The following is a 143,112-nucleotide window of genomic DNA, read 5'->3' as shown; positions in this document are numbered from 1 at the left end:
TTCTGGGAATTCCTGATTTCCTCCTTGAAGGTGAGAGACTCTCTACTGACAAGACACATGACACTACGCTGAGAGACTCCGTGCCCTGGGAACTGGAGGAGCCTCCTGGAGACCCCTGCCAGCCCTGACATGCTTACAACACCACTGGGTCCAAAGACTTTCTACTCACTGGCCTGTGATCATCCTGCATTCAGCACCTTTACATGTGTTTCGTGAGTCTGAAGAGGACTTTATAGATAGGCAAAAGACATATGAGCTAATATCAGACTTATGGGCTTGGAATGAAATGGACTGACCTGTTTCCTCATTATTTAACTGCTCTGGTATATAAACCTCTTTCTTGTTCACATATGAGTCTCTATGAATTTGTTTCTCTAGACTGCCCATACTAACTCATAGTTGTTGTTTATAATGCTAAAAATGTATTTCCAATAAAAAGGATGTTGGTTTCCTATCATGCAAATATCAATACTTATGACCCTATGTCAGAAGTACTGGATGGTGCCTGGCTAAGGGGACAAGCAGTCTGAAAGTGCTCACATTAGAAAATCTAGTTTAAGTGGGAGAAAAATGTTGAACAAAACTCAAAATTACAGATTCAGCTGGATTCCTAAATCTATGGCTTTCAGTTTTGCCTCCAGTGTGGTAATGAATTTATCCCATGTCTCAATTTTCATTCAAACTTTAGACAGCTTTATTAACATAATTATAGCGAGCTGCACAGGTTTTAGAATAATCCACCATTTTAAAACAGAAGAGCAGCCTTTGGCCAAAAAAAGAGTTAGGATAGATAGGGAACGAAGGCAGAACAAAAGCAGAAAACACAGGAAGTGAGACAAGAGACGTCACATTGTGGGAATTGAAATCAATGGGATAAAAAAGAAGTGTAGTTGACTTATTGAATGGAAAATTTTTCTACTCTATAAACGCTGACCCAATTCTCAATAAATGTTTTTAAACATTCTATCATGCCATCTCCAGTGTTGGTTCTACCATAAATGTTATATTTTCCAATTGCTGATGTTCTTTGTGTATACTTTTCACACTATAATAACTAGTACTTATGTATGTGTCATGGCAACATGTTTGATCAATTTCAGACTATAGAAATTTGTAAATATCCACAATGCCTTCTTCATTGTCTTAAATAATAGGTGGATAAATTCACATAATAGTCACATAATTTTTTCTTGTCGGGGTACAGATAGTATTCTATCACCGATAGCATGGTACGTAAATATATTCTTAAAGTGTTTCTTTGAAGACAAATGGGATGCCATTCTCCATTATTTCAACACTCTTGGCATAGTAAGCCATATGACTGATCAATTAGAAATGGCAAACTTCAGTTAACTTCAGCTCAATAATGCTTAAGATATTGATTATGATGTATTTCATTTCATTTGGATGATTTCAAATTTTCCTAGTTTCATAATTTGTACATTCCACATTTTGATTATCAATGATATTTCTTGTGTTTTTTATCTCATTCTGAAGTGTGTCTGATCAGCACATCATAGTATTGAATGGTTTACTCCATGCATGTCATCAATATCAACTCCAGTTGGAGGAAGGAGGACATCCTCAATTGAATTTTTAATGTCTTCCAACCTGAGGAGCTTATATGCTGGCACCATATCAATGTTATCTGGTATTCATAATGTTTTCAGTAAATTTGTCCAAAAAGGCCTGTTTTTTCCTTTTTCCTATTTTGTATTAGAGTGGTCTCTGCTGAAAGACCACTTCTAGTAACTGCTGGAATTAGAAAAACCTGTAGCACAGTTTCTGATATCCTAGCTACATACAAGCCACCCTAATGTGAGAAACTGACCAAGGAGGGTGTATGGACAGACAAGTAGATAGAGACATGAGATTATACAATATGAAGTTATAGAAATGCATGCATTATTTTTTAAAAATCCAAGCAGAGGATATTAAAGGAAATAGTCAAAACTACATTGAAGACATGTGTTGAAAATGAGGTGCTAGGAATTGGCAGAATACCAACAGAAATGTTTCACTGGAGACAGTCACTCATCTATACCATGGAATTTGAAAATTTGGAAAATCTACCTCACCAAGAGAGTTAATGAGATTTCTATTTATTTAAAATCCCCAAGCAAATAAATAAATATATTAAAAAGGTGACACAATAGAGCATAGAAATTATCAAAAACTGTCATTAGTATCACATACAAGAAAAATGTTGCTGATGCTAATTTAAAAAGGATTGGAGCAGTGACTTGACAGGTACCTACTAAAAATGTAAGCAGAATTCCGAGGAGAACATGAAATGAGGGATATTATGAGGGATGTCAAATGGATCTTGACTAAAACCAAAAAATACCAGAAAAAAAATTACTTGTATTTTATTAACTATCATAATGCATTAAACTCTGCAATGTATGCAATTTGCAATTTATTGCAATTATGATTATAGCAATTTATGGCTAGCATTGCAAAGGATGAGAAGTCTAGGATTTTTGTGCTCATGCAGACCTTGAACATAGACCAAAAGCGAGTAATTCAAACAAATCAAGGTATACCAGTTTTGAATCAACAGAGGTATGCATCAGAGTTGCTTGGTAATAACAACGAGGACTTGAAGTACTTTGAAATCAAAGAGTAAAGCCTGCAGTATGAATTATACTTAATGTAAAGGAAACAAAACCTTTCAAAATTAGACCAATGAGCAACATCCTGGTAAACAGAGAGGATATTGACATTGTCAAGGATTTCATTGTATTGAGATCTACAATCAACCCCCATGGAAGTAAAACACCCAACTTACTGCCACCCAGCAAGTGCTGACTCATTGTCACCCTATAGAACAGGGTCAAATTGACCCTATGAGTTTCCTAGACTGACTGTCCTTGGGAGTAGAAAGCCCTAACTTTCTTTTGGGAAGCACAGGGGATTTTGCATGCTGATCTTTCTGCTCACAGCCCAACATGCAACCACTAATGCATCAGGACTCCTGCCTCATGGAAATAGCAGTCTAGAAATCAAAGAACACATTGCATTGGGCAAATCTGTGAATTCATTCTTCTGTAAAATTTTAGAGCAGGGTTGCTCACACTTTTTCAGCATACAAACTACTTATAAAATGATCAAGTCAAAATTATCTACCAACTACAGAAATACAAAACATATATTTATTTATTACGCTTATTCATAAATTCATTGAGAATTCCTTATATGTACAATGTACGTTTATGTACTTTGCATTACCACATGAGTCCATATTATACAACACAACACAATTAACTACCGTACATACTCGAATATAAGCCGACCCGGGTTTAAGCCGAGGTACATAATTATTACCTGGGAAACCAGAAAAATTGATTGACTCGAGTATAAGCCTAGGGTGGGAAATGCAGGATGTGAATTAACACTGAGACCAGAGGGGAGAGACGGAGCACAGCCACAGCCACAGCCACATCCTTACCAGTTCAGCTGCCGGGGTAAATGAATCACTACAGGTGCTTCTGCAAATTGGAGCCGACCATGTCACAGGAGGGCTCTGATTGGTTAGATGTGAGTAAACAAACATTCAAAGCCCTGCAGTGTCAGCGGGGCTTTGAATGAACAGGGGAGGAACGGTAATCACCTGAGAGATGCTACACCTTGCGGGGGTACCACTGACCCATGTATACGCTGAACCCCAGTTTTTCAGCACATTTGTCGTATGTACATTTTTGGTCATTACCTGAGTTTACACTGATGACTTGCAGTGAATGGAATGAGCCAGGGATGCATAGTCCGGACAATAGCTGCTGACAGCCAGCCTCAAGCATACTTCCAAATGATCATCAGTCATGGTGGAACAGTACTTGGACTTAATGATCTTTGTGTGGGAAAAGGCTGACTCACATAAATAAGTAGAGCCGAATAATGCAGTCAAGGAGGTAGCACATTTACTCATGTTTGGGTACTTTCCCTCTGCGAGTAAGTTCCAGAACTGTTCCTGCGCTCTGGACTTCAGCTGAATGTTGACTTGTGTCAAAATCTCCCATTCCGTTTGAAAGTGATACGTTTTTCTCTTCTTACTTGGTCCAGCTCTCCCACTCATTTTAATATCCTTTCTTACGTTTAAGAGAGAAAAAAAAACAAGGCCTAAAACTTGGCGATCACTTAGCTTGTCAGTTTTGCTGCACTTAGCGCAGTTGTTTGCTCATGCGGTTGACACCTTGGATTGCATCTGACTGACTGTGCTGTCTATCAGTTAAGTGATGGGATTGATGACAGATTTAGGTCGATTTTTTTTTAGCGCCATGCGATCTACCCATGCTCCATTTGTGATCAACTCATAGATCACAATTGATGTCTTAAGTACCTCTGTTTTAGAGCAAAATTGTCACTTTAAGACCTGCAGCCCGTGAAACCAGCGATGGTATTTTCAACTGTCTCATTGGCATGTGAAATCTGGACAATGAATAAGAAATTCTGAAGACTATGCTTTGGGGATTAAGGTGTTGACAAAGAACAATGAATAGTCTATGTAAGAATAAATTTGTTTTGGAAGAAGTACAGTTGAAATATTCCTTAGATGTAAGGTGGTGAGACTTCATAAAGTATTACAGCTACAGTGACCACAGTAAGGACAAACTGACAGACACATGTTGGATACAGTCATAGCAGTTACTACATGACTTTTATTAGAGTATAAGATAAAAAAATAGTGGTAGACTTTGAGGTAGAAAAACCTAGATTACAATCTCAATTTTATCCATTAAATTTATGTGATCTTGGAAAAAACATTGAAACCTAAAATCTTCTGTTTGATTATCTTAAAATGGAGAAGTCATATCAACCTTTCGATATTATTGTGAGGTAAAAAGAAAACAGTAAAATTATAACAATTTCTTCACACTTCTTTTGAATGCTTGAAATTGCTATAAATATTATACATTCTGATATACTTACAAAGTAAAATTGAAGAACTTTAAATACATCATACAAAATTTTAAATTAAAAGTCAGTTTGCTTAAATTTCACCTTCATAAAATAATAAATATACAAAAATCTATGAAGTGGTTGTAGTTATATATTTTTGTGATTCATAGTTATACAAAAGATTAAGTCTTATTCTTTAGGCAAATTAAAATCCGTAATTTTCCCTCTAATGCTTGGGAAGTCATCCTAAAAATAGGTATGAACACAGAATTACTAAGTCATTCCTGCATAGAATTTGTCTTACTCCTATATTTACTCAACTATCACATACGTTGTGCAAAAGCAATAACTTGCATTGACATTATCTATGCCATATATGTCTTTATTCAATTACATCGCACCTCAAGCAATTTTTTCTTCTCCACACTGCATCGATTTGGTTGTTTTTAAACCTTTCCTCATTTCTTCCCTTCAGTCCTTTTTAATTCCAGATGGTACATCATGATATCTTAACTGATTGTTTTGTAATAAAATCTCTCACAGGCAAAGAAATTAGATCTTTGAGTTTATAGGGGGAAAACGAAAACATCTAGCAGTTAGTCAGGATAGCAGAGGAATAAATCTTTAAATATACCCAACAGCAAGAATGTTGGTGGCTTCTTGACAATCTTTACCTTAATCTAAGGTGAGTGAACTACAGCTTTTATTTTTAGTTTTGAGAGGGAGGGCTATGTGATGGTGAAAGAATAGTTCAGAAATTGCCACTCCTTGGTTTGACTTCTTTTCATAATAGTTTTGAGATTTAATTAAGATTGCTGTATATTTTCATCCTCACACTTCATATATAAAATCTATAGGATGTCATTTCTTTATCATTATGAAGATTTCAAATGATTGTGTGTGATAAAAGTGCATTGTTTGTGGCTAATTCGCATAAATGTACAACCCTCTGATTTAAAGAACATTTTCAGAATTCCAAATTACAGAGCAACTATCAGATTTGCTTGAGTATGTATGTATGTCTCTATATTTTTATACACAGTATATATTTCAATAACTTTATACCATTTCAATAGGTTCAGTATTATGACCATATTTTTAATAATTAATTTATATAAAGATGATGTTTTAGTAAAAATAAATGAGTAAATTATGATTGATTGGAAAGTATACCTTAGAGAAATATATATTATCAACTTAAAATAGACAAGATTTAATGAAATTTGAATTTTTAAAAAAATTTATGAAGGTTCAAAGTCTTTTCTTCAAAAGTCTTGAGCACATAGTTATTATAATTCATGCGCACCACACAAGGAATTTACGCTGACCTGTCACCCACATTGACAAATGCTGATAGTTTGCAGCTAGAATAAGCAGTTTCTTTTTATTTATCATATATGAGTTTAATGGCTGGCTTATGCTCTTATTGGAAATCCATTATAATCTACACATAATGGATATAAAGTGTGTCCAGGAAATGTTTTCTGATTATAAGCTCTAAGAAGTTATACTCTAAGGATTTAAATATATTACAATGAAAAACCTATACTGTTTAATCATTCAGTGGGATAGAAAGTTTCCTGAAATACCATGTAACATGATATCAATGCTCAGGTGAGAGAATAGACACTGTGGTAAATAAATATTAGCTTGATTATACCATTTTATGAAGGAACTCTATTTGGGTTGAATTTTATAATTTAGTAATTGGAGAACATTCAAAACACAAAGAAACAAGAACAAAGGAAATTTAAAAACATAGTGGAATGGATTGAATCATGCTCCCCGAAAGATTTATGTTGAAATGTTAAGTTCTCTTTCTCAACTCACAGCCATTGAGTCTATTTCAACTCACAGTGACCCTATAGGACAGACTTGAACTGCCCTGTGGGTTCTTGAGCCTGTAAATTTTTATAGGAGTCTTGTCTCTCTCCTGAAGAGAAGCTGGTTGTTTGGACTGCTGACTGTGTGGTTAGACATCCTATGTATAACCCACTACAGCACCAGAAATCTTTGTTTTAATGCCTCGTATCCATCAGTGTCAGCATGACTTTGTTTGATCTTTCAAAATGTTAGTTAAATTAATATAAAATCAGACCAGAATATGGTATATTCCAGAACTATCTGAGTGATTGTCTACAGAAGATACATAGAGATAGACAAAACGTAGATGCATGTAGAAGTCAAAAAAAGTTGGGACCAATAGAAACAGATGAAATTTGTTCATACATGTAAACAATCCAATAGAGATTGTCAGAGAAAAGAGAAGTAGAGAGAAAAGCTAAGAAACTTCCTCAAATTCAGGTTAAGAACAATTACATTGAACATGGTGAGGGGAAACCCTGAATCAAAGTCAATGGCCAGAGAACCAGAAGGAAGCAACCAATGTTTATGAGAATTTAGTCAGGAAATCTTACCCCTTCCACAGTACAGCATTGATCTTGTCTCTTTTGATATATTTTTGATATATTTTTCTACAAAAACTGTACTTCTGTAAATGTATAGACCCAGATTGAGGCCTTGTTAAGAAACAAAAGGCCCCACTAGGGCCTCCACCCTTCTCTCCACTGATTTTATTTCACTGTTGTTCCCTTGTTCTTGGGTTGTTCCCAACCCCCCTTCTTTTCTCCCACCTCTTCTCCCATATCCCCCAGATGCACTGGTCCCATTCTTTCCATCTTTGAATTATTTATCCTGCCTATCTTATCTAGGTAGGCATGCAGATACATTAATAAGCAAAAAACCAGGCAAAGCCAAATGACACAACAAATGAAGTCAACACCAACAAAACAATAAAACAACAAAAGCAACAGAAAGAGAGCCAAGGTCTGTTGTTGGCCTTTACAAGTGTTTTCCAGTTGAGTCTGATGGAGTGCCACACTTTGTCTCCAGAGCCTACTGTTGGTGTTTCCCAGGGATTTCACCCTTGCTGCTCTGTTGCATGCCCTTAGTGTTTTGCCCCAGTGTGATGGAGTCATATGGTACACAATGTGAATGGGTGATGGTGGTGGGCATAGAGTGGAGACCTGACCCAATGCTCATCTTTAGACAATTGGACATCTCCTCACAGAGGGTTCACAGGAAAAAAATAAGTCAGTCAGGGTGCAGTACAGCACAATGAAACACACAACTTTCCTCTAGGTCTTTGGTGCTTCCTTCCCCCCACTATCATTACCTCAATTCTACCAGATTAGACTAGAACATGCACAATGCTGCAGATAAGAGCCTACAACATAGGGAATCCAGGATCAATTAACCCCTCAGGGCCAACATGGAGAGTAGACATATTAGGAAGATTAGAGAAGGGTGGGGGGAGAAAAGGGAATTGATCACAAGGATCAACATATAACTCCCTCCCAGGAGGACAAACAACGGAAAAGTGGGTGAGGGGCAACAGAGGATGATGTAAGATATGGAAAAAATAGTATCTAACTTATCAAGGGTCAGTGAGGGAGGGCGGGTGGTGCAGTGAAGGGGAAGAAATGGGGAACTGATATCAGGAGCTCAAGGGGGAAGTGAATGCTTTGAAAATGATGATGGCGACATATGTGCAAATGTGCTTGACACACTGGATGAATGTATGGATTGTGATTAGAGATGTAAGTAAGAACCCCACTAAAAGTATTAAAAGGTTCATGTTTTGATATTTTATTTAATAATGGCATCTATAATTTTATAGTAATAATTTTTTGTTTACCTGCATATACGTTTTCAATTAATTGCCTGAAATATATGAGCTTTTAAAAATTAAACTTTATTTAAAAACCTAGTATTCTATTAGGACTTTTACACCTAAATATGATTCAGTAATTCAATAAAAATGGCATAGTATTTCAGAAGAGAGTAATTTTTAATTAAGCTGATTCCTTGATCAGTTTGTTTATAAACTCAAATTGAAAAACCTCCCTCTGTGTGTTGTAGTTTCATTGGTTCAATAAGTACTATTATGAAAATAGAGGTCTCAAGCATGAGCAAATAGAAGAGTTCATTTATACAAGTTATCCATCTCTGCTAATTTTGTTTATTAAATAATTCCTACTTTCAATAAATTTCTTCCCAAAGGGACAAAATATGTTCGATTTCAAGATGAGCTGTTTGTGAATGTCATATTTATATTCTTCACTGAAATCTGCTTTTCACTCTTAATATCTTGAGAAGTAAGTGTGTTTCTAAGACTGCAGAGTTTCAATTGTCTATTGCATATGTAATTATTTGAGGTGTTTTATGAATTAACTTCCTTCAATACTTCTAAGTGATCAACATTATATATTTCTCAGTGAGCCTACAGTAAAAACATCAACAATGTGTTTGTTAATAACTCTTTTAACTACTGCAAAATTTCACTAGAGCTGCCTTTTACTCTGCTTTCTTCCTTTCTTCTTTGTATATCTTCCTTCCTTTGGAGAAAGCCAATAAGCAGAAAATCTGGAAAAATAAACTTTGTGTATTCACTTATGGATCAATAAAAACAGCAATAATATGGATGTTTTAAGTTCTTTATTTTATATTGCTCATAACTTGGAACTTCTTAATCTTTATTTTTCAAGACATTTTACTGTAATAACATAAAATTTCAGTGCATACACTGAATATCCAATTAATGGATAGTATTTTGCTGTGATCATTCATCAGAGTAGCATTTTTCCTTTTACAGTTTTGCAAAATATAAAATATCTAAAGATAGAAATAATGAACTTATAAAATGACATTGAAATAAGTAATAGGTCATTTAGAAATACTAACTTATACGTTAATATGTTATAAATTGTTTCTACACAATGAATATTTCCCCTTTATTATAGTGTGTTATTCATGCTACAATGTCATTTATATCTATCTCAAATATTTCTTATATTTTCCTTAATCTCTTTGGCACTTTTATCATTCATTCATATGTCATAAATATTAAATAGAATTTAATGTAGAATATGCCACATACAATCCCTTTCCTTATAAAAGCTGAAGATTAGATTGGTATTTCAAGGTAATTGCGTAATAAATATTTAAGAGAAAATTGTTTATTTGCCTATCCAACTAGATGGTAAAATATATGATCACAACAAAATAGATGTAATTTAGTTATAATGATTGGAAAATCTATCTAAATTCATCAAAATAAAGAATGACAAAATCAAATATAAAATAACTTCAAAGATTGTTCTGCTAAACTAAGAAGGTGCTGTTTCTTTAATATAATTATTTATAAAATAATTTTAGGTAGGCAGTAGTAAGTGGATACATGTAAATTTGTCCACTTCACACAAATATGGTGCTGATTTATTGCATTGAAATAATTCATCCACTTAGATAATTGCTCATCTGTTTAATTACTTTTCTTTCATAATTGCATTTATTTACTCATGTTAATAAAGAAGAAAATATAACACTAAAATATAGCAATGGAAGAACATTCTTAGTAGTAATATCAAGTATAGTGTACAAATTTATAATTAACAAATAATTTATATATCTATACTTATTGTTATTTATGATATGATATTTACAATTATATTATTTTCATTATAATGTTTATAGTCATTTATAATATTATAATACAATATAAATTTATAGATAATTTATAATTAGTAGATTATTGTTTAACAACTATCATTAAATATACAATGAAAACATTAAAAAAATAACAAGGGACTGTCAGTCTCCAAAATACCTGTGGTATTTTTGCATTACTAAATAATTTTCTTTTAGATTTATTATGACAATATTTTTGCTTATATTTGTATCTGTTCTGTAGGAATGGCAAGATTATTTGTGGAGGTGGTGGTAGTATTCAGAGAAATTAAATACCCTGCCCATACTGCTATTGCTACTAATTTTTAGAACTATAAACAGTACCAAGTCTTCTGATATTTTCTCCTTTAAAAGACTGTAACCATAATAATAAAGAAATCTTTATCCCTAAAATGACTACATTCTTATGGGTCAATAACCACGATTAAAGAATCTTTGAATACAAAATTACAGCCTCTCATAATGGTTCTAATGGAACTTTTGGTTACAGTGTCAATATGCCCCCACTGAATAAACTGTCCATTATACGTAGGATGTAATTTTGTGGGAGAAAATAACTGTAACAGCACCGTTGGTCTTCACTTTCAGCCAAGTTATTCTATCACATAAATTTAATGAGATTTAATGAGGTCTCCAGATGTTGAGTCTCTGTATAGTCATTAATTATAAATGCTTTCACTATAGTTAAGGTTTAAACCACCTCTTCTTATATTTTGCAATGATTAAAACTGAGGTTTTACCTGTCCCTGGCATATCACTACATACAAAATTGACATTTTCCTCAAACTATTCATTTTTTTCCAACATCATCTTCCCTCATTCTGGGTCCTAAATAAAGCTGCTTTTTGAGGATGGCTTCTAAAAGTGTGGTATTCTCCTACTTTATCAATCACATGTCCAATTAAAAGAAAATCTCCTTTATGATAGATGGAAAAACCTATCTTGTGAATAAATCTTGGAGCTCTTAAGGTGTCAGTTTTATCACCTGTAAAATAATCTAATTGAACGGTTCTAGTGTCAAAAGTTGAATTTCAATTCAAAGTAGTCAATCAAATTTGTGTTTGTTCTCTGTAAAAATTGCTACTATTTTATAATTATTCATGTCATACCCACTCCACCTAAGGCCATCCAGTCGATTCTGAATTATCAGGACTGTACAGGACAGAGTACAACTTACATTTTGGGTTTTTGAGACTGTAAATCCCTTGCGACCTTGGCACAATCCTTCATTAAATGTTTTTTTTTCATTTGAATATATATATACATATATATATATATATATACATATTAGTCTAGGTACATTAGAGAAACAATTCCACAGACACTCATTTGTTTAAAAGAGAGTTTTATATAAAGGGTAAGTGTACATCAAGAAAACATCTCAACTGAGTGCTGCCCAAGCCTACAAGTTCAACATTAGCCCATATGTTAGACACCAATCCACAAAGTCCTCCTCCATCTCAGAAAACACACGCAAAACTGCAGGATGAAAGCTGAGTCCATGAATGTGTAAGCATCGCAGCTCTGGCAGGGGTCTCCAAATGGCTGCTCCAGCACCCGGGGGCTGCATCTGGGTAGGACGATGTGACATCTCCCTTGGGGATGTCTTGCAGGAAGTGAGACTTGCCAGCTGAATCAGGAAACTGCTAAGGCAGCTGCACCCTGTTCTGACCATCACAAAGCAAGAGCCCTGAGAACTAGAAAGATGAGGCTCACCGAGACATTTATCTCTCCACCCTTCAAGTAACCCCACATGGGTTTTACCTGCCAGGTTGGCCCAATAAACATTAACTATCATATATATATATATATATATATAGATGTATATATATATAGATGTATATATATATATAGATGTATATATGTGTGTATGTGTATATATATATATATGCGCTTTGTGGCATTGATATAATCTCCTGTCAACTTGAAAAGGAGTGGAGTCTAAGTTGCAGCTTGAGGACCTCATTTGGAGGTGCACTGAAGATAAATAGGTCATTGGAGGGCAGATACACTCTCTCTGTAGACATTCCTGCTGACAAAACACATGGAGCTATGCTAATGGAAATCAGAGCCCTGGAATTGGAGGAGCCATGTGGAGACCCACGCCAGCTCTGAGATGCTTCTATAGGCACTGGATCCACAAGACTTATCACTAACTATCTTCTGATTTTCCTTCATTCAGGGACATTACATGTATTGCGTGAGTTTGAAGAGGAATTTATAGAGGTATTGGACATATGAACTTGATCTGGACTGGGCTAGGATATTTTCTCATGATCAAATTACTATTTTACATAAAGCTCTTTCTTGGATACATATGTCTATGAATTTGTTTCTCTAGTCCACCCAGACTAACACATCCTTCAACTTTTTTAAGAGAAAGAATTAAATATAAAAATTGGTAATAAGAGATGTTAAGCCAGCCAAGGATCGTTTTGAATTTATCTATTTTGAGCAACAATAAGAACCCCTTATCACACTGAAGACACAAAACAAAACATAAAATCCCCTAGCCCTCTGTTACAGAGTCAATACCCACACAAAGCAGTGTAAATCTTTATAATGTTGCCTTCTTTTTTCAGTCTCTCCTCTTTTGGTTTGTTCATTCATGAGCTCTCATACTCAGCTGAGCTGAATAATGAGCGGTTTCTAGAGGAGACAAACTGTGTGACCTGAGACCACTGCTGTAGTGTTGAATTTGGGGACAAGTGGGTTTAAACATGCACCTGCTTTTCCTATGCATGGAAACCGACTATCATTCTTTCAGGATGAGCTCAATTCAGCCCCAAGACTTCACTACATAGGATGATATATTAATACCTATACTGAAAATGAAATTTAAGGAATTTCCATACAAAAACTAAATCTACCACCTGTCTTTCAGTTATCATACGGTGAGTACTTGCATATGGCTTGGATGCTGGAAGCAATGTGACCGGTATTTCAAGTACTACCAGGGTCACTGTGATGAACAGATTTCAAAGGAGCCTCTGGATTAAGAACAGATAGTGAAAAAGAATAGTTGTTGTATTATCATGTATAATCCATTGAAAAATGTACAAATAACAACAGAAATATTTCCTTTCACTGTATCCAACTTGTATCCTGAGCAAATAATCAGATACGTTGGATTATGTTTTAGGCAGGGTTCTCTAGATAAACCAAACCAGGACATTTAGCATTAGATAGACAGACAGATAGATATAAATATATACAGCATGAAGGAATAAAACAGCTAATTAGTCCACGCAGCAGTACAGAGGACTCAGTTCAACTCACTTCCGTGGGAGTAGTTAATATACTGGAAGTCCTTCAGTTCTCTAGGGGTGCCAGGTTCAAGGTCAAGGAAGCAGACAGCTGAGTCTTCCCTTAGGCAATGCAGGCAGAGTCAGCACACAGGCAGCAAACAGCAGGACAGGTCACCAACAGTCAGCAGCTCAGGAGCTCAGTGAAGCAGGTCCAGATGGGATATTGAACTCAAGCAATGCAAGACGACAGGATCCACCAGCCTCAAACTCAATTGATGTACATACCAGCAGTGTGGCGAAGCAGGTCTCAAAGGAATCTCAAGCTCTAGTGACACACTCCATGGGTTGGCTGTCCCACAGGTAGTGTAGCAAAGCAGCTGCACTCTGATCTGATCACCAGAGAGCAAGAGAGCAAGGCACAAGCCTTGCCGAGCCATTTTTCTCTTTGCCCTCCAATCAAATATGACTTGATTATTCCACATGTTCCTATTGGCCAAGTTGCCACAAAAAGCCTACCAATCACAGATTATATGAAGAATAAGGCAGCATCCAGATCAGAAGAAGGTTTATTGGCAACCTTTGCTATACAAAAGGCACAACTTTGCTTGCTGAGAGTGAGGGAGACTTGACCAACTTGCTGATGAAATCAAGGTACTGTAGCCTTCAGTATATATTACAATGTAATGTAAAGAAAACCAGAATTCTCACAACCAAAACATTAAATAAGATGATAAATGGAGAACAGAATGTAGTTGTAAAGGATTTTGCCATGCTTTGAACCACAGTCAATGCTTATGGAAGCAGCAGTTAAAATTAAATGACATGTTGCATTGGGTAAATCTGCTGCATAAGACCTCTTTAAAATGTTGAGATGCAGGGTATTTGAGGATTAAGATATGCCTTACGCCAGTTATGGTATTTTCAATTTTCTCCTATGCATATGAAAGTGGGACATATTTATAATAACAAAGATTGAAGAAAAATTGATGTATTTGAATTTTGGAGCTGGCAAAGAATAGAAAGAGTTCCTTGGACTTCCAAAGGAACCAAAAACTTGGTCCTGGAAGAAGTACAGCTCCTTGGAAATGAGGAGAATGAGACTTTGTCTCATGTACCTTGGATGTGTCAGGAGAGATCAATCCCTGGAGTAAGGTAATCTAGTTTGTAAAGTAGTGGGCCAACAAGGAAGACTCTCAACAAGATGAATTGACACACTGTTGGCCACCATGGGCACATGTTGGCACCATGTAAGGATGACACCCGAATGGGCAGTGTTGTGTTCTGTTGTGCAGAGGGTAATTATCTGTCAGAACTGAATGGACAGCATCTAATAACAACAACAAGAACAACAACAATATATAATTATCAGGATTTTATGACTCTTGTAGTCCCCAAATTCTATTAATCCAAATATAATTTAAATTTTGCCAATATACGATAATTATATGAAAATAACCAATAATTATATATAAATTTAAATAATTTTTATGATGCTAATTGTTCTGCTTGAAATTTCTCTATATAAATCAATTCACTGGATATTAATGTATTTCATTGTCCTATATTTTAATATAGACATTGTGTCTCAGTAGTAATAAAGATTGAAATGATCTAGGATTCCATCCTACTTGGGTGCACAGTAAGTGCTAATGGACGCAGCAGTCAAGTAATTAAATCGTGTATTACATTAGCCAAATCTGCTGTACAAGACTCAGTTTGTATTGAAGAACAAAGATTTCAGTCTTATGAGTAAGATGCCTATTCACAGTATTTTCAATAGCTTCATATGCCATTGGACATCAGATTAGAAAGGGCAAACAAGAATTGATGCATTTCCTTTCGGCCAGTGGTGAGGAATATTGACAGCACACCGACTGCCAGGAGAACAAACAACACTGCCTTGAAAGATGTACAGTCAGAATGCTCCTTGAGAGTGAGGCTGGTGAGACTTCCTTGCACGTCGTTTGGGCATGTTCTCAGCAGAGACTAATCTCTGGGAAAAGACATCGTGGGTGTTGAAGTGGAGAGGTACAGAGAAGGGAAGCTATGTGACCAGATGGATTGACACAGTGGCTGCAGCAGTGGGCTCAACAAATGTAAAGATGGCTCAGGACTCGGCTATGTTTTCTACTGTCGTGCATAGATCGAACCAGAACCTACTGAAAATACCTAACAGCAGCACAGCCTACATACTGATGAAGGTTTCTGTAAATAGCATTTCAACAATAAACACTGTTGTAATTAGTCAGTAGTACCATCGTAGAAAACACAATCTCTTAGCAGTAGGAGTTATAAAGTATTTTGATTATGTGTATGTAAATATAAAACTATACTGTGATACATGTATTATATTCATATGGATGTTTAATAATCATATTTTAAAGTACTTAAATTATACAAAATGGGGGGAACAGGTATATTTATTTCATGGAGTGCAACTTTTGAAATACAGCTGCTTCTCATTTATGAACTATCTATTCGACGTTTCGCATTTACTCATCCATTGCCATCAGCGTGATTTGCGCTCAAAGCTTCCCCGTACTGAGTTTGAGGACGTAGTGAAATTTGAGGGGGTCAGACAGCCTCTTTCTCCCACAGAGAAGCTGCTGGTTCACACGGACCTCCTTGCGCTGAGCGGTCCTGACAGCCACACCAGGGCTCTTTCTAATGTTTATCACATAGTAAAAAATCTACGACCCCACTGTTTGCCACCTGGATCACTGATGCCTGGCAGTTACAAAGAGTCCTGGGCAAGAACGTACTAGGCCGGTTGTGATGTTTATGCTTATGGGGCAATTTGCTTGAGTCATGCAATGATTTAATTTTGCAGCTATGAACTGATAAGATTTGGCAGTTACAAAATGATGTAAACATTTTTCATTTTGTAATCTGATGTAGTCATTCACCATTTTCCCATAGTGATAGCTTTGACAATAACAACCTGGTCTTTAAAACCTAACCTTGATAAGTGATTAATGGGTGCATATCAAATTACAGAAAATGAAATAAAATAATAGAACAGAATAAAAGCTCCCATATTTAAAAAATTAAACCAGATTTTCAATTCATACAAAAATTTTAAATGATTTTATAATTTAGTTTTTACCAGATTAATATTTTGAGATATCTTAATATCTATCAAAATGTATAAAATTTATTTTCATAATATAATTTTAAAGTCTTTTCAGATCTAAAAATTTTAATGAGTAGTTAAGAAATGCACTTAATTGTCTTTTTCAATATAAAGAATGAGTATGAGATATTCACTATCATTGTGACAAATGATATTTTGTGATGAAACTGATCATTCAACAGACTAATTACAAAAATATGAATAGGCTGAATATTATATATTGATCTAATTATATGTGCACATGTTCCTTAAGCAATAAAGAGCGTTTTAGAGATTTAAGACATATATGCCAACAATTCATTGATCAAATATACTGTTGCAAAACTACATGATGTTATTTTATGTATTTTTTATGAATGAGTGTGATATGCAATTATATTGAATTTCAATATTTGACAGTGATAATATATTCCATTAACTGTGTTTGAATGAGATCATTAATTTAAATGTCAGTTTACTTTGGCGCATTTTAAGAAAATAAATAGTTTACAATGTATGTTGATTATAAAACTAAGAATATCCCTTGTAGGATAATATGAATTCCTGAAATAGTTTAAAAATTGTAAAATAGCCATGTTTAATCTTTGTTTTTCAATATTTCAAGAAAGAGATTAATTAGCTGAAAGATTTAGTACCCTAAAAATGTCTCACAGTAGCAGACTTGATTCAGAGTATGTGCACAGTTTTATATTCTTATTGTTACCTTTTTACATTAGGTGCTGCCAAGTCGATTCTTACTCATGGTGAACTTACGTACAATAGAACAAGACATTACCTGTCCCATGCTGCAGAAAACGGCATTCGCATTTCTCGTTACCCTATTCTAATCCAGCACTCGACTGTACTGGGTTTGAACATCCTTTGCAATAAGCAAACACAACTCACAGGCAATACTTGCCATTATGGGAACTCAGCCTCACTGTTCTCAGTCATTGTCACTCACTTGGACAGCGTAGAATTGCCCCTGTGGGTTTCTAAGACTATAAATCTTCGTTGTAACAGAAAAGCCTCATCTGTCTCCTGCAGAGTTACTGATGGTCTCAAACTACTGAACTTGTGGTTAGCAGCCTCATGTGTGATCTTCTATGACACCAGAGCTTCTTTCTTGGAAGACAAACAGATCAGTCTTGGAAGAAGTACAACCAGAATGTTCCTTGGAAACTCAGATGGTGAGACTTTGTCTCACATATTTCAGATGTGTTGTCAGGAGAGAACAGTCTCTGGAGAAAGGCATCATGCTTGGTAACGTGGGGCGGCAGCCAAAAAGAGGAAGGCCCTCAACAACATGGACTGGCACAGCGGCTGCAGCAACGGGCCTGAACACAGAACAATTGTGAGGCGGGCACAGGACCGAACAATGTATCTTTCTGTTGTACGTATTGTTGCTGTGAGTCAGAACCAGCCCGAGGACACCTAATAACCACAACAGGTGACCACAATCCAGAATCAGAAATCATGAAGGAGAGCGTGTTGGGCCCTAGAAGTGCTTCAATTCAGCGAGCATCTCAGCTTTGTCCCTGCTGTCTGTCAGTCGGATGGTCTCTTGTCACAGTGCTTAGGCCTGTATTGGAGCTTAAGTTCTAAGCACTAAATTTGCTGATTGCTAGTTTATAAGGAAAGCGCTAAATCTCTTTTTCCGTCTCTGTAGGAGTCCTGGTGGCATAGTGGGCTACGGGGTAAGCTGCTGACTGCGTGTTCGGTGGTCAGCAGTGGAAACCACCTGTCGCTCTGCAGGTCTGAGGAGAGCTTGTCTACTCCTGTCTGCTTGGAAGCACCCGGGGCAGCTTTGCTCTGTCCTGCAGGGCAGTTATGAGTCAGCATGGACTCGGCAGCAGAGAAGTTTTACATGACAGAGATTCAGCTTCCGCTGATTTCATTCTGACCATTTCTTGAGCAATGTCAACAGCATGCCCTTAAATGGGGTGTGTTTGACAGTGGATTATGATGACCCACCCACCCACAACCAGTGATGGGGTGGGGCATCTTAGTCTTTAGGAACTTGCTTCATTAAGCCCTGAATCAATCTTAGAAGCTTTTCTACCTAAAATATTGTATATATCCCGATCATGGTCCCAGGAGTCCTACCTGCAATCATGATGTATTGATAATGCCAGCGGTCATGACTTTGTGACAGTTTCCCATGTACCCCTAAGTCCTATTTCAGCAGCCGCGTTTCTGTAAACTCTTGGATGTCATGATCTCCTGCTGTTGGTCTCCGTCATCTGTGTGATGTATGGTTTGAACTTGTCCTGTTTAAGACGGAATGAATGTGTCTCTGTAAGCTATGTTGGGGTTTGAAGTATCGTATCTCCTCTACAACTGACCTCTGGAGTCTCTGTCACTTCCAACAGGGAGATCCCACTGGTGGCTGTGTTTCTGCTGCTGCGCTGTTTCCTGTTCGGTGCCATTGCGTTGGTTCTGGCAGAGAGAGACTGTGTGTAAAGCAGAGTGAACACTGCCCGCTCCTGTGCCATCCTCACGACCGTACTGCTGCTTGAGCCCATCGTGGAGACCTCTGGGTAAGTCCATCTTTCAGGGGCCTTGCTGTTTGTGCTGCTCCTCTACTTCAGGAGGAAGGACGTCCTTCTCCGGGGACTGGTCTCTCCTGAGAACATGTCCAAAGTATGTCAGACAAAGGCTCCCCATCCTTGCCTCTACGGAGTCTTCTGACTGCATTTATTTTATGACAGTTTGTTCTCTTAGTAATCCATGGAACTCTCAATATTTTCTCCAGTATCATAATTAAAATGCATCAATTGTTCCTCAGTCTTCTTTAGTCAATGTCCAACATCCACATGCAGCGACTGAAAACACTGTGGCGTAGGTCAGGTGAACCTCAGTCCTGAAAGTAAGCTCTTTGCTTTCCATGTGCAGCAGAACTACCCAATGCTTCCTAGCCCTGGTGGCCTAATGATTACACACTGGGCTGCTGTCAGTAAGTTTGAAACCACCAGCCTTGCTGAGGAAGACCCTGGGTTTTCTATTCCCATAAACAGTTGGCAGTCTCCGCAACTCACCGAGGGTAATTCTACTATGTCCTGTAGGATCTCTACGAGTCAGCATCAACTTGGTGGCAGTGAGTTTGTTGCCTTGGTTTAGGTTAGGGAACATAAGATGGAAATGTTACAAAGAAAGGAATTATCATGGTCCCAACCAATTAATTATTGCCATCACATGACCTTATTTCGTGCTACAGACCGATCTGATGATCATCTGACCGTCAGGTGGTTTCCCTTTAAATGTAAAAGCACACATATCCCTTTATACTTCAGACATTGAACTCTCTATGGAGAAGCTGCCCAATTAATAAATTGTTTTATTCATCAATAAACATCTTTACTTTTATAAAGTCCAGGATTTGGCAACATTGATCTCGACCATCCACTCTATTTGCCTTTCAAGAATGATATAACAGTAGAATCGCTAAACACACTAACCTAGAGAATAAATTCATTCATTGGAGATCAGACATTTGTAATGGAGCATTCCCTGGACATATTTCACAATATTTACTCTTAAATAGTCATGGTTACCACATGACAGTGTCCTGTAGAAAATGCTCACAAAACTTTAACAGGACTCTCTCACTTTCTTTTTATTCTGAATTCAGCCTCCAGTAATTTGTTAAATTAAACACACGGGTTTTCACCAATCTTTGGTTTCAGCAGCGTCTGCAAAGCAGATATCACATGCTGCATCTCTCTAGAGAAGCTTATCATCAGATCCAATTCTGCCAGTTTGCTCTACAGCCCGAGTTCTCTGAGGAGTTAAAGAATAGTCATTGCTTTTCAGTTTAAGTAACTTTCTTGTTGTAAAGGTCATAATGATAGCTCTTAGCTCTTTCTATATTGACACAGAAGTAGGAAGTCCCTTCCCTGTATATTTGCATATGAATATACTTATTACTTTATGTTGAATGAGCAGGCTCATGGGCTCCCTCTCCAAAAGTTTGCAGACATCACAAGCATACATACACATATTTCTTGGTTATCTTCAGATCACCAAATGCTTATAATAAAAGCAGGCAGCACTTGACAGTCAATACATCCTATTTGAACTAAAACTTTAAACATTGATTCAAGTAATATTATGTTGGATTTTACTGAAAGTTTTTAGTAATCAAATAATCCAAGTGGAAATGATATTTAACAGACATCATTACGACCATCATATCGACCACAGTTTCAAGAAAAAAGAACCTTCTTCTGATTAAGTAGTGGTGGTTGGTTTCTATGACAAACAACAAAAAGGTAACCTAAGAAGGAATTGATGATTTAGGAGTTAAAAAATGCACCTAAAATTAGCAATGATGCATTTGTTTAACTAACTAATATTTATCGGAGAAAAATTACTAACAGGAATTATATAAATTTCAAATGTTAAATTAGAAAAAAGAACCACAGTTTATTAGAATTGGTAGGATCACAGAAAATATTAAAGTAAGAAGACTAACTGAACAGATGCATTTTTAATTTTTTTAATTGTGTCATTTCATACAAAGGGAAAATAATGTGATGTGGGTAATATGTAGGTGCCAAGACACGTGTCCTGTGTTCTCAGTCAGTTCTTTCTCAAAGTACTTGTGGAGCACAGTGGCGTGGTGGGCTAAGCATTAATCACTAGCCACGAGGGTTGTGGCCCAACCCCCGTGCTGGTTCATAGGAGGAATATGAGGCTGTGCCCTCCAGGAAAGGGGGCAGTCTCGGAAATGATGCCGAGGGTTGCTATGCTCCAACACCAATTCCATGGCAAGGGTTTGCTTTGCGGTTCTCTCTCTCTCTCTCTCTCTCTCTCTCTCTCTCTCTCTCTCTCTCTCTCTTTCTCTCTCTCTTTCTTTTCAGCATATAGAAGACTCTGAGGTACATAAAAGGATTGATAGAAAAAGAATAAGGAGGTAAATAGGTCAATAAGAGAAGATGTAAGAAAAGTGAATGGAAGAGTACTTATTTCCTGTGTCCAAACCCTCACATTTACTGAATAAGAAAACATTTGAAAATAGTTTTACAAAGAGAAAAGTACTCCTGACTTTCTTGGGTGTACTGGAATATGTTTTTGAGGAGTTTATATTTACATAAAACCTTTTTGTTTGTTTTATTATTATTATTTTTATTTGATAAAATCATTTTATTGGGAGCTCTTCTAGCTCATATAACAATGCATATATCCATCGTGGCAAGCACATTTGTGCATTGGATGCCATCATTATTTTCAAAACATTTTCTTTCTAGCTAAGCCCTTGGTATCAGTTTCTCATTTTTCTCCTTCCTCCCCACCCTCCCTCCCTCACAAACCCTTGATAATTTATAAATTATTATTTTTTCATGTCTTACACTAACCAATGTCTCCCTTCACCCACTTTTCTGTTGTCTGTCCCACAGGGAGGGTGTTATATGTAGATCATTGTAATCAGTTCTCCATTTGTCCCCCCACCTTTCAATTATGCTCCTGGTATCTCTACTCTCATGATTGGTCCTGAGGGGTTTATCTGTCCTGGATTCCCTGTGTTTCCAGCTCTTATCTGTACCAGTGTACAATCTCTGGTCTAGCCAGATTTGTAAAGTAGGATTGGGATCATGATAGTTGGGGGGAGGAAGCATTAAAAAACTAGAACAATGGTTCTCAACCTGTGGGTCATGACCCCTTTGGGGTCAAATGACCCCTTCATAGGTGTTTCCCGATTCATAACAGTAATCCAAATTACAGTTATAAAGTAGCAACAAAAATTTTTTATGGTTGGGGGTCATCAAACATGAGGAACGGTATTAAAGGGTCGCAGCATTAGGAAGGTGGAGAACCACTAAACTAGAGGAAAGTTGTATATTTCATTGGTGCTATACTGAGGCACCTACAAGTTTCTTTACAACATTTGCTTATGCATCCAGTTTGACTTCAGAAATCTTGTCAGGAAGGTGAGCATCACAAAATACCAGGTTATTAGAACAAAAAATTCTTGCTTCGAGGGAGGACTTGAGTAGACACCCAATGTCCATCTGCTACTTTACTTCACATAGTAATATATGTACTCAGAATAGATCTATGTCCCTATCATTATATATAAGTGTATTTATATATGTACATGCCTGCATTTGTATTTCTATAAATGTCCTTGGCCTCCTAGTCATTTCCTCTATTTCCTTTTCCTTTCCTCCTGTCCCACCATCATGTGAGGCATTCATTTGACTCTCCAAAATTCCTCTTGGCTATATTACACTCGATCAAATCCCACCAGGCAATCTATGCTTTCCTCGCCATCGATTTCAGATAACTTCTTATACCCTTGTCCCTGATTTGTTGTATCCCACTTCCTTTCCCTTACCTCCCCCTCTCCCATGTCCCCCTGGAACTATCATCCCAGTGTTACTCCTCGGGATTATTTACCCTGCCTATCGTATTTAGATGTACATGCAAAAGGAAAAGAAAGGAAAGGGCCTATAAATCATTCCAGGACTGTCTGTTGACTCTTATGAACGTTTTCTGATCAAGTCTGATGAGGTGCCAAGCCCTGCCCCTGAAGTCCACATTCGGGATTCCCTGGGGATGTCATTGCTTCTCTCCCTTTGTGTTTCACCCCAGTGTGTGGGGGTGGGGGGGTGGGGAAGGGGTGTCAGACTGGGTGAAATTCATACACTGTGTCTCCAGCGCTGTCCCTCAGAGCACGGCGCCCCTCAGAGCACTCTCTCGCTCCTGCCCTCTTAGTTAGCTCCCATGTGTTCTGAGGAGAGCCACCCTCCCCTGAATGAATGAGTGGAAAGATCACAGAAAGAACAAATGACATTTCAAAATAGGTAAGGGGAATTAAGAATATCAGGAGCTAGGAATACAAGAAGGTATCCCCCTCTACCCAAAAAAAACTGGATTCTTTTTTTTTTTTCAAAACTATGCATTTATTTTTTTTAAAATACAAGCTATTGCCTTAAAGTACACTCCATTACACGTAACACATGTCAAATCTGTGATTACATTCTTGGAAACATTTTTCAAACTCAACTGTTTGGATGGCTGAATGTACATCATTCCATTTTTTTCTTCACCTCTTTTATGTCATCAAATCACTGTCCTTTCATGTTCCTCTTCATGTGCAGAAACAAAAAGCAGCCTCACAAAGTGGCGTTAGGTGAGTAAGGTGCTTGGGGCAAGAGAGGCATGCTGCTTATTGCCAAAAAGTGGGCCGCTGAGTAGGCTGCATGAGCAAGTGCATTGCCATGGTGGTAAAACCAGAATCTGACCTGCCACAAATCAGGCCTTTTTGTCATGCACCATTACACAATCTTTTCAGAACTTCAAAGTAGAAAGCTTGATTAATTGTCTGACCTGGTGAAACAAACTCCAAAATCTCCACAAGGCAACATTTTCATCCCTTCGGGAAGTTGATGGCTATCCTGACTGAGGTTTGCCATAAATTGACATTTCACCTTGTTGAAAATGAGAAAGCCCTCTTTTCTTCTGGCCCTTTTCCCAAGCAGGAAGCAAAATTTCACAGCTGCACATTTTTCTCTTAAATCAGCTATCACAAAATACGAAGTTTGAGTAAAACTGCATTTACAAAAAACAATTTACTTTGAGCAAAATTTCATTTACATAACAAATTCACTGTGACCAGAGAGAACATTCCCAGGTGCTGCCACTGGGTGCACTAACTCAGAGTGAGCTTTGCTCACCTAGCCGGACAAATCTGGACTACAGAAGCTGCATGCAGGGGAGCGATTTTCCCTTTTTTGGGGGGGGGTACCCCGTCATATGGAGAGAAATACACTTGATTTGAAGTCACTGGAACATAAAGTCCTGGGTTGCCAGTGAAAGAAGTTATGGCAGGAACACTAAGACTGGGCTCAATCATAAAAAGTTCCCATTTTTGTGTTACAAGAAGCAGCATGAGTCTAACTCCCCCACACTCATGAATGAGAAGTAACAACTGCTATCTTAAATTGAATGATATTTTGATTTGAGTATTATATGGGTTATGTTAATAATTGTGTGGTTGGCTTCCTAAAGGGAGGAAAAACAAGTACATAGAAGTGTTTCTTTTCTATGTAAGAGTTAAAAGGTACCAGATTTATTTATTTGTTCCTTGAATTTTTTTTCTCAATACTTTCCATCCAATTTCACAATAGTAAAAATAAGGAACGTGCTAAACAAGTAGTTAAGTAAAGCCTGCAGGTGTAAAGTCTTTGGGACTCTCATTTGCTGATGAGGCAAAATTCCTGTAAGAAGAAACTCACTGACAAACTCTACTAATAACCAGAAAATTGGAAGTAGTCAAAAATGAAATGGACCATATTAAGATCAATAACCTAGCTGGCTTATATGAAGAAGAATATGTCATCAAGATTGGAAGAAGGCTTAACAGTCTGCAATATGCAGATGACACAGCTTTGCTTGTTAAAACTGAGGAAGACTTGAAGCACTTGCTGATAAAGATCAAGGATTTCAATTTTAGAATGAATTACAAATCAGTGTTAAGAAAATCAAAATATTCACAACTGGACCAATAGTCATCATCATGAAAAATGGAGAAAAGGTTGAAGTTTTCAAGGGTTTGATCTTGCTTGGATCCACGATCACTGCTCATGGAAACAGCAGTTAAAAGATCAAAGGACACATTACATTGGGTTAATCTACTGTGTGACCTTATTAAAGTCATAAAAAGCAAGTATGATACTTTGAGGACCAAAGTGCTTCTGACCCAAGCCATGGTATTTTCAATTGCCTCATATGCATGTGAAGACTGGACATTGAAAAAGATAAACAGAAAAAAATCAATATATTTGAATTATGGTGCTGGCAAAGAATTTTGAAAGTACCATGGACTATCAAAATAACAAATCTGACTTGGAAGAAATACAGCCAAGATTCTCCTTAGAGATATTGAGTCTTTGCATCAGGTAATTTGGACACGTTGTTGGGAGAGCTAAGACCTTGGGAAAGGACCGAACCTAGGCAAGATGGATTGATGGTGAGTGCACCAGTGGACTCCAAGACAAGGGCAACCATGAGAATGGTGCAGGACCTGGAATTGTCTGTCAGTTGTACATAGGGTCTTGATGAGTCAGAACTCACTGACAACAACCACAACAATTTTCATCCTCCCTGACTTGACAATACTCTTTGTAAATATAATCCATTAGTGTATAAAGTTAGGGTTTGTTCTGATTTAGCATCATGACATAATATTAATGTGTAGGAGGTTTCTGACCTCTTCTGATTTCACAAAGGGGAAGGAAAATCAAACTCCATATCAACCCAAATTCTATAAGGTAGATATCACATTTTTAGCAATCCTATACTTCAGAGTAGAGTATTTCCAAAGCTATAAAACTCTACAGGAGCAGAAAGCCGCATCATTTTCCCACCGAGTGGCAGGTGGGTCTGAACTGCTGATTTTGTAGCTAGTACCCCAATATTTAATCAACCACACTACCACAAGTTGGAACTGACTGGTTGGCAGTGAGTTTGGTGAGTTTTAGAGATCAGACATGCCTCCAAGGTCCAATCTTCAGAATCTCATTTTGATATCAACCATCTTTCCCAAAATGCTCTTTATTTTTCTGTTGGGTTCAAACACTCACTGGAATGGCTACTCATAACTCACAGAAAAGACACATGGTTATGGAATTTATTAGGGAGGCTAGCAAGTTAAAATTCAAGATGGGAGTTGTACAGGATATAATTCTTCAAGTTAGGAGTGTCTCTTCTCAGCCGTGGTCCCTTAGCTACCCAGCCACCTTATTTGGACAATGTTACAAAGCTTGGTTAGCACTACTAATAAATGCCCCAAATGATCTTCATCTCTCATAATACTCAATCCAAAGGAGCTACAGCTCCATGGAACATCAAAACTCGCTTCCTCAATTACAGTGTATACTTGAGTATAAGCTGGCATGACTATCAGCTGAAGCACCTAATTTTACCACAAAACCTGCATTAAAAATTTACTGAAAAACTCAGTTTTTACACAAGTATATACAGGGAATTCCTGGAGGCATCCCACTCCACAAGTGAGCATCATTTCCCTAACCGCTAAGCTTTCTTGTTCCAGGGACCAAGGAGCCCTCCGTCTGGTATCATGCTCTTGGTGCTCCTGCCTCTGCCGTCCATGCTCCTCTACCACTTCTCCGACTCACAGTCCTCTGGCAGCTGGACTGAAGGGAGCACACAGGAATCTCAGGGTCCAGGGAGCACACTCCACTCCTGCCTCTTATTTCTTGATAGTAATGAGAGAGAGAAGAGAGTAGCTTATTGTGTTAGGTAAGGTTCTTCAGGGAAACAAAACCAGGACACTTAAGATTACCATATATACTCGAGTATAAGCTGAGTTTTTCAGAACATTTTTAATACAATTTTTGTGGTAAAATTAGGTGCCTTGGCTGATATTCCAGTCGGCTTATGCTTGAGTATATGTGATATATATGAATAGGTTTATATAGTGAGAAGGATAACAGCTAATTAGTCCACACAGCAGTTCAGAGGGTTCAGTTTAATTCATTTCCAGTTAATATACTGGCATATAATAATATAATAACTTCCAGTTAATATACTGGAAGGCCTTCTACTCAAGTGGGTTGCCAGGTCCAAGGCCAAGGAAGTTGACAGCAGAGTCTTCCCTCAGCCAAGGCAGGCAGCAGACAGCAGGATGGGTCAGAAGCAGTCAGTAGCTCAGAACCTTAGGAAGCAGGCTCTGGTGGGTTCTCAAAATCAAGCACGGTACAGGATCAACCAGCCTCAAGCCCAAGCAATGTGTACACATGCAGCGTGGCAAAGCAAATCTTGAAGGAGCCTTGGCCCACAAGTAGTGTTGCACACAAGTTAGGCAGAGAACTAGCCAAAGCAGCAACACACTACTCAGATTACCATGGAGCAAGAGGGAGATGGGAAGTTGGTTGTCTTTATTTACTTCTGTCATCCTCCAATCCAGCTGCAACCTGGTCAAACTCAAACCACATTGTGTTAGTCTGGTAGACTAGAGAAACAAATTCATACTCACACATATGTATAAGAAAGAGCTTTATACACAAGAGAAATTGAATATTGAGAAATATCCCAGCCCAGTGCAGATCAAGTCCATAAGTCTGATATTAGCCGATATGTCTGATACCAATCTCTGAAGTCCTCTTCAGACTCACAAGTCTCACAAAATGGTGCTGAATGCTGGAGGACCACAAGCCAGTGGGTGTGAACTCTTGTGGGTCCAGCGGTGTTATAAGCATCTCAGTGCTGACAGGAGTCTCCGTGTGGCTTCTCCAGCTCAGGGCACTAGCATAGCTCCATGTATCTTGTCAGTTGCTATGTCTCCCAGGGAGTGAACCTGTGTCCCACCTCCAACAAACTATTTATCTCCTTAGTGCCTCCAAATCAGCTCATCAAGCTGATGACAGGCTAAACTGATTGACAGGCTAAACTCCACCCCTCTACTCTTAATCCTCTCAAATTGACACCAGATTATGTAACTAGCACACATGTTCTTATTGGCCTAGTTGGCACAATAAAGCTAACTAGCACATTTATTCTGAATAAAAATGATTATTATTCATTTTCAGGATAAAAATGTCAACTGAATTATTTTATTATTGTCTTACAAAAATACTATAGATTAATAAAAATGATAAGACAAGCATATTTGTTTATTTTTAATTCGGTAAACAAAAAGTATAGGCAACATAGGGGTTTTACTCCCACTCTTTGTAAAAATTTCTGTATTATAATCTGTGTGGCAATTTGTGAGAATGATAATATCTTTCATAAAATTTATATGCTTGTGGAATTTGATCTTTTGAAAATTTTTATTGTATTGCATTTGCTTTCTGAAGGAAAAAAACTAACCTTATTATTATGCATTATAAAGTTAAATCTTTTAATACCCATCACCAAATAGTTCAACAGTAGTTAATGTGAAGAAATTTCATTATGCTTTGTCTCTGATCTCTAAATCCTTCACAGACTTATAATAACTTTTCTCTCCTCTTCCATTCCACGTTAACTAATATATTTCACTATTCAAGAATAAGTCTTTTGGATGCCACCGTAAATCAGATACACATGCTTATGATAGTGCCATCATTAATAGGGATATTACTCCATTGACATCTATGAACTTGAATTTATATACTGCACCAGAATATCATTACATCAACCATGCAAATCATTATGTACTCAAGCCCTGAAGGATATAAATCTGAGTCTTAAGAAAATTAGTCAGCAATTTAAAGTCCTTCAATGGTTACAGAGAGCATTCATAATAAAACCTAAACTCTTTGTAGAAGTCTGTTTGATTTGAAGTTAATCTGTCTGGGAGTCTTTCTGAAACATGAGGGCACTGGGTCACTGTGGCCCATGTTCATCTTTCCCATTTCCTGTCCCATTTTTTCTATATGTGAATATCATTTTATCATATTCTTAAAATCTGTGTGCCTATCCCCTTCTGGACCTCTTATATTTTCCTACAATGCCCCTTCAAAATACTCTATTTTTACAAATCTTTCTCTTCCTTCAGGAGTTCACCAAGCAGTTCATATATTTCAAATACAACAATAAAATCACAATCAAACTCAGGCTATGCCAAGAGGAAGAGTGGTTCTTGTTCTCAAACAATCCTCTTAGGTTAAATGATGTTGACCCGTACTGTGACAGAAACTTGTGGGCATCTTCAGACTAAGCTTGGCATCACTTAATTTCCTGAACTGCAAGATTCATCTTTTGTAAGCATACTGACCCAAACTCTGTGTTGCAAAACAGAAAGGAAAGTGTCTTTCCCCCTCATAATCTGGAATCCAACACAGGTTCTGGGAGATTGTAGGCCATCTTCATATAATTATTAAAATACTTAATTTATAAGTTAAATAAATAGAACACCATGTCAGTAATGCAACATAAGAAGAGGAGGTCATATGTAAGTGAACTTTAATTTAAAGAAAGTAATAGTAAATGTATGTCATTCACCTGTTATCATTCTTCAGTTAATTATTTTAGGTAAGAATCATTATAATTTATGAACAATATATGTACGTGACTTTCATTATACTGTAATCATATTTTAATGACTAGTATTTGTAATGTTTTCCCCCATGTTCTGAGGACCAACAATGAAATATTTAAGGTGTGGGTGTCACTAGGTTGCTCCTTCTGATGATTGTAATTTCAGAGTGTTTTTACCTCTTGTATGGGACAGGGTTCTCTAGAGAGACAAACCAGATTGCTAGTAATTATATATAAATATATTTATAAAGATATATATATAATTCAAGAAATAAACCGTTAAATAATATACAGATAGAGAATACAATAAATTAACAGTTAAATTATAAAGCAGTGAGCAGTCCTTCAAGTTTTGAGAGCTGCCAGGTGCCAGTCCCCTTCTGTAGAGAGAGCTGGGCTATATATACCCAGGCAGCAAACAGCAAGGCAGGTCCCCAACTGTCATCAACTGTCAGTCCCCAGCTCCAGAGATGAACATTCCAATCATGTGGGCTTAAAGGGACCTCAACTTACAGCGACACAGTCCACAGGCTAGGCATCCCACAGGTAGTGTACCCCTTTAAACTGAGGCACAGAACAACCAAGGTGAGGCTCACCGAGCCATTTATCCCTCTGCCCTTCAGTTAATCCTGCTTGTGTTTATCGGCCAGGCTGGCACAATAAACTATAGCACCTCTTTTGAGACTTAGATGGCAGGTGTTATTTTGTGAGTTTCTATATTTCCACAAGTGTGGCAAACAGAAAAATTTCTCCCATCTCCCCAAAATATATGTTAGACTTGGGATGCTGCTTGCAACTAATGGTAAATGATTGTCAAGTATCCTCCCTGAAGGCATTCAGTTGCCAGACTACTGTCTGATCCCACCACAAGTAGGGCCCACTCTCTACTGTTAAGGACAATGGGCTACTTCTCCCTAAAGGCTTGAGGTCATCGGTCTGGTCCCAGTAGGTGAGGTTTACACCCTACAAATAATGGTTTCTATAGTGAGCCAGAGAAGGTCAAACCTGCTCAGTGACATACAAAAGTTAGGCTGCCATCCTGAATCTAGGATCTGCCCTTCTTGTCACATGTGTGCCCCCAGTCCCTCCTCTTCCTATTGCATGTATATCCCTAGATTGTCCCCCTCTCATTGTTGTATTACCTATAGCACAACGCCTTCCTGTGATGTATGTCTTTACCTGTAATTAGTGGGCTTGCACACTCCCAAAGATATATAAGCTTTGGTTAGCAATAAAGATCCCTCTTGGCCTCTCATTACTGCCTCTCCTCTCCGGTCCTCTCTCCCCTGCTCCCTCATCCTCCTTCCCTCCCCGCTCTCTCCTGCCCTCTGGTCTCCCATCTCCACATGGACCACCAAGCATGGCTGAGGTGAGCATGCTACTATGAAATGTGTCTGACTCCGTTGTTTCAATCTGTCTTCTATTTCTCATGCTCTCTAGGACTGTATTATACTGTTTATATATCTCAACCACACAATCGCGCCTACTAAACCCACAATTAGTTATGGGGCTGGCCTTCCCCCTCACCCCACAACTACAGCCTGGATGTGGCACTTGCTCATCATCCCAGTGTGAACATACAAACCCTCAGGACCCCAAATATATATTTTCAACATTAAATATTCTCTGACAGGAAGTTCAGGAAAGAGTACTAAAGAAATATGAAGAAAAACTCTTATTAACACATTGAAAAGACTATTATCAGGGGAAAATTGTTTGCTTTTCTTTTATGTGTTTGTGTGTTTAATTCTCCTACACTATTTGACATTTTCTAAAATTACTCATTTTACAATGATAGCAGCTAGTAACAGCTGATTATTTAAATTTAAGTTAATTAAAATAAAGCAAAATTTAAACCAAGCTCTTCATTAGCAGGAGCCATATTTCAAGAACCCAATAGCCACTGTTGGCTTAAGTCTTCTCTTAGTAGATAGTAGAGAAATATTGTATTACCAGAATCACATAAGGTATGTCCATCCTATTGAAAATATACAGTATTGAACAAAGAAAATAGATGTAATGTGATAAAATTATAAATGACAGGTATGAACTTTTATATTTTATAATACTAAGAGAAAATGGGTTGCATCTTCTTTTTATGTATCCATCCTAGAGGGTGTTTAAAAATGTGGGTGAAATTTCCCACTTAATGAGAATGTTATATGCTGCAAAATAAGCATAGGGACTGATGGGAAAGGGATATTAAAGAAGTTTGAATTGTTTGAGGCAAAGGATCAGAGTCAGTACAAATGTTTTAAATAAACAAAAATATTTCTAGTTGAGTCAATGTTTCTAAAAGAGTCAATGTTTCTAAAAGGTGGATAATATTTTAACCTATTGAAAAAATGTACCATGTGATCCATGTAAACATACCTCCAGATGATTCTGCTTAATAGGGACCCATGGGACACAGTAGAACTGTCCCTGTGGGTATTTGAGGCTGTAGCTCCTTATAGGAGCAGAGAAGCTCATCTTTCTCACTGAGAGAAGCTAGTGTTTGAACAGTCAACCTGCTGGTTAGCAGCCCAATGTGTGACTCAGTGTGCCATCAGAACTCTCATATAGTGTAAATTATCTTTTAAAAAAAGATTCCACTTTGGTTGCTCAGTTTTCAGTTTGATTTTCTAAATAAATAATTTTTATAATTTAATGCAAAATTGAGAAAAATTGCTGTTCTTTTAATAATACTAAGTAAAATGAACTGAGGTATTGAATAATTTTGCTAGAGATTGCGTGCTATGTAACAAAGAAAGAGATCAATCAGGTTTTCAGAAATATCAATATCTTCGAGAAGGCATTTAGTATCTTTAATTTTGTCCTCAATTAAGAAATATTTACTCTATGAATATCTACTATCTGGTGACAATTGGGTAGGGGAGAACAGAGTGGATTCAGGAGTATGCAAAATATGCATTCTTTTCTTGTAGGACTGTAGTCTCGGAGGTACAATCATGTTGTCTTACCCCTGGAGATGGGGACTGAGGAAGTAAAGAAAAACATTCAACAGTAAACGTCTTATGACAATATGAGAAATAGTATTAAGAGGTGCCAGATAAAATTTATATTACCCTTTCTTCTAATTAGGATGTGTTAATCTTCATTAAGTCTTTGCTGAGGTAATTCAAAAACATTTTCAGCAGCACATCCACAGGGACTTCAAGAAATACAAGCCAATTAAAAAAGAGGACATTGAATGGTGGCTGTTATTGCTGATAACAGAGGAATCTTGGATAAAGGCAAAGAATGTCAAATGGACATTCATATTTTATTGGCTATACAAATGCATTCAAGAGTGTGAAGCATAACAAATTATGGATAACATTGCAAACAAAGTACATATCCAAACATTAAATTGTTCATATGATAAACTGGGAAGCATGGGCCAAGAGACGATCTTTTCAAGAGAGCTAGGGATATTGCGGTTTTATATCAGGAAGATGTGTGTCAAGGTCATATTCTTTTACCATACTTATTCAATGTGTGTGCTGAGAAAGAATCTGAGAAGCTGGATGGTATGAAGAACACAGCATTGGAATTGGAGACAGACTGATTAATAACCAACAATAAGCCAATGACACAACCTTGCTTGCTGCAAAACAAAAGGGCTTGACACGTTTGCTGATCTAGATAAAAACGATGGTCATCTATGTATATTACACATTAACATAAAGAATAATATCATCAGGAATGGGGAAAAAGTTTTCCTGGATCTCATTTTAGAGGGATCCACTATCAACATCCATGGCAGAAACAGAAAACAAATATGTTGAACTCGAAAAATCTTCTGTAAAACAAACAAACACACAAACAAAAAAAATCTCTTAAAGATGTTAAAAAGGTTGGGAGAATTGGAGAATTTTGTTCACATAATGAGAACAAAAATGTTCTACAATTGATTGTGGTGATGATTGCGCATCATTTAAAATCTGATTAAATTTTTTTAGTCCGATTAAAGCAGCAGTTCTCAACCTGTGGGTTGCGATCCCTTTGGGGTTTGAATGACCCTCTCACAGGGTTTGCCTAAGACCCTTGGAAAACACACATTCCTGATGGTCTTAGGAACCGAGACACCGCTCCTGTATCCTTCTCCAGGCGGGTCTGCCCACATGCAGGTCTGCCAACATGCAGACACGGCCACCGACGAGTACCCAGCTAGAAGACTGTTAGCCCTGCGACACCATGTTTCAAGACAACATTTCATTTATTTAGATTGAGAAATAAATATTTCACAATATATAATTACATATTGTTGTTGATTGATCACTATGCTTTAATTATGTTCAAATTGTAAAAATGAAAATACATCCTGCATCTCAGATATTTACATTATGATTTATAGCAGTAGAGAACCACTGGATTAAACCATTGAATTCTATGGGGGGGAAATGTTAAAAAGCAAAACTGTCACTTTGAAGACAGGATCCAAGTGATGAGTCATGAGATTTTCAATCACTTCTTGAGCATGTGGAAACTTTACACTGAAAAAGGAATCCCAAAGAAGAATGGATGCCTTTGAACTATAGTACTAGTGACGAAAAACAAATATTGCCTGTGAGAAGACTGAACAACCTGTGTTGAAACGTACCCAGAATGTTCCTTGAAAGTGAGGACGAGGAGACGTTGCCTCACGTTCTTGGCACATGTCAAGAGGAGGACGAGTCTGCAGAGGAGGACAGCGTGTTGGGAAAGAAGACTTAGCGAATGCGAGCATGATTCTCCATAAAATGGATTAACTCCGTGGCACCAGCCATCAGATCAAATGTATGACCAGTTGTGCAGATGTCACAGGATTGGGCAGTGTTTTTTGTTTGTCTTGTTTTCTGTTATAAAGAGCATTGCTGTAAAATGGAACTGACTTGGTCATTCAACAATAACAACAACTAACTTCAAACAGGGAGGCCCTGGATAGCAGAATGAGTTATGTGTTTTACTAATAATTGAAAACACACCAAAAGACACTTCAGAAGATAGACCCCAAGATGTGCTTCCAAAAGCCCATAGTCTTGATATCCCTATGGGGCAAAGAATTGAGTGTAAGAAAATTAGATTCTTTTTCCTTTATTTTTAAAAAAGTTATCAGCATCATATTTTGTTAATCAACAATCCACAAGGAATGAAGAATTTCAAATGGAGCTAGACTTAACTTCAACTCTAGGTAACATTCAAATTAATATACCAAAGTTTTAAAAATCCTCTAGAATTTATATACCATTTTGGAGAATGACTCTCACCTTATTGAGTAGATAAACAGAATCAACTTCTTGCAATCAATACTTATTTTTTTTCCAGGGGAGAGCGCGAACACAGTCCCTCACTACCACAAATTATGTAGTCGAGTTTCCCACATTTGGGGAAATCGCAGGGGTCAGCACATCCGGAGTGCAGTGGATAAGCCTCGCCCTGGGAAAACCACCTTCGTGATCATGGTATCTCCCCTACCAGGTAAGTATTTTGTTGATGAAGCTAAATAGCTGTATCAATGTGAATGCCACCAAGGCTCCAGTGACTACATCATGATCCCTTCCTCACCTATCCTTCCTGATCTTTCTTTTTCTGCATGAAAAATTGATGCTGAATTAAAGTTTAGGGGGGGAAATAAAGCCCACCTTGCTCCTATTCTAAGTACATTTTCAGCAGCATTTAAAAGCGCTAGTCTATTCAAATTCTTACTGCTCTTGAATCAAATCTGACACATAGTGACCTTATAGCAGGAGAACTGTCTCTGTGGGCTTCTGAAGTTGTAATTTTTATCACAGTAACTTTCTATAGGAGTAGAAAAATTTGTCTTTCTCCGCAGGAGCAGCTGATGGGCTTGAACTGCTGATCCTGGGCTATCAGCCTAACTTGTACCCACTATGCCAGTGAGACTAAGAACAATTGCTCATACTCCCCATACTGGGTGGATAGAAATCTTTACTCTCACACACTATATATAACAATGTGGACATTTTATAATGACATGTTCTCCTTTGTATAGTCTATTACAAAATTCCTTTAGAGTTGAAGAGCCAGTTGGAAGAAAATGAATAAGACAGAAGGAAGAAAAGATAGATGTAGGGAGGAAGGAAAGAAAAGTGAGCAGAAAGAGGGAGGGAGAGGAACTTGTAGGGTAGAAAAATGAAAGGAGGGAAGAATAGGAGATACAGGAAGAGCAATAGTAATAAGCTATCCTTATCTGAATTTGAATCATTTCCCCAGTAATCGTGGATAAACTCTAACAAGTTACCCTCAGATATGTACTTAAACAGTTTGAAAAAAACATGTCATGTTAAATCTTCCTGCTTGCTACATAGTTGTTTTCAATGAGAAAATGGACACAACTAGTTTAACATGTTTGTTTGTTTGTTTTCCAAATGGGAGTAAATTGGCAAGTGGGCATAAAATGAGACAAAGTTAATGATAGTGAAGCTGCTTGGCTGACAGGGAGTCCCAATTTCTGAGATGTTTGTTGAAAGGTTGGCTACTCAATAGGTAGAAAATGGGATTAATTTGCTAAAAAGGAAAATAAATCACAAATTATCTTCAGAAAATAGATTCAGTCTTAATGTTCAAATCCCTGTTTCAGATACACAATAAACTTCTCACAAGTAGATTTTTATCTTATAGGGCTAATAATTATTAACATGAAATAATTAGATTAGATTCATCAATCAAGATACATAAATTATATTTCTTTAATTTTGACCTTTCACTGACTTTTCTAGAAAAAGAACCAGATAGAAACAAGGAGTGAAAAGCTTGATGATTTACAAAAATAATGCATATTTTATTTTTCTATAATGTTTGCAAAGTTTACTAGTATACATTTGAAAGTAATTGGACAGTACTAACTAGATGATATTGGATCCACGAATGTAATAACAATGAAGAGTGCTACTGCTAAGTGTGTTTTGATCCTCCATAAATGAGCTTGTTGGGTGAATTTTTGTGAGGCTCATATGTTCTTACTTTACCTTTATGTTATAGTCGAAGTGATGTCACATGTACAAAGGATGTGGATGAAAATTAATTATTATGAGATGTATATAGAAGAGAGAAGTTGGATGAGCTTTTTAAATTTCAACTAACATTCAGAAGTAATTGCTCATTGACTCAATGGTGCTTGTTTCTTGCAGTTTAGCTTATGGGTGGTACCTTCTATTAAGGTCAGTGTTAATCAAATAATAACAGCTGCAATTCAATAAAAGAAAAATAATTAAGGAAAGACTTTTTTGGCACCACCTCCACCTCACATAAAAAAGCACAAAAATAATGTTCTACTCAACCCTATGTAAAGATAGCCATGTTTCCTAAAATAATTAAATTTCATAATGTTCTAATAATCACATTGAAAATATTAAATAGTATAAAAGAGATCAGCGCCAGGTATGACAATGATAACATTGTGGCCCTTGACATCTGAATTGGTAAAATGATATTCCCTATCCTCAACAGTGTATCAATATTTATTTGTAAGAGAGGAGACTTGACATAGTCTACTGCTTTAAGTGATGGATGAGGTGTTCTTTTCTCTGGGAATGTCTACATACAGTTTTGGAATTTCAAGAAAGATTTAGTAATTAAAGATGAAAAATGATTTATTTCAATGTATGTTAGAAATAGCCAATCTGTCTTGGAAGAAGTATGTCCAGAGCGCTCCTTGGAGGCAAGGATGGCTAGACTTAGTTTTAAATATTCTGGCATGTTGTCAGGGAGACAAGTCCCTGGAGAAGAATATCATGCTTGGTAAAGTAGAGGAGCAGTGAAAGAGATGAAGGGCCTCGAGGAGATGAATTGGCACAGTGGCTGCAACAATGGGCTCAGACATAGGAACAGTTGAGCAGATGGGGCACACCAGGCTGTGTGTCATTTTATTCTGCATATGGTCACTATGGGTCAAAACCAATTGAAGTTGTCTCACAACAAAAACATAAACTCGCAGTGGCAACTCTATTCAACAGAACTATGAAATTAGGAGAGACTATTTCCCAAAGTCTCTAAATACGTATTAAAATTACTATCTACCACTAGTATATTTTTTGCCTACGAGTCTTAGGAAGGACTTCTAATATAGTGCAGTAAAGTTTCTCACACAGTACATTGTGGTAAACAGCGCAGAGTAGATCACAGAGAGGGCCATTTCAAGTTATTTATAAGTCATGGGGACAAGAATCCTGTTGAATGAGAGGGAAATTTTTTTAAATAATATTTTTTCTCCAATCACAGATGTAAAATCACTTGGGACATATAAAATTCTAATTTGTCAGATATTTTAGAAGAATTAACTAGTACATACATTCGATCAATGAAAATTGAACTCCTTGTAGACATATTAAAACATGATTTTATTTATTTATTTTTAGTTTCACCATTTGGCTGGAAGTAGTGTCAGATTAGTTTTAAATGTTTGTGTAATTATGGAGAATTAAGTAAGGGCATTAGCTGAGAATGAATGAGTAGGGATGAGTAGGAACATTTTTAAATACTTGTTAAGATGAAAAAGAAAGGATTCAATGTTTTAAGTCTCTTGGGAATAGAGAACCATGAATGATGTGTGTGTGTGTGTGCGTGTCCTCACACAATTTACTAACTGATGGTGGGATAAGCTTTGAAAACAAAGAAGAGCAATTGTCTCCAGTGAGTGTCATAATTCAAATAATAAAATGTAAAGCCATTACAGCTGTTGGGTCTACATATATCAAAATAATAAAATATTCTCATTCTCCATGAGAGAGAAAAAAGTATTTTGGAAGACATTGAATGGAACCAAAAATAATGAGCATTTTCAAGTAAAGAAAAATGTTTGATAACATGGAAAGATGATGTTGAGTTGGTATTGAAGTGTAAGCATTCTCTCTAGTGAAGGGACAATTCTACTTTCAAGGAGACCGGTGGTGGGGTGAGATGAGCATTGGACAGTGAAACTCCAGGACGGTTGGTGCCAACCTACCAGCACGTGTCTGCACCCATAACGATTCACAAAGCCTCAGGAATGTTACATAGGGCCGCTATGAATGAGAGTTGACTCTACCGACGCTCTTAGTGGTGGAATTTCACTCTAAGTGGAATTGATATATAATTTTTGGTTACATGAATTGAAAGCTCCTGCATATGAAGTTAAGAAAAACAAGTTTTAGCATCTCAGCACTTAATTTGTATTTAATAAGAATTAATTTTGTATTGTGGTTCAACATTAATTATTGAAGTAATTATCATAACATCCTCCCAAATACAACAAATACAAAACATTGTTAATTTTTGTAGAATAGATAGAAGCAGAACAACTGTCTGAAAGCTTGAAATTGTGGCCTGTAAGCAGACCTGATCAGAGACAGCCTTTAATACAGGATTGTTACTGGGACAACCCATGACTTCCGGCTCTGCTTGACCTAAACTGCAACCAAAATGGCGGCTGTTGGTGGACTGAGGTGTCCAGTGAGAAGAAATCTCTACGTTTTCAAGATGTAGGCAAAGCAGAGTTTGAGGTGATTCTAACCGAGATAAGCCACCCACCAACTGAGTCAATTCTTCCTCAAAGAGAACCTGCAGGACACAGTAGAGCTGGTCCTTATGGTTTCTGAGGCCATACATCTCTTTGGAGGCAGGAGTCTAGTAAATATTCACTTTGTCCATTTTGGCCTCAGACAGCCAGTCTTGTAAGTGAAAAACAACTCAAAATCATAGACTTGCTTTCAGAAAAAGGACAAAACTAAAAGAGACCACCCTAAAAAAAATAAAATATTAACATGACAGAAAAATAAGCCCCCAAAGTTCAAGGTGGTCAGTTAATTTTGCCTACTATAACATAAATAAATTCTCCCCAGAGGAAAACATTGTAATGAAATAGCTTTTATTTATAATATTCTGAGTATAATTTTAAAAATGACTATCTCACGTTCGGTAGTGAGGTAACTTGATGCCAACTTGTAGATGTATCACAGTGTACGGGACTGCTGGTGATGGCCCCTGTAGCTGTGGGAGTCTGGCCATTTTCCACTGACCTTGGATCCACCTGACTGCACCCACAGACTGGCTTGTGATCTTCTTGCAGTGCATGTTATTTCATGTAATGATATGAGTTTGAGAAGTGATTATCGATATGTTCTTGATATAAAGCTCTCTGTTATACATTGAGGAGTCTGACTTTATGTTTCTCTAATCATTCTGTCTGAACATACCAAGGAAGAGACAGAAAAATGTAGATCAAAGTCAAGAAAAGATCTAATCAGTAGAAATACGTCCATAATAATCTAGGTGTTAGAATTACCAAAGTCTTTACATTGTTACTATCATTCTTTTTAAGAAAATAAAGAAAAATAATATTTCAACTATTACTATAATGGTTGAAAACAAAACCTGTTTTTTTAAGTTTCTAAGTTAAAATTTTATCAGAAAAAAAGTGAAAAATCTGCAATGAACAAAAGAATAGAAAAGTATAAAAGCACATTGGAAAAATAGAAGAACTCTGAAACATAAAGATAAAATGATATAACCTAATGAATGGAGAGAAAAATAGGGGAGCTATAAAAGAGAGATCAATAAATTGATTGACATCATATCAAGTAGTCACGCATAAAACATAACAGAATATCAGAGGTTAAGTACAAGGATGAGGGGAAAGCCATGGCCCCCAAACCCCCACATTTGGCAAAATACATGAATTTGGATAAGCTAATAAGTATGATAAGTCTATAGAGCATAACCCTAAGCACGTGTTATGGACTGAATTGTGTCCTCCACAAGCTATGCTGACCGCTTAGCCCTTATATCTGGGGAACTGAGCCTGTTTGGGAATAGAGAACTTTATTGAAGATGTTACTAATGGGGTCACACTAAAACAGGGTAAGTCCCAGTCCTAATTCTCTCTGTATCATGAAAGGGAGAACAAACACAGCGTGAGTAGCACGTGGGAAGAAGAATGTAAACAGCAAGCGATAGTGGAACTCGGTGCTTCTGTGCCCAGGAAGAAACACCGTGACTGCAGAACGAGGAAAGGGGTATGAAGGAGATCATATCTCATTCACAGTCCTTGGAAGGAATCATAAGAACGTATTCTGACTTGGATTTTTATACTCCCAACCTGGGGGGAAGTATTTCTATGTTCTTGAAAGTCCTTTATTGGGATATTTTGTTTTTGCACCATTAGGGAACTTTCGTGGTGAAAGTATTTAATAGGAAAGCAAACAGTAATTGATTACATCCACAATGAAAGCAAAATCAATGTCACAAGCAGTGCAAATCTGTCTACGAAAATATGTCCTGTGAATAAAATAAAGCATTCTAATTGATTTGACTTTAGTGGAGAAAATGGTATTAAAAAAATTTATAGCTGCCTTGTACAAGGTCCATACATTATGAAAACTATGTAACCTACATATTTCAATGGAGATTAAATACTATCCATTCACCACTTGTTTGTTAATTTGTCTTAATGTAGTTATTTGCCTCTTGCTATGATGTTAGAAAATATGACATTGGTATTTCAAACAACAGAGGAAACACCAGTGGTGGACAGGCTTCAGCAGAGCTCCCAGACTAAGGCCAGAAGCGTTTTCTAGTCTACATCTGAGAGAACTGGCCAAGGAGCATTTATAAATAACAGTGGCACATCCTCTGAGAGTGCTGGAAGACTGGAGAAGAACTGCATCTTCATGTAGAGTTGATCTCGAAGAAGTGGATAAAGTAAAACTTTTGGGACCTTTATTTTGCTGATGTAATATATATAGCTCAGTGGAAAAATCTGTTAGCACCCACTAATCATCAAAATATTGAATGTATGATTAATCAAAGAACATCAAGATATCAAAAATGAAATGGAACACATGTGATCAATATACTTGTGTTTGTTAGGTGCCATGGAGTCAGTTCCAACCAATGCATCCTGATGCACAACAGAAGGAAACCCTGCTGGAGCCCCTGCCAACCTCCCCATCATTCGCATGTTGAGCCCACTGCTGCAGCTACTAACCACCCCATCTTCTAGATGGCCTTCTGCTTGTGTGCCGCTCCTCTACTTGCTCAAAAATGAAGTCCTTCTCCAGGAATTGGTTTCTCCTGACAACATGTCCATAGCTTGTTGGACGAAGTCTTCCATCTTTGCCTCTGAGGAGTAATCCAGACTTAGTCCTGTGACAGATGATCTGTACTTTTAGCAGCCCATCATAATTTCCATACTCCGTGTAGCCAGCGCAGAATATCCAGCAGCCCAATTCAAGTGCGTAAGTTCTTCCTCAGTCTTCCTTATTTGACGTGCTAGACAATGAAGCTTCAACAGATGTATTTGGGCCATTTTCTTTTCTTTTTTTAATTGTTAAATAACTGTTTTACTGGTGTGTGGGGGTTTTCCGGGAAAACCAGAAAACCTGCTAGACAAATTCTATACACAATTTTATGGTCTACTATGGCAGACGTGACAAACTTAAAGGGAATAGCATCGTATTGTCAGAGAGAATATCTCACGATCTGTCTTAAAGTATAGTGTTGTCAGAAACAACATAATATTCATGTACCGACAAGGAAGACCAGCTGTTGTTTTGATGTCTTTTAGTCAGTTCTGACTCTGAGTGTCCCTGCATACAACAGGATGAAACACTGTCCTGTCCTGCGTTATCCTCACAATTGTTCTTACGCTTGATCCCATTGTCATAGCCACTGTGTCACGGTCATCTTGTCAAGGGCCTTCTTCTTTTTAGCTGCCCTTCTACTTGCCCAAGCCTGATGTTCTTCTTTAAGGACGGATCTATCCTGACAGTGTGTCCAAAGTACCAGTTAATGAGTAGATTAGTCAAATGATGAACCACTTTGAATGAAAATAACTGAGAATTCCAAATGTTCACAACTTCTGCCATCTGAAAATAATAAAACATGCGATCCAGATGTATTAATAATTACTGTTGATTGGAACGTGAAAAATTAGCAAAAAAGATAAGCAGTGAAAAGGGACTAATGCAGATTTGGTGACAGATAAAATCCTAGAGATTGCATGACAGAATTTTACAAGGCATGTATTGCAAAATCTTAACTGCTTAAAAGACCCCTATACATAAGGACCTTGTGAGATAGCATATGCAGGAACTGATTACATCTGTGGAAAGAGACTCAGTAGAAGCTTAATGTCATTACTCAGGACAGGACCAGGGGCCAACTACAGGAAAGACTGTCAATTGTTCATAAGCCAGGTGAAGCTGAAGAAATTGAAACTAGCCAGTGAAAACCAAAGTATGATTTTGAGTGTGTCCTACCAGGATTTAGAAACTACCTCAAGAATATATTTGGTGCCTTCAACACTAATAAGAGCAGAGTGAAAGATTTCTTGGAAGATGCCAAGGATACAAAGAAACACAAGACCATTGAAAAGAAATGCCCAACTGGATGACTCTGAAGCTCACTCTTGGAGATGGAGTGGCTGCTGGGAAAGGAAGTAATGCTGAAATAGCGAGTCTAACAGGGTAGGCCACAGGGTGGCTTAAGATTGCAAAGTAAGGTATAATAATGACAGGTGCCAAGCCCTGCAGTTAGCAAACCACAGAGGACACATTCAACACTTTTAAAGGTAAAAGATCTGTTAAAATAAGCACCCCAAGTGCTTGGGGTTCCCACTCATCTAGGTGGAGATATTAGGAAGACTGCCACCCGGCCAACCAACTCGAAGAAATATTTATTTGTGTCCACGACAAAGAAAAGTGATCCAACAAAATGCAGAAATTATCAAATAATATCATTAATATCACACACAAGGAAAATGTGATGAAGAATATTCAAACATAGTTGCAGCAGTACATCAACAGACGGCTGCCAGAAATCCAAGCCAGATTCCCAAGAAACATTGAAAAGGGAATGTTATTGCTCATAACAGATGGATCTTGGCTCAAAACAGCAAATACCAGAAATAACAAGCAAACCAATCTTGTAATAAGTAAAGCTAGAGGGCTAGTTAGAAGTGAGGATGGAAGATATTTGTCTTATATGTTCTGTGTATGTTATCAGGAGAGATCTGTCCCTGGAGAAGGATCAAATACCAGGATATACCTGTATTTGCCTATATTTATTTTGACTATGTAAAGGTGTTTGTGTGGGTCATAACAAATTATGCAATGGGAAGAACAGACATTCCAGAGCACTTCATTGGGCTTATACAAAGTTTGCACATAGACCAAAGGGCAGTTTTCCAAAGCAAATTATGAGATACTGTGTAGGCTATGGGAGCCCTGTTGGCATAGCAGTTACATGTAAATGATCTCAACCACCAGCCACTTCGTGGGAGAAAGGCATAGTTTTCTACTCCTATATAAACACAGTCTCTGAAACTGTACGTACAGATGCAGTCTACCCTGTTGGCATGACTCAATAGCAGTGACTTTGGTTTGGTTTAGGGTAGTTGAAAATAAGATTTGATGTGCGTTGAGCATTTGTAGTCTTTCGCCACATTTCTTCAATATGTATGATGAGTGTGGGAGTCAGATACTATCTCAAGTAGACACTCCTGGTTAAGGTACAGTTTAACCTGTCAAACAAGTGGTAGTTGATGATGCCTTTTTGCAGGTGTGTCCTTCTTATAAAGGCTTAGAGCAGTGCTTCTCAACCTGTGCGTTGTGACCCCTTTGAAGATCTATTGACCCTTTCACAGGGGTCACCTAATTCATAACCATAGCAAAATGACAGTTATGAAGTAGCAACAAAAGTAATTTTATGGTTGGGGGTCACTACAACATGTGAACTGTATTAAAGGGCCGTGGCATTAGGAAGGATGAGAACCACAGTCTTAGAGAAACTGGAAACTCCCTCTTGATCAGACCCTCTGCCTTCTTGTCTGCTGGAACTCTGACTACTTCCAGTGATGGGCCACCTGGCCCCGAGAGCTGTCAGTACCCTGTCATGTCCTCACTCACCCTGGAGTGACACCAACTCTGTACGCACTCACCTGTGACCTTCCAGCTTCCCAGTTCTTTCAGCCTCACTGGACTGCAGTTATAGGAACCTGACTGCAGTTATAGGAAACTGCAGTTATAAGAAATAAAGCTCTTTCTTATTCATACATGTGAGTATCACTGGATTTGCCTTTTTAGGCAACCTGGTCTAACAAAGAGCACAGAATATGAGATGATGAATTAAATAAAAATGAATATGGCATCAGGAACGGAGGAAGACACTTTAATACCCTGAGATTTGGATATAATACAACCTTGTTTGCTGAAAGTGAACAGGACTTTCAAACACTTACTGATAAGTGTCAAAGACTAAAACTTCAGGATTGCCTATAGCCAATATTAAGAGAAGGGGAAAAAATCCTCACTCTTGACCAATAAGTAACATCATGATCAAGGACGAATATATTGATGCTATCAAGGGTTTTGCTTAACATGGATCTACCATCAATGCTGATAGAAACAACAGTCAAGAAATCAAATGATGTGTTGCCTGGTGTAAATCTATCTATTGCAAAAGATTTTAAACTGTTAGAAAATACTAGTGTACCTTGAAGATTATAGTGAACCTGATCCAAGCCATGAGATTCACACTCACCTGATATACATGCAAAAGCTGGACAATGAACAAGGAAGACTAAAAAGAATCTTTGCTATGTTAGTCTGGGTTGGCAAGAGAAGCAAATTCATAGACACTTATATGTAAGAGAAAACTTTATATCAAAGAGTAAATGTATATTAAGAAAATATCCCTGCCCTATCCTGTTCGAGTCCACAAGTCAGAAATTAGCCCATATGTCCGATACCAGTCTGTAAATTCCTCTTCAGACTTATGCAGCATGCAATGATGCCGAATGCAGGAAGATCACAGACCAGTGGGTGGAAAGTCTTGTGGAACCAGTGGTGGTGGAAGCATCTCAGTACTAGCGTGGGTCTTCACATGACTCTCCCAGTTCCAGGGCCCTGGCTCTATCAGCTTAGCTCCATGTGGCTTGTCAACAGGTATGTCTCACAGCAAGTGTGGGTCTGGCCTCTGGTGAGCTATTGATCTCTGTTGTGCTTTCAAATGAGGTCATCAAGCTGCGACCTGATTGACAGGCTAAACCCCACCCCTTCACTTTTCATAGTCTCAAGTTGACAAAAGATTATGTAATTACCACATTTGCCTTTGAATTAGAGGGTTAGTGAAGAATAGTAAATAGAAAATGAACTTCTAGGAGAATAAACAAATCTATCTTGAATGAATTACGGTTAAGTTGCTAATTAGAAGTGAAGCTGTGTCTCATGTACCTGAGACATCTAATCAGGAGGCACTTATCCAGGGAGAAGGGCATCAAGCTTGGTAGAGTGTCAGAGGAAAACCCTCATTTGAGTAAATTAACATCGTGACTGCAACAACGAGCTCACAGCAATTACGAGAATGGCACTTCTCTGGACAATGTTTTGTTCTATGATGCATCTCACGAACTTACTGCCCTTGAGTCAATTCTAACACAGACTGACGATAAAGGGCTTTCCCTTTCTGCTCCCAAGACTATAAATCCTTGCCAGAGGACAAAGCCTCATCTTACACACACAGAGCGGCTGCTAAAGGTTTCTAATCGCTGATGGTGGGTGTAGCAGTACAGTGGGCAATCCACGGCAACACCAAGATTTCTTTGGGCATAGGCTCTTATTATCCAGAACTGATTAAGGGCAGCTCACAATGGCAATGGCATTACCATTCATATAGAAATGACATTCCAAAAGGATAAAGAAAATATTGGGAATACTTAGAAAATGACTTTGATTTGCCATAACTCATTGCAAATTATTTCCTCATTCATGTTCCTTTTCAGTCAGGGCATGGAATTCATTAATATTGAACATTAAGGTAGGTAAGCACATCATTTTCAATTGGGAAGATTTTATTGTCTAATCCATTTTTACCCTTTGGTATTTTTCTGTCATCTCTCTTGGCTTTTTCTCATAAATATTAAAGGTAAAGTGAATTTTCCTAACAACAATCAACCTGGTTGTGCCTTTTATTTTATATGTACATTTTTATAAAGTTTCAAATGTAAACTTTCCCCACTCGAGATCTTGTTGGTCATGACTTCCATTTCTCTCATCGTCAGCACATCCCTTTCCATTCCCATGAGTGGTGGTCTGATTTCAAGGAGGGCTGGATGTTCTGAGGAGAAAATGAGTCCATGCGGAATTCCAGCTGATGCCTCACAGCACTGTGGCGGATGTGCTGAGTTTTTGCTTTTTTTGTTTTAATTTCTAAGCTTTGTGTTTCAAATTACTGTTTTACAAGCCCTTAAAACCATGGTAGGTAGTGAGATAGGGAAATGAATGGCCAAGCAGTACATACAGAATACATGCTCATCTTTAATTTTTTGCCCACCATTGACGCATTAGGTGAAAGAGATGTTTATACTTTATTATTATTCTGAATATTCTGTGATTTCTACATTTAAGCATGCAAAAAAAATCCATGGTGCAATATTCAGAAAGCTTTTGTTATTTTTAAAAATTGTTCCAGCATATTTAGCATCCATATTGTTACACCTGTCACAGGCCTATGGAATTCTTGATGAGTGAATCTAATGAATATTGATTTCCTTTTCTGTGAGAGATGTGTTTATAATTTTAAGCTAATTTTAACAGTCACTTAATAAGCTCCAAATCTGTCCCAATAAAGTAAATGAAAAATCCCTGTCCTCATAAAAATTCAATTGGAAACAAACAGTTGCTAACGGCATCAATTCTGACTGCTGGTGCCTTCGGGTGGTCAGTGTACGGCTTTGTCCCATGGGGTATTCAAAGCTGTGACTTTCTGTAAGAGACCATCAGGTTTGGGGGAGTTGGAGCAGCCACATTTTCTGCTGGTAGTTGTGTGGGACCCAGAGACTCCACACAATCCATTGTTGTCCTTGTTGCTAGTTTCCATCTGATCTATTTGGATCTTGGCGGTAATTTATATTTCTAATCTTATTCAAATATGCTCCCTTCTAGACTGAGTAAAAGTATAAATATTATTTATTTCTAGTTGCATGATGTAAATAGTGAACTTACCTCCTGAACTTAGAAACTTTTCATGAGATTTTTCTCTGCAAATAAATTTACACTCCTTTACACCTCATAGAACTCAGAGAAATATCTTAAATTTATAATGTAAAATTTAAAAATATGTTAAATTATCCATATTGGTTATAGAAAATCATCCAACGTATATTAAGTTTTAAAAGACTGTTGCATAATTGCATGTTTTACCTTTGACTATATTTCTGCTAATTTTTAGTTCACTTTGGAAATATTCATCCAACAGCCACATTAGGATTGGATGTTCCAGCTTTAGATAAGACGGACAATGTATGTAGATGGCATTTATTCTTCTGCTAGAACTCAACTCCATCAGCCATATGATCATTAAGATGATAATGTTTCCCATGTCACACTATCACCTAACTCTGCAAGACATCAAGCAACTGACTCCTACATGAATCTGGGATGATATATTAATGAAATACATCTAGAGATTTGCTCTTCAGTCTGCATTTTATTGTTCACTTTAAAATATGAAACTTTCCTTATTGTGAGAATGATGCATTTCATTATAAAATATGTAGGAAGCAAAAAAAACTTTAAAAAATAGATGATTCATAATTCAACCAGTTACAATAACCTCAAATCGAATTAATAATTAAATTGTTTTATATGTCTGCATAGATACTTATTTTTCAGAATATCAGCATCATAATGTATATTCTTTGTATGCATTGATTTAGCATCTTTTTGTATTGCTGAGCATCTGTTAAATATTTTAAAGCAATGATATTGTTTTAATTGCTGTATAATATTAAATCATGTGACTATAAAAGTTTTACATAATCACCACCATTATAATGTTTCAATTCTTGTGTGTGTACCTAGAAAGCATTTTAGACAACTAATAACATTAAGATTTTTTCAATTATTCATTTTCAGAAATTATTCAGTGACTATATAGAGTATATATATTGATTTCCTCTAGGAAATAGAATAGGAGAACATTTTTTTAAATGAAATTCTACAGTGTGACCCGAGATTTATATATGTGAATGTAGTATGAACAGTGCTAAGTAATTTACTTAACTTAAATCTTTCACAATCCAAAGACAAAACTGATATTTCATTGCTGTTCTGATTTTAAAATTAAATATTTATTAAATAGGTCAAATATTTTTCTGCGAGAAGACCTGTTGGCTCTTGCAAGGTTCAATACCCCCAGTCCCTCACCTTAAGTCATCAAACTACTCTGACTCAGTGTCTCCTAGTAGAGGACCGTACTGCCCTCAGTTTTAGCGGGTGCCCTCTCTACGGAAATAGAAAGCCACGTTCTTCCGCTCATGGTGCAGTTGCTGCTGATCTGTGGTTTGCAGCCCAAAGTGAAACCCATTACCCCACCAATGCTCTTTATTAGTCTCTCAGTAGAAGTAAAATAAAGATTTTCATAACTTTCAAGCCCTGTACTATGTCGTTATGAGTTGGAATTGACAGGACGTCAGTATGCGCTTTGGGTATTTATTGAGATGCATGTATTTATTTTGTTCTCAATGCCACTAACATGCCCTATTACAGTGCTTGATCTTTGACTGTGCATCCAATTTTTCATTCCTGGGATTAATTTACTTAGCCCTAGATTATACTTTAGATAGGCAAGAAGATAGATAGATGGGTATTTAGGATAGGAGGGAGGGGGATGGGTATGTAGATAAACAATCTTGATTCCTTTTTTTTCAATTTCCAATTATTTATGTGTCTATAATTTAATTAGGCAATTTAATTTATATAAACTCATTGCTTATCATATATATTTCAAATGAACTAAATAAGGACATGAAATACATAAATAATTTATGATTTATGTATTTCATGTCCTTATTTATTACTCGAGATGCATTAATCAATTAAAATAAATGTATAAATAAATTATAATAATTAATAATTAAATACAGCAGTAAAATTATTTGGGGCCCTAGGCAACTTCTAAAGCCTCACTAGCTTTAAAATAAAAAAGAATTTCTTTTAAGTGTTCAGATGTTTCAAGTTAGATTTAAACTGATAAAGTTCAAACTAACTTAAATCACACTAATATAAAATTTTATTTTAGAGCATTGGCTATTTTTGTGTGTGCATGTCTATTTTATCTTATCTTGTATATGCTGAAGTTACTTTTCTCTGTAAAATAAAGAAGTGATATATATTAAATAGCACTGTAAAAAGAAAATTAGGCAAAATGGAGACTATCCAGAGGAAGACAACTATATTATACTGAGCTGATTTGTTTCCTTTATTTTGTTTTGAATAGATAAGTGAAAGAAATTGAGGATTATAGATTAGATAACTAGAAGGTTACTATGATAGGCTTCTTCCGTCACATATTTTTGCTATTATCATCAGTCATTTGGGGAAATCCAACCTCTGTCAGAAGAAGTCAAGGTACACTTAACCTTAGTGGAAAGGATACTCCCTTTGGGGAAAGGAGATGAGAGGAATGGGAAGGGAGGAGGATGGGTCTGGGTGAAGAAAACGTCTTTTATGCTGTTAGATTAATGAATATCACCTGCAGGTCTCGGTCCTGGAATCAAAGGCTAATGGAATGAAAGTGGGTGTAATTGGTCCAGTTGTTAATGAACAAAGAAGATTGTCTTCCATATGCAGGGCATGCTTTAGGAATATTGGATTTTTAAATCATAAAGATATAACTGCTACTTTATAAACACTGGACTATCTATGATGTGTTTACAATCAACATCTTTAAAATGTTTACAATTGTTCGATATACCTCACATATACAATAACAATGAGAGTTTTCCTTATATTATGAGATATATTTTGGTAGTATTACACTAATATAATGACTATCCTTCATATTTCATATACTAGTACTGTCATAGTTTAACAAAATGAAGATTGAAATTAAAATGAGAGATTTATTGAAAGAAAAGGGATGGCCCCAGAGAGAGGGGCACTAAAACATCTCATAAAGCAAAATTCAGTACTCCAAATTTGGGAAGCTGCAGAGACCTTTTAAAAGAATATATAAATCATTTTATTGGGGGCTCTTATAACAATCCATAAATTAATTGTGTCAAGCATATTTGTACATATGTTGCCATCATCATTCTCTAAACATTTTCTATCTACTTGAGCCCTTGGTATCAGGTCCTCATTTTTCCCCTCCCTCTCCCTCTCTCCCTCCCTCTCTCATGACACCTTGATAAATTTTAAATTATTATTTTCATATTTTACAGTTGATCATTGTATTCATTTCCCCATTTCTCCCTTTCTACCCCCACCTTCCCCCGCACCTACGGGTGCCACTAGTCCCATTATTGTACCTGAGGGGGCTTGTCTCTCCTAGATTCTGCGTGTTGAGACTTCTTTTCTTAACCAGTGTACATGCTCTGGGCTAGCTGGATTTGTAAGGCAGAACTGGAGTCATGATAGTGGGGGAGGAGGAGGAGGCATTAACGAATTAGAGGAATGTTGTGTGGTTTGTCGCTTGTTGCTATACTGCACCCTGTCTTGTTCATTCCTTCCTTGTGACCCTTCTGTGAGGGGATGTTGAATTTTCTTTGAGTCTCTACTCAAACCCCCCTTGTTTGCATTGATATGATTGCTTGTTTGGGGTCTTCTGATGCCTGATATCTAATCCCGTCAACACCTCATGATCACACAGGCTGGTATGCTGCTTTCATGGGGACTTTGTTGCTTCTCAGTTAGATGGCCGCTTGTTTAATGTCAAGCCTTTAAGACCCCAAATGCTCTATCTTGTAATAGCCGGGCACCATCAGCTTTGTTTACCACATTTGTTTATGTACCCATTTTATCTTCAGCAGTCGTTTCAGGAAGGCAAATATCCCAGAATCCCACAAAGGATTCTTGTGTTAAGGGAGACTTGAGGAGAGGCTTAGAATCTGTCTTTTACCCTTATATTTAACATAAAAATATATGTACATGGACATAAATTCCTATTGTTATATATAAATATTTTACATATGCATGTGCCTGTATTTACACCTCTATAAATGTCTTTGCCACCTAGTACATTCTTTTATGTACTGTCCCACTATCCTGTCCCACTATCCTGTTCAACTATTATTTGACTCTCAGTACTTTCTCTTGGCCACCCTGCACTTGATCAAACCAACCAGGCATTCTTCACACTTCTTGCCATTGATTTCAGATCTCTTGTTGCTCCCTTGGTAAGAACTCCCTGTTTGAATTGGCTGTTGCAGTTTTAGATCATTGCAGAGCAAGATTAGGGGAAGGGGTAGCAGATGATGGAGAACTAGAGAGAATTGGATTGAAAACATATGTGCGTTTCTTAGATTGGTTACAGTGTGATTACTACAAAATATCTAGACCACAGTGAGCGATTTCCAGGTTCTTACACCATAACGCTGGGGCGTTCCTTCCTTAGAAAGACTGCGTTCAAATGGACCTGTGGCTGTGAGCATTTCGAGGGAGATTTAGATAAGGTCCAACAACAAGTTTTTTCCTTTGAGACATTGTTTCTGGACCTTAAATTGGAAAATGATTGCCTTCGCTCTGCAACTGAGACCTGTACAGGTGTTAACAGTTATTGGAGGAAATCAGGAGTCAGGTGCTAGGGTCAGTCCCCTTCCATGGGCTGCCATTTCTGGTTAACCACCCACCTCCACTTTACATTCTCTTACACCGTCCAGAGCACACAAATTGCATTCAGTCGGGCACTGGAGAGAGAGAAGTTTTCTATGTCATTTAAACACTTTAATTGAAAAGGAAACTTTCAGATGTGTGCCAAGTAGAACTGGGACGCACAGGGTAGTTAATGGATGGTTTCGCAAACTAACCCAGCCGTTCTTCGGAGGTCCCTCCAGACGGACTCCGAACATCGACCTTTGGATTCACAGCTTGACATCTACATGCACTCCTCGGGGCTCCTTTAGTTTCAGTCATAACATGTACTTTTCATTAGATTCTGCTCCCCATTTAATTTTTCAACTTCATTTATTGTAGCCCCTTCTATAGTAAACATTTCCATGTTGCTCCTCTCTCTCGGTTCTAATGTGTTCAAGGACATTTACCATTGTTATTGGAAAGTTCTTCATTTTGAAAAAAAATCTGTGATGATTTTATCTATTGGAGCACTTTACACATGAATATTTGTATCAATAAGATGGTGCAGTGCCCAATGATAAGGCATGCCTTGGTTTTTCTTACATAAAACAGTCTTCTTACATAAAAGGCAATGTACAGTTATATCATAGGAAAACCAGAAATTATTCAAACTGGGTTTCCATACATTTCATTGGCATGTATTGTCTTGATCACATACACTGCCTGGGATATACATAGCCTCATAAAAAAGTGAAATAACTTTCTTAATATAAAGCCTTCTCAACAGCTGTTTACATAGTTAAATACTGATACAGCATGTAACAATACTCTGTTTAGACATTCTTTTTTAATAATTTAATCACAAAAATGATTGAAATTGATTCACCTCACTCCCTATTAAATTACCTCTAACAGCATAGTGGTTTCACATAGGGTTAAATACAAGGCTTTCTTACCACCATCCAGAGTTACTTTCTCTGAAACTCACAAGGTCAGTTCTGCACTGTCCTATAGGGTCTCTATGAGTCAAAATCAAGTCGATGGCTGAGAATTTTGAGTTTGAGGATAGAAAAACATTGTTCTTTAGTGTTTACATCTCCTTCCCCCCACCTTTCCTGCATTCAGAATGTGGTCACGGTATCAGGAAAGGCTGGAACGAGATTTTTGTGGTGCTACTTTCAAGTCTATTAATAGAGTAAGATGGATTTCACTATACTTTTTCTATGACTTGGCCCAAATAAAATCTCTGCAGTTTACTGGTCACTTACCTTAAAAAAAAAAAGTTATGAGAATTTTCTAAAGTGTTTTCTATTCTGTAAAATGTTTTACTATGAAATATCTTACCTCATTATTCTTTTAAATTAGATATACTAGATCGCACTGTAAGATGAGAATTGGGCTGAAAAGCACAAGTTCTGCCGTTCAAAACCACCACCAACTCTATGGGAATATGTGCTCCTGTAAAGATATTTAGTCTCATAAACCCTATCTAGAGTTGCTATGGACTTGATGCCCGGGGTATATAACGTCCTTAGCATACTGCTTGCTGTTCTTCTTTGGTGCCATTGAGTCTGTTTGGGCCCGAAGCAATCCAATGCACAACAGAATGAAACACTGCATGGTCCTGTGCCATCTTCACAATTGTTCCTATTTCTGAGTCCATCGGTGCCACCTCCGTGTCAATCCATCTCCTGAGGGCCTTCCTATTATTTGTGGCCTCTTCATTTTACCCAACACGAGCTCCTCCTCTGGGGCCTGGCTTCTCCTGATATCATGGCTACAGGATGTAAAATGAAGTCTCACCATCCTGGCCTCTAAAGAACACTGGCCTTACTTCTTCCAATACAGGTCAGCTTGTGCTTTTAGCAGTCCACGTTGCCTTCAACACTCTTCTGCTGCACTACAACTCAGATTCATCCAGTCCTCTAAGGTCCTCCTTATCCAATGTCCTACTTTCACATGCATATGATGCAATGTGGAATACCACTTCTTGGGTCGGGAGCACCGTAGTCCTCAGAATAACACCCTTGCTCTTCAACACTCTAAAACAGTCTTGTGCAACAGATAGACCAAATGCGATATGTCTTCTGATGGCTTGACTGCTGCTTCCATGAGCATTAGTTGTGGATGCAGGTAAGACAAACTCCTTGACAACTTCAAACTTTTCTCCATTTTTCAGGACTTTACCTATTGGTTCAATTGTGAGAATTTTGACGTTCTTTACATTCAGTTGAATGCAATTCATACTTAAAGCTGCAACCCTTGACCTTCATAAGCAAGTGATTCAAGTCCTGCTCACTTTTAGCCAAAAATGTTGTGTCATCTGCATATGTCAGGTTGTTAATAAGCCTTCCTCCAATCCTGATACTTCACTCTTCTTCATAGAATCCAGTTTCTCTAATGATTTGCTCAGCAGATGGATTGAACAAGTATAGTGAGAGGATGAAATTCTGATGTACACCTTTACTTAGTTTAAACCATACAGAATTCCTTTCTTCTGTTCCAACAAACAAATTTGAATCCTTGTTCAAATTCTGGATGAGCCCAGTGAAGTGTTCTGGAATTTCGTATTCCTCTCAAGGTTGTCCACAGTTTATTGTGGTCTCCAGAGTTTAATGCCTGATCATAGTCAATGACACAAACATAAACCTTTTCTTAGCATTCTCTAATTTGGACCCACATCCACCTGATATCAGCAGTGATGCCCCATGTTCCAAGTCGTCTTCTGAATCCAGGCTGGGCTTCCAGAAGGCCTTGATCAATGAACTGTTGCAGCGTCGTCAGGTGACCTTAAGCACAATTTCACTTGTGTGCAAGATCAATGATATTGCTGCCCAGTTTGAGGATTCTGTTGGGTCACTGCTCTTTAGAATGGACACAAATATAAATCTTTTACAACCATCGGGCAATCTCTAAATTATCTGGCACAGAGGAGTGAATGCTTCCAATGCTTCTTCAGCTTTCTGAAAGATTTCAGTGGGTCTTCTGTAAATTCCTAGAACCTTATTTTTGGTTAATGCATTCAGTGCATTTCAAACATTTGGCACTCTGGGTAATCCATTTATCAATAGTGTTCACAGTTGTTTGAATTGTGTCCTCCCACCCCATTTTTTGTTTATTTTAAGGAAAGTTATGTCCAGCTGGCCATATCATACAATGTAGCTTTATTTCAAACAAGAGTTTGGGACATGTGATTAAAGTAAGCATAGAAAAATGAGATAATGTCAGATTATAGTGGGATGTAAATATCATTAAAGATGGAAAATGATCAGAATCAATAGAGACACAGAGTGGGGAAGGCTCTATGTAGGCAGAGGTGACCGCTATAGCTAACAAGCATGGAGAATTTCTGGTAGTTGTCAAAACTAGGGAAGTCATGGAACAAAGAGCCAACCCTCCTAACACCTTAATTTCAGGCTTTTGTCTCCATAACAGGGAGGAAATACTGTTGTGTTAAGCAAATTGATGGTAATTTGTTACAGAAGCTTCAGGAAACTATTATTATATTACTATAATTGCATTTATAGCTAACAGCAGCCAATTTTAAGAACTATTTTAATAGTATAACTTTAAATTTAAAACATCTAAATAGAGTTAATTCTTCCCATTTTACTAACTCAAATATGGGCTACCACTTATTCCTTAGATTTAAAATTCATCCTGGAATTATTCTCAAATAGGTCTGCATCTAAGAACATCAGTGGTTTTAATATTATAATTTTTACTTTGGGTTAAAATAACAGAGGTAATACAATATGTGAACCACTTATTATTTTCCGTCTTTTCTTTTATTTCTCCCTTTTCTTACAATGCCACATTGAACGGACTGTTTCTGTCTAATTGACAAATGCAACAATTTATTGGGCTCAGTGCTTAGAGAGTTGCAAAGAGAGTCGTTTCTATCTTCAATGTCAAGATCCCTCTAGCTGCTGCAAGCTGCTCACCTCTTCACAATAGAAAGGTCAACAAAAGACTCAACTACCATCTCAGATGTGAAAACTTCTTGGCAGAAAAACGGTTTGGAAATCTCACAGCTGGTCAAGAGGGAGAGTGTCTCAATATGCTCCATGAATCAAATATGAAAATGAAAAAGTTTATTTGGTACGTAGCTGACTTTCTGACTCACATTTTCATTCTAACCGTTCTTGTCTGTGCCAGCAGCTGCTCCCTGGCCCCCGCCTTTGAGCATGTGTAAGGACATGATTTCAGCAATATATTTGAACTGAAATGTCAAAATGACCGTCACACTGTTAGATGTTCTTATTTTCACTCATCTGGATATACATTTGCATTATTAACTTATGAACTATTTAAATTATGACGAGGCCAGAGGGCATTGTCAGGTAAATGGCTGTTAATCTTGAGGTTATTTGTTCAAACCCACCAGTCCGTACTAGGAAGACTGTGTGTGTGTGTGTGTGTGTGTGTGTGTGTGTGTGTGTGTGTGTGTGTGTGCTGCATCAATAACGACTCAGGGCCTCAGAAACCATATATGGGGCTGGTGGGAGGGAAAAGAGTCATAACCACGGAGTGTTTACAGAGCATGCATGTAAATCCTTCAACTTCCATCTTCTTACTTTATCAATCATTACCCTCTTGTCTAATTTATATATTGTGAATATTCCCCACTTGTGAATTTTATTCTTTTAAAATGAGTTGTATTATTATTAATCAACATAATCCCCTCAAAAACATAAACCATTTAAAACCAATTCTGAATCAGAGCAATCCTGGAGGAGGGAGTACAATTGCTCCTGTGTATTTCTCACATGGGAGCGGAACCCTTGTCTTTCTCTTTTGGATTCATTGGTGGGTTTGAACACCCCACCTTCTGGTTAGCAGCCCATGGCTAACCCACCACTCCACCATGGCTCCTTGATTGCAAACAGCTACTACAGCCACTAACCTCTAAAAAGAAAACCTGCTTTTTTGGACTGCACCTTCTTCACATTGTTTCTATATGAAAGAAATGATCACTCTGTCTTCAGACTGACCTACAACCCAAACTCAAACAGGAAGCAACTTAAGTAACAGCCTTAGCCCCTTGTACAACTTTGGAAGCTTCATTTTATAAACTTTGGTATGCATTTATTTGACTGTAGGTAACAATAATAAGAATGTGTGGGTCAAGGTTTAATCATCTAACAAACCTTTGCCTCTGAATTCCAGTATTATCACTATTTATCCCTTTTACTATGTTGAACAGGAAATGAATTTCTATGTTTGGATAATTCTATTCCTTTGCTACATAATTCCTCCCGAACCCTAGGACTATCATATGACTCTCAGTACTATCAGGAAGAAAAATAAAATGTCCCTTCTTTCTATTCTATGCCTCCGTTTAAGATTGCCTTGGTCCAGGAGTGACTTTTCTTCCCATGTGACAAGGAGCTGGAGGGAGGGCGAGGGTGTACTTACATTGTAAGGAGGAATAAGTTTGGTCTTCAGGCTCAAGATATGACCTAAGAGGAGGTCAGAACTATAAGTTCAAAAATATTTCAAGAAATCCAAAACATGGAGACATTTAGGCTGCTGCATCAAAACGGAACACGAGGACATAGCTGACATGGTATCAGAGAGAGCTCACACTCCTGAATTCTCACAGAATCACAATTGGAGTGATGATTTTCACTCACTCCCACGATGTGCCTGAGAAAACAAGGTCACAGAGAGGGTGAGTACCTTGTTTCACGACTCACAAACTCAAACACACTGCCAAGGAGTTCATTGTGATGTGTGGCGAGCCTACAGGACAGAGTAGAACTCCGCTTGAGTTCTGAGACTGTACCTCTTTATGGGAGTAGAAAGCCCCATCTTTCTCACAAAGAACAGCTAGTAGTTTTGAACTACTGGCCTTGTAGCTAGCAGCCTGATTTGTAACCATTCCACCTAACATCACACATAAGGTGTAATTAATGGCCAAGTCTGAATGTGAACATTGTAGTCAATCATTGTGCTATATTCTGCCATTTTATTGCAGTTTGTGGCAAAAAAAAAGTGATAGAAAAATTGAATGGAAGGGTGACACTTGGAGGGAAACATTACAGGAGAGGGATAAAACACAGAGAGCTAGATCACGGACCTATGAATGAATAACAATACATCACCTAAATCTGAAAACCTGTGAAGACAGAGAGGACTACTGATGGCTGCGTGACAATGGGAGCAATTCAACACAGTCTCACACAAGTTGGACACACGATCATTTTCCCCAGTGTTCCAGGTGTAGAAAATAGGGTTAATGTAGAAGATTGGAATTTTGATACAGCCACAGGGATAAGGCAGGAAATAAGCGTTTTATACAGATTTTTACATCAACATGTTGTGCCACAGGCAGGTTACTCACTGTATTACACCCTCCACACTGTTCTTTACAGGATTTCATTTGAATGCTGTTACGTGTGGTTTCTGTTTTAGAGTGTGACAATAAAAAAGTGATTTGAAATTCATTATAGTACTTGTTTCAAAAAAGGTTGGTGATATATGTATAAATATAATATAATATTTTGTAAAAATATCCCACATTAATGGATCCATTGAGAAGTTGATGTAAGTGGGAAGGGCCCTCTGCACCCCTATCTTTGAGATTCTCTGAGCTGTTGTTCCTGTCAGGTGCCACCAAGTGGGTTCCAGCTCACAGCCGCCTCCCGCACAACAGAATGAGACTGTGTTCCATCTACACCCAGCCTCACGGTTGTTAGGTTTCAGCCCATTGTTGTAGCCACTACGTCAATTTACCTCCTTGACAGGCTTCCTCTCCTCACTGACTCTCTACTGTACAGAGTGTGATGTCCTTTTCCAGAGAGTGGTATCACTTGATAACATGTCCAAAGTACCCAAGACAAAACCATTCTCCATTCACAGGAGCATTCTAGCCGCACTCCTTCCGAGGAAGATTTGTTTGTTCTTTTGGCAATCAAAAAAGAATGAAATAGGGGACTGTTCGCTTGCTAATCTCAAAATCTATTACATAGACAAAATATGTAAAACAGCAGGGTACTGATAGTGTGGTAGATAAATAGGCCAATGAGACAGAACTGAAAAGCCCAAAATCCATCAACCTACATACAACTGATCCTTGACAAAGTGCCAAAACATAAAATACAAGATCTCGTCAGACAATGGTGCTGGCATTATTGTATTTCCATTTGTAGAAGAATGAAACAAGGCCCATAACTTACTCTATGTGCAAAAAGAAATTCAAGATGGATCAAAACCGAATTTAAATCCAGAACTCTAGAGAATACCAATGAGAAAATAGGAACTAACTTTCGGCCCTATTGCAAGGCAGAGACACACTGTAAAATATGATGAAGGAAACACACACAGTATATGACAAAATAGATGACTTGGGACCTACTCAAAATAAGACATTTATGTGGATCAAAGCTTTTATCCAAAGAGGAAAAGGATTCTTATAAATTAAGCTTTGACACTAATCCTGTCTTTGACTTTACATTTTATTCGGTGACTGATCATGGTGTGCTGCTTCCATGTGACTTTAAGTTTACAATTCACTTAAATGGCTGCTTGCTTGGAGACAAGCCTTTTAGACTCCAGATACTATTTTATCAGCCAGCTGGGCACCATCCAATTTTTTGCCACATTTTTCTATAGCACCCATATCTTCTGTGTTCCCTTCTTGAGGACTAGTATTGAACAGGGCCATGATGTCCTTGATCTATGAGGGGTTTTTGTCGTTGTTATTTGATTGTTTTGACTCCTTTCAAAACTTCCTTTTTACTTTATGGTACAGCATTTTATCAGTAATCCCCCTCAGGCATCACAATCTTCCTTTAATGTCTTTGATTAGACCCTGGTCCTGATTTTTCAAAGCCCTGTGGAGAGTTAGCCCATGTAGGCTAACTCTGTATCACAGTACTGACTTATTCACTTGCACAGAATCAATCCTTTTGTAGCTGGATGCTATTTACACAAACAATTGGAGATAACTGTCAGGAAATTTACAATAGTAATCACGGAGATGTCAGTCACAGGTTTGCCGGAAAATCCCATATCTTAATACAACATGTAGAGCATTGATGTAGCGAGACCATGTTTGTCCGCTGACAAGCAGTTCAGTGATCTTGTATTTTCTGACTTGAGTCTTCAGGTTGCATGTGAATATGAGGGAGAGAGCAATTCACCCAATGGAGTTTCCATAGCAGATCGCATGGATGTAGGCTCTGGAGCGCTGTATGCTCCAAAATTCTGATAATCTGGCTTGCGGAGGGCTGCAGATGACAGTGGGAGCCCAATATTCATTTGTGAGAACTGCACAAGAAATAGCCTTTGATAAACTTCCCCCATCCAGCCTCAACTGAAGGATGGGAGGAAAGTGGTTACTAAACAGAGTGTATTGGAGAGATGAATACAGAAGATCAAAGGGATAAACAAGACTTGAACAGTTAAAACTTTGTCAATTGACACCCCTCTCATGCATGCTGGATCTGATCTTGTTTCCAAATTTTTCTGTATTTTTGTTTTTGTTTGTTCATATTTGGGTGTATCTCAAAGGTGTTGTCACTGGGGTCACATCTTTAAGTTGTGTTATCTGTTTTTTTCATTTTTCAGTATATGAAACCCAGGATTAATGAACCTATAGAGACAAGTAGCATAAAGATTTCAGGGGTACAGTGGAGGGTGAGGGGGAGATTAGCAGGGGACTATGTCAAGGAGTCTAGGAAGAAAAAGAACATTTGGCAACTGATTGTGGTAACAATTACACAATTCTGCTTGACGTGATTCAACTCTGTAATGATATATGTATTAAATCCAAATTCAAAATAAATTATTTAAAATTAAATATATTTTTGTATATATGATTATTAAATGTTATTAAAATATTCTAAGAGGAAAAGGAGAAATTCTATACCCTGCTGATGGGACAGTAAATATGCACAGCTCCTATGGAAAGCAATGCAGCTACTACCTCAAACAACTAGGAATATATACATACATATACATACATACATACATATATATACATACATACACACACACTGGACTCTATGGAATTTTTAAAATATGTATATCCTTAAAAAGTAAGAATCATAGCAGGAATCTATACATCCACGCCCATGTCCATCCTAGCTCTGCTCATATAATGTGACACTGCAAAACAAATGATGAAACCACAACGCCTCTGATGGCATAGGTGGATTTAGATAGCATGATTCTGAGTGAAATTAGCCAACCACAAAAGACAAATATTTGAAGAGACCACTGATTAGAAAGTAGATAAATGTTTTTAATCTAAAGGGAAGCAAGCGGTAGAGTTTTCTGAAGTGGGAGTAGAGCAATGAGTTCAAAGAATTTGATGTGCACATCTGGGGCAGCAAGGATGGAAATCAGAACAAGGGAGGAAGAAGCTGGGGGCAGGTTTGATGAGTAGGTTAGCTTGTGGAAGACACAATTAATGGTCTAAAATGTAAACCTCCACTGAAATTAAAACTAATTAAAACAAACAAGACTACAGCCTTCGGTATGGATTTCACTTTGATATAAAGTAAGAAAAGAAAAGCTGCACAACTGACCAATTCGCAACATGATGATAATATGATAAAATATCAAAGTTTTCAATGAGTTTATTCTTCTTTGAATAACAGTCAATTCCCATGAAAGAAGCAATCAAGAAATCAAATGATGGATTCATTAAATCTACTATAAAAGACCTCTCTGAAATACTAAAAAGAAAAGATGTCATGCTGAGCACTAAGAGATGCATAAATTAAATCAAAATATTATCAATCACCTTTTATGCATGCAGAAGCTAGACAATGAATAAATAAGCAAAGGAGAATCAACACTTTTGAATTATAGTGTTGGTGAAGAATATTAAACATACCAAGAATGGTAAGAAGAACAAACAAATATTTCTCAGAGAAAGTGCAGCCAGAATGAGCCTTAGAAATGAGGATGATAGGTCAGCTGAGGTTATTTCTTCAATATGGGAGAGAAGGGAGAAAACCACCCACTTGGGTGCAATACAACATCGAGGCAAGATTGAGACAAATCAAGGGACACTATGCAAGAATGAGAAGGGAACTTTTCTGGAAATTCAAAGCAAAATCAGGGGAGGGGAGCATCTGTTGGTGGGTAAACAGATAGCAGCAACCTCACATAAGGAAGGAAAGCTCAACAATAATGATGGAGGGTCCAAGGACAGAATAAGCCAGACACGATGTTCCTGAGCAGACACTCCTGAATTGTTCCTAAACAACCCTTTGTGAAACACTCCATGAGCGATGCACTGAAATGACCGTAGACTCTGGCCCTTCAGGCATCATAGTATCTCCCACACCAGAGGGACTCAACTTGGAAATCCCACTGAACGGACTGGATGTTACCTCACAATTACACGCAGCCCTTGGATTTAAGACTGAAATTCCTTGATGAGAGAAGACATTAAGGACAGCCTCCCCAATACTGTGGGTAGGACCCCTAGGTTATTGGGAATCCAATGAAAGGAGACCCAGAGCCACCAGATATGTAGTCTCTCAATGTTCCCCCTACGTTAATGTGACAGATAGGCAAAGGTCTTCCTTCATAGGAAATGTTACAGGAAATATCCCCTCGCTCAAAGTAAACCGATGTAAACCAATCTTCATGCTCAAGGTAAACAGTTCAATCAGTTAAGTAATCAATGTGTACAAAGCAGCAACTCATGGATTGCTGCTCTTAGTTGAATTGTACTCACATAAAATTTTCAAATCAACTATGCCATTGGACAAATTATTGATGTTTTCAATGCAATTACCTAAAACTCCAGGGAGATGGTTAACAATGTTTTTCTTTTTGTTAGATGGTGGGTATTTGTTTTTGTTCTGTTGGTGGTGGTGGTGTTTTTTGTTTTCATTTTTGTCATAACATGACAAAGTTAACCAGAGTTATTCATAACCCATGGACAAAGCAGATGGATTCTGAACTCCCAATTAATTCTAGTTAGTTCCTATTAATTCAGTTAGTTCCTATAACAGGTCCCTGTTTGACACTCTCCTTCATGAATAGATCATTAAACATAAGGGCACAACAGTAAAGTGTGGTGAAGGAATTAGATGGTGCACAGCTATCGATTGGAATAATATTCGGGCTCTTAAAGGCTGATATTCAAATAAACAGCTATGTCAGTGAGGCATCAACTAAGTCCACGTTGAGGAAGCCCCCCAGGCTGTGTGAACCAAAAGTGATGATAACAAAATCCAAATATGATGAAGGGAAAGGTATCAGGGTTTAAATTATGGACACTCTATGCATAGCAGGTTCTGGAGGCTAGTGAGAACCCAACATCCATCTGCAGAGGACCTATGTGGATTAAGTCTCTGGCAGATTCCCTCCAACCACAGTCAAGGGACATGAATAGACTTACTGTCAGACAGATATTATTGCAAACTTCACTATAGTGAATGGAACTAAGGTGTAATTGGGTAGCTGGTTAGTTGATCTCTTTCTTGACCCATTCTAGATTTGTTCTAGTTTTTAATAGTTCTCCCTTTGTTCTCTACAGAGATTTCCTCTCTGGCTTATTTTAATATTGCTGGTAGTTCTTCCCTTCTTTTCTTTTTTGAGGGTATTTTTGTCTTTAATATGTTTCCCATATATGATGCACAAAAGGGCAGATGCATAGAGACCATAACTGACGTATCAGCTTGTCAGGAATACAAGTGTAGGGGGAGACTGGAGGAAATTGGGGAGCACATGTTGAATACGGTAGGGGGAACGATGCATATACAATTTCTTTTCAAATGCAACTGAATGATGGAGGTGTTTATTTACATTTTATCTCAATAAGACTATTGGGGGTTGGGGAGAAATGAGGATGAGATCACTTCATCTTCTTTACTTTGTAAAGCTATCGGAGAACAGTGCCTGGAGAAGGCTATCATTCTTTTTAAAGTAAAGGGTCAACAAAATCAAAGAAGGATCCCTAGCAAAACAATGGTTGATGCAGTGGCTGCTACAATGGGGCGCAAACATGGAAAAAATGGTGAGGATGGCACAGGACCAAGCAATGATTTTTTTTCCTGCTTGAATTAGAGAGAACATCATACCACTTAAATACAACAAAGAAATAATTTAAACAAACATGCAAGTGTAGAAAGCATGACAGAATATAATTAAGATCTAAGTGAATGGAGTCCTGGTGACACTGTTGAGTAAGCTTTGGACCGCTGGGCTAGATCAGCAGTTCAAACCCACCCTTCCCTCTATGAGAAAGAAGCTGTCTGCTCCTGTAAAGAGATGCAAAACCGTAGAAACCCTAGACTGGGTTGCTATGAATCCGAATTAAATTAGCAGCCATGGGTTTGGTTTGTTTTTTTTTTTTTTGTTGAAGTAAAAGTATTTTATTATTATTGGTAGGTTGTTAAGTTATAATCTATTCCTATCCATAGTGGCTTTTTACAAAGTAGAACAAAATACTGCCCAGTCCTGCACCCTGCTCACAATTGTTCCCATCCTTCGCTCACTGTGTTAGTTGTACAATCTGTTGCCAATGTGAGGCTTCAGAGTGAAGGGGCGGAGTTTAGTCTGCCAATCAGGTTGCAGCTTGATGGCCTCATTGGAGGCACTAAGGAGAAATAGCTCCTGGAGGCGAGACACAAACACTCTCCGCTTGACTCCCTGTGAGACATTACTGACAATGAGCCTGATGAAGATACACTGATGCAGCCAGAGCCCTGGAGCCTGAGGAGCCACGTGGAGACCAACGCCAGTGCTGAGATGTGTCCGCGGCCCCTGGATCCACAAGACCTTCCACCCACTGGCCTGTGATCCCTCCTGAATTCAGTGTCATTGCATGAGCATGAAGAGGAATTTAAAGATTGGTATTTGACATATAGACTTATGGACTCGATCTGGATTGATCTGGGATGTTTTCTCAATATTCAATTGCTCTTGTATATAAAGCTCTTTCTTCTACACATGAGTGTCTGTGAATTTGTTTCTCTAGTCTACCCAGACTAACACACCCACAGTCGCAGCCATGGTGTTATTCCATCTCCTTGAGGGTCACCCTCTTTCTAACTCCCCAACTACTTTACCAATCATGATGTCCTTCTCAAGGGACTGGTCACTCCCGACAACATGTCCAAAGTATGTAAGACAAAGTCTTGCCATCCCTGCCTCTAAGGAGCATGCTGGCCGCACTTGTTCTAAGACTGATTGGACTTTTAAGTGGTCCATGGTATTTTCAAATTCTTCAGCAGCAGCACCGCTCAAATTCATTGATTTTTCTTCAGTCTTCTTTATTCATTTTCCAACTTTCACATGTATAGGAAGCAATAGAGAAGACCAGGTTTGGGCCAGGTGATCTATAATCCTCAAAGTCACACCCTTGTCTTTCAGTGCTCATTAGCATCCTTACTTTCCCCCAAATCAATCTATAATTTAAATGCAATTTCAATACACATTTCAGAAGGACATTAAAAATCCTAGAATATTATAACTGCATATATGGAAATGATGAAATGACCACGAGGGCAGCATCTGGTCTCCTGTGATTTGATAAGGGTGGACAAGGAAAATGGCCATCAGCATCCGCCCAAGGGCGATTCCTAGGCGGTGGAGATCAATTTATTGTTGACCCTCCAACGCTGTCTACTAATTCTGATACTGTTTCTCCCACCGTGCTGCTGACTCCTCTGCTGTGGTTGATAATTCATTACAGTGGCTACATTGAGCCCACGGACACATTGCATGGGATGATTAGCGAAGTTAACAAGTCACAACTCAGGCTCAGGTAAGCATCCAACTCTGTGAACAGAGTACCTTCCTCGCAGCCATGCCCCAAGGCTCTGCTCTCTCTTGTTTTGGCCTCTCATCCCTGCGTCCTCTTCCTCTCCCCGGTGCCCAGGCTAGAGTTCCAAAGCTCTTGTATTTCTGTTGATTTTATGCCCAGAGGCACCCTGCTCTGCTAGTAGCTCTGAAGCCTGCAGGAGCTCAATTCTAGCTCCATGGTTCAGCAAACCCCATTCCACAGAAAAATAGCCAGAGGCATGTCAGTCCACTAAGTCTGCCTGGAGGCTTACAGTGTTCACTCTGTTCATCAAGAAGCCCACAGCTCGGTCTCCTGGTTCCACTTTCTCTATTGCTGCCAATTCTGTACCCGCTGCTCATCTCTCGCCCTCACTAGTATCGCCACGCATCTCAGTCGCTGGGATCTAGGATGTTCAGCACAGGGCTCTCAGGTGCTGAGCACAAGTTCCACTACAGACTCTTCTTTCTTCATGGTAGTGAAGTGTCCCCCTTTCTGCCACAGAGGGTGGTGGGCTGGTGGTGCCGGGGGCGGCAACCTCGGTGGCGTGGTGGTCGTGGTGGTGTCTTATATTAAGCATAACAAAGGCTTAAAATGGCAAACTACCAAATCTTCTCATGTGGTTTCATATGACTCATTTGTATGATCCCACTCCCCAAACTACCGTGTCCTTTATTTATATCAATAGTGCTATATCCAATCCCCTGGTTGGGTCATACTGCAAAATAAACCCACTGCAATTGTGTTGGTTCCAACTCACGGGAGAATCCACATGGATTTCCTGAGGCTGTAATCAGACAGTCTCACCTTTGTCCACCGGAGGGGCTGGCAGGTTTGAGTGGCCACTTTGTGGTCAGCAGTCCCACAATTACACTACAGAACCATCAAGACTCATTTTAGAGTGGGCCATGACCACCTCACATTTGCACAGTCATACCTAGTCATTTTAGCCATGATCTTACAACTGTCATGGCAAAAACAGCATCTCAAGTAATCACTGCACTGCAGGAGCAAAGCAGCACACAATGAAAAACATATCAAGATGATCCCATGTAATCCAAATAAAAATGATCTAAATGGTACATTAATATTATATATGTTGACTTACTGAAAGCTGCAATAATAAATATTGTGTAGCACTGAGGAAATGATAGAAAATGGATCATAAATTTGGAGATATTTGATTTATTAACAAAAAATGCTTGTAGAAAGAGGAAATGTTTTCATATATCTATAATTTAAAGTAGAATAAATGAATTGGAATATATGAATCTATACACGTATGTGTGTATGTATACAAAATATTTCTATAAAAACACTGGAATCATTTTTTAAACAGAAATATGAAAATGTGAAATGGCTCAGTTTTAGGCCTGGAGCCCCGCGTGGTTTGCAGTCCCCGAGCCATCGCCGCAGCTGTCACCGCTCCGGCGGCTGGGCTTGTTCACAGCCACATACACGTGGTGTCCAGCTCAGTGCCTGCGAGGAGACAGTGGTCTGCGCAGCTCCACTCCATCCTTCAGGACCTCCTCCCTGGAGGCCACTTCTCCGACAGTGCCACAGTCGCTGTGACAGTCTGTGAGAGTGGCAACTTTAGAATCTCCATGCTCCTGTCAGCACAAATAATCAGTGACCCAAAAAAATAGTGACCTAAACAAATCATCATTTATGACGATTTCTTAATGACTCACAGATCTATAACTCAATGTAAGTTAATATTAATATAATACAGATTGTATAGATAGATAGATAGATAGATAGATAGATAGATAGATAGATAGATAGATAGATAGATAGATAGATAGATAGCATAAATTTCAATTCTGTAAAACTTTAGGATTGATGACTGACTCTTTCCCTGACTTTAAATGATTAGTTAGTATTAGATATTGACTTTTAAAAATGATCCATAAGATTAGTTTAAAACTTCCATGATGTGATTAGGATGTTTTTTAAAAAAGCTATGCATGGGTTGGAAAGGGGAACTGATTGCAAGGATCCACATGTGACCTCCTCCCTGGGAGATGGACGGCAGAGAAAGGGGGGAAGGGAGACTCCATATAGGGCAAGATATGACAAAATAACGATGTATAAATTACCAAGGGCACATGAGGGAGGGGGCAGCGGGGAGGGAGGGAAAAAAGGGCTTAAGTGGAGAGCAAATGCTCTGAGAATGATTGGGGCAGGGAATGTGCAGATGTGCTTTATACAATTGATGTATGTATATGTGCGGATTGTGATAAGAGTTGTATGAGCCCCTAATAAAATGTTTAAAAATAAATAAATAAAATAAACGCTAAAAAAACTATGCACAGTGTTAGAAGTGGTCTGTAGTGGAATTTTATTCAATTATTACTCCTTTCTACATGTAGAACTTTCCAAATAAATCTGCCATTTCAATTTTGAAGTATATAAAAACAATCTAATATGCATACTAGTTTTGTAACTCCCACCAAATTAATAGATAGGACTGTGAAAATATGGTGTTTGTACCCTATCAAGGGAATTAGATAGCTTGCTAATAATGTAAATAGGGGACTTAGAGCATCCTTGTAGGTTTGGGATAACACAAATGAGGTACATGGAATCCTAAAATGGAAATGGTCATGCTGGCCTTTCCACTAACTTTAAAAGGAGCCAAGAGTGAAACAGATCCTTTGAACTCAGGAGACCTACACTGAGAATTTCCAGGACCCAGGAGACAGAGAAAGAGCTCTTACATCTTGATAAGACGGTGAAAAGCACAGAGAAACCGTAACAGCTGAATTCAGAAACATGTCAGCTATGGGGCTATGGGTTTCTGGGCAGCAGAATGAGAACAGAGAGTACTTCCAGGCAGAGGCTTCCCGGTGGAGGGGGATAACTCGGGACACAGGGTGGACCTACATTTGCTGGAGAAGTTACTGGACAAGGCTTACTAAGAGAGGGCAAGATCTCTAGGCATTTAATGACTGAGCGAAGCAGATTTTTAACACTTGCCTGAGCAGCACAGAGGCCAAGCGTTGGTGGAGATCAGATTGCAAAGGGTGGAGAGAGGAATGTCTGAGGACCCAGTCAAGAAGAGGCTATTCTGATCAAATAAATATATTTTTTAATCGTTAAATACATCAATTGTGTAAAGCACATGTGTACATTCTTTGCCCTCATCATTCTCAAAACATTTGCTCTCCACTTAAGCCCCTGGCATCAGCTCCTCATTTTACCCCTCCCTCCCTGCCCCCCCATGAGCCCTTGATAATTTATAAATTATTATTTTGTCATATCTTGCCCTGTCCGACGTCTCCCTTCACCCACTTTTCTGTTGTCCGTCCCCCAGGGAGGAGGTCACATGTTGATCCTTGTAATTGGTTCCCCCTTTCCAACCCACCCTCCCTCTACCCTCCTGGTATTGCCACTCACACCACTGGTCCTGAAGGGATCATCTGCCCTGGATTCCCTGTGTTTCCAGTTCCTGTCTGTATTTGTCCTGGGTAGTCTCTGATTTTGAATTGTTATCTGTTGCTCTCCTAATTAGTGCCGATACTCTTAAATAGTACCTGTGAGCTCCGTGTGGTCTTTGCAGTGATTAATGAACCTAAGAAATAAATACAGAGCGCCATGGGAGTGACAGTTGGTATAAGAATTGGTAAAAATTGGAGGATGGAGGCATAGCTGACATTGACCTCATAGAAAGCAGATTTGGGCGACTGATCTTGATGCCCCTTCTCCCTGTGAAATTAGAGGAGACATGCAATTTTCAAAATCTCCATTTATTGAAATGATCTCCATTTATTGAAATAATAATGCCTTAATGGCATGATGTAACCTTAGTGGGATGATATAATATTCACAATTTCTATTATTTCTTTAGAGACAACTAATATAAAATAACATATATTTAAAGAAAATTATTGGCTTATCATTAACCTATCATACGATTCAATAGTTCAATCATAGCGTGAAGGGTTGTGCTACCATTGCCATAATCAATTTTGGAATATTCTTTTCTTTCCTATTCCCATTGACATCGACTCTCCATGTTACCCTACGCCCTCCTTCTGTCCCCCCTGCAATCATTCATCCAGCTGCTGTCTTCCTCCATCCACGTGTCCTGGTTTACCTATACAGAGAAACACTCAAAACCAGGGCAAGCAACACAAAAGGATCCAGTAGCAATGACCTTATAAAAAGTAAAAAGATTTCCCTCTTAGAGAAAGCAGGAGCTATTTTAAAAAAAAGGAATACATTTGCCCTGAGTCCAGAGAGAGATCAAATGACAAGTTGGTGTTACAGTCCAGCGTAAGTACAGTCACTACACTGCACATTCCGGCATTCCCGGTCTAATGGGAGGGCTGCTGATGGCCCAGTCTGTGAGCCTTGGGGACTCAAAGAGGACTCAATCCATGTAAAGATCCTGCAAATGTGTTTAGGGCTACCACTTTCAACCACAGCTTTCCACAAACTGGATGTTTAGAATTTAGACTAGTTCTATGCTTTTTTGATTTTGTTTTTGTTTGTTTAGCTAGCTGTTTTGATCGTATTTGTTTCTGAGTGGCTCGATGCTCTCATATTTATGTGCTATTAGTTTTGTTTCTCTGATCATAGTTATCTGTTAATCATTTTTGTAATGTTAGTTTTGTTTTGATGGATTCCTTAAGATTTTTCTTGTTTAGAAATATCATTATTTCTCCAAACAAGGAACTCCGTTTAGTTCTGTACTGCATTTAAGCAATACTTTCGCTGGATACCAGTTGCTTTGTTGGCAGTTTCTGTCCTTCAAAGTTTGGCATGTGCTGCTCCATTGCCTTCTTTCATGAATGGTTTCTGCTGAGATGCTCCAGTTTGTTCTTATTGGATTTCCTTTATTGGTCGCTGTCCGATTTCCACTACTTGCCCTCAGGGTTCTCTTCTTTATCCTGAAGGTGGATGATTGGACTTCAATGTGTCTCCATGTTTTTCTTCTGGAGATCTAGTCTATGTTCTCAAATTCTGGAAAAGTGATTCTCTCTTCCGCTGTGTTATTTGTAAAATTTTCTTTCATGAATTTTCATATTATTTTATCTGTCGATTTTAGTGTTGCACATTATCCTCAGGTTTTATTTTCTGTTTTTCTTTTTTTGGTGATTGTTCCTCTTGTTGGCTATAGTCAGAGGAAGTGTCTTCAAGTTCACTGATTCTTTTTCCTTCTTTAGGTCTTTTACCATGTTGCTATTTATATTATCTCATTATTTATCTTCTGGAGTGCTATGTGAGTCCAGGTAGACTAGAAACAAATCCATAGAAACTCATATGTGTATAAGAAAGAGGTTTAATACAAGAGTAAATGAATATTGAGAAAATGTCCCAACCCAGTCCAGATTAAGTACATAAGCCCATATGTCTGATACCAATCTATAAAGTCCTCTTCAAACTTATGAAACAAATGTAATTAAACCAAATGTAGGAAGAACAGAGGCCAGTGAGTGCAGTCTTGAGGATCCAGTGGTGGTAGAAGTATCTCAGCGCTTCCAGGGGTCTCTACATGGCTTCTCCAGCTCCAGAGGTCTGGCTGCATCGGGGCAGGTCCATGTGGCTTCTCCAGCTCAGGGCACTAGTGTAGTTCCATGTGTCTTGTCAGCTGCAAAGTCTCCCAGGGAGTAGCAATGAGAGAGTGTGCCTTCTGCCTCCAAGGAGAAACACAGGAGTTGCCAGAATTCTCAGGAGAAAGGCCCACATAGAGGCGTCACTGGTTATAGCTTGATTGACAGGCCAGACTCTACACCTTCACTTGTAATCCTCTCAAATTGACTCCAGATTATGTAACTACCACAAGTGTTTAAATTTCTGAACCAAGAACCACACCCTGCTGAGTTTGCTCCTAGATTCCAGGGGCTCCTCCTGTGCTTGCTTCTTGGTGGCCATTCTCAAGTCACTTATGTTTAATACAACTAATCTATCATATAACCATAAGTGCCTTGATATTCTTTATCTATTATACATAAATAGCATGCATTTCAATAAAAATTGTTTTTCTTTCAGTTGTATGCATCCATATCTAGATATAGTCACAAGTAGTAACTGAATTAAAAGTTATTCTACCCTCGTGCACCATTGCACATATTTAGAAAATATAAACGTCATGACATTTCTCTGATATATATTATTGATATGCAAAGAACAGATTCATTCAGCGATGTTAGTCAGCCATAAATGGAAACATATTCTAGCACATGCATTGGATAGCAATTCTCCTAATGTTTAAGGAATCATCTCCAGTACACCCGGTCTAACACATGTTCATATATGTTCCATCTAACATTAATAGAAACAAGGCAAAGGTTATTTTTTCTGAATACAGTATTGAGTATTAACTTTGAAGATTATTTTATATGAGACTATTGTCTGCCTTATTAGTATTATATTCTGAGGAATATTACTATAAATGATGATACTGATTTTTTCTATTTCAATCTGTACAGACACATTTTTCAACTCATACTAGAAATCATCTTCCAGTTAATATTTTAGAAAATAACTTAATTTGTTTATTAGAGTTTCCTTTAGACTTTGGAAAGAAATATCATTAAATCAAACTTTGGTGATCTTTTTAGATGAACAATTCAATAAAGAAAAATATTTAGCAAACTGCCTAATAGATTATATATATATATATATATATATATATTTGGATAGCTGTTTGTTTGATTTTTCAGCAATTTGTGAATATAATGATACACATGAATGCACTTGTTTATGCACAAACCAATAAGGTCATCTTCCATATTTATACTGGCATTCTCAACATTGATGTAGGTATTCCCTCTGTATTTGATGTTGAATAAATTATATTTGCCTTTAATTCATTACTGTGAACTGGGAATACAATTGCCTATATTAAAAATTAATACTCTTTGAACAAATTTAAATTCAAATATGTAAATGTCATAAAATTATGTTTGTGATTAATTGAAACCAGTTCACATATGTTAATTGAAACTATCAAAGACAAAATCCTTTTAGCATATGTACACTTATTAAAATTGATATTTTTACTTCAAATTTTAAGTGCATACAGACAAAATAATTGTATTTTTCCCTCCTTTCAAACTGTAAAACTTCCCAGAGTCTTTGTATAGAGTCATGGAGTGCCGGTGTTCTCTATGCAATTTTGGGGAAAATATTGGCAGATTTTTTATTCTATCTTTATTACAGATGTAATAAAAACTGTGCATACAGGTTTGTGCATACATGTTAGTCCACATTTTAAAAGTAGAGTAAAATTTCTTTTTTTTTCTTCTCCATCCTTCTTTATTCCATAAACACCTAGTTACAAGTTGCACAAATCAAAAATAAAGGCAGAGGAGGGTGTAGGGAAGATTTTTGTTATGTGTGTGGGTGGGTGGGACAGGAAGGAGTTGGGAATGAGACCAGTCCTCTCCCTCCACAGTCCTGGTCAAAGGCCAATGAATGGCCCCTAGAGCGGGGCTCTGAGGAAGAGGTGGATGAAGGCCCAGGAGGCTCCTGCACCCATAGCTTACCGCCACAGACCTTTCCCTCACTGCATGGCGGGGGAGGAGTGGGGAGGGGAGCAGCAAAATGAAAAATCAAGTTAGCGGACACATCATGGAAAGGGACGTACAGAAGAAGTAGGTACAAGGGGCTGTGAACGTTCGCCCTGAGGCCCCCAGGGAGAGGTGGGGGCCAGCTTGCCTATTAATTAATATTAAATTGGGGCTGGGAGTTGGAGAGGGGCAAGTTCTCTCAGGGGCGATGTCCCAGCCTCTCGCGGTTGTATAGGAGAGGCTGAGGACAAGGGCCTTCACCAGTCATAGCGGCGGGACAGTCGGGAGGGGGAGTCCTCGGGTCCCTGTAGAGCCAGGCAGGGAGGCCCCTCAGCCCTTCGTCCCCCGCCCCCTGACGCCTCATGTCGTCGGAATTCAAGAGGGCGCTGCTGCCGGAATCGGGAGGACACTCGTCATCGAAGGCTGCGGCCTCACTCTCATCCAGATTGATGTAGTCCTGCCGCTCCTCCTGGTCCCCTGTGTGGTGGTTTCGGGAGCGTTGAAGAATGTGAGCCCTGTCTCGGATGTGGTGCCCAATGGACATCTGCTCCAGGCTACTGTTCGAAATCCGGACAGTCCTCTGAGTCTCCCGGATCCCGCCTGGTGCAGAGTGCATCTCTGACGTCTCTTGGTAGACCTTGGGAGCACCATCGCCGGTATTGGAGTAGGAGATGACCTTGGAGGAGGAAAAGGTCTGGTAGTGGCCTGCTGCGGTCATATGTTCCATGTTCCCAATCATGTCATTCATCATACCAAATATGTCCATGAAGCCACCGGACATTCCCAGCATCCCGAAGGGGGAGACAGCCCCAGCCTGCATCCTGAGGCTGGCAGGCCTGGTCCCTGGCATGTTGCCATCTGTGATGCTGAGGAGGGGGCTGTATCCAAAGCCCCTGTCAACATCCGGCTCATATGCTGGCGGTGAATGGCAAAGGGGTCCATCAGGAACATGGGGTCCTCCGGCTCCGCGTCCCTCATGAAGCGGAACATCCTGGTCGCAGCTCCAGGGGGCTCCACGCGGTCCCCGTATCGAGCTCAGCGGCCCATCCGGCCAGTTTCGCCTCTCGGTGCTGCACAGGCTCAGCGTTCGCGGCCCGGGACGCGAGGACTGCTCCGGGCTTGAGCTCTCCGGCCTCCTGCGCCGCCGCCTCCCACAGCTGCCCCCTCCGTACCCACCCCACCTGGGCCCAGGAGCCCGAGCCGCGGCCAGGCCCGGACGGAAGTGACGTCAATGCGGACCGCCCACCTGGGGCGTGGCCTGCGGGCGCTCCGCCCACCGGCGCTGGTGGCGAGGAGACTCGGAGTAAAATTTCTTAACATGACTATTCTACCTATGTTTCTATAACTCCTATCAAATAATTAAGTAGAGATATGCATATCTTAACTGAAAGAACTCAAGAAAAGAAATTCAAGCTTCAAGTTGCAATATTGAAATATTTTATGGGGAAATTATTTAATGATACAGGAATAATCCAGAGAAGATGAAAAGAACACAGCAGAGTCAGTGCACCTAAAAGAACTACTAACATTCCGCCATTTCAAGGGTTAATGTACAGGCAACAACAAGGATGTTGAAGGAAGAAATCCAACCTACACTGAAAGCATTAGGCGCAAACAGCTTTCCAGGAAATTATGGAATACTAATTGAATTGGTTCAACACGCTTAATGGAACACTGACTGAAAAGATGTACCAATACCAGGAAACTTAGAAGACAACTATTTGGCCAAGTGAGTGGAAGAGATTCATATTTGTACCAATTCAAAGAAAGGTGACCCAAGAGAGTGCTCACATTATAGAACAATCTCACTGATATCACATGCAAGAAAACCTCGCTGGAGACCATCCAAAAGAGTCGCAGGAGCACATTGACAGGCAGCTGCTCAAGGCTTAGAGTGGATTCAGAAGAGGACATGGGACTAGGGATCACATTGCTGATGTCAAATGGTTCAAAGCAGAGAATTCCAAAAGAGATGCTTACTTGTGCATCTTTGACTCTGCTAAGGCATTAGACTGTGTAGATCATAACTATGGATAAGCCTGAGAAGAATGGGTATTCTGGAACACTGCATGGTGCTTGTTGGGAACCTGCACAGGGATCAATATGTAGTTGTGGGAACAAAACAAGGGGCCTGCATAGTTTAAAATCAGGAAAGATGTACATCAAGGGTGTGTCTTCTCATCCTACTTATTCAATCTGTATGTTGAGTATATAATCAGATAAGTTGGATCAGAGAAGAAGGTGACATCAGTATTACAGGAAGGCTTATTAACAATGTGAGATGATCTGATAATACAACCTTTTTTGAGAAAGTAAAGAGGACTTGAAGCACTTGCTGATCAGGACCAGGGACTGCAGTTCCTATCAGAAGAGAACATTTCCTGAGAAGTGCACCTCATTTGGGAAAGGAGTGGGCCAGTAAAGGAGAGGAAACCTCCCCCGGAGATGAACTGACATCCCTGGCTACACCATGTGCTCAAACACGGGCAATTCTGAGGATGGTGCAGAACTGAACACTATTTAGTTCTGCTGGGTTTAGGGCTGCTATGGGTCAGAACTGACTTGATGATAACACACAACACATTAGTTACCAATCCCATAGCTATAAGATGAACCACCTTTGAAGTAAGAGCAGAAAGAAAACCCAGGCCTACCAGAAAGCAAGCTTCTGAGTTTGATCTGAAGTGGCAGAGGCTGAGACCAGAGGCAAGAGAAACTATGGAACGGAGAATATGCATAGTCGACAGTGAAACAGTGAAAGGCTTCCTGGTGCAGGGAGACAGAAGCCAAGAACGACACGACTGAGAGGCTGAGGAGCAGAGTGAGACCCGGCTGTTGGATTAGGAGAGGTGGTGTTACGCACCAGTGATTCCATCATCAATTTCTATGATCAACCCCTTAGTTGTGAGTATTGTCTGAGAGTTATTTGTAGTTCTTGCAATAAATGATGGAACCCAGCACAATTGTAGGGTGTGTGGGAGAAATAGTTGGTGTCAGAGAAATTAAAGAGGGAGAGAGTGTGGATGCAAGTCTGACCTCTGCCTCGTGGCAATAGGGAAGCCAGAGTAGGTTGAAAACAAGGACAATAGTAAAATCATATTTCTGCTTAATAGAATATTAGAATGCACAAAACTCAAAATGTGTGAGTTGCATAGAAACATTGTCCTCTATAAACAACAAAACAAAAATAATCTATGGCTAACAATTTCAATTATGTGAACATCTATACCATAATCCTATAGTTCTATAAACATATTTTCCCACATATGAAAATTTATAAGCTAGCCACTTCATGCCTTTATCCCCCCCAAATCTGGGTATCCAATGTCTATACTGCCCACTTACATCAACCAAGTTCTCTGAGGCTACAAGCACGTTCTTTCATAGGAAGAACCTTCCTTCTAGTTGGAACACTGTGAGTCCGCCTCCATTAGCAAAGTCAGATCAGGGCAGACCACCCATACGACCGCAGCAACATGCACCAATTCACAGGCTGAACAATTTCATCTTCACCCATTCGGTTTCTGTTCAACTCAGTGTGGGTCACCTCAGCCTCACCAGGGTGCCATTGGCCTGCTCATCTCTTGACCATGTACCCTGTCACAAATTCTCAACAACCAAAGCCCCCTTGAGCCAGGTCATGAACTTTAGACCAGCAAATCCTCTCTTATCCTCTCCTCCAGTCCCTGTGACCCAGGGCCATGAGTGTCAGCGGCCAGACTCAACCTGTCTCTCGATTGCTGAATTTCTCCCACCTGCACTGAACAAGTGGATCCAGGTGATCACCTGGAAAGTATTTCAGGCTGCCCACAGACGCTAATGTTCGGTCCTAGAGAGAAAAGTTCCTTCATGGCTCCAAAATTTTCTAGCTTCAGGCATAAACCACTAGTTCAAAATTCAAAAAGCCAAAATGGTTCTTTTTTTTTCCTTCAGGCATAGCCCCCTAGGCCAGTCTCTTAAAATGCAAATGTCCTGAGCAGTCTACATACTGGGTGGGACTTACTTTTCAAAGCCTTCTTTGCAGGCATGTCCTAACACATTTAAAGATTCAAATTAATAAAGTGAGCTTACAAACTATTTTTATACTTCCTAATAATCATTTCTATCACACATTATATCAATAACAGAAGGCAGAAGAAATCAGTATCATTTTAGTCCAGCCAGATCTTAAATGCATTCTTAACAGTCAAATTCAGTCTTTATCTGAACCATCCCAATTCATCTGCAATATGGCTGCTGCATCCATCCAGGGTGGGGCCTTCTGTCCACCATTTGGACTAAGCAGCATGGTCTCAGAGATGTTCAAGGGGCCATTTTGCCTCCTGAGCTCTAATATCCATTAATCACATTTACCATATTTTCACCACCTCAGTGTGGAATAACCCAAGAGAACAACCAAAGAGAAGAATCATAACTTTACCTTCTCATATTCTTTCCAGAAAACACTCGAGTACACAGTGTGGCCCTATCTGCCCTCTGCCTAGCCAAAGAAGCAAAACGACCATGAGACAGATGCCAAACAAGCCCCCATTCTCCATCTTTATGATTTGTTCCTCTAGCACCCAACTCCCATGGCACCATAATGTGTTAGGTCAGTTTGACTAGAGAAACAAACCCAGAGACTCTCACATATGTGTAAGAGAAAGCTTTATATCAAAGAACATTGTATCTTGAGAAACAACCCAGCCCAGTCCAGATCAAAACCCAAAGTCCGCCATTATCCCCCAAATCCTACATTAGTCAGTGAATCTCTCTTCAGACTCACACAGCCACATGCAGTGATGCAGAATGTCAGAAGATCACAGGTTGGCAGTGGATCTAGTGGTGGTGGAAGCATCACAGGTCTGGCGCAGGTTGCGATGTGGCTCCACGTGGCTGGTCAACAGGAAAGTGAAGCAGAGAGAGAGAGAGAGTCATGATTAAATTCAGATAATTTCTAAGAAACCCCCCTGCCAAATAATATTGTGAACTATATGGTTACATTAGATATAAGAATTTCAGATCATTTTCTAGTATCTAATAGATCACTGCATTCTATCTAATGTATGAAGAAGAAAACACATGTATTTTGCTTTACCATGTTAATGTAATTATTGTTATTTTAATTAATTATTAATATGATTAGTGTAATTATTGTTATTTTATCTGAGAGTGTCTAAAGAAGCAAAATGACAGTAGTTGTCATATAAAAAGGGAGGTCATAAAGGGAACTCCTCCTGTAACATCAGGGCGGGAGTTCTCCTTGGTCTCGGGGAACTGCCACTCGCAGAGGGAACGTCTGAGGAGAGGGTAAGGTGTGTCTCTTTTTGGTGTTGTTATGCTTTTCAGCTTTGGTCTTTTAATATTACTTGTATGTCTATTAGAAATGAGATGAGAACTGAAATGTTATATTATGATAAGACAATTCTAAACTTTCTAATCTCTTCCAAGGCCTTATAATTCTGTAATTTTGCATTGTAACAACATTAGGAGATTAATAACAGATTTCAAGGCATTGAAATTTCTTCTTATATACTGCATCTTTACTAAGTTTGGAATCTAATGACTCATGAATTTTACAATCCTGTATAAATGTTGGCTGTTGTTGTTTACTATTAACTGACATTATTATAAAATCATATTGAATTGCAGAAATATTATAGCCAAGTTGATAGAACTGGTAATTATTTGGACTAATCTATGTGTTCACTGATGTATGTAAAACATTTGTAAGGAAATAATAAATGCTATGGGTTTGTGATTTACACTGTGGCAAGGGGTGATAAAAATTAGTAAAGTTCTCTACTGAAGAAAAAATAATTAGCTAGAAAAACAGGCAAGTAAATATAAACTGATATAATTTTACTAACAACACATTTTTTTTAGAAAAGCATTCCCTAAGTAAAAGGTAAATTTGAGAAATAATTAGTTTTCATGAACAAAATATGCAAATCAATATAATTAATCTTGGATTTTATTAAATCAAACCATGCTATTCTACTTTTAATTATTCCCAGTGGAATATTATTGTAAGACTGCATTTTTGTCACTTTCTTATAAGAATTATTTCAAAAAGAAATATCGAAAGCATTAGGGTAGTGATGTCTATGAGACACAGGTATACCTCATTTTATTGGGGTGATTCCCTTTACTGTACTTTACAGGTATTGTCCTTCTGTGAACCAACTGAAAGATTATAGTCCATAGGTGCCATTTTTCCAACAGCATGTGCAGACTTGATAATACAACAGTCAAGAAATAAAAATAAGAACTGCATTCCATCAATCTGCTTAACAATGGATGCAGCAGTTTACTGACAGGAAGCTGCCAGAAGTCAGGGGAGACTCAGAGGGAGACATACAACAATGGATATCCTTATTAATATCAGATGGTTCTTAACTCAAAACAGAGAGTGCCAGAAAGATGCTTACCTTTTTATTTTTGTGTTAATTTTATTGACTACATCAAGATATTCAACGGAGAGGATCAAAACAAACTATGGATAATGAGAATTCCAGGAGAGTTCACTGTGTCCACGCAGATCTTGCACGTGGATGATGAGACAGTTGTGAGAATAGAGCAAGGGAATACTGCATGATTTAAAATCAGGAAAGGTATGTCATAGGGAGAGGGCTGAATCCTCTCATCCTACTTTCTCCATCTGTATGCTGAGCAAATCATCCAAGAAGAAAAATTCACATCAGGAAAAGAGGAAGGCTTAACAACCTGTAACATGCAGATGACACAATCTTGCTGAAAAAGAGAAGTACTTGAAATTGAAACACTTGTTGGTGATGATCAAGGATTGCAGACTTCAGTAAGGATGAACCAATGTAAAGAAGACCAAAATCTTCACAATTGGACCCATAGGTAGCCTCATGATAAATGGAGGAAAATTGAAGTTGTCAAAGATTTGGTCTTGCTTGGATCCACAATGAACGCTTATGGAAGCGGCAGTCAAGAGCTCAAAAGACCAAATATATGAGGTAAATCTGCAGAAGACCTTTTTAGAGTATTGAAAAGGAAGGATATTATTTTGAGTGTTAACGTGTTCCTGACTCAAGCCATGGTATTTTCAATTGCCTCATATATAAAAGTTGGACATTGAATAAAGAAGACCAAAGACGAAGTGATGCATTTGAATTGTGGTTCTGGCACAGAATATTGGCAGTACTAAAGGACACACCAACCTGTCTTGGAAGAAGTATGGCCAGAGTGCTCCTTAGAGGTGAATATGGTGAGACTTTGTGTGATGTTCTTTGGACGTGTGACATACTTTGGACATGATGTCAGTAGAGTCCAGTCCCTGGAGAAGGACATCATGTTTGGGAAAGTAGTGGGGCAGAGAAGGAGAGGAAGACCCTCCAGGAGATGGATTGACTCCATGGCCTCAACAATGGGCTGAAGCATAGAACCAATTGTGAGCATGGTGCAGGAGGGGCAGTGCTTGCTCTGATTTGCTTAGGGTTCCTATGGGCTGGAACCAACTTGATGGCAGCTAGCAACAACCTCTGCTTACATTATGTCTATGATTATGTTGCAGTAATTCTCACAGCTTTTCAAAATTTAAATAATCCTATTGCATATTTAAAAGGCCATAGTATAATATAAACATTACATATGTGTTATAGATATATATTTCATATATATACGTCATTCACTTTTTTTCAACTGCTTGAAACAGAACTAACACTCTCTCTGAGGTATGCTTAGGGAGTTTTGTAAACACTGCCATCCTTGATGAACCTGATACTAATTACCTAACCATCCCTGTTGGCTTTCATTGAGAGGATGATATGATGACACATGCTTAAAATGAGAGCCTTCTATGCTATATAACTTATTTTGTGATTTTCATAGCATACTGAGAATGGAAAATGTCCATACCTACTATGTCTCCAACTTCAATATAACTTCATCATTCCTCAGCTGTGTACTTAAAATAATAAGTGTTTTCACTAGGATAATAAGTGAAAATGATTTTACAAACCTGTTATATTTGCACTATATCAAGTTGTAAAAAAATTTATTGCTTCTTTTAAAATCAGAAAGTTAGTACAGCATTGTTATCATGAGGTACTCTGGTGTTTAGATGGTTATGCTTTGTGTACACACTAGAGGAGGGAGGTTCACACTCACCAGCTGCTCTGTGAGAGAAAGTCAGGCTTTCCGCTAACATGACGATTCTAGCCTGGGAACTCTATAAGGGTTTCTCTCCTCTGTCTTACAGGCTCTCTATGAATTGATATTGACCCAATGGCAGTGACAAATCATGGAGCATCACTATTTTCTCATTATTCATTTAAGTTACATTTTGCTGTGTTTCGTTATAAATAATAATTCCAGTCTTTGAAAGTTAGACTTTTCTTCAAAAAGAATAGGTACATCAAGAGTGTAGCAGTATCAGCCACAGATTGAATAGTAAGGAATAAGAAAGCAATCAATGTTGTTAGATCAGTCAAGTTGGTGTGAACTTACAACCCTTTGGACACCAGAAGAAAACACTGTCCAGCTAAAACACTGTCCAATCATATGCCTTTCTCACAATAGTTGCTATGTTTGAGTTCATGTTAACAGCCCCCATGTCAATTCATTTCATTGAGATATTATTTTTTACAGAACTTCTACCTTAACAAGAATATCTTTTCCCATGAGCTGGAGCCCCTTGATAGTATTTCAAAAGTACATGATACGGAGTCTCACCATCACATGGGTGTTCTTCTTTCAAAACAAATTTGTTTGTTTCTCTGATAGTCCAAGTTATATTGACTATTCTTTACAAACAAAATAATTCAAACACATTAGTTCTTCAGTGTTTCGTACTCACTTACTCACTGTCCAAATTATTACATGTGTATGAGTAATTTCAAACACCATGGTGTGGTTCCAGCACACTTTAGTCACAATGTAACACATTTGCTTTATAACATTTTAAAGAAATACTTTGCAGCAGATTTGTCCAATTTAATACATTATTTGCTTTCCTACCTCCTGATTCCATGTGTGGAATTTGTTGAATGTTTCATAACTTCTCTGTTAGGTCAGGTTGATTAGAGACATAAATCCAGACAGTCATATATGTGTGAGTTATTGTGCCAACCTGGCCAATAAACTCATGTGGGGTTAATTGAAGGGCTGAGGGATAAATGGTTCCGTGAGCCTCACCTGTCTAGTTCTCAGGTCTCTTGCTTTCTGATGGTTGGACCAGGGTGCAGCTGCCTTAGCCAGTTCCCTGCTTTAGCTGGCAAGGCTCATTTCCTACAAGACATCCCTGAGGACAAGCCACGTGGACCTACCCTGATGAAGCCCTGGGTGCTGGAGCAGCCGTGTGGAGACCCCTGCCAGCGCTGAGATGCTTACACATTCACTGACTCATCTTTCCTCTTGCAGTTTCCATCATTGCATCAGTTCTGTAAGTTGGATGAGGACTTCGTGGATTGGTGTTGGACATATGGGTTAATGGGTTAATGTTGGACTTGTGGGCTTGGGGAGTACTGGGTTGGGATGTTTTCTTGATGCAGAGTTAACCTTTATAGAAAACTCTCTTTTTTACATGAGTTTCTGTGGATTTGTTTCTCTAAGGTACCCAGACTAACACATTATGGTACCAGGAGTGGGGTACTGGATAAACAAATCATAAGATGGATGTTTGTTTGACCTCTCCCTCATGGTAGTTTTTCTTTGTCTTGCCAGAGGTCAGATAAAGCCGCACTCAACTCCATTGTTTTCTGGGGAAATAGGAAAACAGGAAGTTTGTAAGCCCACTTGCTTTCAACCATTAAATTTGATGTTCAGATGAGTTTAGGCCATGCCTGCAAAGAAAGCTTTCTTTTTGTTGAGGTGCTGTCCATATTGGTCTACGGACTTTTATTTGCATCAGTAAGTTTTTCAAGTGCTTTTCATTTTAGCAATCAAAGCTGTGCTTTATAAACCAAACCAATCAAACAAACTGCCAGGAAGTTGTTATTGACTCAGAGACCCTCTTGGACAGGGTACAACTGGTCTGGTGAGTTTCTGAGACTGTAAATTTTTATGGGAATAGAAAGCCTGACTTTCCTCCTGCTGAGCAGCTTGTGGTTTTGCAATTGCTGACCATGCAGTCAGTAGCCCCTGTAAATTTTTGGTCGGCATACAGAGTGAACAAACATGGGGAAAGGATACAACCTCTCCTGATATAAAACCATAAACTATTCCCTCGGTCTATTCTAATGTACAGGTTTCACATGAGCATAATTAAATGTTCTAAAGCATTTTCTTTGAAATGTTGCCCATAATTTTAAAAAAGCATCAGGGGGGGCAATAAAAATATTTTATGGGCATATACTTCACATACCATATAACTTAATTGTTTAATCACATTAAAAAGAGTTGTACAATCATCAGCACAATTTCAGAATCTTTTCTTCTAATGCTCATAGTACGCTCCCCATTTCCCCCTATCCTCTTCTGTCATGCTTCTAGGTGATTATTAACCCAGTTACTACCTCTATTGATCTACGAATCCTGGATTTCATATGCAGAATATAATGCACAACACAAACAGGAAGCAAACAAGCAAAACCCCCCAAAAACAATGACTAATCAAAACATAAAGTGGGTCATTGGGGTGCAGTTCACAATAGCAAGAAACTGAAAATAGCCTAAATGCCCATCAGTAGCAAAATGGATAGAGAAACCATGGGGTATCCACACAATGGAATATCATGTCTATCTCTATATCATGAAGCCCTAAAAACATCGATGAAACCATGAAATGGAAGGACCTAGAAATCCCTATGCTGAGTGGAGTTAGTCTATCACAAAATGACAAAAAATGCCTCAGTCCACTATGATAAGGATAAACACTAAGATGAAGGCTGGCTTCTGCTCTCAGGTCTTGTAATCTAATTCCATCTCACAAGCAACAAGGTAGCCTTCTTAGTACCCACTAACCTTATCACAACCCCCTTCATATTTACATTTTAAAAAACATTTCAACAGAGGAGACCTCACCTTAGCTGGGGTAAGGTTTTTGAGATGATGATAAGGGAGAAGACTATTCAGTTGTTGCCATACAACATTGAACGAAGATCAACCCAAGTTCGCATATGCTCCTACTGTAAACACAAGTCACGACAGGGGGCAGGATCATGTATCTCAGAAACGTCCGTTACAATTCTTTAGGTGTGTAACTGGGTGGAGCAACCTCCCCTGGGAAAAATTAAACAAAAGTGCTAAACAATAATTGTATAGAACTCAATGTCTGGTAGTATGTTCTTAATGGACACTTTTGATCTGTTTTCTATCCAGTTCTTGATGACATAGGCTGTATGACATAGACTACTAGAAGTCCAGACTCTGTGTTTTTGAGGCACACAACATCATTTGTAGGCCCCACCAGAAGGATTTGATGTGGAAACCCCACTGAATGAATCGGGCTTTACTTCAAAATCACCTGTAGCAAATTAAGGATTTAAGGTTGAAATGCCCTAATGTGAGAAGAAGCCGATGGCTGCCATACGTAGGTTAAGGATTTGGTGGTCATTGGACTTTGATTCAGATCTCCTGCTTTGAGGGTGAACAATGAATGGTGGCCTGAGACCATGTATATTTACAATTGCAATGCTCTCCTTGCACTGTTATGACATGCATTAGTCTTTTCAGCATGGTATTGCCTTTGTGATTTAGTATTATTGAAAGTTTTACCCTATCATTTACCTCCATTGTTTGTGTAAACAGTGTCCACTCACTAAAGGTTTCAATCTGTACAGGTCAAGTATTCATTTATGGGGGTCTGAAGCCAGCTTATACTTGTATAATTTCTTTTGCTCAATGGTGTTTTGAAATCAATATCAATGGCTAAATTAAAGACACTATTGATATTCCCCCAAAATGATATTATATAACATTCTCTATCAAAAAATGATAAACACACTTTAAAGTGAACCAGAGTCATATATGAACCAGAGATACATAAATGGTTTTGGAGCTCATGAATAATTCATGTCCCAATCTAAGAATAATTAGTTTTTATGGCATAGCCCACATCTTTATAACCCTCAGGAAGAGATCACTTAAAATATGAGTGCTGTATCAAAGTGTGGCAAAAGCCAAACCAAACCGGGTGACGCCCAGCTATCAGAATAGTGTCTCCACCCTCCAAGACTTGTTTTAAAACAAGCTTCCATCTGAATGAGGTGTCAACCAAATCCACTTGGAGGAACATCAGCCAGTACGATCCAAAGAATATAAATAATAAAATCTAAATCTGAGGAAGGGAATGATATCAGAGCTTAAAATATAAATTTAAGCCTATGAATCAAAGTGGAAGCTCCAAATCCATGTGTAAGTTTCTCACATGGGTTAAGCCTCTGGTGAACGCCTCTGACCATAGTCCAGGGCACACGCATATCCATGCTACCAGAGCGAGAGCACTGGAAAGTAAATTATAGAAGATCCAGTGAGGTTAAAAGGGAATATTTATCATTTTATCTCCCTTTTAATCCATTTTAAAGTTGTTAGCCATGATTTGTTTTGATCCACACAAAAGAAAGCCTTTGCTTAGTTGGTAGCTTCCAGGTAAATACATTTCCAGTATTCTTTCTTTTCCGTCAAGATCCATCTGACATGAATGTGACATTTATCCCACATTCTATGTACCCTTACAAAATCAGTTAGACTTTTTTTTGACAGATACCTGCTGCAGCCACTTTTAAAACAATTTTCAGTAAAATTTACTTGGCTATGATATTAAATCTATTGTTTAATAATAATCTCCAAATTCTATTAACTTGATATTTTTTCCTTTGGGAGTGGGCAGAAGCATGAATCTCTTCCACTACATAAGCAAGGCAGTTGTCTTCTAAATGTCTTAGCACATAGGAGAACACCTTCAATGTTGTGTCCCTTTATTGAAACATTGCAATTGGTATTACATAAATTTAGGGAACCTTTTTACCAATAGCTTTACTGCAGCATGAACTTTTTCCTCCAGACCATTGCATATTTCAGCACAGACTTCCCCTGTTCCTTTTATGTTATTATTTCTTCCTTTCACTGGAAAGGTGTAGAAAGACTAGAAAGTTCATATATTTCTGGTAGGATTGCAGAATTGTACAGCCACTATGGAAAACAGTACGGTGCTTCCTTTAACAAATGTAAAGAGATATGCCCTATGATCCTGCCATCTCTTTACTTAGTATATTCCCTTATGTAATAGAAAATAAAATACACTCATGCTTATTGTAGTAACTTCTATATTAGCAGAAAAATAGAAACAACCAAAAAACCTACGTGTGCAGGAATAGATAAATAAATCCTGTTATGTAGACACAATGAAATATTACACATCCTACAATACAATGCAGATATTGTCAAGCAACTCTTCCCATGGACTACATGTGAACATATCACACTCAGCAGAGTTAGTGAACCTCATAAAAAACAGTGTTCCATGTCTTCATTATTATAAGCGAAAAATGGTTTTCCCACCATAGGAAAGCTTTCGAGAACAAAATTCCAGCAGGAATTGCATTTTGTTTTCTTTCTACCAAAAAAAAAGAACTGGGAACAGAACACGTGGTTTGGACCCAGGGCCTCTGTGCTAAGGATCTCATAGACCCAGGACAAATTGATGCCCAAACTCCTGTTGATTTTCAAGACATGCTGATACGGATACTGAAAAGTGAGAAAGACCTTCTTCTAGAACTAAGAGAGGGATATTTTTTCTCCCCAAAAGCTTATTTTAAAAAAACAAACTTTTATTGGGGGCTCTTATAGTTCTTATAGTCCTTACATTCATCCATAGTGTCAAGCACTTTTGTACATATGTTGCCTCAGCATTGTCAAAACATTTTCTTTCTACTTGAGGCCTTGATATCAGCTCCTCATTTTTCTCTCCCTCTCTCACCCATCGTTCCTCCTTCATGAACCCTTGATAATGTATAGATTATTATTTTCATATATTACATCATCCTCTCTCTCCCATCACCCATTTTTCTCTTATCCTTCCCCCTGGGAGGGGGTTATATATTGATCCTTGTGATCTATTCCTCCTTTCTCTCCCCATCTCCCCCTTACATCCTGGTATCTCCATTCTCATTATTGGTCCCGAGGGGTTTATCTGTCCTGGATTCCCTGTCTTGCAGGCTCTTATCTGTAGCAGTGTGCGTGTTCTCTGGTCTATTCAGAATTTTCAGGTAGAATTGAGGTCATGATTGAGGTCAAGGGAGAGGAAGCATTAAAGGACAAAGGAAAGTTGTATGTTTCATCGGGGCTATACTACACCCTGGCTGGCTTGTCTCTTCCTTGTGACTCTTCTGTAAGTAAATGTCCATTTAGCCACAAATGGGCTTTGGGTCTCCCGTCCATACCCCATTCTCACACCTACATTCATATTAGTATGATTTTGTTCTGGATCTTAGATGCCTGATTCCTGATACCATCAACACCTCATGATCACACAGGCTGCTGTGCTTCTTCTATGTGGGCTTTGTTGCCCACTTGTTTATCTTCAAGCCTTTAAGACCCCAGATGCTATATATATTTTGATAGCCGGACATCATCAGCTTTCTTCACCACATTTGCTTCACCACATTGCATACAACCATTTTGTCTTCAGAGATCATATTGGGAAGGAGAGCCTCACAGAATGCCAGATTATTAAAACAAAGTGTTCTCATGTTGAAGGAGTACTTGAGTTGAGGCCCAATATCCTTAATACATATCACATAAATATTAGTACACAGATCTATTTCCCTATTTAAGCTTTCAATCCCTTCGTATTTAGAGAGAAATAAAATTCTGTTTGCTAAATGCATTCATTCGTTATCTCTGCTATAGCAAGCCTGGATAACTAAAACCCTTGCAAATACATTTTTCAATAATTAAGATGTTGTTGAGTAAAAGTGTGATAGAACTTCAATAAGAAATAGATCATTCAAAATCACAGTCAGATGTTAAATATGATTCTCTTAATAATTATGGTAAGAGAAGGATTAGACGTATAAACAACAAAGATACCATAGACCTAAATACACCATCCACCAATTTGATCTAATTGATATTTATTGTGCATTCCATCCAAAAACAATATTGCACATGGAGTATTTATCAAGCTACACTACATTCTGATCACAAAACAAGATTAAGTTTGAAAAGATTCAGTTCTTATATTTTCTCTGATCTTAACAGAGTTGAGAAGAAATTAACAAACCACAAAACACAGTCTCGGCAAATGCACAAATCAATGTCAATTAAGTAACATGTTACATACACATGTGTCACCAAGAAGATACTATTTTTACACTTAAAATACAGCATATTAATATTTGCAAAATATCACCAATAAAACAAATGCCTATAAAATTAAAAACAGTCACAATTTTTCAATTTTCATGGAGTTCATAAACTCCATGATGGAATCCATTTTGTAGAGTAGGTTATATTCAGTATGTCTTCAACACTACAAACTTTTTCTGGCACGAGAAAAAGATACACTAAATAGTTTTCAAATGGATGAATGCCCAGAGACATGAGTAAATGAGTGAATGGGCCAATCAGTCAATGGGAAATGTACTTCCTTGGTTAGATCACTAGTCTACCCAGGAAGTTCATGGCGCCAATGAAAGGCACAAAGCATGGTGTTTTGGGTGTTGTGGTAAACTGAGAACTTGGTAGTAAGTAATTAAAAGTAGAAACCTTTTACCACACTCATAACAATGGACACGGAAAACCAGCCCTGTTTTGAGAACGATCCAGAGATCTCTGAGATAGACATGTTTTCAAATACACATCCACCAAGCTGAGTATTGTGCCTGCCGCCATAGCCTTTCAGTAAGGAGCAGTCTTAAAGGAGCTACCAAAATAGATTAATCGTTCCTGTGGTCCCTACTCCCTATGCCTGAAGATTATCTGCAGTTACGAGCAATCAGGTTCTTTAAGTAACCCACTGTAAAATATAGAAAACAACGGTGGAAGGCTTAGGGGTGTTTGAGGTCAATTAGCATTAGATCAAGACAATGACTCCCCTCATAGCTGCTTTATTATGTTACCTGGTTATGACAGTACCCATTGACTATGTATACTTTAGCTGTATGATGTGCATGTCTTATGAATGTTCTGCAAGCCCCATTACATATATCCTCTGGAAATTAAATTCAGTCTCTCTCAGTCCTGACATGGGAAGAGGTGCCCCTGTGTCCGCTGTCTGCATAACTATCTTTATTACTGTCCACCATCACAAAGTAACTTCTAAGGACCCTTTGAGTGCTGGGGATACCCTCCTTACCCTGACAGGTGTCCCAAGGCAAATAAAATTACCTTACGGCAAAACATTTCCCTTTCATGTAAATATGTATGTTATGGTTATATCAGCTTATTTATAATGAGTGATTGCATAATTAATTCCCTTAAATGATGTAGGATAGTCACAATGAAATGCACGTTAATTTAAAGATAATATTATGTAGACTAATACCATTCTTTAATAAACATAATGATTAAAATGTATTATTTAGGTGGTAATAATTATTATGAAATCAAGCTCATCCAAGCCCAAAGTTTAATACAAATTGAAATGGAAGATCTGCTGTGCTGATTTTTTATTTGAGTTTAAAGTCTATTAGGAAACCGGGTGGCAGATGGTAACGCAGGGCCCATGTGAGGTTTGATTGCCACTGAGACGGGCCGTGCAATTTCAAAGGCAGAGAGAGACACATTCCTGCCAATCTTCAGCTCAGTGCAGACGCACTTATTCACTTTCTTTTTCCTTAGAATAAAAGGCACAACATGATTGGCTAATAATAATTCTAGTAAATCACTAAATGAAAGGTATGGATAATTATTTTAGTGCTTCTCAGTTGAGTTCTGCATTATGTATTGATGTAGAAACTTGAGAGAGAGAAAAAAATCAACCTTGTTAATTCAGAATATTTAAAGGTGATGCTTTTGTGTTTTTATCTTTTAGAACATCCTGAAGGCACCTTTCCATGAGGGGAGTCTTTTCAAAATGGTTGATTCTGTAGATTTTCCTTAGAATTTAAAAATTTATATATGAGGTGACACAGGAAGTCGTAAAGCAATGTAAAGTGTAGCCAAACCCCAGCAAAAACATCTATTCATAAATTTTGACTATTGTAACAAGAGAATGTTCTGTGTGCTTACAGAGTTCAAAATTTTAGCATGTTTTAAATACATTCTTAGTTTTCATAGAAGCAAACATCATACAGACAAGCCAAAATTGCCAGAGCCAAAATAACCATTCTTACTTATTACATCTAAACTTTAATTTAATTAAGAAAACAAATGTTCATGAGAAATAAAAAAATACAGCTTAGTTTCAGGATGTGCATTTTTCTTATTTATAGAAAGTAAAATTGAGATTTTACTTAATCCCTTCCACGGGGGAATAAGGTGCTCTGCCAACCCAGTCCTTTCAGTCTCAGAGACCTGGTGATTCTACTCGACCCTGTGTGGTCAACTGCTGACATACAGTTGTCCTTTTCACCAAAATTACCAAGCTTTGAGATAAGAATATTCTTTCTCATGTTTGTATTACCTATTTATTTTTATTCATTATATCCTTATATATCAGTTAATAATTTTCAAGTGCTGCTATGAGAATTTCATAAAGTAAATTACTAACATTACTTTCTTATATGCTTGGTTTTAAAAGTAATATAGCCACAAATACTTAAAATATCTTTCATTATACTTCAAATAAAATGTTCTTAAATAAGGTTTACTTTAAATATAACTGAAAAGTGAAGGGAATTTAATTAAAATTGAGGGAAAATAGCAACTTCTTATAAACTAGAATAACATTCAACTATGGTGTAAAAGTGACATTTCAAGGACAAATAAATAATTATTTTGTAGAAATAAAATTATGTTATTTATTGTAAAGAAAACAAATTCTTCCTTTTAGTGTTGAACATTCTGTTTTGAGTCATTATAAAAACAAGCCAAATAGTGCTGGGGGAAAAAAAATCCTCGCCACTCAAGACATTATGTTTCCAATAAATGTTTTCTTGTAGGGCATGTGAAAATAGAACTCCACATGTATTGGAACCAAAAATTACAAATGTGGAAATATAGTAGTTCCCACAGTTTAACTGCAGTGAGTCTGACATCTGGCAGCTACACTGCTGGGACTCTCCACTTGAGGGCAATTCTCTGCTCATTTGTAGGTTAGTGTTGCATTCTTCCTGTGCAGCAACTTGCTGCGTCCATGGTGTAAGTTGTTCTGAGGTAAAAAAGAAAATCCAGACATAAACTGATGATAAAGTGAAGAAATCCACAAATAAAGCTTTTCCATATAAAGAATTCTACCATGTATTGAATATCACAGAAAACAAGGGATGGGGAAGATTGACAAGTTCATCTCATTCACTGTAGGTTTATATTTGGATCTATAACTTACTACTCTCTTAATTTTTATTTTTCCTGAATTTTCATAGCTCTAAGCTTCCCATGTGTTGTTTGAAATCATTTAAAAAAATCATTAATAGATAATAAAAATTCAATGATAATAGTCCTGAAAGGAATTCTATAAGAAAATTTGTTTTCTCAAACCAAGTAATCTTGGAATGTGCTGAATACACACACACACACACACACACACACACACACACTCTCTCTCTCTCTCTCTTAAAATTCTAATTTAATGTTAGAATGATAAAGACAGATAAGCTTTAAAAATTTATCCTGTTAATTATTTTTCATCTAAAGCTCAATGGTTGTAAAATCTGTAAGCATTAACAGAAGGAAGCTTAAATATGCTGGAATAGATTGTATGGTTAATTAATAATCAAAATAGCATGCTTATGGAAACCATTTTCAACATGATAGATTCTGCTCCCAGTGAAATTTGACACAGGTTTTAATAAGGACAGTAATTGATATCAAATGACTCCAGGCCATCTGCTTTGTATGCCATAGCAATGGGAAATACTGGAAGACAGGTTAATATAGTTACTTCCCCCAAATTTCTCTACAGGTATTGTCATTACAGTTCACATTAAACCAGATGGGGTTATCAAGATAAATAATAATACATTTTTAAAATATTGGAACAAACTGCTTAATTGTGGACGATTTTAAAAGAACCCTCAGCAGATGCATTCAGAGATATTTTGTTCCGAAGTTCCAGAGGAAAAATCTTGAGGACTTTCTCATCTAAAGAAAGATTGGCCTGCACACAGGCAATTTCAAAGAGCAAAGGATGTCTTTCGGTGAATTGTGTGTTCCATCCGTCATAGACTCCACATTTTACCATTGACAACATTGGTGATGTGATCCAAGAAATTGTTCCCAGCAGGTCCCATCACATTGAATAATGGTCTCCTTCATATGGGCAGGTTGTTAAATCAGCAATTTCAGACTAGAAATGAAGATCAACATCAAAGTTGCTGATGAGTAAATGTGATGTATACCTATAAGAGCTGTATATTTGAAATTGGAAATATAATTAAATGAAATGCAGAAAGAAACAGAAAACAATTTTGGGAAGTGTTCTTCAGATGCTCTATAAAAATCTGATTCTACTATAGAGTGAGAGAGGGGGAAATACACTTTTGTGTGTATTTTGTCAACTTTTATAATTAGGTGAATACATGTTTTTTTTAGGCTTACCTCAATCTCTAAGTGCAATGCTGTCAACAGATAAGGAAAAAGAGAAGAAAAGAAAATGCTCTCGTTGGTGCTTGGGCTGGGTTGTCTTTTGCTGCATGACATACTTAAATATGTGGTGGCCAGTAATTCAGGCAGCATCTACTCACTTCTATGTGGAATTGCTAGGGCTCACGCACTGGCTTGACCTAAGAGCTGAGAAGAGTGAAAGATCTAAAGTGACAACAAGCCAACACCTAAAGTCTCAGTGAGAAGTCTGATAGATTAAATTCAGGTAGGCCATGCCACATATTTTTAAACTAATGTATCATGCCTCTCTAAATGTTTTTTTTCCCCAGCAGTATATGAGGTAGTACTCCCCCTCCTCACTTCCCCCAAGTAAATAAAACTGAGTTGCGCTGGGCAGAGAAAGCTTTTGTAGTATGCATTTTCCCCACAAGGCGTGCATCAAGCAAGTTGCTCTCACTTAGTGCACCCAGTGGCGTCACCTGGGAAGGTTCTCTATGGTCACAGTGAATTTTTTGGAAAAGTAGTTTTGGTTGAACCCATTTTTTGTGATTGCTGATTTAAGAGAACAGCGTGCGGATATGAAATTTTGTTTCCGCTGGGTAAAAAATGCACAGAGCTGTTGTGATGTTCACCAAAGCTTACATGGACAGTGCTTTGGGAAAAAACTTAAGTGTACAAGTGGTTTTCTCATTTCCAAGACTGTGAAATGTTGATTGATGACAAACCTCATTCTGGACGTTCATCAAATTCCCAAAAGAACTATGAGTCAGAACTAACTCTTAGGCACTAACAACAGCAGCAACCCTCATCCATGTCACGATTGAAAAAAGTGTCCTCAGTGGGGTAGTCCTCCTCCTATGTAAGTTGACCTGGTGGGAAAAATATTCTTGCTTTTTGCTGGGTCTGTATACTTCTACTAGCTCATTTGCCTCCTCTTCTTTGGATTTGAATAGCTTGCTGACCCTGGGAGCTACCAGCAGCCTGTCATCTGAAAGGCATTAATGCTTAACATCAGACATGGAATTAGCCTGGACTCCGATGGAAATTGTCCACTTCAACAGCTATGTGACCCATTTTCTAAATATTATATATATATATATAATTTCCACCCCCTCTGGTTTTGCTTTTCCAGAAAACCCAGCCTCAGATGTTTGGTATCAGGGGTTGTTCTAGAGAAACAAAATCAAAAGGAAGAATGTTCTGAATTGGTGGGCAAATCTGATTCAAGGGATTGATAAATATACCTGTGCTTGTAGTAATCTAATTCTGTAGATGAAGAGGGTCCTGGTAATCTGTGATGCAAGCTGACAATGGTAATACAGAAAATATCACTATCAATGGCTGATTATGTGTTTAGTGTTTTACAGTAAATCTGTCAGGAGAGGAAGTCTACTCATTGCTATTAAGTCTATGCCAACTCACAGTGATCCTACAGGACTGCCCACGTGAGTTTCTGAGACTATTACACTTTACCAGAATAGAAAACCCCATCTTTTTCCAAAAGTGGGATGGTAGTTTTGAACTGCTGACCTAGCACTTAGCAGTCCAATATGTAACTGCTATGCTACCAGGGTGCCTTGAGAGTAATATAGGGAAGACTATTTGTTGGTATTACTTGCAGGAGACAAAGTGATGAAGAGATTAGTGACACTGCTCAAGCCCTTCATTAAAATTCTTAAAGTTTCCACTTGTGCCTTGAAGGGCCACCTTATTTCTTATAGTCACAGAACCGACATTGCTAGAAACTAATAGTAAGAGTGGCTGAATTGTAATTCCAAGTGGATTTCCATTTCACTGTTCTCATTTTAATAGTATCATACTATGACATTATTTTGCATTAAAAGGGATATAAATACAAATATAAAGTAGTAATCATTACAAATTGTATTCTCAGAGATAGTTACTGTGCTATATGCCTTTCTGGACACTGAATGTAATGCTGGTTATCCTGGTTACCTCACACTCCATGTAAAGTGTAAAGCAACATTGTTATGCTTCATCTACTTTACTACGGGATTTATAAATGTATAGATGTGAAACTACATTTTAGGATAACAATACCTATAGTAGAATTTCTCTTAAATGGCTTTCCACTAACTAATTTGACAGATTAATATATTCAATTGCCTTGTAGCAAATCCTGGCAAATACACAAACTGAATGCTTGTGGCTATTTGACGATCCCCGAAAGCACATGCATATTTATATTTCTGGAAGTTGTGTTCATTTTATTTGCTTCAAACCTATTACTGCAAATACATTTATAGTTCTATATAAATTTAACAGAACAGATGAAGCAAGGGTGAGCGATATAGCAATGAGAATATTATATAATACTAAGGTAACTGAATAAATTCATATCTCTGAGAAAATTATCAAAAAGGAGCTGGTGAGTAGAAAACTTATCAAGGAATGATAAGTTGCAAAGTGCCCAGGAGGTTCCTATGGAAGTCACTTTAGCATATCTTCAAAACCCTGAAATTATTTCATGCAGTCCACATATGCAAATGTCACTGTTGCTACCAAAGGAGAGAAAAAATCAGAGTAAACTTCGGAAAAAGTACTTGTCTCTACACCTGAAATTTGCACATTCTATTTGATTCTGTCCAAACAAAATTGTTCAGGAATGAATGTCAAATCCTTATTCAATTAGCCTGCTAACGATTAGTACATGTCATGTCAAAAAATAGAGCTTCGGTGTTGCCAAATCATCCTGCAGTGAATTGAGCAGATGCAGACTCCCAGCAGCGATACATGAAAGCGGCTGTTTTCCATGCTACTGCCAACGCTTGCCTTTGGAGTTTTAGAAATATTTGTGGAATAGTTGAATGAAACATAGCATTGACTTGTTTCATTATGGATTTTACTTATTTATAATACACATTTGCGTTGAACAATATGTGCACCAGTTTACAATACTTCTTATCAGTGGAAAGTCTCATGGACTGTCAAAAAAACAAACAAATCTGTCTTGGAAGAGGCAAAACCAAAATTCTCCTCAGAGGCAAGCGTGATGCGACTTTGTGTCTTGTCATCTGGGATGTTGTCAGGAGAGACCAGTCCCTGGAGATGGACAATGTCCTTGGTCAATAGAGGGCCGTCAAAAAGCACAAGACCCTCGACCAGCTGGATTGGCACAGTGGCTGCAGGAAGAGGCTCAGACATAGTACCAATCGTGAGGAAGGCACAGGACCAGGTAGTGTTTCATTTTGTTGTATAAAGACTGGCTGTGAGTCAGAATTGACTCTATGATACCTAACAACCAATGAAAATTGTGGACATGCAAAACAAAGTTCAAAATTTGGTGTAAGAAAAGAAAATTACATAGTTACATTTCTATATAAGGAGGATTTATTTAATATAAAGACATTAAAATATTGATAAAATACTATTAATTCTTAAGTATGAAAGTATAAAATATATACAGATTTTAAATATTACAAAATAAAATTTTCAATTCTGTAGTAAATATTGTAAATGTGTTACACACTTGGCTACATTTCTTTTTTTCCCCTCTGCTGCATTTCTTTTTAGATAAACATGGAAAGAAGTAGATAATGAAATCTATAATATAATAAATATTATATAATGTATCATTAAAATAGATAATAAAGACATCAAGAAAACAATACCATTACAATAGCTTCACAAGGAAACAATACCATTTACAATAGCTGTACCTAAGCTTAAACCTAACTGAAGGGAGAAAAGACTCATAATAATAACCACATGAACCAAGAGAGATTTAAGCAAATGGAGGAATATCCCATGTTAACAGGATTTACTCAATATAATGTCAAATGCCAATACTGTTTTTTATTCTGGTAGGTGTGGTTGTGTCTTTTTGAATGAGCATTATTGAAAGTTTTGTCCAATTACCAGCCTCCATTCTTTGTGTAAATGGTGTCCAGTAACAAAGTCTAATTCTATATAATTCATGCATTGTGGTGTGAAGTCAGCCTACACGTCTATAATTTCCTTTTTCAGTGGCATTTTAAATTCTGTATCATTGGCTACATTAATGACAGTATCAATTGAATTATGTTATGCCCCAGATGGATGATTTACAAATTCTCTATGATAAAATGATAATGATGCTTATAAAATCAACCAGAGATATATGTAGATCATAAGAGTGAATTGATTTGGGACTTTAATTTAGATCTTGCTCCAATCTAAGGAAAATTAGTTCTCATGACATGGCCTCCCTTGATGCTTACCCTTATGAAAAGATCACCGAAGAAACGGATGCTATAGCAAAATATGGTGAAAAGCCATGTAATTCCCTGCTACCAGAAAGAATAGCATCTGGGGTCTTACAGGCATATTTTCAAACAAGCATCCATCTTAGTGAGACATCCACTAAGTTCACATTCAAGAAACACACTAGCCTGTGTTACCCAAGGGAGTGAATAGGATCAGAGCTTAAATGATAAACACTTGCTTTGCAGAAGGCTATGAATGAGACGGGAAGCCCAATATCCATTTGGAGCGCCCCTACATTGTGTAAGCCTCTGGTGAGTCCCCTCTGAACACAGTCCAGGGAGGTAACTGGCCTTGCTGTCAGAGGGGATCGCAAAGTTGATTATGGAAGATTCACTTCAGTTTAAATGTAGTACCTTATCATTTTACCTTCCTTTTACTATTTATTTATTTAGATGAATACATACATCAAAGCATTCCACAGTTTAATCATGTCCAGCAGAATTGTACATTTGCTACCACAGTTTCCAAATATGATTTTTCTCTATGGACCCCGTGACATCATCACCCCTTCACCTGGTTGCCACCTCCGTGAATCCCTCCCCCCAAACCCTTATTCCACTTGCTGCCTCTATAGGTTCATCAGTCCTGGTTTTCATACACCAAAGAATGAAAGAACAAATTGCTTCAGGTTTTAATATATGCTGCTTTCCTTTTATTGGTGAGTTATACATTTTGTCTAGTCATTTTTGTTGGGTTTTGTTTGTTTGTGTTTTATATGATTTTTCCATATGTGAAATCCAGGAAATAGGTACATCTATAGACAGCAACTGTGTTCATAATTACCTGGAGTCATGACAGGAGAGAAGGGGGGAAATAGAAAGCTAACAACAATAACTATGAGAAACTTTTCTGATATACACGGTAGTGATGATAGCACAACTCTTAGTATGATTGAAAAATTAACATATGAATTGTGAATTATATGCCAATAAAACTTTTTTAATCCTCGACAAAATATTAGCAAATTAAATGAAATAAGGCATACAGTTAATTGTAATCCATTTCTAATTTGGATTTATTCTTTATCTGTAATGCTGTCTTTGTACTTTAAAAAATTAATTAATGTAACATCATACAACATCAATATGTTTTAAAATCCATAGGGTCAAATCCCTAGATTGAGGGAAGTCAATTGACAAAATACCAACTTATGATAAAATGCTTTGATATCTACATATAGATTGAATTTATTTAGTTTTAACAACTACCAGTAATATACAGTTAATATTGAAGTTAATTGTAAAACAACAATGCTTTTTCTGACGATCAGAGTAATGCAAGATTATCTTTTCTCTCTACTCCTTTTCAACATTTACTAACAGAATAAAGGAAAATAAAAGATTTACACATTAGAAATGAAGAGCTAAAACTATATGTATTTTCCAAATAGAATGCCTAAAATACACCCACAAAAACTTCTCGATCTAATAAGCAAAGTTGCAGATTGTTTTTCTTATATACCAGGAAGACTCACCACCTGCCTGTCCATTTGTCATCCTGTGGCGGCTTGTGTGCTGCCGTGCTGCTGGAAACTCTGTCACTGGTATTTCAAAGGCCAGCAGGGTCACCCACAGTGAACCGGTTTCAGTTAAGGTTCCAGACAAAGAACACATAATGAAACAGGTCTTGGCTCTCTGCCTTGAAGCAAAAAGCCTCTGAAAACCTTAGCTTTGAAATATGGTCAGATAAAGCAGGCCTAATGAACGAACAGACCATTGTCAGAAATAATATCAGGGGTTGAGCCCCTCAGGTCAGAGGACACTCAAAATGTGACTGATGAGCAGATTTATCCAAGGGTAGGCTACCACGCGGTGTCAGTTAGATTACTCCTGTGGGAGCAGGGCCGTTGGCGTCTTCATTGGCTGGTGGGACATGACTCAAGAGAAGAAACAACTACGGAATCTGTTAAGGATCAGAACTTGGAATGTACAAAGTATGGATCTAGGAAAATTGGAAGCCTTCAAAAATGAAACAGAACCCATAAAGATTCATATGCGACGCATTAGTGAGCTGAATTGGATCGGTAGTGGCCATTCTGAATCAGAAGATCGTTTGATTGACTATGGTAGGGATAGCACAATCAAGAGGAAAGGCATGTCCATCACTGTCGAAAGGCATTGCAGAAGCGCTCCTGCAATGCAGCACTGTCTGCAATAGCACTAGGTCCCTCCACCTGAATTCTCCCAAGGACTTCAGGCAGAAACTGATTAAACATGCTATCAAGAAAATTGATAGTTATTGGTGATTGAAATGAAAAAAAATGGAAACAAAGAGGAAGGTGGAGTAGTTCAGAAATATGGACTTGGTGATAGACACAAAGCTAGAGGACCCGTGGCAGAATTTTTAGAACCATCCTCTTGTTCATAGCTAATATCTTTTCATATAACAACACAGAAGACAACGGTACGCATGGACTTTTGCAGATGGAATACAAAGAAATCAAATTGACTACATCTGTGGGAAGAGGCGATGGAAAACCTCAATGTTAACAGCTAAAACCAGGTCAGGGCCTGGCTGTGGAACAGATCACTTGATATTTAAAAATATTAAGAATAGGAATACAAATACAGCTATCATAAAACAAAGTAACAATCAAAATCACAGCTTCACGTTCACTGGCCTCTGCTTTTGAGCAGTCACATCTAAAGAGATTTTTTTCTGAGCATCTAATATAAAATAAACCACTTGTCTCCCTAGTTGACTCCATCCATTTCCTTTACATTTGTATTATCTCAACATCAAACTTGGGTTTTATTATCTCCCCTTTTTGTACCTAGTGGGGAGTGATGGTGATAAGATTCATACCCATTATGTTTAGGAATTTATCCTCAGCAACAACAAAAGTGTCTGGAATATTATTTATTGGTGATTAATGTATATATGATACAGTTTCATGACTAAGCTACCCCCAAATAGCCGTTTGAAAATAGAATGCCTGTCCTAAACTGATTCTGATTTTTAATATGTCTTCTCATATAAACCTAAATGGCAGGTAGCTCATATTTATTGGTACTGTGAGACACTGTGTTTAGATTTAGTTTCACATGGATTACCTTACTTAATCTTCACAACAATTCACAGTGCATGACATACAAAATGAACCACAATAACGTGAAGTAACTTGCACAAGTTATGCATGCCCAGTAGGTGGTGTGACTCTGAGCAAGAACAATGATTTACCTGATTCTAGTCTGTGTGCTAGCAGCAAGGGATAAGCGTGGCCTTACTTTTCGGCCAGTAAAACAGTATCCATTTTTGGCATAAAATAACAAATATGTAAACCAAAATGTATTGCTTTTAAAATTTTCTCGAAATATCAAAGAGCCATTCAGTGTTCAGTTGCACATAAAAATGTATTGTAGTAATTTTAATTTAGAACTTTGACATTTTATTAAGAATCATAATAGATAAGAGGAGATAGTTTATATGAGCTCAGATTTCTTCATTTACCCCTTGTAGGTGAAAAAAAAAGAAAATAAATTCTAAGAAATCAATTTTGTAGTTAGTTTTTATGAGCTGAATTATTGATCCCATGTCTATGGTTGCTTTGTTAATTATTCAATATTCACATTCCTCCCTTGAACTCCATGGGACGAATATAATTCTTTACTTCATTGCTACCGTGCTTAGCCATGTCTTGTTTTGGCCAAAAGAATGTTAGAATATGTGATATGACTGGTAGCTTGAACAGTTCCTATACAATTGGACTGATATTTTTGAGCGAATCTCTTTCACACACAATTTAAAAAAAAAAAAGTGGTTCAGATGTTCACTGATCCCAAGAGAATTAGAGGCACATTGAGCCGACCTAGTCCTGAAACACACTCTGGAGACATGACTTGTGGTTGTTGGTCAGTGTCATGGAGGGGGTTTTGACTCATAGATACCCTCTCTCCCATAGACTCCATCCATTAAATGCAAGCCAACCTACAGGCATGTAAGGAAAATTGAATGAAATGGGTATGCTACATGACTTTTGCTTTAACATTTATTTTCTTCAATACACTGTCCAGCACACATGTTGGTGCCTCAAATGTAAGACCTGTTTCTATGTATAGCTGATCTGGTGATGCCCAAAATGGCGCCAGTCTCCCCCTATCAGCTTCAGTTGTCTAGATGTAGAACATATGCCTGTACCCCTCTTCATGCTGCTTGATCATGAGCAATCTGAATATTTAAATGTAATGTTAGCTAGCTTGAGATAGAGGGAGTGCATGTGCTCTTGATTTAAAGTCATTTGTGCGATACTAAAGATGTAGGTCAAGTTATGCTTCTCATGGCGTCCTTCGATTCCAAGGTGTATCTGAACAGTCAAAATTACATGGACTTTCAATTTTCCCCAAGTATCACTTTCCTTTTAGTAGGAACTGAACAGCAAGCAGTTCTAATTTGTTAGCTTTAAAGGGGGCTAGAAGTAAGAGTTACTGTACCATAAGTAAGGAGCCCTGAAGGGATAGTGGTTACGTGTGTGACTACTAACGACATGACTGGAACCACAAGGTCAAGTATTTGAGCCCACGGGTCCCTCTGCAAGGGAAAGATCAAACTTTCTGCTCCAATAAATATTTACAGCTTCAGAAACCCACAGGAGAAGTTCCAGTCTGCCTCTGGGAATTATAATCGACCCACTGACTGGTAGTGAGCTTCATATAATAATATAATATAATTAATATAATATAATATGATAACGGTATGATATGATATGGTATGATATGATATAATATGATACAAGATGATATGATGTAATATAATATAAATAATAAGTAGAGGTTCAAATGTCCTGAAACCCAAAATATGTTTGTTGGAGTTCACACTCCTTAATCAAAATTAGAATGTTCCAGTCTTGTTTTAAATTAGCACAGCTCCTCTACCCGTGCAGAGAAACTTTTTTAAAAAATTAGACTTTAGTTATCAAAAAGCTTTGAGTGAACTTTACCTCTGAAACATTTAACACAAATTACCCATTAATTTCTCTGAATTAAAATGTGTTCTGAAATAATTTGCTGCACAGTTTGAAGAAAAAATTATGATCTTCAAACTATTTATGAATGCTACTCTGAAGTCTTACATTTTCAACACTCTAAACTTGCCCTGATCTTTCCCATATCCGTTATGTCTCAATTTTCTATTTTATTATTGACGCTTCCCCAGCTCTGCGGTGTGCAGCATGCAATCTCAGTACATGTTTGACAACATCTCATCCCCAAAGTAAAAACCGTCTACATCTAATCAATTCTACTCACAGTGACTCTGTATGACAGAGAACTATGCCTTCGTGCTTCCGAACCTTGAAATATTGTAAAGGCTGCAAAGTGACTGGTGGTTTTGAATTATGACCTTGTGATTAGCAGTTTAATATGTAACCAATTAACTACCATTGGTCCTTATACATTTTCTTTTGAAGTCCTTAATATATTATTCTTTTTCAAATAACTTTTTCTCTTATCCTGTAACATAGAGGTCTGAGTTGTTTTTATATTTAAAACTAGGATGATAAGTTAATAAATTAGGATAATTTTAGCACTGAAAATCTAGTGGAACACAATATCTAAGAAACTGGAATTTATGTTGTCTATCCAATGTAATTTTCTGAAACAGTTACACCCAAAACTTCCCAGGAAGAGGTCTAAAAATCAGGACACCAAAAAAAAAAAAAGACACAGTTTTAATTGAGCTGTGATATTCATGTGACATGAGCTAAATACCCCAGTACTTGGTGCAAGGAATGTGGTCAGATATGTGCAACGTTTCATACTGGTTTCTGCCACCAAAAAACCTGTTAAAATAGTTGAGAACAATGGTCGCCAGTGTTATGTAGTAGCAAATCGTGTAATAAATATCAAGACAGTAAACACATATTTACTTACCTTGCTTCATTGTGTGAGGAAGTTTGAGCCTAAATATGAAAAATATATACTGGTTTCATATTGCAGTAAAACAGAAAACACAGGCTCCCAAAAGAACATGCCAGTTTGTAATCATTGTTTAAAAATTATACAGTTTGCCTAGAAAATGCAGCCTTGCAAAATAAAACTTTTTCAACAAAGTAAAGTGATACTTTTGAGGAAAGACCAAGTCAAGTAAGTAAGTCAAGTAAGTGACCACCACTCCCTTTTATAAGCCTCCCAAAGGTGCCCTGTGTAACTTTGCAGTTTGACAAAAGAACTCTAGATCGATGAAGGACAGTTTGTCTCAGTATTTGAGATATTTAAAATCATCCAACATGACGTTTATAAAGAAAGGATTGTCTCCAAAACTGAACTATGAGTGTGGCTTTGGGAAATGGAGACAGTTGCAGAGTTCCGCTGGTTTCATTGTGTGAGGACTGCTTGTAGATATCCCCATGAAATGATATAATGGGAAGCTATGGCACATTGGTTACCCATTGGACTAATAACAGCAAGGTTGGCAGTTTGACACCATTAGCTGCTCTTGGAATTGCACTCAAGGCAACACTGCAAGGATTGATTGCTCTGGAAGATTCCAAGGAGACTAAGAGACAAAGGGAGAAGACCAACATCTCTAGTGCAAATTATCAAGTCTAGTTATAATGAGTAAGCTTGGGGGGTAAACAATGTAATTTGAAAGTAGGTGACCAAGAAATGAATGCTTGTTGCTATGATCCACAAAAGTTCAGTTTTAAAATAAAGAAAAAGAAAATAAAAGGAAAGAAAAAAATATAGTATTGATTCAACAAATGCTACCTTATTGAATAGCTGAATTACAATTTTATTAAACAATACAATATGCTAATATTAAGTAATACTTAGTATAGTGTATTAAATAATGTACCTTGAAATATAAGTGAGAAATTGTCCTAGGGTTTGAAGACATGCCAGTCAAGTTATTGACATTTCAAATTAATATAATGTCCAATTCCATAGTAAGATATTTGATGTGAAAACATTTTCATATTTAGATTCATTGATACAGGTCTTTCTGGTCCCTTAGTGATAATTAACTTGCTTTTTTGCCTCAAATATTTTCCCCTTCTTTTAATGCATGACTTAGCAATTCTACTCTGAATGGCACAGTATTTGAAATATTAACAGTTTATTGTCTAGTGAGAGTCACATTCTAACTAGATTCTATTCTACAAATGAAAATGATTTCTGTATTAAGATCTAACATGTCACGAATAAATTTATGGTCTACTACTAGATCAGAGTTATCTTACTTGTGAGTTCTTGAATAGGCAGGACCTCTGCATACCTAGGAGCCGCAATTATCTTAGTCTTAATCTAAATACATAATAAAAAGTTAAAGAAAACAATGAGAAACTAAACTTATATTTGTTCGCAATGTATAGTATATATATTATTAGATGTTATGTTGACCTTTAGATTCTCAAAATAAATGTTACTCGTGCAAATTCTAAAAGGAAATGAAAGAATAAACAAAAGTAATTTTTATCCCATTTCTTTGATGAAAAAGACATCAGCCCCAAACTCCCTGCGATAGGATTGCTTCTGACTCAGAAACACCCCATAGAGACAGAACAAATATTAAAATGAATAGTGGCTGTGTAATCAATGCATTGTGAGTGTTTATCTAAAATGTGGTATATTTTGTCATCAACAGTTTAACCAAATGTTTATTAACTGAAATGATAGACTATACTTACCTATATCATATATTGTTTATATAATTCACTCCAGAAACAGTTTTGGTATCGTGATTACTATGTAAGAGTCAAAGCTTTTATTTGAAAGCACATTTTTTCTCATTTGTTTTCATTGCCAGATATTGTTGATTGTTTTATAAATTGAAAATATCTTCTGAAGGTCTTTCGCTCATAGCGATGGAGTCGATTCTGGTTTACAGAAACTCCATAGGACAAGCTGGCCCTTCTGCTCCTGTGTGTTTCCCACACCGCACTATTTACAGAAATAGCAAACCTCATCTTTCCCCTGCTGAGAGGCTGGCTGTGTCAACCAGCCCGATGGGAAAGAACTCCTCCACCCGGGTTCTCTCCACCATCAGTATAAAAATGGGAAATTATTTTAAGAAGAAGCTATGATGGCACATATTAGTAGGCAATTCTTTAGTCTTAAGAGAAAAAGATGACTTTTTTATTTAATGATTATAAGAAAAGTATTAATGTTTCAGGCTTAATATATGACATCATCTAGGTAGCCGTAAAACTTAAGTGAAAGTGAAAATGAATTTATTTAACAAGTATATCAGTCTATAGTAGTAAGATTATTATATTCATCTGATTGTCCTCCCTTGCCCCCATTGGATAATTAACATCAATGACATTTGTACGATTCATTAAGATCTTTCTAATGCATTCTTCTTCTTCTTCATTATGTATCATTAGTTTCATTTACCATAGATTTTGCATCTATCTTTTTTATTACTGTTTATAAATTAAATCTTAGTTATTTAACTGATAGAGATACTTAATATTTTAGAGGTTAACAATTTAAATCATTAAATGAAAGACATAAATAATACTCTTTAAGTTTAATATATTTATTAACAACAAGCTGAATATTCCAAAGGAGATAATGATCATGTAAAAGCAATATTATTTAGGGTAGTGATGAAAATAAGATTTTTAATATCTTAAAATCATATATTTCTTTCATTTCCCTCTCTCTTGGCTGAGCATCTTACTTTCTACCTGAATTTATTGTGATTGACTTTTTAATTAATTATTTTTATTTTGAAAAAACACATATCAACTAAAGAGCTAAAAAAATTGCGTTTGTTAATCTTGGATTACTAATTGCACACAGCAGTTGGTTTAAACTAAATCAACATTGAATTGTCTGTTGAGAAACTCTTTTGCTGACCTCCATTATTCTGAACGTTTTGGTTTTCTTTTTCTGCTTGTTGACTATAACTCAGGGGCTAAAGATACTCACTGTCAAATCCTCCTTGCCTGCCAGAGGTCAAGAGAAAAATGAATGTAGTCAAAGAGCTGCCACCAGCTCATGTGCCAGACTAGCAGTTTCCAGATTTAAGTTATGTTTATGTGACATCTAATAAGGAAGGCCAACCAGAATGATAAATGCTTTTCACTATGTCTGTGCAGAAATGGGTTTATAAACAAGCACCTGCCATAAATCACGAAAACAGCTTTGTCCAAAGTCACTAGAGACCAGATGCATCTTTATAATTACCCCGGACAGTCTTGTGACCTGCTTTCAAAGTTTCCATTCTCTTTCCAGATCAACCCTTTGATCCCGTTTTAAGTTTGAATTACTTGCATCGATTTGAAGCATAGGCTTACGGACAGGATGTTTTGAGGGTCAGGGTGTTATGGTTAGGTAGCCCAAGGATAAAATACTACTGATGATAAAATACTACTGATGATCCCTCTACCTTATACAAGCCCAGTTTCTTCTTCTTCACTACCAGTGTCTTCTTAGCAGGACATTTGCTTACTTCAAGCATCTGTAGTAAGTGAGTGGCTTCCAAATTTGAAAATGGTTCCAAAGTTCAAGACGGAAATGTATTTGAAAGTCCTAACCATATTAAGCAATCTCTGGAAGAATCTAGACTAAAACCAAACTCACTGCCATCAAGTTGATGCGGACTCAGTGATATTCCTGGGCTAGTGGAATTGCTGCTACGTGTTTCCAAGACTGTAACTCTTTGCAGGAGTAGTAAGGCTTTATCTTTCTCCCGAGGAGCATCTGCTGGTTTCAAACTGCTGATCTTGAGGTTAGCAGCTTAAAGTGTAAGCACTTCTTAGTAATATAAAAGGTACCAGAAACATCAAAATGTTTCTATGGAAACATGCACTATGTTGACTAGTAGTTGTAGCGAATTTTCACTTTAAAATATTATTAATCATTAAAAATGGTCTGAGTGCAAGAAAATGCTCTGTTCCTAATAGATATGCAGTCTAAATAATAAAGGTTGCAGGGGCCAACAGCCTGAACATAAAAACAGATTGAATTTGACTTCTTTTTAAAATGTATTCATGTCTCCTCCACCGGCTACAGTACTTAATTGATGCACAATTGAATTAATAGTGTTTCTTCCTTTGGTTTACAAAAGAGCTTTGCAGTAATCATGAAATAGAAGTGCAGTTACACAAAAAATGTCTCAGCACTTGGGTCAGCCCATTTAATTTCCCTTTCAAATTCAATTGTTCACCTGCTGGGCTTATTAAATAAAAGCATCCTGTCTATTTGAATGCACTGTCTGTGTCGTTTTGGCACTGTCTACCTGCTGCCTTTGCCGTTTCTAATGAGAGGTGTCTCTTGCAAAGCACATCCTCAGAATTTAAATAGGCTAGCCTTTTCCACACACATCTTTTAGTCATTTAAATTATGATATAACTAATTTAAAATCATGGTATTGCTACTGACTAATCAACTTATTATATTTATAGCGGCTTGAAGAGCAACATACACTGCCAAAGGGAGCATTTTAAATTAGTCAAGTTAGTGAGTTACGGGAGTTACCTGATAAATTATGAACACTTCAGGAAGCTTTTGGATTTCAATGTACTTACTGCTACACATTAAGATATCTGTTGATAATTTCAATGAATTAATATATAAACAATATAATTATTAACTTATATACAGAAATATTTTAGCAATGACCTTTGTGAAAGCTTTTTCCAATGATTTCATTATAAGTTTCTAGCATTTAATAAATAGATACAAATTACTTTTATTATAGAGAAGTAGAATGATAGTGTAGAATTTTAATATTACTCTTTTAGGCTCTGTTTTCTAGAGGAGCAGAACCAGCGACATGGATCTACAGAGAGAAAACAGAGAAATTTAAAGAAAATGATGCTCATCGTGGTCAAGTTGGGAAAATACAATCTGAGTCCAGGCAGGTTCCAAGATAAGGGGCTCAATGTTATGCTAGAGATTGATGTCTTTTGACTTGTGTAGCATCACAAGCTAATGAGCCCAAGACTGGCAGGGACACCACAGGCTGGGGACCATAGAGGAGGTGAATCCTAGTTAAACATGTCAGAATTGAGACTGGAGAGGAAAGTGAATCCAAGTTTGGTCGGTTAAAATGCAGTTTGATGATAGCTCCCTGGTTCACCAGGCCCTATGGCAGGACATGGGCATAGTAGGTCCAATGAACCCTAAGTTAATGAGCTATGTGCTGATTCAAACCAGCAAAGATCAAACAGCCTTTACGACAACATTTGCTTGCTTAGGAACAGGCCATCCTCCTAGTGAAACGTCCTGTCAATTGCATCATGGTTAGGGCATGAACAAGCGGATTTCACTGCACCCTAATTTTAGAACAAATTGGCTGCTCATCGCATACCTGCTATGGAGTTGATTACAATGTATTAGGTTACATCATAGAGGAAGACAGGGTGTTACCTGCGAAACCACTGAGCATCCTGGACTCCTCAGGTTGCAACAAAACTCTAGTATAGTCCAGCCCCCATCAACTGCATGCCTGTTTAGCGATAATTATAAAGTCGCGCTTGCATCTAACATGATCTATGGACAACTCAAACACAGTATTCCATGTACACCTTACATTTTATGAATTAACAAGCCAAAGATGTTTGATGCACACATACAAGGAGAAAATATGATAATAACTACAATCTTCACTTCTGCAACTGACGGTGTGGCTGTTGGGAGTATTTAGAACTGCCTCCTCTGCCACTCAACCTCTATTCCCCTTTCCCTCAACCAGCACCTCGGGTGGTTACAGCTCCTTCACTTGGCATGACAGCACAAACCTTCCTTGCGGAAGGATTGGAGCAGTCAATAGTCATATCATACCTACCTCTTGTTTAACTGTCCCAAAAGGTACTTTGTAAACTAGAACATATTTATTCAAATTAGCGCTACCTTTTGACCAAAAATTAAAACATGAAGAACCTTCAGAAATGTACAAATAGATTCATTTAATATTATGAAAAATTTCTTTCTCAAATCCAAGACAATTTTGCAGACTTGAAAGCCTCTGGAATGTAACTGGGCTGCAGGAAATGAAGTACTATGATGTGCGCTGCAACACACTGGACACTGTCCCGACCACATGAAAGAGGCCATTTTACCAAGACTCTCGGTATTCTTTTGAATATTTACCTGTAAAGATGACAGAGAAGGCTAATTCATAAATAGTCCATGACCATTTGCTGTGGTATTGACGCTAAATAATGACGATCCAAAGGATGTGTCCCATATGTTGTGAAGTGGAACTGCTTATCACACTGTTTCCAAGACTTGTGCTATTGGAAACAAATCACCAGAATTTTTGTCCAAGGCAATTATGGCTAATTTCAAAATACTTACCTCTCAGGTGGACTAGTAAAGCCCAGTGCTTAATTATTTATGCTTACCAGGGACTACAATTCACAATTATGCAGAAATAATCAAATCCCATAAAAATACTTTTATTATTATAAATGCTGAATACATCATTTAATGGAAAAGGGAGATCTTTCTTTTTCTTTCCAGTATGATCACTAATATAATTAAAACAGTTATATTTTAGTTTCTGTCCTTTAGGAGAATATTAACCTTGACGACTTAATTTTTATAACCATAAGTATTTCCGCATTTGGAAATACCTTTACAACATTTAATGCAAATGTCTATTAAAATAATAAACTGACCTACTACACCCAGTGTGACAAGAGAAACGAAAATAATTTTAGTTTCTCCATCTACATATGTGTATTTCAGTGATTAATGAGCTAATTTTAAGAAAGTGTTTTCTTTATATTCATCATTGGTATTTTTGAAATACACAGATGTTTGTTTTATTAAAAAAGTCACTCTTAAAATCACTATCCTCTGAAATCGGCGTTTTACCTGGAAGAGTTCATTGTGCTATTTCATAAAATTTACATATTCATTTTCTCATGCAAATACATGATGATATTATTGCTGGAATTTGAGAAAATAGTAAATGAAAATATTAACTTCAGTTGTAACTGCTACAGTTTCCCCTTTTAAAAAATGCTTAATTTCTCTTTTTTTCTGTTTTATATCTACATAAAATGACACCTGTACATTTATGGAAGGCAGTAAGTATACCTGTTAGAATCTTGCTTTGGGATAATTAATGATTAAAGATATAAACAAGTGAAAGAATTTTTGTGTTATTGCTAAGGCAGCAAATTCTGCCTGACATTTCCAGAGCACATCTTCCAATTAAGAAGGCTGCTGTCATCCTGACTGAATTGATAATCTGTTCCCATGTCACCAGAGAATGAGAGGGTTCAAGATGAGAAATGTTTGTTGCCTTGGATTTATGTCACTGAAAACAAGAAATACTATTCATCTGGATTGTCTTCCTGTCTTTTCAAAGTTAGTCTTGTATCTGTACGTCTGAATTATTAATACTGGTGTAGACCAAGGGTTTAAAAAATAGTGAAATAGGAATACAAAATTTATTGCCTGTTTTCCGTCCTCTGTACACACTAGTCTAAAATAAGATCTAGATATATGGTAAAATATAATAGTTGGGTGGAAATGTTTATAAGAAACCTTATGTATTTTTATTCAATTCAAAAAAGATTTTAGAAATCAAGATTAAAAATGATATAACAGTAAATCTTACTAGCCTCTTTATTTTCTACAAAGAGTTCCAAATGTCTTTGTTCGCTGTCTTCATTGTATATTCCCCAAGGCCTTTGACACCTTGGAGAATCTTGCAAACAACATGTCACAAAACACACACACCAAAGAGAAATATCACACTGGCTGGTTTTACATGCTGGGTAATACATGCAACATGTACTGCTTTCTCTCTCTCTCTCTCTTAGTTCCAATCTAGATTTTGATCTTAATAACTGAAGGGATAGATTAAAACAAAACAAAAAATAAATAATGAGGAGAAATCAGCTGAGAAAAGCACCAAATTCCATCAAAGAGGACAACACAAAAGAGGAAGGTGAAAATGCATGATACATGGAAGGAAAAGAGGGAGGGGAAATTAGTAACAAAATGCACTGAAACGGCTTTCCCCCAAGCCCTCCCCCGTGGAATTATTCTCGTCATGGTTACTTGCTGTCAAATTGGTTGTGAATCGTGGTGACCCAGTGTGTGTACAGCAAAACTGCTGCACAATGCTTCCTATCGGTCACATTTTGGAAACAGACAATCTCTGGGTGGTTTGAACCTCCAACCTAGCAACTGAGAATTTAACTGTGAGTTAGAACCCAGTTTAAAGCTTGACTCACATTGCAGCTTAAACGTGAATGTGCGCTTCCTTCAGGCTTTAAAATGAAGAGGTCTAGTACCCTAGTGGTTAGCTCTGGGCTGCTAACCTCAAGGTGAGCAGTTGGCAACCTCGGCCTTTCCGCGGCACAAAGATGGGGCTTTCTGTTCCCAAACACAGTAACAGTCTTGGAAAACCACAAGGAACGTTTTATCCTTTCTTCTAAGGTGACTTTGAGTCAGACATGGACATGTCTACTCCCTGACAGTGAATTTGTATTTTGGAATAGTCCGGATAAAGGCAAAAAGATCTGTGGCTCATTTAGTCATGTTTTTGCTGGGAGCAAATATATATATATATATATATATATATATATATATATATATATATATATATATATATACTGCTCTTCTTTACTATTACAATTTTCCATTTCTCACATCCAAGTTTTCCCTTTACATACGTTTCTTCCAGATAAGTAATATTACCTTTCTCTTTACACTGCAGATCACCTGTTTGAGATATTTATGCCTAATATAAACACAGGCTAGTTCCTAAGAATGCTTGACAATGCTTCTAAGAAGCACGGGGGGCAAAACTTCATCTTCCTGACGCTGGACCTGTGATCAGGAGTGGCCAGTGCCCGGAGAAGGACCTCGTACTTGGTAAAGGAGCAGGGCAGCAAAAACGAGGAAGACCATCAGCAAGCGCGATTGGCACAGAGCCAGTCACCGTGGACTCACACCCAAGACCAGTTGTGCGGCTGTCCCAGCGGAGGGGAGTGTGCTGTTCGGTTGTGCACGGGGTCAAGGTGAGTCGATGGCGCTCAGCCAGAGCAACAACAGTGCTTGAGAAATGCAGGAACTGCGATTGGAAATCAATGCCAAAAGATCACTCTAAACTAAACATATATTTCTGCCTTTTGGATATTAGAATAAATGTATCTTCATGTGATAAAATTACCACTTATTAATATACAATGAAATTTAAAAGTTACAAAAGTGAAAACTCGGACTAAGTAGAAATAAAAAAACCCCACCGTACTTGAGCTCTTTGAGACTCGAGGCTGGAATTGTCATCATGAAATTAGTTTCAGCCCCCATGTAATTCTCACCGACTGGTATGAGCGAGTTCAGAGGGAGCATTGAGAATGCGATGTGACACCGAACTGTGTGTACAACATGAGTTAAGAATGGTCTCAATGGCTGTTGGTTTGAGCTATCGGAAAGGATTGGCCAGTTCAGCTTTCACTGTGCTTTTATGAACAGACAATACCATTCTTTTATATATACTGGGTGTACAATTGTATCGATTCGTTTTCATTTCAGATCATTTTATTCTATTAAAATGGTAGATTAAAATATGAAATATATTCTGTCATTTTTGTATTGCTCAGAATAAAGGCAAGCGATGTTTCAATATGATGACATCTAACTACCTGACTGCTGGAGGCTTTGCCCCGCTGGAGCTGCCCTGTCTCTAAACAAGCTTTGCTCAATCCTGAAAGCAAGGAAAGAGAGAACCGAATGCTATTTTATATCCAGTTATTTTACATAATTCCTTGTCCAGGCCAGAGACAAAAATTGTTCGCATGCACCCTCTAAACGCAAGAGGACTGGAAAAGAGGGGAGGTATGAAGGCACATGGCTGTTAACGAACGTCAGCACGGTTCCTCCACAGGGAACAATGATTCTGGAAATCCGAAAGGAAACAGGTAAATAAGAATCCTCTTTACATCTCAGAAAATGTGGTAGATAAACCATACCAAATGCTATGTGATTTCCTGAGACCCTCTTACTATAATAGAACTCATTGCTTAAATGTTATTTATGCTTTTTAATGGTCCTTAAAAACTACCATTATATCCTACTATGGAAGTAACTGTTGGAAATTTAATAAATTTTACTAGGTAACAATGGACAAACACTGGTTACAATCAATCTGTCATGAGACCTTGTTGATCATGAGTGGGAGTGGAAGTCTTAGAAGTCTTGTAAAACCGAAAAACTCAAATAAAAATTACCATATTGTTGTGGACGTATATTAACTATTCTTGACCATTTACAAGCTATTCTTCGAGTTTTCTAACCCAATAGAAACAGCTATTTATGTGGCACTTCACCAGATTACAATTACCTTAGTACAATGTGTCTTTCAGCTAAATGACTTACAGATTACTTAACCAAAGGCCTAATTGGTTAAATTAAACTCAAAGCAATAGACATTAGTACACTTATTAGAGAGTAGTCTTAATTATATTGTCATTATTAGCTTAAGCAACTAAGTAGACAAATGACTCCAGTGTACAAATATTTAAGGAAAGCAAATATACTACCATTTAATAAAATTAACCTCATGTTAATCTGGCATTCATTACCCATTGTAGCCATTGTTTTGTGGTGCTATAGTTGAGTCAAGCAATCTTTTTGCAATAAGCCTTTTTTCAGAGAAGCTTAAAATATAAATCTAAGGGTAAAAGCTTCATTTAAAATAAAATCTGGACAGACTATTTTATCACAAATTATAAGACCTTTAAATATTGAAAATTTACTAGACTAGTATCACTCTGAAATTTGTAGACTATGTCGTGACATTAACAAAATTACCTATATAATCCTCAAAACTTAAATAATATCGTATGTTTTTGTCCTAGCCCTTCCACTGATTAGTCTAGAGGTGTTTATAAAAATAGAGTTAGCCTTACTTTTATGAAAAACATACTTTTCCCTATATGTGGAACATTTATAAACATTTTGATATCAAAAATGTATTGTAAGAAAATGCATTATTTATAGATTTTAACATACTTTAATAACATCAGCCCTAATATAATAAATTATATTTATATATTTGATATTTCACCATCAGTCACATCCATGTTTTTGTTTGACATTGAAGCTTTAAGTTATATAGCTTCCTATGAAAGCAAATTGATTGAATTCATCATACTTTTATAGAATTTTAATGCTTCCACAACGTATTTGAGTTTATTGTTAATTATCCATTGCGTCCCATTATCTTATTCAAATCTAATACTCTAGAGCTGATCAAACAAACTGCTAAGACAGGAGGTTTCCATTTGTTTATCCTACACAATTCAGGTTTTCTTTAATAGTCCATATATAAATTATTTTATACATAAGCTCTTTTAACTGGACACATTTGAAAATATTTTGGAGATTAGAGTTCATATATCAAAAGAGTGTGTATTTAATACATATAACAAATGTTTGTCTTAATTAAGTTATTTTAAAACTTATAAAAAGCCAGAGAATGTGGTAAAATACGACACACAGTAATATTCAGGACTACAGCATGTAAATAAAATAATATTCAAAAGTTATTTGATGGTTTAAACGCAAATAGAAAAATGAAAGGAGATTGAAATTCTGTCCTTTGAGGATGGATTTGTTTTTCTATTTAAATATCTTTGAAAGTGTGAAAAATGCTCCCAATACTAGGCACACAACCATAGGAGATACAAACTTACCTATATAATTTGAACAAGGGTTTTCATTAAGATACTGAATTCTGTGGAGATGCACAGATAAATAAGATAAAGAATAATGAATTAGAATACCTCTAACAGTGAATAAATAAGTAAAAATGTCATTGTAAGATATATATTACCTGAGAAAAAATTATATGACTAAGGATGTGACTAGAAAAATATATACTGGGACAAATATAATAAAAATGTTTAAGCAAAAGTATATTTAAGACATTTTATCAAATGTATAATTGTTATATTTAAAATATAATGTTTAAGTGTATTATCAATACATTTCCATGAATAAGGCAAGAAACTGAGAGGGCAACATATTTGACAAAATTCTACATATGTTTACCTTGAAAATTATGAGCTATACATCTCTGTCCACTCTTTTATAAGTACAAATGAAAGTACAGTGTTGAAAGCTGTTGCCAAAATTCTGAAAGATTGTAAATAAGAGAAAGAGAACTTGGAATCATGTCTATTTGATCAGAAGATCTGGCTTTTGACCATTCTATGAACCCAGTACTGTGTAGTCTATTTCTACTCAGAGAGACTTTCTTTATAGGACAGAGCCAAACTGCACCCTAGATTTTTGAGGCTATGAAGCTTCGGAAAGCAGATTACCTCATCCTTTCTCCGGCCAGTGAGCTGGTGAGCTCAAAGCATCAATCTTTGGTTAGTTGCCCATTGCCGAAGCTACAGCTGCGGTTCTCAACCTGTGGGTCTTGACCCCTTTGGGAGTCAAATGACCCTTTCAAAGGAGTCACCTAAGACCATCGGAAGTGTTTTCAGATGGAAATCAAGACACCACTCCTCTATCCGCCCACATGCAGAGACGCCCACATAGGAGACCCAGCCTGAAGACTGGTACCCTTGTGACACCATGCTTCAAGACAAAATGTCATTTATTTGTCATTAGAAAAAAATATTTCACAATATAGAATTACATGTTGTTTTTGCGATGAATCACTATGCTTTCATGATGTTTGATTTGTAATAATGAAAATACATGCTGCATATCAGATATTTACATGACAATTCATAACCATAACAAAATTACAGTAATGAAGTAGCAATGAAAATCATGTTATGGTTGGGGGGGGGGGTCACCACCACATGAGGAACTGTATGAAAGGGCCGCGGCCTGAGGAAGGCTGAGAACCACTGTCCTACAGTGTCATGACAGCCTCCTTTACCCATGGTATAAAGCGAAACTTAATAGAACATTCAACTGGCACAGTATTTTAGCAATAATAAGTAATAGCTTGCCATAAAAGGAATCTTGTCGTTTGTGTAATTAGTACAAGGTTCTTTCACAACATTCTGCTGTAAGATTTGAAATAGATCACATAAAAATTTAAAATATATTTTGTTCATTTAGTAAGTCTGACATGTCTCTATTCCTAATATAAATCTTTACAGCATCTGAAGTCTCTCACAAAACAAAAGCTCAAGAGTTAGTTTGTATAAAATGTATCATAGCTTTTCTCCCTAGCACTGATTATTTTCATTGCATAATCTATTTTTAAATGTATTTTTAATTGGGAGAAAATACATATATCATTCCATAGTTTAAGCACATCAAGCAGTATTGTACAATTGCTTCCACAACTACTTTCCAAATATTGTTTCCCTTCCTGGACTCGGTGACACTGTCCTTTAACCACCCCACCAACACCACTACTTTAGCACCACCTCCAAACCCTATTACACTGGATATCCCTGCAGGTCCTTGAATCCTGGGTTGAAAAAGCACAAAAACATATAATACAACTTGAATACAGTTATAAAAAGGATGATGAGAAAATATTCAAGAGGAAGAAGAGAGTGTCTGTATTACTGCAGAAATGAAGCAAAGAAACAATATCTTACTTCAAGTCAAACTTAAAGTTAAATCAAGTCGTTCACTTCCAGTATGACTGAATATGCATTCATGTCCCGTCCAGACAGGAAAGCTGTAAATTGACTGCCGTCCAGTCAATTTACAACTTGAGAAACATTTTACGAAGGAAAAACAAAAAAAAAACAAGTGAAGTCCTAAGGAAATGAGCATGAACAGGAGCAGTTTATAGAGAGGAATGAGTGAAGAGCACAGCATAAGTTACTGTATCATTCTGACTTGACTTGCGTTGTGAGGTGCCTGGTGTCAGTTCGGATTCCGAGTGACCCGACGTTGTTGGGGGCCATCCAGTGGGCTCCGACCCATAGTAACTCTGTGCCCAAAAGAATGAAACACTGGTTCTGGGTGACCTTCACAACTCTTCCTATTCCCAAAGCCATTGAGGCAGCAACTGAACCAACCCCTCCCATCCAGGGCCCTCCTCTTTCTTGCCGCCCCTCCACTTTAAAAACATGATATCCTTCTCCAGGGACTGCTCTCTCCTGACGATATGTCCAAATATGTAATGCAAAGTGATTCTATGCACAACAGATATTTATGTTGTTTTAAAATTAATCTATAGTCTTTTGAGTTGTCTCCAAATCATTGTAGCTGCTTATGTCAAAGCAGTACTGTGCTATACAGGTTATTTTTAAAAACCGTTTTATTGGCATATAATTCACATATCACATAATTTAATCATTCATTCATAGTTTAAAAATTGTGCAGTCATCGCCACAATCAAACTCCATAACGTTTGTGATAGCTCCCTATTTCTCATACTGGTTAAAGCTCCCTGTCTCCCCAACTCCCTGCTGTTCTCCAAGTAACTATTAATCCAGTTACTGTCTCTATGAATTTACGTTTTATATACAAACAAGAAGAAAAAAAACAGTAACAATGACTGGACAATCAGATAAAAACTTCAATCCAAAGAAAGTGGAAAATATTGAAAACTAAGGTTTTAAAATGGGTCAAAGGAGATCAAATGAAAAAGTGCCACATTTCAACAGAATGACATTTGCTACCATGGACTTTCCGTGATCTCTGTCGGACAGCAAGGCTCTCATTTGCCTGGATCATGTGCAGGAGAGAGTAACTAACAAGGGGGCTTTGCACATAGACTGGCGCTTGCACTGTCATTCAGAGCCTTCTGCAAACCAGATGTTCATAACTTAAGTTCAGATACAATTTCCTTCTTTGGATTTTCTCATTTACCATCCTTGGATCACACAGACGGGCATGCCTCTTCCATGTGGAAACCTTGCTTAAACGGCAACTTGTCTTAATACAAGCTATTAAGACGATAGACACTATTCCTTCTGATAGCTGGACTCCATCTAATTGCTTCACCAGTGATTGCTTCATGTGTGTATCAAGTACAGCCATGTCACAAGAACTGATTATTCTTAAACTGGAGATGGAATGAAGTTTTACCCCACATTTATTCATATATCTATGGCTGAATGTTCAAAAATAAGTATCGAGATTCTTCTGAAATGCCTCCAACCAATACAACTATTATTCAAATACACACCAAACACTGAATCTAAAGATACAAAATTCAAGAATTCTACCGATGTTTTCAGTCTGGAACTGATCAAAGAGGATCAAGATGCATTGATAATTATTGGTCATTGGGTTGCAAAAGTTGGAAACAACTTTTATTTGGATTTCCTTCAAGGAGGATAGATATAATCCTAATAGTTATGAAAGCATCAGTTAACTAATGTTTAATATTATGTAACTTATATTATCGGGGAAAATTTTAACTATCTTAAATAATTTTATGAGAAGGAAAGCATTTTATAGCAATAAATAATTTTTGCTCTTATTGCAGATTTTTATAGCAGCTTTAGCTAGGACGAAGTGTTGGGAGTTTAGCGGAGTGCTCTCTTGCTGCCAATGGAAAAGTCAGCAGTTCTAACTCACGGGCCTCTCTGAGGGTTCAAGATGAGGCTTTCCATTGTCGTACCTTTTACCCACAAGGACAGTTCCACTTTTCCTGTATTGTCGCTACAAACGGAATCAACTTGATGACAGTGAAATTTTAGTTACCTATGTATATATTCTTTGTACTTCTAAAGTGCCTTGAATTTCTTAGCACAAACATTACATTCTTATTTTTCATATTGTTTCCTGACTATACTATTTTTATGACTTCCAATATCTTGTATTTATACATTTTTATATTCCATATTCTGATTATTAATGGTTGCTTGCAGCCATTACTTGTCCTTCTGTATCATGTCCCATTCATAAAGGAAGGTGTCCAAAGCTTTATTCCGTCGGTATCATCATGGTTGACTCGACTTTGAGAAGGCGGCACTTCCTCACCTGCAGTTTTATGTCTTCCAGTCTGAGAGGTTCTCCTTCCTGCAGTCTAGCTGACTATGTTCCTCACTAGCCCTAGGTTGCCAAGGATCCGTTCCAAAGAAGTGGACAGCCTAGCCATAGGCTATGCCTAGTCTGTTCTTAAGTGAGAAGCTCCCCTGAAACTTTAGGTTCCTGGCGTGGAAATGCCTCAGTCCTTGGCTTTGCACAAGAAAGAATTTGCCACAAATCCCTGTTTGTGATCCAAGTGAGTCTTTAGAAAAGACAGAAGTTTCAGGGTTTACACAGGCACCCCCAGGGCACTGCACACGCCCATGTGGGGACCAGAGGCTGAGAAAGCCACAACTCTGCTGAGGAGCAGCTGAAGAAAGAGGTGGTGGTCTCCAAGCTTCTGGCTCTTCAGGGCCCTCTGCTTGGAGGCGTGGTCAACGGTACTGGCTGATCCCATTGGCTGAATTAAACCTCCTTGTCCCAGATTGGGGTCCTCTGGAGTGTAGTGGCTTCCTGTCTCAAAGGCCTTGAGCAGCTTCCAACTTCTTGTAAGGCCTTGGCATGAAGTGGGACAACCCTGATTTCTGCCTCTAGCTACCTAGCAAAACCTGTTCACTTCACTGACCCTGCCGGTATTTTAAATAACAGCATCAGAGCAACACGCAAACCACCACAGTTAAAAGACTGTGATGTAATCAAAAATTACCTGGTGAGGGTTGGGGTGTCATATTCCTGTCAAATCCCCATGTTTCAGTCATATCTCCCTCGATGTCTGACTTATTGCTAGCAGAGTTCCCTCAGTAGGTTGTTCTCTGTGAGTGCAGCTTCCGCTCAACTCTGTTGTCCAGCACACAGCAAACATAGTATAAATCCTCGGTGCCAACTGGAATTGGGGAGAGATTCACCTGGGCTACCAGGAACATATGCCTTGTTGGTTTCACAATGCAAAGCTATGGCGTACACAGGCTAGCAGCTTGAGTCCCGGAGACAGAACTGCTTTTGTAGAGGAAGGTTGTAAGCGACATGTATGCATGGAAAAAGGGATGCCATGCTCCAAATAGATTTCCAGTAAGGTTTTCTAACATGATACTCTAAAAATCTTCCTGGTAGATTACTTGTGGTTGTATGGATGCCATTAAATATACCCGATTCTTATCCACTGTGGTACGTAAGAATTGACATAAAATTAATCATTACATAATTTCATATCAACTTGATAAATAGGTGCAGGGTAGAATCTAGCCTGGCAAACGGTCACAGCCTGACGATGCCTTCTTGTGGGCCTGGCCTTCTCCTCAGGACTCTAGGAACTTCCTCTCTCTTGAAGAGCTATAGTTGGGGAGCTGGAGGAGCCAGGTGGAGGCCTGAGCCTTGTGAGACATCCACCAGAATTGGATCTACAAGACTTTGCACCCACCGGCCTGTGATCTTCCTACATTTCGCATCCTTGTGTGTGGCTATGTGATTCTGAAGAGGGCTTTATGAACCAGCGGAGTGTCTAACACATTCCCACAGCAGCCTCGGTGAGTCGTCCCCAGTACCAGTCAAAAGGGTAAGCAGACGTACCTGAACTGACTCCCTGGGAAGTCTGTTCTGTTGGTTTCTCTTTTTTTTAAAATCATTTTATTAGGGGCTCATACAACTCTTATCACAATCCATACACACATCCATTGTGTCAAACGCATCTGTACATCCATTGCCCTCATCATTCTCAAAACATTTGCTCTGCACTTAAGCCCCTGGCATCAGCTCCTCATTGGTTTCTTATGACTGTGCCCGTAGGTACCCTGAATTTTGCCACTAGGTGCATTCTTGGTTACCAGGGAAAACCCCATTATTGCAAGCCTCCCGTGACACTTCACAAGGTTTTTTTGAGGAATAATAGACTCCATGGTAAACCTTTTTCTTTTTTTAAAATCATTTTATTGGGGCCTCATACAGCTCATCTGAATGCATCCAGTGCAGAATCTGCATCTAGTGCAGAATCTGCACTAGAAAGAGTCTGCCTGCATCTCTCTACAGAGAGATGTTTGTATAGATCCAGAACAGACAATGCAAAGCAGTTTGTGTCCTTAATGACACACTGAAAAACTTTCACCAAACTCACTTAGAGAAGATTTCATAGATAACCAATGGACCTAATTACTTCACAGTCTTCAAATAATAAAATAAAATATGCAATAATAAAATACAGAAAATATGATATATTAGGTGGTTACTATAATGTAACACATTCCTCCAAACTTAGTGACTGCAAACAACAAATGTTTACAATATCAGAGCTTTTGTGAGCCAGCAGTCTCCCCATGACATCACTTAGCTGGAGTTTCCCATCCCAGATCTTAAGTGGAGAGCAAATGCCTTGAGAATGATTGGGGCAGGGAATGTATGGATGTGCTTTATACAATTGATGTATGTATATGTATGGATTGTGGTAAGAGTTGTATGAGTCCCTAATAAAATGTAAAAGAAGAAAAGAGAAAAAAATGATTAGGGCAAAGACTGTACAGATGTGCTTTATACAATTGATGTATGTATATATATGAACTGTGAAAAGAATTGTATGAGCCCCAATAAATTGTTAAAATTAAAAAAAAAAAACTACAGCCAAGCTGTTGTCTATAGCTTTGGGCATATATATTAGTGACGAGAGAAAACCTGCATCCAGTCTCAGTCACAGGGAAGTTGCCTGGGCACAGTGCCTGAGTGACATCCGACTATCAACTTGAGTTCCATGATTTTGGGCCTGTCTAGTGCTTGCATGCAATGCGATAGCTAGTTCCCTCCAAAGAATTCAAGGTCGACAGGCAAAGAGGCAGTGGGAAAGCCACACCCTTTCTGAGCAATCAAATCAGACTGACCCCATTTGTCTGGCATATTTCATTCATGAGAAAAATCAAGGCCAACCTCAAGAAAAAAGGATCCCACGGGGCATCAGTGTCAGTGGGCAGCAATCACTGGAGGGCATCTTACTGCCTCCTACCACACTAGTGCATGCCCATAATGAAAAACGAACTATTCAACCATTACTTAAAGCACCAGTCCCTTAAACTGTTTGGGCACCTAGAAATATTTTCAAGTTTTTCCTCCTCTTTTCTAGGTTTTTTGGGAAATGCTTGCATATGGGAATAGCTTGGCGTACTGCAATCAGTGAATTTTATCATGTCTTTCAGAGAGAAATTACCTCTAAATTATGCAAATCACCCTAATCAACTGGATAAATATGAGTATGAACAAAACACAAAGTGTTGTTGGAAAACTCATTGACATGCATGTTATCATATTCATCATCCCTATTGTTAGTGAATGGCCTAGGAAGGCCCCAGGAGAAAATGGGCTTACTGTTTCCGTTTCTGTCCTCTGGAATTTATCTATGCTTTGTTGTTTTATTATTGCTGCTGTCAGTCAATCTGACAACAATGTACGTAAAGCCATGAAAAAAATAAATCAATATAATGCTCTCCCTAGACTGATTATGAGAACAAGCAGTTTGATCTTTTTAAAATAATATTTAAAATATTTGAGAAACATTGGCCTAACTCAATTGTTATTTGTTTGTTTGTTTTTCAATCAGTAGGTACACAAAAGAAAGAGAACTTTAAAATAGTAATCTACCTATTAGTAAAAGATTACTTTGTAATTCATGGAATATATGCTCATAAAGCACAAAATAGGATATTATAATTAAATAACATAAAGATATTAAGATTAAATAAACCATATTTAATCTTATTGATTGCACGAAACAAGCCTAGGAATGGGAAATGATGTCATACATTTATTCATGCTTATCTACAATTTGACAAATATGTGACTGTATAAATGTTATGGAACATCTTTTCCACCTTATTAGAGATAGTATATTATCAAAATGTACTCCTTGCAATAATGGTTGATTCAAAAATTTATTTTTAAATTTCTCATTTCATGTCTAGAGATAAATATGTTATAGAGAAAGTCTCATATGCATCTATCTCTGCTCCCCACTGAGCTTCCCAGTACTTTCTGAACTTTTGGGTTTGGGTTAGCCAAGGATTGCCTTTTTCCTTCACTTTAAAGATTTTATTATTATTTGTAATATTTTTCCTGAATATTTATCTTAATATGGCAATTTTTCTAAATTATATACATTAATTCTTTTTAATGTTTTACCTTAAAGTTAATATTTTTATACTGAGGCCTATATTTTTAATCATACACACACAGGTAAATGTTTGTTCTATGTTCTCCTGAAACTCAAAATTTCCAAGTATTTTGTCACTTTTCATAAATTATTTCACAGTTTGTTGCAGTTTATAATGAATACAAATATACACACATACACCAAACAAATAAATAAATAAAACCCATTATTATTGACTCAATTCTGACTCCTGGAGACCCCAGGAGTTACAAAGGTGAATTGCAAGGTTGACAAAAGCATTAAGCCATTGGTAAATCCCCTTTGACCAGGGTCCGGGGATGTGAATATTTTTGTTATCAGATGGAGAACATTGTAAAGTTGATTACAGCAAATGTAGTTAAGCTAAAATGTAATACCTTATCATTTGATCTCCTCTTTGACACATTTTAAAGTTGTTTCAGTTAGAAATAAATTAGTAAATAGGAAATACACATGGATTAAATTTTCAGGGAGTCCCTATAACCGTAAAGCATTGCTGTGAAGAGCTTTGCCCGTGGGCAGAGTGCATCGGATGATGGATCTTTGCAGGTGCAGTTGGGTTTAAATGTAACATCCTATCATTTGATCCCCCTTTGAACCATTAAATTTCCTAGTTTTTAATATTTTCTGCTTTATTTATGATTGACGCTTTTCTCTGATTTCTGTTATCATTGCTGCTAGTTTTGTTGTTTTTAAATATGTTTTGCTCTCTATGAAATCCAGGACAGAGAAATCTATAGAGACCGTTACTGAATTAATGGCTTCTTGGGGCAAAGTAGGGGATAATAGGGGGAAGTGGGGTGCTAATAAGACAGAAGAAATGTTTTTAAATTTTTGTGATGTCTGTACAGCTTTTTATACTGTGAATGAACTATTGAATTGCATATGTTGTCATTTGTCAATCAAACTTCAAGGGCTTTTCTGTGTTAAACTACTTACAGAAGCGATCTCCAAGCCTTTCTGGCATGGCTCAACTCACCAACACTTATTCTAGGGTCAAGGGCAAGACATCTAAGCCATCCAGGGATCTGTGGTTTCTTGACATTATTATCTAATTATCTCCCAGCACACAGTTAGGATGAACAAGTTTGGGTGTCTATAGGAAACAGGGTACTCCATAAGTATCTTCATATTAAATGTTCACATACAATCTTGGTTCTGAATTAGATTTTTAATTGCAAAAAGAAATGCAATAAGATCTAATTATATGAAATGCTCAAACATGTATCTCCATGTTACAATAAGCAGGAAATGCCCTGAACCTACAGAGTCATGTGCTAGGACTTGGAATGAAACTGGACATGAATTAATTAATTGCTCCGAAGTTTTATGTGGCTGGTCTAGAATTATATGACTTGTACCAGGATCATGCACTTCGTACATACCAAAATTATTTCTCCTTCTGGCAAAGGCTTCCAGATATGTATCTTCCAGGGAGGAGGCATCAGGCACACCATTGCAACTTATTTACTGCCCAGAGTGACAGTATAGTCAGGGACAGGACCCTTGCTCAGCAAATTTTGTTCAGGCCTCAGCACAGTGTAAATTACCTGTGCATCTAAAAATTGTTAGGGTTGAGTTTTACTCCTTGGAAGTGCATTCTCTATATAGTTTTTAATAAAATTCTTGAACCGGGAATAGACTTTATTTCCCCCCTCTAATTAAAATATTGGCAAAATAATAAAGCAAATAATAAAGTAGATATGATTTAAAAATCAATATATAAAATATAACCAGAGACTTTTTTCTTTTTGAAATTGCATCAGATGTAATGTAATAAATTGGAAAGGGAGGAAAAATCAAAGTAAGATAAAAAGACAAGAAACAAATTTATAAAAATAATAATTTATAGAAAACAATATGTTCAAGTAGTTGCTGGAACCCAGCAGTTTCTGTAACAATCCATCCATATTTTGAGTAATTTAAAAGTGGAATATGAAGTGATATGATCAAAATATTATAATTGTTGACTTACTCCCTCAGAAATGCAATTGTCTACTAGCATTTAGCAAGAGAGAGGCTTCCTATATTATTGAGCTATCCTAAAAGGGCATAAGAGACTCAAATGAAGATCACTTTTGTTCTAAGATAATTTCTAAATTTGAACATAAGTCACAAGAGAGCATTAGGTACTTCATGCTATTTTCTCTAAAGATTTGTCCCATTCTGGGTTTGGTTTTCAGCACTGAAGTTGGAGCATAGGATCTCAATAATTCTATTATGGTTTTAAGATTTTAGCTTTATTTCTGCACCACAACAAATTACATATTTCCCTAGTATTTATCTATTATGTATCCATCAATTTTCTGTACTGTGGTGGCTTAGTGGCTTGCATATTGCTGTGATACTGGAAACGATGTCACTAGTATTTCAAATACTACCCAAGGTGAACAGGTTTCAACAGTTTCCAGCTAAGGACAGACTGTAAAGAAGGAATAGGCTGTCCTCTTCAAAGGAACTACTGCCATGGAATTCCTTCTGACTCATAGCAACCCTATACGATACAGCCGAATTGCCCCCACGGGTTTCTGAGACTGTGAAACTTTATGAAAATAGAAAGCCGCATGGAGTGTGGCTGGTAGTTTCAAACTGTCAACATTGCGATTAATAGCCCAAAGCATAGACCTATGAAAACCTTAAGTAGAAAAAACAGAAGATAGGGTACATATGAAAAAAATATATATCCAAATAAAGTCTTCTTAAGTTTATCAGTGATAAAAGAAGAAATTGATGTTAGTACCAAGGATCTTTATTTAATTGATATATTTACATATAAACTTAATTTAATTGGATCAACAACTGCTTTATATAACTCTTTTAATATCAAACAAAAAGTGAAAATTGATCATGAATATCACTAATCTTCTTTCTTTAAAAAAATAATTTTATTTGGGGCTCATACAACTCATCACAATCCATACATCCAGCTATTGTGTCAAGCACATTTGTCCATATGTTGCCATCATCATTTTCACTAATCTGCTTTCTTATCTCCTTGGTAGCATGCTGGCTACCTGATGGTCTGTTATCTACAAGATCAGCAGTTCCAAGAAGCAGCTACCCTGCGGAAGAGACTCCCCTGAAATGTTAGAGTTTCAGAAACTCCGAGGGGAGTTCTGCCCTGTCCAGAGGGGTTGCTGTCAATAAGTATCAATTCAATGGCAAGAAGAATCTACTTTGTTAACTCCATAGTAAACTCTACACTGAATGTTTCTTAAGATTTCCCTTCCTTAAAGTTTTACTGTTTTGAATTCTCCCCGAATTCTACCTAAATTCAGATTGAAACAGCTAGGATGCTAAACCTAGCATAATTTATTTACGTCTCACACAGCCTGCATCTTTTCTTCTGTTTCAGTGGTGGTCAGGTGCCATTGAATCAGTTCTAGGCCATTGTAATCCTATGTCAAACAGAACTGGACACAGTCCCATCATCCACTATCCTCGCTATCCTTACTATGCTTGAGCTTAATGTTATATCCATCGTGTCGATACATCTTATTGGGAGCCTTGACTTTCACTAACTGTTACCAAGCATGCTGCTCTTCTAAGGACAGGTCCCTCCTAATGACCTGCCCAAAGTACTAGAAATGAGCCCCCTTATCTTTGGTTCCAAGGAATGTTTTGGTTGTACTTCTTCAAACACATATTTCTTCATTCTTCTGGCAGCTCATGTAACATGAAATATTATTCACAAATGGCATAAGTAAAAGGTATACCGAATATACTCGTGTATAAGCCGAGTTTTTTCAGCACAATTTTTGTGCTACAAAACTCGGCTTAGACTTCAGTGAGGTGTAACATCTCGCTACCCCGCCTGCCTGCCCGCCCCCCCCACACACACATAGGTAATGGGATGAGTGCCAGTTATCTCACGGGTGATTGCCATTTCTCTGCTGTTCATTCAAAGCCCCACTGACACTACAGGGCTTTGAATGTTTGTTTACTCACATCTAACCAATCAGAGTCATCCTATGACGTGGATGGCTCCAATTCGCAGAAGCACCCATAATGATTCACTTATGCCAGCAGCTGAACTGGTAAAGATGTGTCTGTGGCTGCGCTCCATCTCTCCCCTCTGGTCTCTGTTAATTCTCATCCTGCATCCCCCGCCCACACGGACTCCCCTCCATCCTCCTGGCTAACACATCACTGGTGGGGGTGGGGGCATTACCATGAAAGTTCTTTTTCAAAGCCTGTTGTTTCATCCCATTAGAAATCGATACTCTTGAACCAAAACAAAGCGCCAGTCATATGAGGCTGGTTTCAAAATGAAAGCTGAGTCAAGAGCAAAAGAGAGCAATAACAGTATTTCAAGTAGGGAATTATGTGTTGACGAAAAGCAAGTGAGTTGAGTGGCAGAAAATGAAGGCTGACTTGAAACAGATTCCAAAAGCTATAAAAGCCCATCGTGGTTTTGCATATTTTTATGGGGCTCTAGAGAGTGAATTGCATACATGGGTTACTGAGGGTCATCAAAATTGTTATTGCATAACACACATAGGAATCCGCATATGTGCTCTACAAATGGCTAAGGATGACAAATATAAAGCACCAGGCATTGAAAACTTTGCTGTGTCAGCAAGATGATGTACCCACTTCATGAATAGGTTTGGCCTACTATGTTTGAGACAAAGAACAAAGATTTCCCAGAAATTGACACAAGACCTTGAAGAAAAAGTTATGTCATTCCAGTCATTTATCATAAAACAAAGAAGGATTTATAATGATGACCTGCCAGATATTGGGGATATGGATGAAACTGCCATGACTTTTGATCTTCCAAGCAACAGAAGTGTGGCAAGTTCAGGAGCAAAAAACATTTTTCTCAAAACCACAGGAAATGAGGGGAAAAAAACACTTTACAGTTGTTCTATCGTGTTTGGCTAATGGAACTAAGCTGCTCCAGTCATTATTTTTAAAAGAAAGACCTTGCCTAAAAAGATCAATTTCCCACCAAGAATTACTGTGCATGCACATGTTAAAGTCTGGATGGATGAAGACGGAACAGAAAAATGGCTGGAAGAAATTTGGAACCGATGACCAGGAGCAGCCTTAAAGAAAAAGCCATCATTACTTGTTTGGGACATGTTCAGAGCCCACCTATCAGATGACATAAAATAATTGGCAAAATCTAGTCAAATTACTCTAGCCGTTATTCCAGGTGTGCTTACATCTGTAGTGCAGCCTCTGGATGTATCTTTGAAGAAGCCTTTTAAAGACTGTGTTTGAAGGATTTGGCATGAATGGATGTCATCTGGTCAAGCCCGACTAACAAAAGGAGGAAATCTCATGAAGCCTGACATAGAGTTGATAGCAAAGTGGGTTTGAGATACATGGGAAGACATTCCAGAAGACATGGTGCGATGTGCCTTCCAGAAATGTAGTATTAGTAATGCTATGGATGGCAGTGAAGCCTGCGCTTTGTATGAAAATGACAGCAGTGATGGCCATGACGGTGATCTGTGAGGACAGTGTCTATGGTGACCTCACACCAGCTGAAGCTCTGCATTGGGATACGGATGATGATGAGGAATCCAGATTTGAAGGATTTTAACTCTTCACATTTTAGCTTGGTTGCTGATTGAGCTCAGGGAATAGTACACTTAAGGTATCATTGTTGATACCTTATTGTTTTTGTTGAACCTATTTTCCACTTACTGTGCTGGTTTATTAATGTTAAATGACTTGTTCTTTTATTTATGTTTTTGTTTAAAAGAAATATTTAAATACATTACCCCACTGATGTCTCAATTTTTAGTAATTTTATTTTCATTTGTTTTGATTATTGAAACTCACCAGTAGCTTCTGCATTTTCCACCCTAGGCTTATACTCGAGTCAATCAGTTTTTCTGGTTTCCCAGGTAATAATTAGGTACCTCGGCTTATTCTCGGGTAGGCTAATATTCAAGAATATATGGTAATTCATCCCTGGTCTTTCATATTCATTTCCCACAGTTTGCATGCACAGGAAGTGATTTAAAATCTCTTAGCTACGCGTGGCTGCACCTTAGTCTCCAGAGTAACATTTTTGCTTTAAACAGGTTTAGGATATCTGCCCAATGCAATAGGTTATCTGGTTTATTGAATGCTGCTTTCAAGAACATTGTCAGTCAAAGTGAAATGAAATTCGTAAAAACTTCAACTTTTCTTTGTCTACCAAGATGCTAATTATTGGTACAGTTGTAGAGGTCTTTTGTTCCTTATTGGTCCAATTTGAGGGCATTTTTTTCTTTATATTGAAAACTGTAGTCTTTCATCTTAATTAGTAAGTGCTTCAATTCCAGTTGAATTTCAGCAAGCCAGGTTGTGGCAATTTCTGGAGCCTTGTTTTTCATGAATATCTTCAGTGAACTTGAACTTCTTCCTTCAGTACCAAGAATTCTTGATCATATGTTATTTCCTAAAAGTGTTGAATGTCAACCAACTGTTTTTGGTACAATGACTATATTCCTTCCATATTTTTTAAATTTTTCTTGCATCGTTCAAAATTTTCCCCAAAGAATCCTTCAATATTGCAATTGGAGATTTAACTTTTTTCTTCAATTCTTCTGTTTCAGAAATGCAGAGCATGCTCCTCCCTTTTGATTTCTTTTGCCTCCCTTTGAAATCTTCCAACTCTTTAATTGGATCAGTTCTACATTTAGGTACAGCTTTCAGGGTTTTTTATGACCTCCATATTTTTAATTTCCTGTTTTACTTTTTCATGTATGTGCTTGTGATGTCATTGCATAATTTGTCTGGTAAATGATCAATAGTATTCAGTGTGACAAGTCTATTATTGAGTTGGTTTCTACATTTTCATCTGTAATTGGGGCTAATTCTTTATAGGAATGCTGAATGAGTTAAATGTACACAAAAGAGTAATGTGTACATTAAAAAGGAATGTAGATACATAAAAAGGAATGTATATAATCACAGACACATAGTAAATTCACACATACAATTGTACCTAAAGGAAAAAAAATCTTCAAAGTTTTCATGAAAAGTTGAATTAAAATAAATGGAATATTTCTACAAACTTTTGAATTACTCTTTTAGGTCACTAAAGGAACTTTTCTAGTAGATATATATTGAATAAAATAAAGACATGTTTATACATAAAACACAGCAGTTAATACTTAACTGTCTAAAACATTCCCATGGAAAGCTTAGAAAAATTGTTGACAGGCTACAAGATTTGCTATCCAGAACTGGCAATTCACAAGTGTTCCTGGTCAAATGTTGTCTCTGATCGTCTGTGTCCTCAGCAAGTGATGGCACAGAAAGTGTGGAGAATATTTTTCACTTCTCAAAACCTCAGAAAACCCTGACTAGGGTGTCAGACTGATTTTTAATAAAAGGCAAAGTAGCACAATGGTCTTCATCTACTGTTATACTGTGCCTTATCTTACACCATTCAGTGTTTAACAATAAACCTTCTCTCCCTGCGCAGTGGACCAATGTAGCATCCTGCAGCTCACCACAGAGAAGCTATATAACAGGCCAATTTGTGTTTCAATTTGGAGGTTCTATCTAGTGTCTGCCGCCCATAAGCAATTCATCTTTGAAGCACTCAGGCAATAGCTGTCAGAAACCATCTTGATATTTTCATATTTATCCAAATAATTTCCCTCTTGCTGATGTCATTGAGTTTAGTCCGAACCCACTTAGTATACTGCGAAATCCTTACTTTGCACAAAAATAGTTTATAGATATTGTTAAAAGTTTCATTTGATTAGTGTAGATTTATCAAATGTCAACCTTTGTCAGAAAAAAAGTCTTATTTATGAAGCCTGTGTATTATAGGTATTTGGGATACATTACATTATTAAAAAACATCCCATAAGAAAGGACATAATTTTTAAAGAGAAAAAGCTGATATCTGAAGAGTAAAATTATTATTTCTCTTTAAAAAGTAATAGAAAATACAATGCAAGAGAGAAACGCTTATCTTCTTCTCCTTCTCTTTCTCTTGGCTTTTGTTTCTGACCAGGCTTAGAAATCAAGAAAGAAAAGTGAATAGATTCCTTTTAGGGATATTCAGTTATTGGTATTCATTATGTTAAACCAATAGGCCTTCTTTTATTACATATTTCATTATTTTACAGCAAAGAAGTAAAATGGAAATGCCACAGAAAAATATTTGACAAGAGTATCAGGCATACTTACCTGGCAGGGGAGACACCGTGATCGGAAGGTGGTTTTCCCAGGGCGAGGCTCACCCATTGCACTTGGGGTGTGCTGACCCCTGCGATTTCCCCAAATGCGGGAAACTCAACTGCATAATTTGTGGTAGTGGGGGACTGTGTTCGCACTCTCCCCTTAGACAAAAAAGAAAATTTAGAAAAAGAGTATCAGGCACAGGTACCACCGGTTGACTATCAGTAAGAGTCGTGTCCTCTAGTCCGTCATTTAGCACTTAGCATTGGATTTGTTTTTATTTTCCTTGTTTTTGGAGGAGTCCTGGTGGCATAGTGGTTACGAGTTGGGCTGCTAACTGCCAGGTCAGGAGTTTGAAACCAACAGTGCTCCTGAAGAGAAGCACTTGGCCTTCTACTCAAGGAAAGAGTAGCCATTCTGGAAACTCACAAGGGCAGCTCTGCTTCTAATGTAGGGTCCTTTCAGCGAGTTATTGGGTTTTTTATTCTTATTTTCAGTGGAATTAGTAAGTACCTATGTTATACCCTTTCTCAAAGTACATTTCCCTCTTTTGAGCTATGCTTCCCTTTGGATATTAACAACTATCTTTATTTCTTTTGCATCAATACTCAGAAATAAAATGGATGTATTAATTCCAATCAAAGATAATCTTTATAAAAATTGAAAAATCATTTTCCCAAATATTTTTACCATTTACCAACCACTAATACATTAGAATACCAATTGTTATGCATGTTAATTTAAAATTGATATTAAGTGTTTTAAATTTTAACATTTTATATTCAATGTGCAGTGATTTTAATTTATATTTCATAAGTAACTAATATTGTTTATCTCATTTTATCACATATAATTTTAAAATTGTATAGTCCGTTTTTGTCCTATTCTATTGAATTATAGTTCTTACTGTTATCAATCAGTAATAGTGATTTACATATGCTGAATATAGTTGTATTGCTATCCTCTTAACTTTTAGTTTGTCTATCAGTTAAAGATTTTAAATGTTTTCATTTTGTTTTCAAATCTAAGACCTATGTATGCTTTTCGTTTACTTTACTTTATGCCTCTAAAATTTCCATAGGGAATAAATTTCTTACGTTGAATAAGAATGGTGAGAGATGACATATTTGCTTTATTCTTGACCTTAGAGAATATGTATTCAATCTTTCACCTTTGAATATGCTGTTTACCATCTTTTTTATATCTCATAGTGGGAGGATGCTGAAAAATGTTTATAATAAATACTTAGGAGCTCTTGTTGGACAGAGTGTTATGAAACGAGCTACTAACCTCAAGTTCCACAGTACAAAACCATCAGCCACTACTCTGGTGATGAGGCTTTCTACTCCAGTAAAGAGTCTCCAAAAACCACAGGGACAGGTTTACCTTATCAAAAAGGGTTGCTATGAGTCTAAACCAACCATTTCAAAGAAAGATGCTCAACAGAATTTTCAAAATCATTCTCTAATGAAGAGGACCAGGCCTCCTTGGCAAACCTGAAATGAATCAGGAAATATGCAATATGAGCCTGAGGTATCTTGCACTTGCAAAAACAAGCAAGCACTCAATAACCCCATTAGTCTGAAGAGAACTTTACATATTGGTATATATTGGTATTGGACATATGGAATAATATCGGACTAATGGACTTGGACTGGCCTGGGTTGGGATGCTTTCTTTATGTACATACAATCACTCTCTATATAAAACTTTCTCTTATGCACAGATACGTGTTTATGAATTTGTTTCTCTATCCTACCCAAACGAACACATAGTCCAAAGTATGAGAGAACTATTCTTGAAACATATTGATTTTAAACAAAGGAATCAACAAATTAATATATGCGATAGAACAGACAAATCTCTATGCAGAAGGAATTCAAATAAATTATGTAGACACTCCACCCTAAGGAAGTAGAGCATAACCATAACTCTAACCTCTTAATATGGGTAGACTATAATAAATGTAATGCAATCTGCATAGAATGGAAGAGTTAAAATATAAATAGAAATTGTCCAGTGATAAAGGCTGATGAATACTTCCATAGCAAGATATCAAAGGCCAATATCAATATCTATATATCAAGGGTTAGCATCAACTCAATGGCACCAACAACATATTTCATTCGTTCACATCCTGATGCCCTCTGACTGAGGTCAAGGTCATCCCAGTCTTGGTGAATCATCCCAGGGGTGTCAATGAGGCTTAATCCCTGAAGGGACTCTGTAAACAAGTGCTGGTATTTCCCTGTTATCCGAAGCCTCCAGCAATCTAGGAGCTCAGAATTTAAGCTTTAGTACAATGCGTTTTATTTTCAAATGTAATCATTTGTGTTTTAAAATTTAATGTGTTCATTACACTAGTCATAATCTGTGCCTCAGGTAAATTTAGCATTGAGGCTTATTTGTACATGTTAATTAAATAAAAATTAACACTAAAGTTTTATTTTAATATTTTGTTAAAATAAATCATTACCTGTAATTAAAATATGATCTACTTCTAAAGTAGCTGAAGATAAATCTAATTAATCCCATACTTGGCAGAATTGCTCCGCAAAGATATAAATATGGCATGATTTATTTGTTTCACATATATCTAAACCTGTAGGCTGTATCTTCTTTCAAAAAGTAATAAAAACAAAACAACACTACAACAATAAATTTTTATGAGAGATCAAGGCACCACATTTCAGAAAATTATTATCACTCTTGAATTATTAGAATATGTTTTATAGAGATTAATAGAAGTTTATGTTTAGGCCTCTAGAGATTGATTACACATTTATATTTGGAGATATATAAAAGAAAACATGTTTGTTAGTTTAAGAAATCTGAGTATCATAATTAAAAGATAATTTATATCACATTATATAATAAACATACTAGTTTTACCAAGGAATTAAATTATTTTATTTTCTGTCATTATTTCATTTTTCTGATTGTTTTAAATGTACATTTACAATGTCAGATTTTTCATGAACTCACATATAGAAGGAAAACCGCACTAATCTTTATTCATAAATCTCATGACGTCTATGCCGTTGGGAGTCCCTGGATAACAAACAGTTAGGTTCTACACTACAACTGAAAGATTGCATGTTCAAGCCCTCAGTAGGCACATCTAAGGTCAGCTCTGGCAGTCTGCTTGCAAAAGGACAAACCCTTCAAAGCAGTGTGAGTTTTCTTCTCTGTACACATGAGGTCGACATGAGTCAGAATTGACTGTGTGGAAAAAAACATTTCTACTCACCTTTCTATAGTTTTGACACTTGTCCTCTAAGGCTCATGTTCTAAAATAAGAAATGTTCATATTTTATCATTCCTACTCATTTTTTTATTTTTTGGAATACTTTATTAATAACAATGCATGTGATACGAGAACTTGATACAGATTTGGACTTAGCACTGAAGTTGTAAGTTAAAGGTGGTCAACTTACATTTTGTAGCCACAGTGTTGCTTCTTATTCTTAAATGTTAACTATTTAAAAACTATCTGTACATATGAGAATAATCTTGTAATTATATTTTCAAAATAATTACTAGACAATCTTTCTTTTTTCATAGTTAAATATTGTTATCAGTATTACTACTATTGATGACATATGAATAATTTTACTTTAAAACTCATTATTGTAACTTTTAGATAATGCTTTACATTGTGGTCAAAATTGAGTAAAACTATAAAATTATTTTTTATGTGGACTGTGATTTGCATATTTCACTTTTTTGTGTATGTAAATTTATGTGTAAATTTTCTTTGAATTGAAAGTTGTCAATAACCAGTTTTTCTCCATGTCTCATTATAGGGTGGAGTAATACAATTTCATATGATGTTCCTGAAGGATTGTATTTTGTCAAATAATCAAATATTTAAATAATTTCCAATGTTTACTTGTGATCCAGTATCAATTATGTAAATTTCTCTTTTATTAATGTTTGTTTTTAGTATGGTGTGAATATTATTTTGTTATAATTTTTAAGAGTAAAATTATTTTTATATGTATAGTTCTCATTTCATCACTTATATATATTTAACTGCAGATTATCTCAGCTATTTCTTAATAAAAGTAGACATGAATGAAAATAGTATCATTCATATATACACAAATACAAATTCTTCAATTTCTCATATATTCAATTAAAATCTGCCAAAATTTCATGCCAAATTGTTCTTAAATTTATTTTACCTTAATCAATCACTTAAATAGACTTTTCAATTTAATTTGCATCTGTATTTCTCTTCCAAGTTTTAAAAAAAATACAGGTTGTAGTGTTTAAAATATTGCTTTGTACAGAATGTAAATCTTGGAGAGCACTATAATATGCAAATTGTATCATTACATTTACCCATGGAAAATCACATCCAAGTGTGTTTAAAATACTCCAACTATCACTGAACTGAAAATAACACATAATTATTTTAAAATGCCAGAGTAGTCAACAACTTTGGGAGCTTTGCATTTTCTTCGACAAGATTAAATCAATGAACTGTGCACAGCACATATTAGACATATTTATCAAGGTTTTAAAAGCATGAATTACTCTTTTTGTCTTTATTTTTTAAAATAGCTTTGTTACCATTTGACAAGCAGTGAACATTTTATCAAAAAGCAGGTTGTATTCATTCAGGACATATATTATTGTTTGAAGCCAGTCAGACTATGTTCTGTAATAAAGGGATTTGAAATTGGTCTTAAAGTTTTCTTTTACTATAATAGGCTATGATTGCCACAACCTATTCAAAATTTTGTATCAGAGTTCAATAAATTTTATTGATTTAACATCTTCACATTAATTAAATTAATCATACATGACCTTTGGGATAAGCAAATAATTGTTGTTTATTTTATTTTAGCCTTTTTCTTTATGTTTATGAATCAAATATTTGTTTTTATAATTTATTTAAATTAAATTTCTATTATTTGAATGACATCACTTTTTGAAAAATCTTTTTATTTTCCAAAGGAATAATAACTGAAGAAAATTTTCCCCTGGAATTTTAAGTCATCCTCAATGTTCTGCTTTATTTACTCCTATATTTTTCTGACATTTCTTTTGATTTCATACTCCATCATAAATACACTGTTTTACATATATGTAAAACATTGAAATCACTTAAAACCATTTCATAAGTTGATCATAAAATATAGTTAAATCTGTTCATTCTCCTTTTTTTAGGAGGGTCAACATTTCAGTCTGCAGATTTTGAGTCAAGATGGCACCGTGTCCAGGTAGAATGACCTTCCAGATGCTCCTGTTGTTAGATTGGAAAATTAAGAGGTGAAAAGGTCAATATTGGGAGGGCAGGTGCTAGAAATAGAATCACCGTGAACTAGGGCCTGTAGCTCAGACCTCGCAGGGTCTTTTTCAAGCTATTCAGAGAGCTGTTGGCAGCACTCCTAGTTCACTGCATCTGCCTTCAGGTTCTCCTCATCCCTCGCTGGGTCTTCTGGGATGGTATCCACCCCCATCCTGTGCCTGAGATCCAAGAACCACTAACGTGCTGCAATGTCCTCAACCTGCTGTCCAGGTGCGGTCATCATTCCAGGCTTGCAGAGAGGCTCTGCAAACCACCCACAAGAGCTCACTCCAGAGTTCCCTCTCTCCTCTCTTTTCCGCTGGCTCATTTGCAGGCTTCGTACCTCCCCTCCTCACCCAGAAACAGAGCTACCACAGGCCACTCCACTAGCCCCTTCTTTCCAACTCTGCTTGGGTACTTGCAGCATGGGTAATGACAGATAATTAGACTCTACTTTGTCAAATTCAGGGAGCCTCTAGGCTCTTTATCAGGCAAAGGCAGATAGCCACAGCTAGGGAGCCACACAAAGAGAGTCAAGTGGTTATCCAGGAACACTAAGGCCCAGTACACCCCGAGCCCACTTGGATAATATAACCTCCCTCTACGGGGGGGCAGCATGGGGCAGTCCAGTCCCAATACCAGCACACCCTATAAGCCCCCTTTAAGAAAATGTGTTCATTCCAAGGCTGTGTTCCTATTGGTAATATTGAGAGGAAGCCATCCCAAGTCGGGCTCATTAACAAGGTATTAACATACCAAAATAGGAAAAACCACACACGGTTAAAGTCCTTGCCAAAGCTCGAATAGGTTTTACCAGTTTTTTAAGGTCTGCACTCTCCCTTTCACAATGTGCAGGGTCAATAAGGGACCATGATAGATTTAACATACCCATCATACACCCCAAACATCATAATATCTAGAAGTTGCAGCCTATACCTCGACAATACCTATCTTCCATCAACTCACCATTAAATATGTATCCTCCTTAAGCACCCATGCCCAGGTAGCAGTGAATGCCCTTCTGCCTGCACATGTTTGACCTACCCAGTGCTAACCTCACTGCTTGTGAAAGACCTGGCTCTGCTGCCAGCGATCAGAGCCTGTGGCACATCTGCACACAGGTCCCTTGAGTAATTCCCTCTGACTCTGCTCCCTGTGAGTACAAGCCCATTCTGTGGGTGATTGGGCTAAACAACACCACCCTTGCTCCCTGAGATTGCCACCCCTCACCCCCTGCCTCAGAGAGACACCAATATCACCCTTTAAATAGATACCTCTGGCTGCCTAGGGAGAGAGTCAACCCCAGTGAGATAGAGACGCAGTTCAAACCTGCAGTGCAGCTGTCTCCAGGTAGTCCTTAGAATCATTCATAATAGCCTCTGAGAAAGAAATCATAGGGCTCCTGAACTCCCACATAAATAGCACCAAGTTCCTCCAAAACACCACACAGACAACATCCAAAATCTGCAGCCACTCCAAAAAAGCAAGAGAAACAGAACACAATGTCTGAGGAGGACCTAAACCTAGTGAGGTACATAGAAGACACAGACTTTGAACTGCTACAAAGAAAAATCTCAAGTATGCTGCTTCAGTGTCATTCAGGATATGAAGAATTCACTACATGAAAAGGATGGAAAAATAGAGGGGATAGAGTCTAATTACTATAGGGAAATACAAAAGTTAAAAGACATAGCAGCAGAAGTAAGGCAGTCAGTAAAAGACTTTACCAATAACATGGAAGAGACAGAGAATTGTATCAGTGACCTTGAAGACAGCCAAATAGAATGCAACAAATGTGAAAGACAATCAACAACAAAATTAAAGGTACTGAAGAAAATCTGAGAACAATGAGCAATGCTATCAAGAGAAATATTCAAATTAGCAAGACACAATGAAAAAAGCAAATGCCAAGATAGTGATGGAATTCTTGGAATAAAAATCCCCCAATTGAATGAGAGAAAATCTGTCAATTATCCAGGAAGCATAAAGGACACCATGTAGACTGAACCACAGGATGAACACAATAAGGGATAAAGTAGTCAAATTACCCAACTTTCAGGAAAAGGAGAAAATCATAATAGCAGCTATAGACCAGAGATCTGTTGTCTGCAAGAGATACATCTCAATATCATAGACAAGAACAGGTTTAGGATCAAGGTTTGGTGGAGTGTATATCAAGCAAATTGCAATCTAAAAGAAGCAGGCATCGCTATTCTAATCTCTGACAAAATCTATTTTAAGGTGCAGTGCATAACAAGAGATAAGTATTGGCATTATATAATGCTTAAGGGATCAGTAGACCAAGAGCCAATGAGAATAATAATCATCTACAAACTCAGTGAGAGATATGTGAACTATGTCCATCAAAATTCTCTAAAAGATGAAAAAAGAAATCACAAAATCAACAATCATAGTAAGAAACTTCAGTCCACCACTCTCCCAGAAGGATAGATCAGCAAGAAAGAAGCTTAACGGAAGGTTACAAAATTACACTCTACAATTAGACAACTAGACCTGATAGACATATCAGAGCTCTCCACCCACCCCACCCATGAATTCACATTCTTTTCAAGTTCACATGGTACATATGGGAAAATAGACTACATGCTGGAACAAATGTCAAATTTGAGCAAATTCAAACCTGTAGAAGTCAGACTTCCTTCTCTGACCACTTTGCATTAAGTTGAAAATCAACAAAAGAAAGATAAAAATACACCGAGGGCAAATAGTTGGAGGATGAACAACCTACTTCATGTTGTACTTGTCCTTTTGTGCTTGGCTAATTTTTCTCAGCATAATATCCTCCAACTCTTTGCATGAGACAAGGTGCTTCTTGTTTTGTCACTGTTTTTTAGGGATACATAGTACTCCATTGCGTGTATATATCAGAGTTGTTTTTTTAACACATCCGTCTTTTAATGGACATTTAGGCAGTTTCATATTTGTTGTGATTGTGAATTGTACAGCAATGAACATTGTAGCACAGATGTTTAGTCATGGCCAAGCACTAAAGCACAAGTACAACGTGAGGCAACTGACGTAACTTCAAACAACAGAACATGCACATGGGGAAATGTACATATCACACAGTTCCTGGGCTGAGGACCAGATATTCTGGCTGCTGGTCCCAACATGATGCAAACATAATCAAATGAAAAAGGAAGAGGAAGAAGGATGCAGCTGGCACCTGTACAGAAAGACATACCTCCCCCCCATATGCCTTTATAGCCCACAGAGGGGTGGGGAGGGGAAAATAGCAATTGGGGAACAGGTCACTAATCCACCCAAGGGAAGGATACTCTTTATGTCTCCACAGGAAAAGGAGAGAAAGAATAGATCCCATTCCAGCGTGCCATGCTTGAGGGCGACGTTCCTGCTCGGAGCAACTCAATCATGGAGAGGACAGGAGGGCTGGCCTCAGCTCAAGACATGGCTTCCCTTCCCTAGGTGACAGTGCTACTCAGGACAGCACTAAAGACAGAGTCCTGGACATGTGGCGGCATGAGCCAACCACATGTGGGCAAATCAGGAGGGGAGTGCAACAGAACAGGAATGGCAGCAATGCCACCAAGTTCCTGAGGAAGCAGATTAGGGGCAGCACTTGACACCTCATCTGAACTGGTTGGAGGAGAGTCACCTGGGGCCACACAGAAAGTCTAAAGGTGTAATGGAGCGGGGTCGGCACTAAACCGCTCCATCCTTGCCTGCAAGAAGAGCAGTGGTGTCTTGTGGAAGGCGTGGCCTTTGGACACGAATGCAGAGGATTAAAGGGTATAAAGGATGTTAGGTCAGTGGATCTAGGGAAAGGATCCCCTGAGAGAAAGGGGATTTGATCAATGGATTATAATAGGGTCTGCTACTTTTTTAACAGGGGGATATTCATCAAATCTGGGTCAGGACAACAGCTAGACTTGGAACCACTTATATGATCCCTTTCTCGCTCTCTCTTTTCTTTTCTCTTTTGGTGTCTATAGAAGATGGGATAAGCAATCCCAAGGAGAAAGTAATGGGGCCCAAGTTTCTGGGGTTGGGCACGGGAGAGGAGGAGGTGTGGGGAGGGGAGAGAGGAGCCAATAGCGAGAGGGACAGGGGAAACGCAAGGGATATAAAATTGAAAGGGAGAAGGGTGTAGCATTCCAGATCATGTTTGATCAATTGAAATGTATCAGAGAGGTAAAAATAGTGGGGCAAGAGGAAAGATAAAAGAAAAACAGAAAAGAACTAGAAAGTAATAACCATAAATATAGGCTTAAATATAGATATGTGTATATATACATCAAGATATTTGTGTGTGTGTGTGTGTGTGTGTGTGTGTGTGAAGCAGAGGGACTTTGGGATTCTGCTTAAATCTTACCTCAGTACAAGAATGTTTTGCTTGTTTGTTCTAACATTGGGGAACAGATAGAGTGGTGGGTGAAAGACATCACAATAATAATAATATGTAAATATTTATAATATAATACATAAAATAATGTAAGAACAAGGGGTCCTGGGGGTAGGCCAGGGGAGGGAGGGAATAAATGAACCCTATATCAAAGGGTTCTAGAAGAAAGAAAATGCTCTGAAAATGATCACAGTAATTGTACAATTATCTTGATCTAATTGAATTATGGATTGTTATAATATTTATAAGAGCCCCAATAAGAAAATAAAAAAGAGAGAGATTTCAGTAGGCAAAAAGAAGAATCATTTTAGATAAGTACACAGAACTAATTTTGTATTCTTGAACTAATTTGGGAGCCAGATGATAATGTGGGAGAGAGGGTCATTTTAAGGGCATTACTTATTACCATAAGAAAACTTGCAAATGACTAAAGAGTTTAAGCAAAGAATTAATATGTGCTGACTTAATATTTTAAAAGTATAACTCTGGTTGTAGAGTTGGATTTGGAATGTAGAGGAATAAAAAAAATGTTAAGTGGAAAGCCAGTGCAGATAGGAGCTGGAGGCAGAGGGAATCCAGGGCAAATGATCCCTTCAGGACCAGGGGTGTGAGGGGCGATACTGGGAGAGTAGAGGGAGAGTGGGTTGGAAATAGGGAACCGATTACAATGATCTACATGTGACCTCCTCCCTGGGGGAAGGACAACAGAAAAGTGGGTGAAGGGAGATGTTGGACAGGGCAAGATATGAAAAAATAATAATTTATAAATTATTAGGGGCTCATGAGGAAGGGGGGAGCGGGGAGGGAGGGAGAAAAAAGAGAACTTGATGCAAAGGGCTTAAGTGGAGAGCAAATGCTTTGAAAATGATGAGGGCAAAGAATGTACGGATGTGCTTTATACAATTGATGTATGTATATGTATGGATTGTGATAAGAGTTGTATGAGCCCCTAATAAAGTGTTTTTAAAAAAGCCTGCACACTTAAAAGCATTACAACATAACCTAGAACACAACAATATAAAACTAACACATTCCGCTTTCAAAAATAAATTAACATCAAAAGAGATGAAAATATAAGTCATCTTGGCAATTTCTAAAAATTATATATAATTTATCATATTTCAATAAGTTCATTCTTACCTATCCATGCACAGGAAACGAAAATGCAGTCCTATATTAATGGATGTATGTGTTATGTGACATGTTGCCGCATTTGTAGCGAAAAACTGTCCTTAAAAACACACACTGAAACATAACGTTTCTTATAGCATACATGAAGCAAGACACACATGAAGACTGCAGCCATCGATGGAAAGAAGAAAGAAGCCCTAATTATACGGGCACAGTGAACAATAATCATGATTTAGGGAGCTCTACTCTTAGCATTTTCCATACCTCAGGAGACTTTGGATGTTCAGGAATTGACTATGTATTCTAAAATACATGAAGGTAAAGCTAAAGTTTATGGAAAAAATTAAAAGACAATGAAAAGTTCAACAGTATTTTGAAATTTCCTCACATATTGAAAATGAAATGCCATGTAACATTCAAATTTATTTTAAAATAGAAAAATATTTCAGTTATTTAAACTACATTTTAAAAATATAATTTGGACAATAACCAAGTCAATATGGTATGGTTCAGAATATATACATATAATGGACTAGAGGAGTCTAGAAGTACACTTATGTGTGATCAATTAATTTGTTATCTTCAAAAATTCTAAATTGATTTAATTTGAGGAAAATTAACCCTTTTTCTCACACGAACTATAGTAATTGAGTTTAAATAAATTTTTGACAGTGTTCTTAAGCATAAAGTGAAATAAATCATTTATTTAAAAAGAGTGAAGTGTGAGA

General features: G+C 37.5%; 2 non-coding genes and 2 pseudogenes across 2 annotated transcripts; 1 reads left to right on the top strand and 3 right to left on the bottom strand.

Annotated features, from left to right (window-relative positions):
• Positions 1-35,064: 35,064 nt before the first annotated feature.
• Positions 35,065-35,228, bottom strand: LOC142425106 (U1 spliceosomal RNA). The gene has a single exon (XR_012779481.1). It is a non-coding gene; the product is annotated as a U1 spliceosomal RNA (small nuclear RNA).
• A 6,864-nt stretch (positions 35,229-42,092) lies between these two features.
• Positions 42,093-42,145, bottom strand: LOC142425167 (U7 small nuclear RNA; annotated as a pseudogene).
• Positions 42,146-73,843: 31,698 nt separating this feature from the next.
• Positions 73,844-74,763, bottom strand: LOC142424393 (myeloid leukemia factor 2 pseudogene; annotated as a pseudogene).
• Positions 74,764-131,571: 56,808 nt separating this feature from the next.
• Positions 131,572-131,734, top strand: LOC142425164 (U1 spliceosomal RNA). Its single transcript, XR_012779526.1, has one exon. It is a non-coding gene; the product is annotated as a U1 spliceosomal RNA (small nuclear RNA).
• Positions 131,735-143,112: the final 11,378 nt, after the last annotated feature.

This window comes from Tenrec ecaudatus, chromosome 13 (assembly GCF_050624435.1).
Source record: "Tenrec ecaudatus isolate mTenEca1 chromosome 13, mTenEca1.hap1, whole genome shotgun sequence".
Taxonomy (NCBI): domain Eukaryota; kingdom Metazoa; phylum Chordata; class Mammalia; order Afrosoricida; family Tenrecidae; genus Tenrec; species Tenrec ecaudatus.
The sequence above is the reverse complement of the archived record's forward strand: the minus strand, read 5'-3'. Positions and strand labels throughout refer to the sequence as shown.